The 137,197-nt window shown below is 43.2% G+C and overlaps 3 protein-coding genes and 3 pseudogenes across 6 annotated transcripts; 3 read left to right on the forward strand and 3 right to left on the reverse strand.

Moving 5' to 3' along the window:
• The first annotated feature begins 285 nt into the window (after nucleotides 1-285).
• Ogt (O-linked N-acetylglucosamine (GlcNAc) transferase (UDP-N-acetylglucosamine:polypeptide-N-acetylglucosaminyl transferase)) lies at nucleotides 286-44,626 on the forward strand. 4 transcript variants are annotated; one of them, XM_011247503.2, is made up of 23 exons: nucleotides 286-385; nucleotides 493-597; nucleotides 3,281-3,431; nucleotides 4,222-4,465; nucleotides 12,415-12,483; nucleotides 15,899-16,015; nucleotides 21,527-21,606; nucleotides 23,634-23,829; nucleotides 24,118-24,258; nucleotides 24,919-25,019; nucleotides 27,553-27,706; nucleotides 27,791-27,892; nucleotides 28,255-28,434; nucleotides 30,032-30,190; nucleotides 30,306-30,395; nucleotides 32,723-32,848; nucleotides 33,318-33,488; nucleotides 33,598-33,714; nucleotides 33,817-33,987; nucleotides 36,424-36,576; nucleotides 38,984-39,236; nucleotides 39,499-39,622; nucleotides 42,431-44,626. In XM_011247503.2, exons 2-23 carry the CDS (start codon nucleotides 561-563, stop codon nucleotides 42,603-42,605), a joined length of 3,111 nt encoding a protein of 1,036 aa, XP_011245805.1. In that variant the 5' UTR covers nucleotides 286-385; nucleotides 493-560; the 3' UTR covers nucleotides 42,606-44,626. The 4 variants fall into 4 exon arrangements, with proteins under 4 accessions (XP_011245805.1, XP_006527799.1, NP_631883.2 ...); XM_006527736.3 differs by having other exon boundaries at nucleotides 3,251-3,431; nucleotides 42,431-44,564; NM_139144.4 differs by having other exon boundaries at nucleotides 326-597; nucleotides 3,251-3,431.
• Nucleotides 49,786-52,202, reverse strand: Gm14845 (predicted gene 14845; annotated as a pseudogene).
• Nucleotides 56,111-66,474, forward strand: Gm52429 (predicted gene, 52429). Its single transcript, NM_001382234.1, has 5 exons — nucleotides 56,111-56,198; nucleotides 59,842-60,014; nucleotides 61,202-61,235; nucleotides 63,674-63,756; nucleotides 64,554-66,474. Exons 2-5 carry the CDS (start codon nucleotides 59,855-59,857, stop codon nucleotides 65,798-65,800), a joined length of 1,524 nt encoding a protein of 507 aa, NP_001369163.1. The 5' UTR covers nucleotides 56,111-56,198; nucleotides 59,842-59,854; the 3' UTR covers nucleotides 65,801-66,474.
• Nucleotides 68,383-69,780, reverse strand: Marcksl1-ps5 (MARCKS-like 1, pseudogene 5; annotated as a pseudogene).
• On the reverse strand, nucleotides 91,810-94,422 carry Cxcr3 (chemokine (C-X-C motif) receptor 3). Its single transcript, NM_009910.3, has 2 exons — nucleotides 94,322-94,422; nucleotides 91,810-93,317 (listed from the first exon to the last, which is right to left on the reverse strand). Exons 1-2 carry the CDS (start codon nucleotides 94,331-94,333, stop codon nucleotides 92,226-92,228), a joined length of 1,104 nt encoding a protein of 367 aa, NP_034040.1. The 5' UTR covers nucleotides 94,334-94,422; the 3' UTR covers nucleotides 91,810-92,225.
• On the forward strand, nucleotides 128,765-129,534 carry Tpt1-ps6 (tumor protein, translationally-controlled, pseudogene 6; annotated as a pseudogene).

The raw sequence follows: 137,197 nt of genomic DNA on the forward strand, positions 1-137,197 counted from the left end.
AACATCGACATCACTGACCAGGTAGTAGACTCGTACTTTAGCGCTTGCCAAAAAAAAAAAAAAAAAAAAAAAAAAAAAAAGTAATCGACGGGCGTTTTTTGCCCTTCCGCCTTGCTCTTAAAAACTTGCTGGCTCTTGCCCCATAGGGAGCCCTTAACCCGGAGTTGCCTAGACAGGGTTGTCGCATGCGCTCTCTACAGTCATGTTTGTCGCAATGGACCTTGGGCGGAAGGTTACGTAAGAGCAAATGACTTTGATTACAGTCACTTGGTCGGTAGTCTTGTTACGCGCTACCTCCGCGGGGTACTTGATTATAACAGAAAGTAGTTCCGGCTTGTGTTGTTTCGGTCGAGGAGCCCTCGCCGCCATTTCAAGACAGTGAGAGGTAGATGTCTACCAAGAGTTCCTAAGATTCGAGTTCAGTATTCTGTGCCGCCCCCTGAGCCCTTCAAAACACTGATACGGCTGCTGCCTTTTTTCTGCTACTTCTAGAACCATTCTTGTCAGTAGTGGCGGCAGTAGAAGTCAATTACCCCTTGTTCTATCTCAAGAAGCTCCAGATGGCGTCTTCCGTGGGCAACGTGGCCGACAGTACAGGTACTAGTGTCCCATTCTACTCTGGCAGACGTCCCTTTGGGGTCTGGCGCCGTCTTGTATCTTTCATTACTTCCCTCTGACCATCCCCATTACATCAGTGGCATTACTGAGCTCTCGAGTTCTACTGCTATCTGATCGGGTTTGGTGCTGCCGTCCGTTCGTAAACATTCTCTAGTTGCTTGCTTGCATTTTGCTTGCTTTGGGGGCTTTTTCGTTGTTGCTTTATCCCATCAGTGTTGTAGCCTTCTCTCTCGGGACGAATCTATAGCACACGTGCGCGCTTAGTGTGTCTTGGAATGGGCTGCATTGGAATCTCTGCAATTTCTGTCTCCCGTCGCAACTGTTTTCTCCCTCAATTTCAGCCCGTCGCTCCCTCCCGTGCGCTTCCACCTCCTCCCCAAAGCCCCTTTCCCTTAGCCACATTTGGTCCTCCTTTGCCAGGCTAGGGCGGGGATGCTATTTCGGTGTAATCCTAGCCTCACTTTGCATCAGGCATGACTAGCGAAGGCTCCTCGGTGTGCTTCCAAGTAGCACCAAGAAGAGCTACTTGAGCCCGCACCCCGCCGGGGCAGCGCCTTGTGTTCTTGGGTTGAGCGGCCCCGATTTAGGTTGGAAATTTCCAGGGGTTCTCTTAGCCATCACCCAATTGCACCCGCTGCCCCAGTACGGAGTTTCCTACCCTGGTCAGCCCTCCCTGCTTGTTGCAACCACACCCTTCCTCTGCGAACGTGCCAGCCCGACAGTCGTTTCTTATCCTCAGGGAAGAAACCACCTCGGTGTGTTGCTTGGCGGCGACCACCCTGCCCGCCCTCCTAATTCTCTTTCTTTGTGTTACTTTCTCTATGTATTCCTCCGCCATGGCCTCTGGGTTTTCATCCCCATTCTTTAGCCCAGTATCTCTTTATCCATAGGGTGTGCATTATTATTTCTTTTTTAAGTTTCCATCCTTGCTTGAAGAGTTTGTAAAGCAACTGGAGTGTAGCTGCACAAGTGCAAAGCGGTTGCCTCTTTTCAACGATGCATCTCCAAGCCTTTGCTACAGAAAATAAGAAAACAACCAAATTGTAGGAGTGTCCTTCAACTGCCTTTCCAGATTGAGGCTGTTTGGGGCGGGAGGGGATGGGGAACCAGGCTGCAGCTCTAAGGTTCCCGAGAGGTTATTGTTTCTCAGTGTCTAGGTTTTAGTTGACGATTTTGAATATTGTGAGATAAATAGATGACTCTAAAATAGTATCTCATCCTTAATAGATGGGAATGGGATCAAGATTTCCACCTTTCTGTTTCCCCATCATGATTTTCAAAAATGTAAGATTCTGTCGTAGGTTTTTGTAAGAACTTGCTCTTTTCTGACTGTTAACTTTATTTGAAGAAATGGTCATTTCCAGTATTAAAAGAGCAGATATGTGACTTTGGAAAGTGATAGGTAATGTGCTAAATTTAGGAGCTAGAAAGTGCTACGTTCTTGTCTAACATGTAATTTTCTAGTTGATCTTCTAGCTCCAACCTCAGATTTGGACACAAATATTTTTGGTCTTTGTTTTTGTGGTTAGCTGTGCAGAAATTGCTCTGGTATGGGAAAGCCTGGCTCAAATTTGAGCTTGTCCCCATGACCTTGGTTAAAATTAAGTACCAGGTCTGTGGTTTCCCATTCTAATCTCTAGAGTGTTATCCTTGAATTCCTAATAATGAATTATTGTGGAGATAAATGTTTACAGCCGAGCCTTAGGCGAGCACCTGGATTTTGGCTTTTATTATGTTAACTAAATCAAGTCCTTCAGAACAAAAGCATTTTTTGTTATTTATTATATTTTATCCCGTGTTTTATATTATTGCAGCATTTAAAAGCTTTTCCAATTGTAGATTGTTGCCTGGTTATTGAATAGGGTTGTTTTTAATGTCTTAGTACTTCTGTGAGAGCCATGAACACAGCAGAAAATGTAAGGCAGCGTGGGTGGGATTTAGCTAATTTGGGCTCCTGAGTCCTCTCCAGAAGAGGAACAACGTTTGGGTTTTTTGTTTAAAATGTTTGGCGAACCCATTATGAAATGCTTTAGCCCTTGACTGCTAAGTCATCTTGTTTATCAGCTGCTTGCTTTAAAAGTAACTCTTTGGCTTTCAGCCGGTTTCTTTAGGCTGGCTCTTTTTAAAAAAGAAAGCTGTAAAACTCACAAACATCAATATAAAGAGTTAAAGAGACACCTGGTGTCCCCACCCACACCGAGAGAGTTAGAATACACTCCACCTTGAAATGTGAGATGAAGTATTGTTAAGCGATAGGTTATTCTGACAATAAATCCTTGTAACTTCTGCAGATTTCATGTTTAATGTTTTGTGTCAGTATACTAAGTTTAGTGATTTTAGTGAATCTTCCTATGATTTGTAAGAAAAAGTACAAAATGTAAGAAAGGAATCTTTTCTGGAAGTCAATATTACTATGGGGTTTAGAAAAGGAAGCATTAACAATGGGCAGATTTGAAAGAGATCAATTCTGTAGACTGGGTTTTAAATAAAATGCAGAACACTCTGGTGCTTTACATAGTTTCAAGCATTTTCATCTTTAAGTTTAATTTACCATATTTTTACATTTTTTGGTTTGCATTTCTAACTTTTGTTTTCCCCCCTCCTTCCCTCAAATGTTTTGATGATTCTCCAGAACCAACGAAACGTATGCTTTCCTTCCAAGGGTTAGCTGAGTTGGCACATCGAGAATATCAGGCAGGAGATTTTGAGGCAGCTGAGAGACACTGCATGCAGCTCTGGAGACAAGAGCCTGACAATACTGGTGTTCTTTTATTACTTTCATCTATACACTTCCAGTGTCGAAGGCTGGACAGGTAGGAGATGCCGGGGTAACCTGCCTCTTGGTGCTGAGCTTAAAAATGCTAATTAAATATCTGAACTTCAGAGTTTTCCAGTGCTGGGTTTCATCTGAGCCACCAACGCAACATGTGCGCTCTTGTTCACTTTTGACATGCCTGGTTGCTAGTTTTCCCCCGTTTTGCGGGGGTGAACATATCATCAGTATGACTAGGGTCTTTTCCCCCAGATTTTGTCACTTGAGGATATTCTTTTCAGGTAATTATTCTTAGTGTACATCTGAGCATCCAGACCTGTCAGCTTGAGGGACTCTGGTAGGAGGGGCATATGTAGCTCAGATTGGAAATACCCTTATTAAATTGTTGTTGCTTTTAGCTAATTAATTGAATTAATGAAAAGAGAAGAATTTGTGCTATGGATATCTTAGTAAATTATCATTTTGGCACATTTAACATGAAGATGTGTGTTTTTAAATCTTTTTTTTTTCTGAAACAGGGTTGTGTCTTTAAATCTTGCCAACAAATGGAAAATGAGACTCATATGCTTTTTATTTTTAATCTTAATGATGTTATACAATGTGGCAGTTTGGTAGTAGATTTTAATAAGAATTTTCATACATAAGAACCAGCTTTCTTATATGAAATGTGGATACTGTAACCTTAGGAAAGTTTTAGTTTTCAAACTTTTTTCTGCTGTTTGCTAGTTAAAGGATAATGTTCCATAGCACAAGATTTTCCATTGCATATGAGCCATGCCTCCTTTTCTCTGACATGCATATCCATGCATCAACACTTTTTATTTTTCCAGATCTGCTCATTTTAGCACCTTGGCAATTAAACAGAATCCCCTTCTAGCAGAAGCCTATTCGAATTTGGGAAATGTGTACAAGGAAAGAGGGCAGTTGCAGGAAGCAATCGAGCATTATCGACATGCCTTGCGGCTGAAGCCTGATTTCATTGATGGTTATATTAACCTGGCAGCAGCCTTGGTAGCAGCAGGTGACATGGAAGGAGCAGTACAAGCCTATGTCTCTGCTCTTCAGTACAATCCTGTAAGTAAACGTTTATTAGTTGCTTTCCTTTCACAGCACTCCAGAAAACAAACAAGCATCGTTTGATACTTCAGATAATAGGGGTTTTTTTCATGAAAGTCAAGAGTTGAGAGAGATGTTTATATACTTGAAATGATGAAATAGCTTTGACTTAGTCTGCATGACATCAAAAAAAAATCGATTCTATTTAGGAAGTTAAAAAGCATAAAAATGCCGGGCGGTGGTGGCGCATGCCTTTAATCCCAGCACTTGGGAGGCAGAGGCAAGCGGATTTCTGAGTTCAAGGCCAGCCTGGTCTACAAAGTGAGTTCCAGGACAGCCAAGGCTACACAGAGAAACCCTGTCTCGAAAAAACAAAACAAAACAAAAGCATAAAAATTATCCTTACCAAAAAGTCTGACCAGTTATTTCTAATGCTAATTAAAACTTAACACACGTGATTTTTTTTTTTTTTTAAAGATTTATTTATTATTTTATGTAAGTACACTGTAGCTGTCTTCAGACACACCAGAAGAGGGAGTCAGATCTTGTTATGGATGGTTGTGAGCCACCATGTGGTTGCTGGGATTTGAACTCTGGACCTTTGGAAGAGCAGTCAGGTGCTCCTACCCACTGAGCCATCTCACCAGCCCGTGATTTTTTTTTTAAGATTTATTTTATATCTAAGGACACTGTAGCTGTCTTCAGACACACCAGAAGAGGGCGTCAGGTCTTATTACAGATGGTTGTGAGCCACCATGTGGTTTCTGGGATTTGAACTCAGGACCTTCAGAAGAACAGTCGGTGTTCTTACCCGCCGAGCCATCTATCTCTCCAGCCCCATACGTGATGGGTTTGTGTGTGTGTGCTGTTTTAATGAACTTGGATAAATTCTGATGGGTATTTATAGCAGTTAGTTGATTTTTAGGAATGATGGATAAAAGGTCTTAATCTGTAATATAAAATTTTTTAAAGGTGCTAGAATATTAGTAACTACAAAACGTTCTGAATACCTCCCCTCAGTATAGTCACAAGTAATAGAATTAAGACAATTACAGATCTAGACCAGACTTTGAATTAGCTCTTCAATTTTTTTAAAGTCTAAGTTACATGTGTTTTCGTGGAGAACAAGTATTAGAGTCTGTGAAAGATCAAAATATAGTGTGTAAAACAAAACAAAACAAAAGAAAAATTTAAAAAGCTACAGGATGTAAAAATTGCCCTGGAAACTGTTGATGGTAATGAAGGGAAGGTGGCTGTAAGCTTTTAAGAGGTAAGTAGTAGGGGTGGGGGATGGGTCTTGGCATGCACTTGAGTTAAGTTGACATTGAGCATGGAATCACCCTCGAAGTGCTTAATGATTAACTGCCATTATTGAAAGTCTTCTACAAGCTCAGACACTGCTGCTTCAGATAAATGTCCTCTGAGTCTTTACCATGATCCTTTGGTGAGGATGGCATTATTTCTAGTTTTGCCAATATAAAATCCCCAGTAGGCTTTGGGTTATGTAAGGTTTTTGAGATCACATAGCTAGCTAGCAATGGAGAAGTGGATGTTGAAACTTGAAGTTGAATTATCAAAGCAAATGTTGACATGAATGAAAAATGAAAGCTAAAAAGGGCCTTCTTTGCCCCAAAGCAGCCATTGAGCACAGCCTGGAAACCATTAGACATATAAGCCTGCCTCTTGACTCTAATTTTATAGTTTAGGAAACTGAAGCTTATTTTAGTAGTTTGCCAAAACTCTGTGATCATTTTTCATCTTAATAACTTTTTAGTAATCATTTTGAAAGTTAATTTTGAAAATTAAATTCTATTGTTTTATTTCAAAAAAGAAGATTAAAAAATCACTGTGGAATGCTATTTTAACTTTCTAGATGTTCTGTATAGAGCTTGAGTCAGGGCAAGCACTCATTTGAGTGGCTACCTTTAGTTCAGCTAAATGGCGCTTTTTTTTTATTTGTGAGTTCATTATAATAAACACTTTTTATTCATTGCTTTTTGATCTAGTGAGAAATTGCATAGACTTGGAGATAATTAGAGCAATTTCTCGTGTGTTCTTTCAGAGATATTCAGTGTATATTTGAACTTAGAATGTATTTGTAATTAGTTTTAGGCAGCTAACCTTGAATGTGTTGCCTGTGGGGTTTGGACTTAATTCTTCCTAAGGCACAAGCCTTTCTCTTGTGTGCCCAGTTGTCACAGGATAGTACATTCTTTTCCTTTAGTAATCAGGTTTTTTTGTTTGTTTGTTTTTTGAGACACGGTTTCTCTGTGTAGCCCTGGCTGTCCTGGAACTCACTCTGTAGACCAGGCTGGCCTCAATCTCAAGAGATCTGCCTGCCTCTGCCCCCCAAGTGCTGGGATCAAAGGCATGTGCCACCACGCCCAGCTTCACGGTTTTGTTTTTCCTTTACCTCTTGACTTTGTAAACTTCAGCTTGACTTCTCTTGTATAGTTGTAATCTTGGTTAAGTTAACTCTGTTAATTTATTTTGAGAGGGGATCTTTCAAATAGGTCTCTGTTAGTCAGGTTGGCCTCCAACTCACCAAGTAGCTGAGGGTGACCTTGAACAAGGTAGCTCTCCCGGCCCTCTTCCCCAGGGCTGAGATTATCGAGCGTCACACCCAGTTTATGTGGTACTGTAGATAGAACCCAGGACTTTGTTGCACAGTAGATAAGAACTTTTCCACCAGAGCTAGATCCCTAGGGCCCTGGCTCAGGTTTTTCGTTGCCTGTCTGTGTGGTAGAGCAGTTAACTTTGTTGACAATATAACACAGGATTATATTGAGAAGGGAAAATTAAAGTGAGAGAGGAAGCCGTACTACTTTGTAAATATATGCTATGTATAGTTTATGTTATTAAATATCTGACCTATTAATGAAACAGTGTACAGAGAGGTGCTTCTTTATTTCGCTGTTCTTCACAATAATAATGAAGGTGGGGTTCCGTGAACTCTCTGGATCTCACCGAAATGCACCACAGTGGTTGTGTTTAAAGTTTTCACATATCTAATCCTAACTAGATGAAACTTCGTATCAAGTGCCCGTTACCAGCTCAGTGCTGCCTGGGTTTTGAGTGTTTCTTACAGTGTGTTCTTTGTGCTTTATGCATTGATACTCTGGTATGGGCTGGAATCGGTGGTGCTGTTTACAGTCTGAAAATTAAAGAAACTCAGGTTATTTTGGTTCTGTAGAAGTGAAAAATTAAAGCGTCAGGCTCATTTTACTGGTTTTCAGCAGTGCTTCTTTTGTAAGTTTATAGATGAACCAAGGTAAAAGCTAGTTTGTGACTTGATTATAGAAGTTAGAGCTGTTTCATTTTTTTTTTCATATTTGGAACTGCCTTCTGTAATGCTTTATGGCTTAATAGATTTGCTGAAACTTTAGCTTGTCATATTTTAAGGTGCTGTTTCTTCTGGTGTTCTCTTAGAATTGCCCGTACTTGGCAATTCCTTTACAAATTATGCATACATTTCTTTGTGTGATAGCTGTGAGCCTGAATTGCTGTTGCTAAGCTGTTGAGAAGCTGTTTCTGCTTTGATGGTAGACACACTGTGCTGAGAGCCGCTGCCATCCCACTGTGTAGTAGTATCCTGTTGGTTTTTTTTGTTGCCAGAGTCCTAGCTAGCTAATGGTGAGGAAACCTTTCATTGCTACTTGTCTCCACTCTGCTTTTTGTTAAGGTTGTTTGGCTAGGGTCACATTGGAATATTCCAGTGCCGATTGTTGTGTCCGAAGCTTGGGGAGAGATTGGAGAATGTGTTCTGGAGGGGTTATCATGTGAGACAGACCTGACCCATGAAGGAGAAAAAGGATGAAAACTCCTTGGGTGATTATTGTTGGAGAGTATTAATCAGAAGGTTCCCTTGAGAGGCTGCTAAGAACCTAAGCATTCTGTAGGATGGTAAACAGTAAGTAGACTCACCAGGCTCAAGTGCCGAGTCAAGTAACGAGGAGTGAGTGTAGTAGAGCAGAGTCGATTGGAAGATCTCAAAAAGAATAGAGGCTGTGGAGTTTGTTTTTTGCTTTTTGTTTTTTTTTTTCGAGACAGGGTTTCTCTGTGTAGCCCTGGCTGTCCTGGAACTCACTCTGTAGACCAGGCTGGCCTCGAACTCAGAAATCCACCTGCCTCTACCTCCCAAGTGCTGGGGTTAAAGGCGTGTGCCACCGCTGCCCGGCACAGCTGTGGAGTTTGAGTTTAATTTGAGAGGCAGTTGAGAAGCACTGTAGGTTCTTACTGGCCTGGTTTTCCTCTATGTGTACATATGTAGAGGAATGTTAAGGGGGTCCAAGAGGTGGAACATTAAGAGGAAAATTGGGAAGCACTTATATTAGGGAGGGATAATTTCTGATTCTTTCTTTACCTTCACACATACTGGGTTTTTCCTTGTTTTTGATACCCTGTTCCTTTTTTTTGTTTTGTTTTGTTTTTGTTTTTTTGAGACAGGGTTTCTCTGTATAGCCCTGGCTGTCCTGGAACTCCCTTTGATACCCTGTTCCTTTGTTAAGTCTCTACTCAGCTATGAAGGCCCAGCTTAAATCTCTCCTTTGAATGTGTTTAATTTATTTTCCTTGGTATTAGGTATATTATTAAATCAAGGTTTTCATGAAAGTTACTAAGGATGGGCAGAACAAGCCAGGTTTAGGAAAGTGATTCTCTTAGTATTATTTTGATTTGACAGATAAAGCTGAATCTGATGCAGAGTTCTGAATGGATTCTTTTTGAGAATTGTAGCTTTCTTATATTTATTACATGTATGTATGCACATGAATGAATGTCTAGATTTGGTTTTCATGGTTATGTTTACTTTGGTTTTTAAAATACTGTTATGTGTATGTGTGTTATATCTGTGGACATGACTGTAGTGTTCTTGGAGGCTGGAAGGAGGTGTCAGATAACCTGGACCTGGAATACTAGACAATTTATAGCTGCCTTATATGGCTGCTAAGAATTGAACTCAGTCCCCTGGAAGAGCAGCATGTGCTAGTAACCATTGAGCCATTCTGCCAGTCCTGTTTTGCTGTTTTTGAGACTGATTCTCACTTAGTGTAAGCTAGCCTTGAACTGATTATATAACTGAGAATGACCTTGAATTTGTGATTATCCTGCTCCCATGTGCTGGGATTATTGACAAGTGCCACCATGCCAATTGAAAGATAGTTATTTTGTTTGTATTTGTAATACCAGGGATCAAACTCAGGGCACGTGTTCTGCCCTGGGGCTCTACTTCTTTCAGCCACTCTACCCTTTTACTTAATAGGACATGTTTTGCCTTTTCTTTTCTTTCTTTTTTTAAGACATTCTAATATCTTTTATATATATATATATATATATATATATATTTATTTATTTATTAGGTATTTTCCTCATTTACATTTCCAATGCTATCCCAAAAGTCCCCCATGCCCTCCCCCCCACTCCCCTACCCACCCACTCCCACTTTTTGGCCCTGGCGTTCCCCTGTACTGGGGCATATAAAGTTTGCAAGTCCAATGGGTCTCTCTTTCTGTTGATGGCCGACTAGGCCATCTATGTTTTGCCTTTTCTTAAAGTGGACTTACTATTTTACTGTAACCTTGAAGGTATTTATATTCTCATCTTTTTACAGCTCTGAAGAGCAAACATGGGGCCTTTGGCATGCTAGTTAATTTTTCTACCAATTGACCTACATTGCTAGTCCATAAGATAATCTGTTTTTGTTGTAGTATACTGTGATGAATGTAGATGAGATAACTAAATAAATATAGATAATCATCCATCTAAGAGTTTGTAGAAATGAACTGGTAAAATTATGTAACAGTGGGTAAAAATATATAGATGAGGCTGGAGAGATGGCTCAGTGGTTAAGAGTACTGATAGCTCTCCTTGAGGTCCTGAGTTCAATTCCCAGCAATCACATGGTAGCTCACAACCATCTGTAAAGGGATCTGATGCCCTCTTCTGGTGTGTCTGAAGGCAGCTACAGTGTACTCACATACATAAAAAAATGAATAAATCTTAAAAAATACAGCCACTAGACAGTTGTTATGATGATTCTGAAATTTATGGCTCCGAGCAGCCATAGAAATTGGGGAAAGTCAAGAGATGCTTATTACCCGCAAAAGTAGAAGGAACTTGTATAAACACATTGGATTGGATATTTAAACATAGCCTGACAAAGAGAGGGTTACCTTTAAGGTTCAAAGGAGGAAGCCTACACAAAGTAGATAGTAAGATTATAAAATTCATTATTTCTCAGAATACAAATAGGATTCCAAAGTGCTTAAAGTAATCACAGAAGATGATTAGACTGTAATAAGATTAAAGGTACCTGTGAATTGTTCGATTATTTTTTCATTCATTCATTCATTCTTCACTCATCTATTTAGAGTGTGATTCTGTAGTGCAGGCTAGCTTGGAACTTAATATGGTAACTCTTAGAGTGAGGGTAGGGGCTTGAACTCACGACGATATTCCTGCCTCAGTTTCCCAAGTGCTGGAATTACAGGTGCATGCTACGGTACCTGGCACACATTGATGATTTGGGGATTAATGTCAGCCTATGCTTAAGGTTGTGAGAAGATAGACCTACTCTTCAAAGCATCAGTCACTGCCTGAGGGACAGCACTAATTAAGGTGGATCATGGAATTGTCCCAGTTTAGCCAGCCATTATGTTATTGGCAGACTTCTTGGTTCATCCAGCGTTTGACAATGTACAGTACAGAAACAGCTTCATCAGTAAAGCTCACCCATTCTGTAACCCATTATATACAGTTGCTAGAAAAATAACATACATGATAATTCTTTGGACTATTTGGTAAAATTTCACTTTGTAGGATTTAGTTGAAGGTTCTTTCACCCACATGACAGTTCGGGATGATAAACGTCCTTCATGTTGCCATCATCTCTGCTTGTTAGTGACTGAAAAATTCCACTGACAAAAGCAGACTTTGCAAGTAAAAATTTCAGCTTACTGTCTGTTGAGCATGGCATACTGATGAACGGACTGGTAAGTCAGAGGACTAGCAACACAATTGAGCTGCTAATAAAAAGCAAAGTCAACCGCTTTTCATTATTCACCCACTCAGCTCTGATGGCACTTAATATTAATGAGGAATCTAGTGGCAGGTGGCAGGATTGAGGCTGTGGTTGGATGGTAATCCTTCTGCCTAGGCATGAAATGAAGTCAAGGTTTCTAAATAAGCCTGAGAGCCAAAGGGTTGGTTTGTTGACAGGTAATCACTTGCTAAGTGGAGCACTGTGTCTCCCCCCCCCCCCTGGAAAATTTCTGGTCCTTGATATAGGAGTGATTCATCATAACCTTGAATAAAACAGTTGAATAAATATTCAATCATTTTTTTTTCCAAAGGGTGACGTTTGGAGAGGAGAGAGGCTCTAGAAAGGTCTTGTAGTCTTGTGTTTGAAACTGATGAGGCCAAATGCATTTGAAAGGATGCTAGACAATAGTGTCATATGCAGATCTCTCAGCCAGGACCTGAACCGCAGCTGATAGCAAAACACATTTATATCTGTGCAGCTAAAGGTAGTATTCAGGGCTGGAGAGATGGCTCAGTGGTTAAGAGCACTGACTGTTCTTCCAGAGGTCCTGAGTTCAATTCCCAGCAACCACATGGTGGCTCACAACCATCTGTAATTGGAACCAATGCCCTCCTCTGGTGTGTCTGAGGAGAACCACAATGTAGTCACATACATAAAATAAATAAATCTTAAAAAAATGATAGTATTCATACTAAGAAGAGAAATCAATTCTGTAAATAATGTATTTTAAGTTCAGGTTAGGATTTTACCATCCAATTAGTTTTGCATTTTCTGGGAAATAGATGATTAGCTGTGGGCCTACACTTACGTTTGTCAAGTGCTGCTTTTAATTGACATTGAAACAACAGAGCTCGATGCATAGATGTAATTGTTGGGGTTTGTGGATGAGGAAACAGCATAATTAATGATACTGTCTCTGGGTTTCTAGGATTTGTACTGTGTTCGCAGTGACCTGGGGAACCTGCTCAAAGCCCTGGGTCGCTTGGAAGAAGCCAAGGTAGGTGTTTGCTAGAACACATTTAAGCATTAGTTATGAAAACCTGTACCTTTTGCCAAGTCTTCAACTCTTCATTGAGCTATCTTCACAAAATAGTCCTATGAAACTGAGAAAAACTGTTGGCATGACTTGCCTCAGACTAGAGCAGGACTGGGCTTTTGGCATAATCTGTTCTAAATCTGGGGGTAAAGCAAGACCGTGAGCATTGTGGAGCCTTTCTACTGAGTTAGATCATCTTTAATAACATTGGGCTCCATCATGATCTTATGTGGGAATCAATAACATTCCTTCAAATCTGAGGCTTGCCTGCTAGTGACAAGCAGAGTGCCTGTGATTTGGCTCAAGACGCCTATATGATGCAGGTGCCATTGAAAACGCTGCTCTTCTAAGTCCTTTGTGGCTTGTAAGTGGAGAAGAATTTCATCCAAATGTTACCCTGTAATACTGGCATTTAAAATTCTTATTTAACCTTCCTCCCTTCATCTTCCTCACCCTTTTACAGTGGAAGAAAGGCTGTTAAAACATTGCAAATTAATAATTGGAACATCCTGCCCCTCTTGTCCCCACTTCCTCCTCAAATTCCTTTCCCCCTTTCCCCCAGTCCTAGTTGTCTATCTTTTTTTTTCTTCCTCACTTCCTTTTCTTTTATCCTCCCCCACCCCACCTCCTTTAAAAAAAAAAAAAAAGTCAGAAGGACAAAGCTGGTTTGTTTGGGAAATGGACTGATCGAAAGAAAACTTGCCAAAGTGGCAAGGTGGCTTTTAGCATTCTGTGTTTCCAAATAATGAATTTGAACACCAGGTTGGGTTAATTAAAGCTTTTGGTATAATTTACAATTAAATTTATAAATGCAGTTGTCTTGTTACAAGCCACCTTACGCAACCGCGCTGCAGGGGTGAGGAGTGGGGAGAAACCAGAATGCTTCTGAAACTCCCACCTGTTGCTCTGAGCCCCACGCGCATGCTAATGCGTGGAGTGTATGCGCAGCGTAGCTGTCTGTTTGACTGCTCATCCAGGGAGGGCGAAGGCTTTTCAGCAGCACCTAATGTTTAAAAAGGCACTAGTTTTAAGTGCATAACTTCATCAATTCTGCCAACACTGTGGATTAACCTTCTGTAGGTTTCCAGCTGATAAACTATGTTAATTTCAATCTTAGCTGATAAAGCGATTGGTAATTTCCTGAACAAATATTTGCTATGCTCCTATCAATTGTCACCCCACCAAGCGGACAGCTAACATGAATTGCACTTCACTGCAGCTTTAGACATCGGTTTAGGCTGAGACGTTGCGCCTGCCTTAGGTTGCTGACTTCTTTATTTCAGAGCTCTGGAGACACCTAGTTTGAAAAATGTCATTCTGTTTTTTTTTTTTGTTGTTTTTTGTTTTTTTGTTTTTTGTTTTTTTTTTTTTTTGTGAGAACTTAGTAAACCAGAAAATACTCTTGAGTGAAATGCAATGTGTTTCTTTTGTAATCAGTGCATTTGAAAATTCAAGCCAGCATATATTCCTAGTAGATGGAATCAAAATTAAGTTGTCTTTAAAGAAAGTGAAGAGCCTTTCTTCCAGCAAAACTCCCTGCTGTATGCAATAGCCCTGATTAACCCTCTCCCTTCTGCATGTTTCCCATGTTACAGACTTGAGACTGTCCTCATTCCCATATGTAATAGACATCCAAAGAATTTCAATTGCTTTGTTGAACTTTTACTAATGATCTTGTTTTTATTTTCTCTCTTGTTTTTGGTTTTTCACCATTGATATTGTATTTAGAAGGTTTCAGGTGGGTGAAACCTCCTATTCCATGCGTAAGGTGCCTCGCTGAAGGGAGCTCGAGGCCTGGATCTAGGGCAGACACACAACCTCCTCCTCCTCTTCCAGCAAGGAACGCACCGAAAAGTCACATGATGAGAAATATGGTAACGGGTTTGTAACTGCCACAGCAAAACAATTTGCCTCCATGCCTGAATCTTCTGTCTTGTGGCTTCAGAAACAGCTTAAAATAATTTTATTTACAAGCAAGTTATGTAAAAGAATGTTTTATACTATAGCCACAATTCTGTCAAAAATAAGTAAAAGTTAATTAAGATATTAAAATTATTAGATAATTTACTAGTAAAAGCTTCTAACTCTTCTTGTTGTTCATTTTTTTTCCTTTTTCTTCTTTGTTTGGATTGCAGCATTCTGCTCTTCTGATGATGCGCTGTGACCCTGCAGTAGCGCAAAGGCTGCGCAGCGTTAATGCGCATTGCGTGCGAATGAGCCCCTGTGAACGGTTGACTAGATGAGTAATCTGATTGACTGGCTCTCACAGTCCTATTCTGTAGCCTTTTTGGATAAAATTGGGTTTTAACGTACCTTGAGTCCAACTAATCTCATTAAGCAAATATTCTCTATGGGCCTGTCTAGTAGATTAATGGAATCTGGTTGGCCGTTTGCTGCGTCTAGGGGTGTTCTATGTAGCGCAGCAGTTCGCAGCGATTGCGCAGTGCGATGCTGTTAGGTGGCGCCAGCGATGTTTGCGCTTGCATTACAGGGACCTCAACCTAGGTGCAATCCTGTCATGTGAGGTTTTATTTTCTTTCTCCTCAGAAGAGAGAGAGGTGTTGTGAGTCTGAAACTTAAAGCCTAAGTGATAACGACGGACTTGGCAGACACATTTTTGTATGGCTCAGTAGCTTGCTTTTGGTCATAAGAATGTGAGCAGCAGGTCCTCAGCTTTTTGTTTTTCTAACAGAATGCATGGTGAGAGATGAAGGCTTGGGGAGGTTGTATAGGAAAGCACCTTTGTGCAGCACTGTGTAGCTGAGGATGAGCCCGGACTTAACGCTCATCCTGCCTCCACCACCTTAGTGCCTGTCCCCCACGCCCAGTTGAAGAAACCTGTTTTCTATTTTTCTGTTTTTCTTGATTATGAAATTTGGGTGGTTTTTTGTTTGTTTGTTTTTGTTGTTTGCTTTGGTTTTGATTTTCCTGTGATGTCTTACTTAGCGCTTTTCAAAAATAATACATTTTGGGAAATGTGGGCTGGGGAAGCTTAGACTTCATGTGTCCTCTTGATCATCAATCTCTAGGGCCCATATAGGTGTTCAGATAAGAGGAGTCTGGCATTACTGTTTAGCAGCACCCAACCTTTCAGATGAGTCCCGGGATAAGGATTGCTCTTTGGTTGGCAGAACTGAACATGGTGGTTTGCACTTGGGTTCTGGTGGCGCAGGCGCAGGAGCAGCCAGCTGTGGCAGCGCATTAGTTTTGGCGCAAGCGAGCCTATGCTGCAGGGTCACTTTTGGCTGGTCAGAGAAGAAATAATGATATCATCTTCTTCCCCCTCCCCAATCTTTTTTTTTTTTCCCCTATACAAATTTTCCCCTTTCCCCTTATCTCCTTCCCCTCTCGTCTTCTTTCATTAAACCCTCCTAAGGCATGTTATTTGAAAGCAATTGAGACGCAACCAAACTTTGCAGTAGCCTGGAGTAATCTCGGCTGTGTTTTCAATGCACAAGGGGAGATTTGGCTGGCTATTCATCACTTTGAAAAGGTTAGTCATTAATAATTGGTATTTTATGAAATGTTTATAGGTACAGGACATTCTTCCTAGAATAAAACAATAGGCATTTACCTAACCAGCTATGTAATATTTTTGTTTTCTTGACAGTATTGTAGCATTTGCAGATTGTATATGATATGACAGTTTCTGAGATTGTACTGAGAGTATACTACAGTAATTGAAAATATTGTAGTTTGGTGTTTTTGAGAGAAGGTCTCACTCTGTATGGAATGGCTTGGAACTTCCTGTGTGGCTCAGGTTGGCCCTCAGCCTAGTGACAATCATCTTCAGCTTCTGAGCGCTCAGATTACAGACATGAATGAACTGCCCCTATCTGGTTTTAAAATGCCATTTCCCCTAAAAGAAGTAGGTATGTCTTCAGCGTGAAGCAGTGCTTAGGGGCTGTAGAGGGATCCATTGTGAAGAATGACATGAGGGAGAGGAGGAGGCTTTCGAAGGTCCTGAGAAAAAGGCTGATTCCAAGGTTGGAATAGGAAATAATACAGCATTGTCTGCAATCACTTGTCAGACCAGAAAGCAAGGAAGTACCTACCTATTTACTTATTCATATACTTGTCTTGCTTTTCTTTTTTTTTTTCTTAAAAAAAAAAAGTCCCATATACTTGAGTTCAACATTTTAAAGTTTATTTTTACTTTTTATGTGTGTATAAGTGTTTCTGTCACCATGTGGGTGCTGGGAACTGATTTAACCTCTTCAGTGCTGGTATTAGACGTAGGTGCCACCACATCTGGCAGTTTTGGTCTTCTTTTTTTGGTTTTTCAAGACAGGGTTTCTCTTTGTAGACTACGCTGGCCTCAAACTCAGAAATTTGCCTGCCTTTGCCTCTCAAGTACTAGGATTAAAGGCATGTGCCACCACTGCCCGGTATTTTGGTCCATTTAAAAAAAAAGATTTATTTATTTATTTTATGTATGTAAGTATCCTATATGTAGCTGTACAAATGGTTGTGAGCCTTCATGTAGTAGTTGGGAGTTGAATTTTTTAGAAGCTCTGCTTGCTCCTGTTGGCCGTGGTTGGCCCTGTTCACTCAGTCCCTGCTCCAGCCCAAAGATTTATTTATTATTATATGTAAGTACACTGTTGCTGACTTCAGATGCACCAGAAGAGGGCATCAGATCCCATTACAGGTGATTGTGAGCCACCATGTGGTTGCTGGAATGCTGGGGAAGGTAAAACTCAAGTGTGGAGTCTAAATAAATATCGGGCTGGGGAAGGTAGAGAGGTAGTAGGATTCTTTGAATGCAGTGGCCAGCCAGCTAGTCTAGCCAGCTAGGTGAGATCCGGGCTCAGTGAGAGACTTTGGCTCAAAGACAGTGTGAAAAATGGTTGAGGAAAGCAGCCCCAATCTCCGCATCCACATACATGTATAGGTATACATATGCATAAATGTGTACATCTACTACATCAAACAGCGTGTGCAACACACCCTTCCCATTCAGCAGTTTCACAGAAACAGTAGAAAGGTAGGTAACAGGTTCTAATGGGGATAGGGTTGAAGTAGGGACATCAAAATATTGCTTAAAGGCTATAAATTTGCAGTTGACTGTGGAATTAGTGAGTTATTTATTACACTGGATGGTGACCACATTTGTATGTATGATATATTTCAAAATTGCTACACATGGCTGTTTGAGCCCAGGAGTTCAAAGTGAACCTGGACAACATAAAAATTGTCTCACTTGACAAAATATACTGTGAAGAAAAAAAGCAAAGCAAAATAAAAATTCATATATGCTGGCACAGGCTAATTAATAATTCTAGTATTTGGGAACTTACAGCAGGAGAAATCAGAGTTCACAGCTGGCCTGAGCTATACAGAAGGATTCTATGACAAATAACATGAGAACAGTGAAATCTCTGAGGAGCACTAGTGAGGTGACTCAGTGAGTAACAGTGGTTGCTCTGTGAGCTTGACGACCTGAATTCAGTTCCCAGAACCCACGGTAGAAAGAGAAAACTACAGAGTGTCTTCAGACTCCCACATGTGCATTTAGCATGGATGTGTTCTGCCAGCCATATACACAGCAACAACAATAAAAAAATAATTATTTTTAAAAATTTTTAATATTTATTTATTTATTTGTTTGTTTATTTATTTATTTATTTTTGGTTTTCCGAGACAGGGTTTCTCTGTAGCCCTGGCTGTCCTGGAACTCACTCTGTAGACCAGACTGGCCTCGAACTCAGAAATCCACCTGCCTCTGCCTCCCAAGTGCTAGGATTTAATTAAAGGCATGCGCCACCACCGCCCGGCTAAAAAATAATTCTTAAAAGAATTTTAAAAAACCTTTCACATATATTTATTTGATACAGGCACGTAGCCTATACTGGCCTGGAACTGGCCTTTTGCCTCTACCTCCTCAATGCTAGGCATTTATAGGCACGCACTGCTAAGTCCAGGAAGAACAGAGATTTTAGGCAGGAAGTGGTGACACATGTCCTTGGTTCCAGCAAAGACAGGTGTATCTCTGAGTTCCAAGCTGACCAAGGCTTACCATTAGTGAGATCCTAGCTCAAACAAAAAAACCAAAAGCAATAGGTTTTTAAGTGTTCATACTTTTTTAAAAAAGGGAAGTTCGTGAGGGTAAGGTGATGAATATATGTATGACCTTGATTTATTTATTATTTGGTATTTATTTTACTTGTTTTAATTCATGAGAGGCTAGATAGATGGCTCAGGAGTTTAAGAACTTTGACTGGTTTTCTAGGGATCCAGGTTCAATTCCTAACATCCACATGGTAGCTTACAACCATTTGTAACTCCACTTTTAGGGGATCTTTGAAACAGGCTGTCTTGGAGCTTACCATGTAGACTAGGCTGGCCTAGGACTCAGAGCTATATTCCTTCATCTGTGGTTTTGATTGATCGTTTGATAGCATATACATAAATCAAACTATACTGTGCCCCGTAGATAACAATTTTTTTTTTGGTCAGGTAAAGCTTGTTTTTGTATGTAATGGAAGGAATCAAACCTAAGGCTTTACATCCTGGACAAGCATTCTACCATTGAGCTACACTCTGAAAAACTCTTTATAAATAATATTCTATGTAATATATGAAGGAATGGGCCGGGCTTGGTGGCACACGCCTTTAATCCCAGCACTCATGAGGCAGAGGCAGGCGGATTTCTGAGTTCGAGGCCAGCCTGGTCTACAAAGTGAGTTCCAGGACAGCCAGGGCTAAACAGAGAAACCCTGTCTCAAAAAAATAAAACAAAACAAAAAATAAAAATAATAAAAAAAATGAAGGAACAGTTGACTATTACCATTAGTAGGTTTAGGCATTTAACAGTGGCAAAGAAAGATAGCATTGGATGCTGTTCCTTGTGAATAGGACTAAATAATTCCATTGGTGAAGTTGACCCTCAAAGAAATGAGGGCTGAGTGTGTAGCTCAGTGGCAGAATGCTTGCCTAGCATGGGGATTACGAATCTACACACACACACACACACACACACACACACACACACACACAGAGAGAGAGAGACAGAGATAGACAGACACACACACACACAGAGACAGCTAGCTAGCTAGCTTGGGGAGGTATTGGGGGAGACACAGATAGGTATTGTGTTTCTAGTTTTAATAGTTTATGAGAGGCTAGATAGATGGCTCAGGGGTTTTAAGAACATTGGCTGATTTTTTTCCAGAGGACCCAGGTTTGATTCCTAGCCTGCATATGGAAGTTCCAACCATTTATGACTCTAGTCTCAGGGATCTGAAGCCCTCTTCTGTTCTCTAAGGGTAACAGGCACGCAAGTGCACAGATATACATGTAGACAAAACAAGTGAGACAAGGTCCTAGTTGTCCTAGAAATCACTATATAAACCAGATAGGTCTCTATGTAGAAGATAGCTGCCTTTGTCTTCTTAAGTTCTAAAGGAACTAAAGTCATATGGCACCACACAGGGATAATCTCTTCATCTAATTCTCACTGGTCTGAAACTTGATGTGTAAGACCAGGCTGGCCTGGAATTCACAGAATTCTACCCATCTCTGCCTCTGCCTCCCAAATGCTGGGATTAAAGGCATATCCCACCATGCCCTGCTCATTTTTAAAGTATGATAATGGTAGTGTGGTTATGTTGGAGTAAAAAACCAGTCTTGTCTCCTCCCTAGGATTCATAATTTTAAAGGAGATGAGATGTTTGAGATTTGCTTCAGAATTATCTGGAGAAAGAGGGGGGTAGGTTAGAATATATACTAAATAAAAGCCAACGTGATTTATGAATTAATAAAGATAGTAATTCAAGACATGTGTTTATTGTCTTCCCAGGTTTTGTGTGTTTTTTTAAACTTTCCATAGAAATGTATTTAAAAGGAGCAGGTGTGGTTCATGCCTATAATCTCAGGCCTTGGGAGGTTGAGGCAGGAGGATTGATTGCCGTGAGTCCTGGGCCACACTGTCTTATATAGCGAATTCTAAGATAGCCTGGGGCTGACAGCAGAGTTAGACTTTACCTCAAAACAAAAAGTTCAAATGGTTTTCAGGGTAGATATCTACGACTGTAGATAATCTAAGCTAAATTTGTCACATCTTTATCTAATAGAGACTTGTTTGTTATCTATGTAAAAGAAGTGTTTCTAGGAATCTTTAAAATATTTGAAAAGCTTTCAGTGTTTTAGTTAAATTTGCATTTACTATTCTAGAGGATTATCTTTCTAGGGCCTTAGCCCAGCATTCTACCATTGAGCTACTACTCCCCAGCGCCAGAACATCAGTTGCTTATTTTGTAAAAGTGTCTCAGAGAGCCCCAGGCTGCCTACAAACTTACTGTGTAGCTGATGGTGACCTGAACTACTGCATGCTCCTACTTAGACCTCCCAGCTGCTTGAATTACAGGTTTTTGCCATACTTGGCTTAATGTTCCAACTCTAATTACATATCTTACTGAGGACTTGCTGAGCTGTGTGTATGGAGTAGAGGAACATACATACTTAAGAGCTCACTGCTTGTTTCTACCACTATCTTTTAGAAGAGTTAAATTAACTGAAGACAATAGGGCCAAGCATTAGAAATACTTATATGGTAGCGCAAGCCTTTAATAGTAGCACTTGGGAGGTAGAGGCAGGTCTGAACTCAGGATCTCTGCAAGAGCAGTCAGTGTTTTGGTTTTGTTTGTTTTTATTTTGTTTTGTTTTTTGTTGTTTTTTTTTTTTTTTTTTTTTTTTTTCCGAGACAGGGTTTCTCTGTGTAGCTCTGGCTGTCTTGGAAGTCACTCTGTAGACCAGGTTGGCCTCGAACTCAGAAATTCACTTGCCTCTGCCTCCCAAGTGCTGGGATTAAAGGCGTGTGCCACCACCAACCAGCCAATCAGTGCTCTTAACTGCTGAGCCATCTCTCCAGCCCCACAAACTGAGTTTTATTCTAGAAACAAAATGTAATTGGATATTTAAAATTACTTCAGAATAAAAGCTGAATGAGAAGTTAATGTGATAAAATCCTATCTTTTTCTAACTGACTGTCTTCTAATTTTAGGCTGTCACCCTTGACCCAAATTTTCTGGATGCTTATATCAATTTAGGAAATGTCTTGAAAGAGGCACGCATTTTTGACAGGTAAGAATGTTATGTTTGATCAATTTCCTTGTCTTTCTAGTTTGGACTAAAATGTGGCAATAGCTTCCAGAAGGACATTTATCAGCGTGCTCTCCCCTCCTGCTTCGTCACACTCTATTTCACAGTTTGGTGACTTTTCTTGTTGGTTTTCCTGAATGCTTTTATCCTTACACTTAATTCAGTTGAAATTTCCTTTATTATAAAACTGTTAGATATGATTACCTTTTGGACTGAATTGTTTTCTTGATCTGATTAAGAAAGCTAAGTAAAACTTGACTTTTGACTTTCTTATTTAAAATCAGCTTTTCTTTTTTTCTTTCTTTTTTTTTTTTTTGATTTATTTATTTATTATATGTAAGTACACTGTACCTGTCTTCAGACCCTCCAGAAGAGGGAGTCAGATCTCGTTACGGATGGTTGTGAGCCACCATGTGGTTGCTGGGATTTGAACTCCGGACCTTTGGAAGAGCAGTCGGGTGTGCTCTTACCCACTGAGCCATCTCACCAGCCCCCTAAAATCAGCTTTTCTAATTTATGTGTGTGTATGTGTGTGTGTGTGTGTGTGTTGTATGTACAGGTGTGTGCAGGTGAATGGCACATGGGAGTCCTGAAGAGAACATTGGTGTCTGTCCCCATTGTATCATTTTGTACTTTATTCCTTTGAGGCATTCTTTCCTTGAACCCAGGGTTTACATTTTTGGCTAGGTTGCCAGTCAGTATACCTCAATGATCTCCTGTTGTAGTCCGGTGCTGAGGCTACATGCTTTTACATGGCCATACCTAGCTTGTTAGGTGGGTTCAGGGATCTAAACTCATAAATACACCAAAAATTCTTAACGACTGATCATCTCTCCAGCCACTTCATTTATTTTACTTTATGTGTATGGGTGTTTTACCTGCGTATGTATCTGTTGGCCATGTTGGGAAGCCAGAAGAGAAGGCCTCAGATACTCGAGAACTGGAGTTATACATGACTGTAGTTATACATGGCTGTGAGCTGCCATGTGGGTTCTAGGATTCCAACCAGGGTCCTCTGGGAGAGCAGCCAGTGCTTCTGCCCACTGAGTCAGCTCTCCCCAGCTCTCCAGCCTTTGGTAACTTTTTTGTTGTTAAAGGAAAGCCGAGCAGGAACACACAAATGTTTTTCTCTGAAAATATGTTTTATAGTCTGGCACTTGGGAGGCTGAAGCAGGAGGATTGCTGTGAGTTCAAGGCCAGGCCCTTGATAGAGTAAGAACCTTTCTCAAAAACCATCCTGGGCTTGGTTGTAGTTGCTCACACCTGTAATACTACCACTTGAGAGGCCAAGGGAGGAGGCTTGCTCAGAGGTGGAGGCCAGCTAAAGCTGAACAGTAAATAATCTTATCTTAAAAAAAAAAAACAAAAAACAAGGGGCTGGTGAGATGGCTCAGTGGGTAAGAGCACCCGACTGCTCTTCCGAAGGTCCGGAGTTCAAATTCCAGCAACCACATGGTGGCTCACAACCATCTGTAACAAGATCTGACGCCCTCTTCTGGAGTGCCTCTACTACAGTGTACTAACATATAATAAATAAGTAAATCTTAAAAAAAAAAAAGAAAAGAAAAAACAACAACAAAAAAATAAAACCCAACATATCCCAAAATAAAAACGCAGGGTCAACCATTTTTACTCAGTGGTAGAGCCCTTGTTTAGCATGCATGAGGCCCTAAGTTCAGTTCTTAGCACCACAAAAAATATATTTTATTAAAAATGAGATTTTGATATATAATAAATCATATCAAGTTAATTCTCATTAGTTAAAATTAATTGGCATTTCATTTAATAAACTATTAAGGTTAGTTGGGCGAGATGGCTCAGTGAGTAAAAGTGTAAGCCAGTGACCTGAGTTTGATCCCTGGAACCCACAATGGAACCAACTTCACAAAGCTGCCTTCTACTTGTGCACTGTGGTCCATGGCAACCTGTACACATATCAGAAACACTAATAATAATATGTTTAATTAGTTGCACTTTGTGTATATGTGTTTGTTTTTGTTTCCTCACAGAGCTGTCGCAGCTTATCTTCGTGCCTTAAGTTTGAGCCCAAATCATGCGGTGGTGCACGGCAACCTGGCTTGTGTGTACTACGAGCAAGGCCTAATAGACCTGGCCATTGATACCTACAGGAGAGCTATCGAACTGCAACCCCATTTCCCCGATGCTTACTGCAACCTAGCAAATGCTCTCAAAGAGAAGGGCAGTGTAAGGATTTTGCCTTATTTTTACTTCCTTGTTATGTGGTAGAAAAGAAGAGTCTTCATTCATATTACATACATATTAAGTATTGAGATGTACATATTAAGTACTGAGATGGTTATATTGATTTCCTTTGGAGTGTTGTTTGCTGGGCAGGAGGATACTGGAAAGTGTCTGTTTTCTGGTGTGTTCCCAACCATTAGACTCAATGATGCACCTACTTGAATTACTAGAATAACAGTGGTCTCTTTGATTCTTCTGTGTAGTTTCTGAATGGTTTGTTTCATTTTCCAGGTTGCTGAAGCAGAAGATTGTTATAACACAGCTCTTCGTCTGTGTCCTACTCATGCAGACTCTTTGAATAACCTTGCCAACATCAAACGGGAACAGGGCAACATTGAAGAGGCAGTTCGCCTGTATCGCAAAGCATTAGAAGTATGTTCAGTGCCGTGGCTGGAGGGTTTAGCCTAGCCTGTGTGACAATAGAGGGAAAGCAGTTGTTTGCCTGCCATTCACCTCTGGGTTGATTTTTATTTTATTTTTACTTTTGGTTTTAGTTTTGGATTTTGAGGCAGGGGTTTTCTGTGTAGCCCTGGCTGTCCTCGAACTCAACTGTGTAGGTCAGGCTGGCCTCAAACCCAGAGAGTCCTAAGTGTTGGGGTTAATAAAGGTGTGCCCAACCACTGCTCAGCTGCCATTCACCTCTTTAAGAGGATCATTCATTATTGATGTAAGGTCCTGTGGACATGTAAGACACCCCTATATTGAGCTCATTATGCATAGGTGAGATCTGCACAAAGATTGACCAGTAAGCTAAGTAAAGCTAGTGCAGTGAAGAACTCAGGCCTGTGTCTAGTGGTTAGTAGGTGTGGAGGTTGATAAAAGTGGCATTACTCAGCATGAGTAACAGGAAGAGAGGCATACCTCTCGTTTGAAATGAAGATTGGTATAAAATGGAGAAGCTGTAGAATTTGAGCTACTAGACTTAGAAAAGGCGGAGAGAAGTTGGGATACATGGGGACGTACTCAGGGCTGTGGGAGGTAAAGGAAGATTCTTTCTGCTATTTAATGTCCGCTGTGATCGGAACTCTGTAGGTCTTCCCAGAGTTTGCTGCTGCACATTCCAATTTAGCAAGTGTACTGCAACAGCAGGGCAAGCTGCAGGAAGCACTGATGCACTATAAAGAAGCCATACGGTAAGAAACTCAGAGCTGCTTTCTTTCTATTTTCATTTTTGAGATTATAATTATATCATTTTCTCTTTCCTGCCTCTCCAAAACCCTCCCATAAACCATACCTCCTTGCTCTCAAATCCATGGCCACCTTTTTCATGAATTGTTGTAACGCACATATATGTATATGTATTTATATGCATATATATTTCTAAATATAACTTGTACAACCTGCATAATGTTACTTGTGTGTATGTTTTTAGGGTTGACCATTTGGTGTCGGATAACCAATTGGTGTGCTCTTCCCTACAGAAGACTCTCACAGACTCTCTACAGAAGACTCTCTCAATCTCTTAGTATCACTTAGATTGCCTGTATATCTTTGCATAGGATTGACGCCTATCCCCCCACCCACCCAAATCCAGTTCAGCATCTTTTTGTTCTTTCTCTTTTTGACAAGATTTCTCTAAGTAGCCCTGACTGTCCTGGAACTTACTCTGTAAGACCAGGTTGACCTGGAACTCAGATCCACCTGCCTCTGCCTCCTCTGCCTCCTCTGCCTCTCAAAATTCAGGGATTAAAGTTGTGTGCCACCACTACCTGGCATCTATTTTTGTTAAGGCTTGGCATAGTGCTATATACTTTAATCCCAGCACTCAGGAGCTTATGTAGTTCGATCTCTGTGAATTTAAGGCCAGCCTAATCTACGTAGCAAGAGCTAGGCCAGCCAGGGCTACATGGTAAGACACCGTGTAAAACAAAAATTTGGGCCTGGAGAGATGACTCAGGGATTAAGAATACTGTCTGCTCTTTGAGAGTATCTAGGTTCAATTCCTGGTACCCATGTGGTAGCTCACAACCATCTATAAATCTAACCTAGGAAATCCTGCCTTTCAAGGGCACCAGGCATATCATGTTACACAGCCATACATGTGGGCAAAACATCCACACACATAAAATAATAAAAATAATTTAAAAAAATTAACTATTTTAAACTTTCTTTTTTTTGGTTTTTCGAGACAGGGTTTCTCTATATAGCTCTGGCTGTCCTGGAACTCACTTTGTAGACCAGGCTGGCTTCGAACTCAGAAATCCGCCTGCCTCTGCCTCCCGAGTGCTGGGAATAAAGGTGTGCGCCACCACGCCGGGCTATTTTAAACTTTTTAAGAGCCAGGGTTTCATTATGTAGCCCTGGCTGTTCTGGAACTTACTATGTAGATCAGGCTGGCCTTTAAACTTACTGAAATTTACCTACCTCTGCCCCCCATGTCCTGGGTTTAAAGGCCTGTACTGCCATACTCGGCTTCCTTATTTTAAACCTAAAAATCATTAAAAATTATTCATCTGTATATGGGTATATGTTGTGCATGTAGGTCCCTACTGAGGCCAGAAGAGGGAGGGAAGGTGTTAGACCTCCTGGGGTTGGAGTAAGGCAGTTGTGAGCTGCCCCATGTGGATGCTGGGAACCAAACCCAGGTCCTCTGGAAGAGCAGCCAGTGCTCCTAGCTGCTGAGCCACTCTCTCAGCCCCTTGTTTTTTGTTTATTCACTTAGTTTTCTTTTTTTTTTCCCCTGAGACAGGACTTTTCCCCAACTGTCCTGGATCTCCATGTGGATCAGGCTAGCCTAGAAGTCATGTACTGGGGTTAAAGGGATGTTCTGTTTTAATTTTTTTTCCAGACAGGGTTTCTCTGTATAGCCCTGGCGGTCCTGGAACTCACTCTGTAGACCAGGCTGGCCTCGAACTCAGAAATCCGCCTGCCTCTGCCTCCTGAGTGCTGGGAATAAAGGTGTGCGCCACCACACCTGGCCTGTTTTAATTTTTTAATAATTCTATTTCATTTATTTTGTGGGTGTGAGGAAATGTGGGCTTATACTGTAGTGCCCATGTGGAGGTCAGAGGACAACTTATTGGAGTTGTTTCAGCTTTTCATAGTTTCTGTGGTTGAACTCAGTTATCAAGCTTGATTGTAGCTTCCTTTACCTGCTGAGCCATCTCACTAACCTTTTCAAATTACTCCTTTTTTTTCTTTTTAAAGACAGGGTTCCTGTCTGTATCCCTGGTTTTCCTGAACTTGCACTGTAGAACAGGCTGGCCTCGAACTCAAAGAGATCTGCCTGCCTCTGCTTTCCAAGTACAGGGAACACACCCAGCTTATTATTGTCATATTTTAAAAGATTAATTTACTTTTAATTATGTGTGTATTATATGTGTATAAAATGTGCATAAATTCCCTAAGTGGGTGCTTTATGCCCCTAGAGCTGGACGTTGATGTTGGGAACAGAATTCAGGCTCTGGAAGAGCAATGAGAGTTCCTAATTGCTGAGCCCCAGTTATCATCATTTATTGTTACTATTTAATAATTTATTACCTAATTAAAGGTTTGACATTTGGCAGGTGTTAAAATGATTCTCCTTCCCTCTTTGGTGCTGGGGTTTCAAACTAGGCCTCACGCTTGGTAGGCGAGTATTGTAGCACTAAACCATGTGCCAAAGCCCCCAAGTGCTTTACAACAAGATTTTGCATGAGGTAATCAAACCTTTGTCTTCTCCTTCAGAATTAGTCCTACATTTGCTGATGCTTATTCCAATATGGGAAACACTCTAAAGGAGATGCAGGATGTGCAGGGCGCTTTGCAGTGTTATACTCGTGCCATCCAGATTAATCCTGCCTTTGCTGATGCACACAGCAATCTGGCCTCCATTCACAAGGTACTGTTGTTTATTCAAATATGGGGTACCTTAGCACTGACCTATCATTGTAAGAAACTCCTTACAAGTTCGTTTTCTTTCCAGGATTCAGGGAATATCCCAGAAGCAATAGCTTCTTACCGCACAGCTCTGAAACTTAAGCCTGACTTTCCTGATGCTTATTGTAACTTGGCTCATTGCCTACAGGTAAAGAATAAATGGTCCATTATTTTTCTTTCTGCAACGTCACCATTTTTTAATTGTGTGTCATAATAATCTAGGCCTGTTTAGAGACAAGACAGTGTTTTCATTTTTATTTTTTATTTTATTTTTATTTTTTTGGGGCAACTGGCAGTCATAGGGCAGCTTTTAGGAGTCATTTCTTTTAGCACCTGGGTCCTAGGCATTGGACTCGTTGTCAGGTACGCAAGGTACGCCTTTTCTCAGCGAGCCAGCCGCAAGACCATGCTTGTAGGAGATTGCCTAATACTACTCTAGGAGCTCAAATACTTGTAAAATAAATCTTTGGGTAGGTTTTTTGGGTGATAATTTCTTTTTGCTTCCTCTAGATTGTCTGTGATTGGACAGACTATGATGAGCGGATGAAGAAATTGGTTAGTATTGTAGCTGAGCAGCTAGAGAAGAATAGACTGCCTTCTGTCCATCCTCACCATAGCATGCTGTACCCTCTTTCCCATGGCTTCAGGAAGGCTATTGCAGAGAGGCATGGGAATCTCTGCTTGGATAAGGTGACTCCTGTTTTAATCTTTTTGTTATAAACTAAAATGCAGATAGAGAAAAACATTGTATAAATTAAATGTATGGCTTTACCAGCTAGAAATGAAACTGTCTTAGCTGCCCTTGAAGCTACTCTTCACTGTGGCTTCACTGTGGCCTGACTGCAGCGCAGTTCTTCGTTTCTAATGGTAGTGTTTTCCTTTAAGGTGGAAATTTAGGCTAGGCATAGTGGCACAAACCTATCCCAGTACTTCTGTAATCTCAAAACTTAGAGGCAGAGGATGGTGAATTGAGGCCAGCCTAGGCTACATAGCATACATAGCTCCTGCCTCCAAACCACAACCAAGCAGAAACTTCCCATCTAAAAAGCAAGCTAAGAAGCCAGGTGTGGTGGCGCACGCCTTTATTCCCAGCACTCGGGAGGCGGAGGCAGGAGGATTTCTGAGTTCGAGGCCAGCCTGGTCTACAAAGTGAGTTCCAGGACAGCCAGGGCTACACAGAGAAAACCTGTCTCAGGGAGGAAAAAAAAAGGCAAGCTAAAGGCAAGGACAACAAAAGTCCTACATGGTGCTTAAATAGAGCATGTGAGAATTAGAACACGACTTTAGAAGTTTAGAGTTTAGAACCTGCTCCAGGAAGGAAACAGTGGTAGATTCTCTGTCTCTTTCCCCCCCCCCCTCTCCCTCCTCCCTCTTTCCTTCTTTCTCCCTCCCTCCTTCCTCTCCCCCCCCCAAAAAATGCTTCTCCACAGAATTTCCTAAAATACGGTAAGGGTTTTCCTACTCCATTCACATTTCTTTCTTCCTAGAACTGTGAGATCTGTTCAGGCTGTTTCATAGGTCTCAGTACAGGTTATGTATGAAGCATGCACACTGTGCAGCTGCCACAGAACTGCTGACCTAAACTGCTAAGGTGACATCAAACTGGCCACATGAACTAAATGAAGTTTGCTATCCAAAGTTTTTTTCATAGGTGTGGGTTTATATGGTTGTTTTAATGTTTAATTTCTGAGTGCTCTGCTGCATATAAAATACATCTATAGGCCAGAAGAGGGCATCGGATCCCATTACAGATGGTTGTGAGCCACCATATGGTTGCTGGGAATTGAACTCAGGACCTCTGGAAGAGCAATCAGTGCTCTTAACAGCTGAGACAGCTCCCCAGCTCTCCAATTTTAGATTTGTCATCATTTGTTTTAGCTTTGTTTGGGATAGGTTTCATGTATGCCAGGTTAGCTTTAAATTCTCTGAGGATCACCTCGAACCTCAGATCCTTTATATTTCTACCTCACAATTACAGGGTCTCAGGGGTGCACCAACATGCTCATGTAGTTTTTGTCGTTGTTGTTTTGTCTCACTACATGATACTGGATGGCTGGTAACCCAGTGTGTAGGCTCAGCGATCCATATGCCTCAGCCTCCTGAGGGTTGGGATACCATATGCCTGCTTTTCATGTGGTTCTGGCATCAGAACCACTAGGACTTTATATGTGCTAGGCAAAGCGCACTACCAACTGCGCTTCATCACCAGTCTCAGTTCTAACGGTTTTTTAGATAAAACATTTACACATGACTTGATTTTCCTAATGACCATTTATTCTGCTGCTAGATTAATGTCCTTCATAAACCACCATATGAACATCCAAAAGACTTGAAGCTCAGTGATGGCCGATTGCGTGTAGGCTATGTGAGTTCTGACTTCGGGAATCACCCTACTTCACACCTTATGCAGTCTATTCCAGGCATGCATAATCCTGATAAGTTTGAGGTAAGAATGGGTTTTTTGGTGGCTTTACCCTGTCATCTTCAGCATTAACTTCACTTCCTTTTGAGAAGGTTGGAGCAAAGGTTATTGAGCACACTGTCCCCTCCCTGCCTTTCAGGTATTCTGCTATGCCTTGAGCCCGGATGATGGTACAAACTTTCGAGTGAAGGTGATGGCGGAAGCCAATCATTTCATTGATCTTTCTCAGGTAAAACTGTGATCGTTCTGATCCTTCCATTTTTTTTTTCCCCTAAAAGATTTTTAGTTTTATATATAGAGAAACCCTGTCTAGGAAAAAACAAACAAAACAAAACAAAAACAAAACCCTACTGAATAAATAAAAGAATAAATAGTTTAAAAAGGAAATACATCTTGGGTGTTAAGAAGATGAGGATTTCTTTCAAAGAAAGCAAAGGCTATGTGAGGCCCCCATCTCATTAAAAATAAAACAACACAGTAGTAGAAAGTTGCCTTACCTATTTCTGAGAATGTTTGTGTGTTGTTGTTGTTTCTTTCTTTTTTTTCTTTTTTTTTTCTTTTTTCTTTTGGTTTTTCTGTATAGCCCTGGCTGTCCTGGAACTCACTTTATAGACCAGGCTGGCCTCGAACTCAGAAATCCTCCTGCCTCTGCCTCCTGAGTGCTGGGATTAAAGGCGTGCGCCACTACCGCCCAGCTTTGTTGTTTCTTTTTTTTTTTTTTTTTTTTAAAGATTTATTTATTTATTATATGTAAGTACACTGTAGTTGTCTTCAGATACACCAGAAGAGGGCATCAGATCTCATTACGGGTGGTTGTGAGCCACCATGTGGTTGCTGGGATTTGAACTTCGGACCTTCGGAAGAGCAGTCGGGTGCTCTTACCCACTGAGCCATCTCACCAGCCCCCAGCTTTGTTGTTTCATTCTTTTGTAGGGTGGCAGGGGGAGCATTGAGGCAGAGACTTACTATGCTCCTAACCCTGTCTGGCCTGAAATACACAATGTAGACCAGGTTGGCCTTCTGTAGTGTTCCTTTTGCTTCAGCCCTCTATAAGTTCTGAGATTGTGGTAGGTGCTACCATGCCCTTCTGGTTAGTTGTCTTTATTTCTGTGTTTGGCTCTGTTCTTTACTCTGTAAATTTTGTGATGAATTAAAGTTGAAACCTATGGGAGAATTTAATTTGCTGTAGGTTCTATTATTCACATGGGTGACAAGTAAAGAAATATACCTTTAGACATGAATATGTCTAACTAAGTATGCATATATTTGCATGTAAACACATGTATAAATAAGTCACTGGATTGGGGACATAGTTAATGTAGTATAGTGCTTTCCTATTATACATGAAACCCTGGATTTGCTTTGTAGCACTGTATAAACTGGGTGTTATGGCTCATACCTATAATCTCAGCATTTTTAGAGGTGGAGGCAGAGACAGTGGGATCAGGGTTCACGGTCTGTCTGGGCTAGAGACCATGCCTCAAAAATGAAGTCCAGACATGCTCAGTCAACTGTGGAGATCTTGCAGTACTACTCTTGAACCTTCTTTTCTGAAGACTGGGTCTCTCAGTGAACCTGGGGCTAGGCTGGAAGCTAGCAAACTCTGTATCCTCCTGCCTTCAACCTCCACAGACCTAAGGTTTGAGGTGCACATGGGTGGCCACATCTGGCTTTTTATATGGATCCTGGAAGCCACACTCAGGTCATCTTGCTTGTATAGGAAGCACTAGCACTCTTACTGAGTCTGTTATAGTCCTCTGTTTATACCACTTTCCATTGTAATTATATTATGTCAAACTTCTAGTCATCTTTTGTTATGTGGCTTATCTGTCTATTTTTTAAGACAGAGTCTTAAGTATTTATCTCTAGCTGGTTGCAAAGTCATAATGCTTACCTACCAGGCTCGTAACAATGTGCTTGGCCTCTTGTTCATCTTTGAGGCCTATTTCAAATACTAGCTCCTTTCTGGAACTTACTAAGCCATTCAATTTAGATGGAAGCTTAGCTTCCTTTATTTTCTATCTCTGCAATGCTTTGATATTATAGCAGTCCTAAGCTCTATGTTGCCTAGTTCACTGACTTGGTTTTCATCTCCTTTTTTTTTTCCTTCAAACTTAGCCTGTTTTTTTTTCTTTCAAAGAGGTAAACAGTAGATTATGTGAGAGATTTTAATCATGTCTGAGTACACCGTAGCTGTCTTCAGACACACCACAAGAGGGCGTCAAATCTCATTACAGATGGTTGTGAGCCACCACGTGGTTGCTGGGAATTGAACTCAAGACCTTTGGAAGAGCAGTCAGTGCTCTTACCCACTGAGCCACCTCTCCAGCCCCCCCTCATCTTTTTTTTTGCGACAGGGTCTCTTGTAGCTGAGGCTGGTGTTTATCTTCTGATCCTCTTGCTTCTACCTAACAAGTGCTGGGACACAAGAGTGAGCCACTGGCCCTAGCTTTCCCATCTCTTTTTTTCATCTAGGTCTCTAAATTCTGTTTAATGTTATTAAAACCAATTGTATTAATCTAAGATTCTACATCGTTCTTCCTGTGTGTTCCACAGATTCCTTGTAATGGAAAAGCAGCCGACCGCATCCACCAAGATGGAATTCACATCCTTGTGAATATGAATGGGTATACCAAGGGTGCTCGGAATGAGCTCTTTGCTCTTAGGCCAGCTCCTATTCAGGTAAAAGAACAATCACTTACAATGTCTATTGGTCTGAAAAGATAGTGGGTTTTGGGTTTTCTCCATCTGGCTAACTGCTCTGGAAAACAAAAATAGACATTCTTTATTTTAAAAGTGTGTTCTTGGAATGGACGAGGATAGATTTTTAGGTGTAGACATAGTGCCTACCAGTAAAATATCAGTGGAAACAGGCATTTCATGGTTTTCTATTAACAGCTCCTTTGCTTAACACATTTGAAGAACACCTTAACACAAAGTTATTTGGAAAGGCTGCTGGATTGCTCTTGACTAATGAAACCAGCCTCTCATTTATTTACATACATAATTTGAGAGCCTTTTGATGAAGATTCTCGTTTGAAAGAACTCCTTTGGGGAGATGGTTGCTATATCTACAGTAAGTTGGTAGGTTTATGGATGGATAACAGTTGTTAGCTTTTGGTCTGATTGTTTTTGTTTGTATTTTTTTAAGGCCATGTGGCTGGGCTACCCTGGGACTAGTGGTGCACTGTTCATGGATTACATCATCACTGATCAGGAAACTTCCCCAGCTGAAGTTGCAGAGCAGTATTCTGAGAAACTGGCTTATATGCCCCATACTTTCTTTATTGGTGATCATGCTAATATGTTCCCTCACCTGAAGGTAGGCAGAAAACAATGATATGAGGAAACCCCGAGAACTGTGTTTGATCCTCCCTTTGTTGTCCAGATTCACCTTTACGAAAAGGGATGTCTGAATTTTTTTCCATTAGAAAAAAGCAGTCATCGATTTTAAATCCAATGGGCACATTTATGATAATCGGATAGTTCTGAATGGCATCGATCTCAAAGCATTTCTCGATAGCCTACCCGATGTGAAGATTGTCAAGGTCAGAACCTAGTCAGCATTTGTCATTGAAGCAAATCAAATTTGTGATTTTTTTTTTTTTTGTTTATAGTTCATTTTTGTCTTGCTGATTTTTTTTTTCCAGATGAAATGTCCTGATGGAGGTGACAATCCAGACAGCAGTAACACAGCTCTTAATATGCCCGTTATTCCCATGAATACGATTGCAGAAGCAGTAATTGAAATGATTAACAGAGGGCAGATTCAGATAACAATTAACGGATTCAGTATTAGCAATGGACTGGCGACTACACAGGTAAAAGGACTGTAATTATGTATCACATACATGACACCCATCCTTTCCTCTAAGTCTTATGGCCACTCCATTTTACAGAGTAAGAGATAAGCTTATTGGGAACTGGCTCTTTTGAAGCTGTGTCTGGTTTTAAAGTCATTTGGCTTCAGCTATCAGGCTCCTTAGTGAGAACCTACTGTGCTAACATTTTGTATTTGCCTTTCTGTGCACCATATAGTTTTTGCTTCTGTAAACTTATCCTTTCTCTGGCCAAATCCTGCACAACCTTTCAATTCAGATCTTTTTTTGTTTTGTTTTGTTTTGTTTTTTTTCGAGACAGGATTTCTCTGTGTAGCCCTGGCTGTCCTAGAACTCACTTTGTAGACTAGGCTGGCCTTGAACTCAGAAATCCGCCTGCCTCTGCCTCCCGAGTGCTGGGACTAAAGGCGTGCGCCATCACGCCCCGGCTCTTTTTTTTTTTTTTTTTAAGATTATTTATCTTATGTATATGAGTACACTGTAGCTGTCTTCAGTCACACCAGAAGAGGGCATCAGATCCCATTACAGATGGTTGTGAGCCACCATGTGGTTGCTGGGATTTGAACTCATGACCTCTGGAAGAGCAGTCAGTGCTCTTAACTGTTGAGCCATCTCTCCATTCCCCTCCCCCTTAATTTTTTTTAAAAGTCAGTTTAGCTGGGCAGTGGTGGCGTCCGCCTTTAATCCCAGCACTTGGGAGGCAGGGGCAGGCGGATTTCTGAGTTCGAGGCCAGCCTGGTCTACAGAGTGAGTTCCAGGTCAGCCAGGACTGCATAGAGAAACCCTGTCTCAAAAAAACCAAACAACAACAACAACAACAAAGTCAGTTTAGATCTGCATTGGATCCCATTACAGATGGTTGTGAGCCACCATGTGGTTGCTGAGAAATTAACTCAGGACCTCTGGAAGAACAGTCAGTACTCTTAGCCACTGAGCCATCTCTCCAGCCTGTCAGTTTAGATCTTAAAGTCCCCAGTTTCTGTATTAATCTCTAGTCTCTTTTTTTCCATACTCATTGATGCCAGCTTGCTGTGCTTTTGTAGGTTTGGGTGTACATTATATTCAGCACAATGCAGTGTAGTTCCTTGTATTTGTATCTTTCAGCAAATGGAATTACTTTACAGTTCATGTCTTAATCACTATAATATAGTATTATTCCATGAGTATATTATATTCTTGATTAGGTACATATATATAGCTCTATCAATAAAAGTGTAAAAGGGCCTTTTTGTCTTAGACCTCTAAAGTGTTAGCAATTTTATTGATATGTTACACTCACGTGACAGTGTAAGACAAAAGTATGGGATTTTCTAATAAAGACTATAGTTGTCCCTCAGTATAAGGAGATTCTTAGGAGAAGAGGTTCTTTGGAGAGTAGTAATTGACATTTACCTGGGAGAGTGTGTATAATTCGGAGAAGGCCACTTTATCAATGAACAGGGTAAAATGTAAAAGCTTACTATTGGTTATAGGGTTTTAGTTATTTCTGGTTGTTTTTTTGAGACAAAGTTTATTTTGGGTAGCCCTGCCTGTCCTGGAACTCTCTGAACTGCCTCTGCCTCCCAAGGGCTGAGAGTAAAGGCTACCGTCACCAGCCCTTGGTTTTTTGTTTGTTTGGTTTGGTTTGGTTTGGTTTTTGTGAGACAGGATCTGGCTATTTAGCCCAGACTATTCTAAAGCTTCACAGCTCTCCTGCCCTTTCAGTATCTTGACTGAAGCAAGAATTTTTTGTTAAGGCATTTAGTTCTTTCTAGATTAGTCTATCTATCTAAATAAAATGTTACACTAGACTAGTGTCAAGGTCATAAAAGACCTACCTGCCTACAAATTTGAGGCCACTCTGGACTATATATATAGCAAGTTCCAGGCAACCCAAAGCTACTTGAGACCCTGTCTTAAACAAACAAAAAAAGAAAGGCCAAGTCTTGCATAGTGGCACACCACTGTAAGCCTAGCACTTGGGAAGCATGACTATTGAAACCATTTATATTGGGGGTGGGGAGGAGGAGGAGGAGAGGGAGAGAAAGAGGTGAGAGAGCGAGCGAGTGAGTATTGGGTCAGAAGAAAGAAGAGTATGTGTGTCAAGCACAGGACCTTATGCATTCTAGATAAGTACTCTGCTATATAAATATAACCCCATCCCTTGGCCTGTCCCCCTTTTGGAAAGGCTTTTGTCAGTGGGGTTCTCATATAGCCCTGGCTAGCTTCAAACACTGATTTTTGGTCCTCCAACATCTATGTCCTGAGTGCTAGAATTATAGGTAAGTATACCACCATGCCTTGTTTTATGCAGTACTTGACTCAAAACCAGGGCCTTTTGCATGCTTGGCAAGCCCTATAGCAGCTAAACTACACCTACAACCCCCTTAGCCTGTGTTAACTCTAAATTTAATCATTATGCTCTTTTCATTATTCTAGATTAATAATAAGGCTGCAACCGGAGAGGAAGTTCCCCGTACCATTATTGTAACCACCCGTTCCCAGTATGGGCTACCAGAAGATGCCATTGTGTACTGTAACTTTAATCAGTTATATAAAATTGACCCATCTACCCTGCAGATGTGGGCAAATGTGAGTATGTGTAGGTTTATTATTAATGCCCATTAATGAGTAAAGATCTATACGAGCTATCTTGCTGAATCTCCCTTCCCCATTTTGTTTATGGACTGTTGTATTCATTTCTAATCTTTTAAGAGTTGTGAATTTTTCAGTTTTAAATAATTTTTTATTTTTTGAGATTATAAATAATATTTCTCCTTTTCTTCCCGCCAAACCCTCCCATACATACTCCCTTTTCTCTTTCAAATTCATGGCTTTTTCTTTACTTGTTGTTGCTTTTATTCTTTAGTAGTAGTATTTGTTGGTGGTGGTCTGTGTGTGATGTGTTTATTCATGTGTACTCCTAAGTGCATAAATACAACCAACTCAGTCTGTATGCCTGTATTGTTGTTTTTGAGATGAGGTCACGTGTATCCCAGGCTGGCCTTGTTACATAGCAGAGGGTAACTTTGAACTTGTATTCATTCTACTTCTAACTCCTAAGTGCTGGGAATTAATCCAGGATTCCCTTCATGCCAGGCAAGTAACTGTACCAACTGAGCTATGTTCACAGTCATTTTCAGTTTGTATTTTACCTTCTAACGTTGTCTTATTTTCCCCCAGTGTTGACGGATCAAACTTGGGGTTGATAAACAGTAGATAAGCTTTGTATCAGTGAGCTTTGTCCCCAGTTTTTTTTTTTTTTTTAAGATTGATTTATTTATGTGTGTACACTGTAGCTGTCTTCAGACACACCAGAAGAGGGCATCAGATCCCATTACAGATGGTTGTGAGCCGCCATGTGGTTGCTGGGAATTGAACTCAGGACCCCTGGAAGAGCAGTCAGTACTCTTAATCACTGAGCCATCTCTGCAGCCCCTGTTCCCAGTGTTGTGTTTTATTTTCATTTTTAAAGAAAGGGTCTTTGTACATAGCCCTGGCTGTCCCTAGGACTCTCTCTAGGGTGTGCATCATCACACCTGGCTCCAGTTTTGTGATTTTTAAATTTCATGATATAATGCATTTATTTATTTAAAGTGTTCTGTCCAGACAGCAACAATTTTTTAAAAAAATTTTTAAAAAAAATATTGAATTTTATGTATATTGATGTTTTGCCTGCATGTATGTCTGTGTAAGAGTGTCAGATCTCTTGAACAGGGATTATACTGTAAGCTGCCATGTGTGTGTTAGAAATTAAACCCAGGTTTTCAGGAAGAGCAGCCAATGTGAATGCATGTTGGTGTACCACATGTATACTTGGTACCCATGAAGGACAGAAATGGGCATTGATCCCTTGGAACTGGAGTTACAGTATTGATGCTGGGAGTTGAGACAGAGAATTGCTTGAGTCCTGGAGTTTGTGGCCAGCCTGGGAAACTTAATGAGATCCCTTAAAAACAAAAATATGGGAGACGTTTACACAGCCCCACCCCTCCCTGAGGAACTATTGGGAATAATTGTTACTGGGAAATGGAGAGTCATTTTCTGTAGTGGTAATTTGCCCATGCCCCAGTTTATCACTTCTCCATTCTTTTTTTTTTTTTTGGCTGGCCATAGTTTGCTATAGGACTTCCGGGTCTTTTTTTTTTTTTTTAATATTTTTTATTACATATTTTCCTCAATTACATTTCCAATGCTATCCCAAAAGTCCCCCATACCCTCCCCCCCACTTCCCTACCCACCCATTCCCGTTTTTTTGGCCCTGGCGTTCCCCTGTACTGGGGCATATACAGTTTGCGTGTCCAATGGGCCTCTCACTTCTCCATTCTTAATGCAAGCAAGCCCAGTTAAATTCAGTGGATTGTAAACACACAAAAACAACAACTATATACATGAAGGTAGGGGGAGTCAGCAAAAATTGGAGGGGTAAATAATGGAGGGTGAAAATGATACACACACACACACACACACACACACACACACACACACACAGAATTTTCAAAAGATTTTTTAACATGCAAATTAACAAAGCAAAGACACCCCAAATTCCCATCTTTAATGAAGACCATTGCCACATATAGTTGCCTCAAATTGTACCAGTTAGTAAATTGGCTTTCTTCTAATATTATTTTCTCTGTCTTCAAATAACTTTGGGGACAGCTAAGAGAAAAAAACTTGAATAATTTGATTCATCTGTTTGAAGGAAAGACCTAGGTCCCAAGCAGGTTTCTTTACTTGTTTGAGATAGGTTCTCCTTGAATGTAGGAACGCCCTGATTGAGCTCTGCCAGGATTGTTGGTGCGTGCCACAGTGCCAGAACATGTGGTTTTAGGGACTTTGTGAGCTCTTGGCAAGCTCTGCCAATAGGTAGGACTACATCACAAGACCCCAAGTGTACTTTCCAATGGAAAGAGTAAAGTGAAGTAGAATGATTTTGGGAAAGGCAGATGTACTATTAATCTATTAATCTTCTCTTTTTCCTTTTTTTTTTTTTTTAAAGATTCTGAAACGTGTGCCTAACAGCGTGCTTTGGCTGTTGCGTTTTCCAGCAGTAGGAGAACCCAATATTCAACAATATGCACAAAATATGGGCCTTCCCCAGAACCGTATCATTTTCTCACCTGTGGCTCCTAAAGAGGAGCATGTCAGGAGAGGTCAGCTGGCTGATGTCTGCCTGGATACTCCTTTGTGTAATGGACACACCACAGGGATGGATGTTCTCTGGGCAGGAACACCCATGGTGACTATGCCAGGTTAGTGGCTGATAAAATCATCACACTCTTTTTTTTATGCATTAAAATTTTTCCTTTTGAGTCAAAAGGGGATATTTGAAGGTTAACTTGTATGGAGTAGAAGTAATTAAGGCAGGGTGATAGAAAATGGGACTTATTCAAGCCTGAATACTTGGCACCATCCTCTCCATCTGTAATGTGTGGATATTTAAATGCAATTAGCAATGACGACTATGTGACTTACAGTTCTAAGATGTACAATTACTATCTTTTTACTTTCTAGGAGAGACTCTTGCCTCTCGAGTTGCAGCTTCTCAGCTTACTTGTCTAGGATGTCTCGAGCTCATTGCTAAAAGCAGACAGGAATATGAAGACATAGCTGTGAAACTGGGAACCGATCTAGAATAGTAAGTAAACTGCCAGGAACAAACTATATATCTGAGTCTGTAGCTAAAGTGAAGCCATAAATTAACAATAATACAAAATAGATAAATTGTTGTATGCTCCCTGGGGGAGGACATGATCTAAACTCTTAGGGAATATTCACGAAATTTTAATAACTTTCCAAAGTGTCAGATGTTTGATCCTAATACTTCTTCACAGGAGGATAATTAAAAAACAAAACCAAAAAACCTTAGTTGCCTAAAAATAAGTGAGAATTAGAGGGATCATACTAAGGTAATTGGGGCTTCAGCCCATTCAGTGAAATAGGCTTTTTGTTTTATGGTGTTTGTGTGTTGGATCTCTATGAGTTTCAGGCCAGCATGGTCTGTAGAGCACGTTCAGGATATTTAAGGGCTTTATTACACAGAGAAACCCTCTCTGGGAAAACCAAACCAAACCTTTTTGTATATTTTTATCCTACAGTATATCCAGAACACAATTTCTCCTCACTCCATTCCTGCCAGTCCTTGTGTCCCCTGTCCTGTCTTCCCCAGATTTGCTTCTCTGTGAACATGGCACAGTAAGACTAGGCATGAACCCAGAACAGGCAAAAGAGTGAGAGACACCCCACTCCTGTTGTCTCACAAGAACACCAGGTTATACAACCATATTATACATGCAAAGGACCTAGCTCAGGTTGGCCTTGAACTTGTTTTTCCTTACTTTGGCTTCCCAGATTTGAGGATTATGACTATGCCACCATACTAAGATAAAATTATGGTTTCCCTTGAGTACTGGCTTTTTTTCTCTTTTTTTTCTTTTTTCCTTTTCTTCCTTTCTTTCTTTTTCTCTTTCTTTCTTTCTTTCTTTCTTTCTTTCTTTCTTTCTTTCTTTCTTTCTTTCTCTCTCTCTCTCTCTCTCTTCCTTTCCTTTCCTTTCCTTTCCTTTCCTTTCCTTTCCTTTCCTTTCCTTTCCTTTCCTTTCCTTTCCTTTCCTTTCCTTCCTTTCCTTCCTTTCCTTCCTTTCCTTCCCTTTCCCTTTCCCTTTTCCCTTTTCCCTTTTCCCTTTTCCCTTTTCCCTTTTCCCTTTTCCCTTTTCCCTTTTCCCTTTTCCCTTTTCCCTTTTCCCTTTTCCCTTTTCCCTTTCTTTCTTTCTTTCTTTCTTTCTTTTTCTTTCTTTTTCTTTCTTTTTCTTTCTTTTTCTTTCTTTCTTTCTTTCTTTCTTTCTTTCTTTCTTTCCTTTCTTTCTTTCTTTTCTTTCTTTTCTTTCTTTTCTTTCTTTTCTTTCTTTTCTTTCTTTTCTTTCTTTTCTTTCTTTTCTTTCTTTTCTTTCTTTTCTTTCTTTTCTTTCTTTTCTTTCTTTCTTTCTTTTTGACACAGGGTTTCTCTGTGTAGTCCTGGCTGTCCTGGAACTCACTCTGGAGCCCAGGCTGGCCTCGAACTCAGAGATCCACCTGCCTCTGTCTCCCAAGTGCTGGGATTAAAGGTGTGAATCACTGTGCCTGGCTTCATAAAATATTTTTATCTCAACATTTAGTTATGAAAATTCCAATTTTACAGTAATCACTATTCTATCCACTACTTAGATCATGCTATTATATATCATTTTATTTGGTGTAGTATACCTTTTTTTACTGTTCATGTTCTCAATGAACCACCCACTTTTGGGATACATTTTAAAGTAAGCTGTAGATATAAGGATATAACACTTCAGAGCAAGTATCATTAATTATAATTTAATACTACTTTTTAAGGTATGGCGAACATTTGACCACAGAGTGAGCCTTAGTGGTTTGTATGTATAGGCATACATAAGCACAGGTCACGACACCAAAACAATCAAGTCAGGACAGCTTTCAGGAGTTGCTTCTCCCATCACTTGCCTTCCTAGGATGGAGCTCAGGTTTTAAGGCTAACAAACACCCTTACTCACTGAGCCATCTCACCAGCCCAATACTTATATTTGAGGTAATCTATCCATCCACCCACACACACACACACACACACACACACACACACACACATATATATATGGGGCCAGACTTGGTGGCACATACTTGTAATCCCAGCACTTGGGAGACTGAGGCAGGAGGATTGCCTTAAGTTTTAGGCAAGCCTAGACTATAGAATATTGAACCCTTGTCTCAACTAAAAAAAAAAAATAGATAATAAAAAGATAAAAACAAGTCTACAAATCTTAATTAAGTGTTCAATGAATTTTAAGAATTTCTAGACTGGGCATGGTGACCCATAATCTGGGTCTGGGCTCTATGTGCACATACAAACACATGCATACACGCCCAAGTACACAAATAGAGCTCATAGGGTCTTTTTTCTTTGAAAGGAAACAATATGAATATGGTTGAGTCGAGTCCAATTGATGGACAGCCATCTTTCAATAAATTGCTGATTCTGTGACAAGCCTCATGACCAAAATAAACTTGGAGAGGAAAGGTTTTATTTGGCTTAGGTATCCATATCACAGCCCACCATGAAGGCATGCCAAGGCAAGAACCTGGAAGCAAGAACTGAAGCAGAAAATACAACAAAGGAGCTCCTGCCTAGAGCTGTCACTGCCCACACTGGCCTGGGTCATTCCTCATTAATCAAGAAAGTGTCCCACAGACATGCCCACAGACAAGTTTGATGGACGTAGTTTTTCACTTGAGGCTCCCTCTTCCCAGATGACTTTAGTTTGTGTTAAGTTGACAGGCTAATTGGAAAAAGTATAACTTTGGTCATATTTTGCCACAGAAGTGACTAAGTGTTTATTCGGTCTGGTGCTGAGTTTTCTGATTTGTAAATTTGGTTCTCTTTGTTTTTACCACCTAGCCTGAAGAAAATTCGTGGCAAAGTCTGGAAACAGAGAATATCTAGCCCTCTGTTCAACACCAAACAATACACAATGGAATTAGAGCGACTTTATCTGCAGATGTGGGAGCATTATGCAGCTGGCAACAAACCTGACCACATGATTAAGCCTGTTGAAGTCACCGAGTCAGCCTGAATAAAGACTGCGCACAGGAGAATTGCCCTATACCTGAGCCTCAACCTTCTGGGGGAAGGGAACTAGATAACATGCTTTGTGTGTATCTGTGTAGTTCTGTGTTGCAGACGGATGATATATAATGATAATAGAATAGCACATTCAGACTTACTTCCTGCATGATAGGGAGAGACAAGAAAGAAGAAATGCTATTCCACAAGGAATCTCTTAGAGTTTTGCAGCAAACAGGTGGTGCACAGGTCTGGAAGGTCTGGTCTCCCTTGGTCTTCCATGGGATGCTTAATGTGGAGGGGAGATAGAGATTAACCAGCCGTTTTGTGATGCCGTGGATTGATCAAGTCTTCTGATCCTTTTTTTTTTCTTTATATTTTGGGTTTTGGAGCTTTTAAAAATGTTTGCTTTCAGGTATTTTTACTCATGTGAAGTGATCTTGATTCTTCTGAGGTTTTAAACTAAAATGTTGCTTCCTGTTTTAGTGTCTGAACTCTGACAGGGTGACAGGGACCTTGCTGGTGTAGTCTTTTTATAGGTTTTATAAACCACATGAGCCTATATCAGTCATTTTAGTGTCTGACCTAATGCTTGGCACTGTCAGTGCTTTGTTTAGATGATGACTTAAGACTTTTCAGCCTGTTTTACACACCCCAGCTCCCGTTAAATTCTCCTGTGACTGCTAACAAACCCATGTCTGCTTTCAGACATCCCAGGGTGTTTCTCTCGAACATGCCATCTGGTGCCAAATGAAAATTCTTAGGAGTGAATATTAATCATGAAGGTCACAGTTGTGGTACTGTTATTGATAATAATATAGGGTTTTTTTCTGCCTAAGTTTTACCTGTTTCACCAGTGTTTCAGCCCTTGACTGCCCCTCCTATGCTGCTTCCAAAAGTAATAGTGTGATAAGATTTTTACCTTCCTTTCTAAAGTTTGTTTTTTTTTTAAAGTGAGTCCTGTTCTTCCCATTTCTTTCAGCAGAAATGAAATCCCAGGTAAGTATATAAGTATTCAAATGTTTGGTTAGTAAATTACAGTTCTCTCCAGTACCTTAAATGGTGTTCACCGCTCTGAAGAAGCATCTCTATACAGGCAGTTATTTTATTTTTAGACTGTGTTAGAATGTCTGGACTTAGCTTCAAACTCTATGGATTCGGCCTTGGTAGGGAATTGTACCACCACTTGGTTTGGACTACAAATTAAACATTGGCCCTCGCGGAGCTTGAGTTCTTCATGGTAGAAAACAGTTGCATTTCCGTAAAGGGTGGAGGGCTTGAGGCTTAAATATATGAGTATGTTTATACTGCTCTACTGCACTTAGACTCTCCACTCACAGATAAGTCTTGTCTGTTAGTAGTGCTGTAGATTAAGTCTTTCCAAAGCACCTAGGCAGTGCACCTATTCTGTAGTTGCAGCTATTGCCTGAATGTACCTTAGCTGACAAATTATTGATAATTAAGAACTTGAATTTGTGATTCTTACTGCTAATTAAAACCTAAGCAAGAAGTCTCATGTAATTCTGATAGCAGAATTGCATTGTGTGAACTGTGTAACTTTAGTAATGTAAATCAAGGAACATCAGTTAAGAGATTTCCTAATTTATTTTTTAACTGAATAAATATCAGTTAAAAGATTGCCAGCATGGTTACAGGTAAACTGATTTTCAGAATTCACTGAACTACTAAATGTGGGATTGGATAATAGACTTGGAGTGCCGCTGAGGCTGAGATCTGTGGCCATTTACATAGCACATCATTCCTCCTATAGGGATGAACTTTTTTTCCGACACAAAAAGTAGCCACTGCGGTTAAAGCTTTGCTTATTGTAACAGGCTTTTATTTCCAGGTAACCTATCTGTGGAAGACCTAATTCTGAATAGAGTAATAGATATTACTGGAAACTGATTTGTTTTTTTTTTCCTATTATACTCTGCTTTATTGAAAAAGTAAAGCATTTAAAATTGTGCTCCAGAAATTCAGATGTTGTCTTGCGATCTTTAAACAATAAAATGGATGATTTCCCCTTAACATGGCTTGGTGTAGTTTGTCTCATTATATTGAAACCTATTCTTGAATTGCTCAAAACAGTCCAACCAGAAGTGTTTCCTTAAGTTGATACTAGGAATTAACATTATTTTCTTTGTGATGGGAGGGTTGGAGGTGGTAAATAATCCACTAAGGAGAAACAGAGTCCCATTCTGAGGATTATGCATATCCAGCAAGTATATTAATATGGAGCTGGAACTCCAGCCTATGTAGTACATTCTTTATATGGACTTGGTTTTTTTTTAGGTATTTGCAGACAGAACTGTTTTCTATTGTGTACAAACTCAGCCACAACTTTGGCTTCCAGCTTTTTCAGAAACATAAAAGGGAAATATTTGGAACTGGAGAGATTGCATAGCAGTTGGTAGCACTGGGTGCACTTCCGGAGGCCCCAGGTTCGGTTCCCAACATCTACTTGGCAAACTATTCCAGATCCAGGGGATCTGACACCTCTTTTGGCCTCCTTGGGTATGCACATGGTGAACAGGTGTACATATAGGTAAAGTACTTATAAAATTAAAATTAACATGGTGCATATACACACATTCAGGTAAAACCCATACACATTTAAAAAAAAGTGTGGGATGTATGTGTGAAAAGGGAGTGGGGTGGTAAATGCCTTTAAGCCTAGCACTCAGGAGTAAGAAGCAGGTGGTGCCCAACCTGGTCTACAGAGCTAGTTGTAGAACTTGTGACTATACAAGACCAAGACTATACAAAGCCTGGCTTCAGAAAACCAACCCAACCCCTGCAGAGTGGCACTTGCCTTTTATCCAAGTACTCCAGAGGCAGGAGCAGGCGAAACTTTGTGAGTTTGGGGCTAGCCTGGTCTGCAAAACTCCAGGGCAGCTAGGACTGTTACATAGAGAAACTATCTTGAAAACAAGGGAAATAGTGGTTTCAAGTAAACTTTCAGCTGTTTTCTTTCTTTTTTATTTATTTATTTATTTATTTATTTATTTATTTATTATTAGATATTTTCTTTATATACATTTCAAATACTATCCTGAAAGTTCCCTATACCCTCCCTCCACCCTGCTCCCCTACCCACCCACTCCCACTTCTTGGCCCTGGCATTCCCCTGTATTGGGGCATATAAAGTTTGCAATTCCAAGGGGCCTCTCTTCCCAGTGATGGCCGACTAGGCCATCTGCTACATATGCAGCTAGAAACATGAGCTCTGGGGGCACTGGTTAGTTCATATTGTTCCACTTAGAGGGTTTCAGAACCCTTCAGCTCCTTGGGTGCTTTCTCTAGCTTCTCCATTGAGGGCCCTGTGTTCCATCTTATGACTATGAGCATCCACTTCTGTATTTGCCAGGCACTGGCATAGCCTCATACGAGACAGCTATAACAGGGTCCCTTCAACAAAATCTTTGTGGTATATGCAATAGTGTCTGGGTTTGGTGGCTGATTATAGGATGGATCCCTGGGTGGGGTAGTCTCTAGATAGTCTTAGCTCCAAACTTTGTAACTCCTTTCATGGGTATTTTGTTCCCTATAGGAATGAAGTATCCACCCACCCATTGGTCTTCCCTCTTCTTGATTTTCTTGTGTTTTGCAAATTGTATCTTGGGTGTTCTATGTTTCTGGGCTAATATCCATTTATCAGTGAGTGTATATCTAATGACTTCTTTTGTGATTGGGTTACCTCACTAAGGATGATACCCTCCAGATACATCCATTTGTCCAAGAATTTCATAAGTCCATTGTTTTTAATAGCTGAGTAGTATTCCGTTGTATAAATGTACCACATTTTCTGTATCCATTCCTCTGTTGAGGGACATCTGGGTTCTTTCCAGCTTCTGGCTATTATAAATAAGGCTGCTATGAACATAGTGGAGCATGTGTTCTTATTACCAGTTGGAATTTCTTCTGGGTATATGCCCAGGAGAGGTATTGCTGGATCTTCCGGTAGTATTATGTCCAATTTTCTGAGGAACCTTCAGACTGACTTCCAGAGTGGTTGTACAAGCTTGCAATCCCACCAGCAGTAGAGGAGTGTTCCTCTTTCTCCACATCCACGCCAGCATCTGCTGTCACCTGAGTTTTTGATCTTAGCCATTCTGACTGGTGTGAGGTGGAATCTCAGGGTTGTTTTGATTTGCATTTCCCTGATGATTAAGGATGTTGAACATTTTTTCAGGTGCTTCTCAGCCATTTGGTATTCCTCAGTTGAGAATTCTTTGTTTAGCTCTGAACCCCATTTTTAATGGGGTTATTTGAATTTCTAGAGTCGCTTCTTAAGCTCTTTGTATATATTGGATATTAGTCCACTATCAGATTTAGGATTGGTAAAAATCCTTTCCCAATCTGTTGGTGGCCTTTTTGTCTTACTGACAGTGTCTTTTGCCTTACAGAAGCATTGCAATTTTATGAGGTCCCATTTATCAATTCTTGATCTTATAGCGCAAGCCATTGCTGTTCTGTTTAGGAATTTTTCCCCTGTGCCCATATCTTTGAGGCTTTCCCCTACTTTCTCCTCTATTAATTTCAGTGTCTCTGGTCTTATGTGGAGGTCTTTGATCCAGTTAGACTTGAGCTTTGTACAAGGACATAAGAATGGATCAATTCACATTCTTCTACATGATAACGGCCAGTTGTGCCAGCACCATTTGTTGAAAATGCTGTCTTTTATCCACTGGGTGGTTTTAGCTCCCTTGTCAAAAATCAAGTGACCATAGTTGTGTGGATTCTTTTCTGGGTCTTTAATTCTTTATTTTTTTTTTTACACTGACATGCCTTTTATTTATACTTTCATATAACGTAAACTTTCTTATGTTGCTTTTGGATGAAAAATTTTTTTGCCGTTGTTGTTTGTTGGTTTCAAAATTATTACATATGTACTTTTTTTTAAAAGATTTATTTATTTATTTATTTATTTATTTATTTATTTATTATATGTAAGTACACTGTAGCTTCAGACACTCCAGAAGAGGGAGTCAGATCTCATTACGGATGGTTGTGAGCCACCATGTAGTTGCTGGGATTTGAACTCCAGACCTTTGGAAGAGCAGTCGGGTGCTCTTACCCACTGAGCCATCTCACCAGCCACATATGTACTTTTTGATGAGACAAGATTTTACTACCCCTGGATGACCTAGCACTCACTGTACAGTCCTGGCTGCCCTCAAATTCCCAATGATGTTCTTGCCTCTTCCTCATGAGTGCTGGGATTGAAGGCATGCACGTGGGTCTTCAATTCTATTCCATTGATCTACCTGTCTGTCACTGTACCAGTACTATGCAGTTTTTATCACAATTGCTCTGTAGTACAACTTATGTCAGGCATAGTGATTCCACCAGAGTTTATTTTATTGTTGAGAATAGTTTTTGCTATCCTAGGTTTTTTATTTTTCCAGATGAATTTGCAAATTGCTCTTTCTATCTCAGTGAAGATGAGTTGGAATTTTGATGGGGATTGCATTGAATCTGTAGATTGCTTTCGGCAGGATAGCCATTTTTACAATGTTAATCCTGCTGATCCATGAGCATGGGAGATTCTTGCTCGCGCCGGACTCGACCAGCAACTACGCTGCAACAGGATCCTTCTGCACACGTTTATTGGGAGAGCTTGATTACCGAGGCGAAAAGACCCCGAGCCCAGAACTGGTGCTGCTTATATAGGCCTAGGAGAGGCGTGTCTCACACCCGGATTGGTTATGCACTATGCCTCATTTGCATGTTCCTCATCTGATTGGCTACTCTCAGTACCTCACAGAGCCTCATTATCATACCTCATTTGCATGTCTCACATCTGATTGGTTATACTCTTAAAGCCTCATTATCATGCCCGGGCCAGGCAGTGTCTTTGCAAAAAACTTTACTGCATATGTACACATTGGTTGTTTGTCCAAACTTATGCGTGGTGGCCAGCAGTAGTCAGTGCCACTCTGCAACGGCACATGTGGCTTCCCACAGGAGATCTTTCCATCTTCTGAGATCTTTGATTTCTTTCTTCAGAGACTTGAAGTTCTTATCATACAGATCTTTCACTTCCTTAGTTAGAGTCACACCAAGGCATTTTATATTTGTGACTATTGTGAAGGGTGTTGTTTCCCTAATTTCTTTCTCAGTCCGTATATCCTTTGTGTAGAGAAAGGCCATTGATTTGAGTTAATTTCATTATCTAGCTACTGCACTGAAGCTGTTTATCAGGAGTTCTCTGGTGGAATTTTTGGGGCCACTTATATATACTATCACTATATATACTATCATATCTGCAAATAGTGATATTTTGATTTCTTCCTTTCCAATTTGTATCCCCTTGATGTCCTTTTGTTGTCCAATTGCTCTGGCTAGAACTTCAAGTACTATATTGAATAGATAGGGAGAAAGTGGGCATCCTTGTCTAGTCTCTGATTTTAGTGGGATTGCTTCGAGTTTCTCTCCATTTAGTTTGATGTTGGCTACTGGTTTGCTGTAGATTGCTTTTATTATGTTTAGGTATGGGCCTTGAATTCCTGCTCTTTCCAAGACTTTTATCATGAAGGGGTATTAGATTTTGTCAAATGCTTTCTCAGCATCTAACGAGATGATCACGTAGTTTTTGTCTTTGAGTTTGTTTATATAGTGGATTATGTTGATGGATTCCCGTATATTAAACTATCCCTGCATCCCTGGGATGAAACCTACTTGGTCAGGATGGATGATTGTTTTGATGTGTTCTTGGATTCGGTTTGTGAGGATTTTATTGAGTATTTTTTGCATTGATATTCATAAGGGAAATTGGTCTGAGTTTCAGTGGTCAGAGTACTCTCTGCAGGCAAGCTCTCCTCTTGCAGGGAAGGTGCACAGCTATCTGGTGTTCGGACCTGCCTCCTGGCTGAAGATGAAGGCCTGAAATAGGGCCTGTCCCAGAAGCTGTTAGCTTCTGTAGTCCACACTCTCACCTGTGCAGACTAGTCACTGAGGGATCCTGGACCAAAGATGGCTCCCCCAGGTGCTCCGTGGCAGAGCTCTCCTCGGCGGGGCGGACACCTCTCCTCTGGTGGGGAAGATGCCTGGATGTCTGGAGCCTGAAATGGGGTCTGTCCCAGAAGCTGTGTAGCTTCTGTAGTCCACACTCTCACCTGTGCAGACTAATTTCTGAGGGATCCGGGACCCAAGATCTCAGCTGTTTTCTTTTCTTTTTTTTTTTTGAATATTTTAATGGTCAAACACATTGTACTTTATTGCCAAGGGAAAATTACATGTGTTTACATGTATCCCTGGGTAAAATACTTTTTAAAAGACCTGTACCATTAGTTAGCAAACGTTTGAAATAAAACAAAATAATCCAACAGTATATTTTACAAATAGTACAATATTCCTAAAGTATAAGAAAAAAGCCTTGGCATTACATAAAAAGAAACTGAGTGGACAATTCTAAATATAATAGGCCACCTAATAAGGGAACCAACCCTCTAGAACTCTAGCACACAATGTCTAGGACTCAAATATCATAATACTAAAAACTGCAGTCTTTACAAAATAAAGACTCTCATGGTTAAAATGCTCATTTTTAAATATATTTAAACTACACACAACTGTTAAATTTAAGAATTAAGAACAATCTTTTTAAAATCACAATAATCTTGTTGTTTAGAACAATAACATAACACAAACACATATTTTTATATCCAATCACCTATTTTTCTAGTCTAGTTCCACAGCATGAAAATAACAGTAGACCATCAAATCAATAATGGCAAATATTTAAGCAGGGGCCATTTATTATATTAGGATTACCAGTAACAGGTATTTGAAATTTCTTCATTTTTACAATTCAATTTAATTGACATATAAAAACAAGAAGCATACATGCTTATGGGTGCCATGTAATGTTTTGAGATATGCATGTTATATAGTATTTAAACTAGGTTATCACCTCAAATTTTTACATTTCTTTATGGTGAAAACATTGAAATGGGAATTTTAAAATAATAAAGATAGTATATACTTTGTAAGGCAATGGGCAATTACCACACATCTGAAAAACTGCAAACAGCTCTTTGGTGAAGTTGACAAGATCTAAATTTAAAACAAGGTTTTAGTGTAGTTGTACAGTGGTTGTGAACTAAACTACTGATAATCTGCAGGTACATTATGGGAAATTTTTTGCTTTTTTAAATTTTTATATGTATTTTCCAGTGTTTTCCAGAATATATTATCTTTTAATCAGAAATAAATATTTGGGGGTTGGCGTTTTTATACACATACACAGTACCAAAAGGTCTGTCTGACCAGAGACTGAAGGTACCAAGGGAACTGGGCTTTTTTTCAGGCGCAGGGTTGTTCTAATCAAAAAAAGACTCTAAGGATTATCTTAGAACGTAGCTTATGCTCAGGATGTAGCTGAGATGTCATTAAAAAAAAGGATTAATAGACAAAACAACTTCATGAACACCTCATAAGAATTGTGGTGTTTCAAGCCTGTATAGACTCTCAATTTGTAAATGCTGAACATTTTGGTATTCTAAAACTATTTTAACCTAGATCAACACATTAAGTGGAATTTCGATAAACTTTGCAACTGAAACCTAATTTCAAAGCAAAGTGAGGGCACAATGATAGTGTGATATTCACAATGCTGGCAGTCAGCCCAGTTGGCTGTCCTCAGTAACCCTACACCCTTTTGCATGAATAGTGTGGTTTCAGTGACTTTCCCTGTGAAATAATGGAATGTGAGAGCAATCTTTCCTCGCTGACTTAAAAGTCAGATTAACTAAAATGCCTACAATGTAAGTAACTTTTAAGGAAAGTAGAATGTCAAACCCAAGAGCCTGGTAATTCCAGTGAAGTCCTTCAGTAAAAAAGGAAATTTAGATTTGCTTCATGAAGTATTTCTTAATATACCCAAATAAATAAAACTGAAAAGCAAGTATAAGCCACATTGCTATCATTTTTGTTATTGTAAGATATGTAAATTCTTCCTAGGATAAGAGATAACTCATGAAACATATACATCTGTACCTCTCCAACTTTTCCACATTTTCATTTGCAAATGGAGATTCAAAGTTCAAAGTAACCATATTATTGGGTGGGTCAAAATTTAGCCAAATGTGACTGACTCTTTAAGACTGATTTTAACATGTTCTTTCAACTTTATTCAAACAAATGTATTTATTATCAATACCCCGGAATTATGTAACATTCAAAAATAAATTTCATGCTATCAAAAGGTGATGTTCACTTTAATCCTGTTTGCCTTCACGCCACTGTCGTGAGCCTTCATTCCAGGCCACATAGACAAACAGGGCCAGAACCACATGAACAGCAACAACAGCAACAATTGCGGCATAAAAATAGCTGTCTCTATTAGACATTCCAAGGGCACCTCCAAATATATAAGCTTTCGTTGTAAAATACAAGCCGATAGGAACCGTGATCATTAAAGCTGTGAAGAACAGCAGTGTCTTCAGGGTTGCAGCTAAAGAGTTTTCATTTCTGAACTCTGGAGGCTGCAGCGCATTCAGCGCTGCTTTATCAAGACGCTCCATGGCGTGGCCGGGAGGGCAGCAGCAGGCGCTGGGTAGTTAGCGGAGGCTCAGCGGCGGCTAACAGGGTGACAGTCTATCAGCTGTTTTCTTTACCTACTTTATTGTACCTCCAAAGCCCTAACATGGATTCGTTTGTTAGAATCTGGGTACTGTGAGTCACAATGATTAGTAGTCTCGGGATCTGTATTCTGACTCACAACTATAAAATCCCAGCACTGGGAGACTGAGACAGGAGAATTACCAGAGGTTCAAGGACATCCCAGGTTAAATAGTGAAAGCCTGTCTTAAGCAAATAAGATGGTATGGGAGGAGTGGTTGGCTTCCTCGTTAGTTATACAGTGGTGGGATGAAGTCAGGTAGGCATCAGAGCCTGTACTTCACCCTCGTTAAGAGTGCATCACCTCTTTCATCTTTGGCTCCTCCCGCATTCAAAGAATTGCCTGACAGGTAAATTTCTATAACCTCTGAACTGCCTGTCATTTAACTTTTTGTGTGTAGATTTTAAACAGGATTTCGTGTAGCTAAAGCTGGCCTTGAACTTCAGATCCTCCTATGATGTTAAAGAGATCACAAGTCTTGTCACTGTTTTGGGTTTCTGGTTTTTTTTTGTTTTTGTTTTTTGTTTTTGTTTGTTTTGATAGGGTCTCACTACATAACCCTGGCTGGTTTCAAACTTAACCTTTTGCTTCAACTTCTGAGTCCTGGAATTACAGGTATGTGCCACCATACCTGGCTGAGAGTTAAAAATTTGACTCCTAACTTATTTGAAATTTTTTGTTGTTCAGACAGTTTTTATAACATTGTTCAGACTTTTCTTGAACCTTTCCTCCTCATCTCAAGTGCTGGGAAGTATAGGTATGTATTACCACAGGCAGCTTACGTTTTTCTTTATATATGTATATACATGTACATATATTACATATATATATATATATAATTTTTATTGATTATTTGGGAATTTTACATCATGAACCCTAGTCATATTCACTTCCCAGTCTTCCCAGTTTTACTTGCTCACTTTTGTGACCTTCCCCCTGACAAAGAAGAAAGCAAGTCCAGTTTGTGTTTCCCATATAGTCACTGGAGCATGGTCAAACTCCCAGTGGCCAGCCCCTTAAAGAGTGAGTCTTTTCTCATCACAACTCCTACCAGAAGCCCTCAATTGTGGAGCACTGCATACACTTCAGCATCCTTATCACAAGTTTTAAGTTTTCTTTGACAGCTTCCTGTGTAGACTGTTACTTTCTGGGAGTGTGGTGGGATAGAGTGGTTTCTTATACCTACCATTGACCAAGCCAGCTCAGTCAGTCAATAGGGCCTCGAGCGCAGGAATGAGGATTGAAAAGAAAAAGACAATTAGACAACATTATAAAATGACTCCAGCCAGTGTTGAGGCTGAAGCAGCTTTAATTTTTCCCAGCCACCTTTTATACCATTCTCTGTACTAGCAGTCAATAGGGTCAGTTCTCAGATCAAAGGCAAAGTGATTAAACAAGGCAAAGAACAAAGAGGTCACACCAGGTAGCAATCAAACAAAGCAAGTCACTCTGGGGGCTTACAGGGGTTACCAAGACAAAAGGGAAGTCACACCTTCCTGGGCTGAATTTACCTTGATCCTTGCAACAGCCCAGATGTGAATATTCTTATCTGAGACTACTTCTTCCTCCAGAGCCCAGTGATAAGTACTTGCCAAATTTTTATAAGCAGCAAATTGCTATAAGCGGCACCACATACCATTTAGATTCTTAGCTTATACTTCTAATTCATATAGTCAAGGAATCTCCATTTTGATGGAGAAGGGAGAAAGTTACCCATTTATTAGTTCAGGAAGCTATTCATTCGTTGGCAATTCAGTAAGGAATAGTACAGCTTGGAACTAGCGCTGTTAAAAATCAAGTTCTAGCTATGCCACTTTCTAGTTGTTCGACCTTTTAAAATAAGAGTACTAATATTGCATTTTAATATTTTTATGTGTATAAGTGCACACGAACCCCATACACACATGTCCATAAACCATGCCTGAGCTGGTGCAGAGGCCCAAAAAGGGTGTCGGATCCCCTGGACCTGGAGTTATAGAGTAGTGATTGGCCATGTGGGTGCTGGGAATTAAACTCAGGACCTCTGAAAGAGCAGCCAGTTCTCTTAACCACTGAGCATCTCTTCGACCCTACCTATTTTAATTTTTAAGAGATATACGCATGGTGTATGTATCTGTGTGTGTGGAGGCCACAAATTACTCTCCATCTTTTTAGGTCACTGTTTTGATTTTCCCTCCTGCCCCACCCCCCATCTCCAAGCACTGAGATTAAAGAGGTCCCTGGACTTGGGGTCTGAATTTCTATGTTCATGCTTGTTCAATGAGCATTTTAATTGCTGAACCATCTTCCCTGACCCTAACATTGAATCTTTAATTCTTTAGAAACAAGACGACTTTTGCCCAGCTGCGCTCCTGGGCTCCTGGGCTCCTGGACTCCCGGCTCAAGGAATACTTTGGCCTCAGCTTCCTGAGTAGCTAGCTGGGACTAGGCAGACATGCTAGTGCCCTTTGGGCTCAAGTATATACACATATTTTTTTAGATTTAATTTTTTAAAAAAAATTTAATTTATTAGGTTATTTAGATTTTACTTTTAAATTTATTTTATATGTATGTGGTTTTGCTTGCATGTGTGTCTGTATATCATGTGTGTGCCTGGTGCCTCAGGAGGTCAGAAGAGGGCACTAGATTCCCTAGAACTGGAGTTATGGGTGGTTGTGAGACACTGATTGGGTGCTGGGAATTAAACCCAGGTCCTCTGTAAGAACAAGTGCTCTCAACCACGGAAATAAACATCTCTCCAGCCCCTCACCTACTTTTTTCTTTCCCGAGACAGGTTTCACTATGTGGCTGTTCTGGAACTCACTATGCAGACTCAATAGAGTCTGCCTCCCTCTACTTCTCAAATCCTGGAATTAAGGCTTAAAGGTCTGCACCACCATGCCTAGCCCCTCAATTTTAAGCCCACACAGAACACCTAGAACAATACGTAACACCTAAAAGCAAATGCATGGGATGTTTCTTTTGTATGGTGTGGCAAAAAAAAAGAAAATAATAATTGTGAAGTATATAGGTGTCTGCCAGGGGAAGAACAGTGGAAAAAGCACTAGCTTTTTCTTGTGTTTGGAACGGACACTGGGAAGTTTAAAGTAACCAACTTTTTTTTTTCTCCAGGGTCTGACAGTTCTTGAGGCCAGCACCATAGTTCTTTGTCGCTAGATGTTTTTCCGTTGCTCCTCCTTTCTCTCATCTAGGGGTCTAAATAGTCCTTTTCTGCAAGTGCTTACGGTAGACTAGGTAGACGAACTTTGTAAACATTTGGGAGTTCAAGCAAGGTAGGTCACAAGGCTTGGTGGTGCATGCCTTTAATCCCAGCACTTGGGAGGCAGAGGCAGGCAGATTTCTGAGTTCGAGGCCAGCCTGGTCTACAGAGTGAGGTCCAGGACAGCCAAGACTACACAGAGAAACCCTATCTCGAAAAACCAAAAAAAAAAAAAAAAAAAAAAAAGAAAAAAAAAAGAAAAAAAAAAGACAATTTGGTATTTTTTCAGTCAATCAGAAAGTTGCTAGAAGCCGGGGATAGTGGTACACATTTGTAATCCCATGGCTCTAAAGGCAAAGGAGGATTATGAATTCCCGGCCGGCCTGGTCTACACAGACCAGATCTCAAAAACAAAATGGATGCGTGGGTTGCTTGAGACCTTTACCCGTTAGTGGCAGATTCGGACTTGAGTTACAACTCTATATTCAAATGGCGCACTTCAGTGCGGTGCAGTGATATCCAGTACCAGAAACACTGGAGTTGGTATCACAAATTCATAATTCTAGAATTCAAATTTGCCTTATGATCATGCGTGGTAGGTGGGGGCAGAAAAGGCGGGAACACGTCAGTTCCCATGGTCCCTGGGGGCACTGCCCTATAAAAGGCGCGGGGCGCGCGCGCCCATTTTAGACCGCTCGGGGAGCCGTTGGCGGTTGAGACCTTCTGCCAGGCCAGATCAGACCGGACCAGACGCGGACCCGGACACGGGAGAACAGGTACGCAAATGGGCCTTCGGTTCTGTGTGGGAACTTGGCAACCTTCGGACCGTTTTCCCACACAGAAAAAAAGTGCCGAGTGGGGCCGGGGGTGTAGCTGGGACCTTGGGTTTGATGCGAAGCCCTTGAGAAGCTCTTGAGGAACTGGGGTGCCGGGCGGGACGCGGACAACCATTAGTCACCGAGTGGGGTGATCTTCAGAGAGTCTCGAGACGGTCGTGAGGATGCTGGGGCGGACAGGGCTGATGGCGGACTGGTAGACGCCGGAGTGAGGTGGTTTTGAGACTTGAGACGACGGTCGTGAGGATGGGGGGCGGACAGGGCTGATGGCAGACTGGTAGACGCCCGAGTTGGGGTGGTTTTTGAGACTTGAGACGACGGTCGTGAGGATGGGGGGCGGACAGGGCTGATGGCGGACTGGTAGACGCCGGAGTGAGGTGGTTTTGAGACTTGAGACGACGGTCGTGAGGATGGGGGGCGGACAGGGCTGATGGCGGACTGGTAGACGCCGGAGTGAGGTGGTTTTGAGACTTGAGACGACGGTCGTGAGGATGGGGGGCGGACAGGGCTGATGGCGGACTGGTAGACGCCCGAGTTGGGGTGGTTTTTGAGACTTGAGACGACGGTCGTGAGGATGGGGGGCGGACAGGGCTGATGGCGGACTGGTAGACGCCGGAGTGAGGTGGTTTTGAGACTTGAGACGACGGTCGTGAGGATGTGGGGGCGGACAGGGCTGATGGCGGACTGGTAGACGCCCGAGTTGGGGTGGTTTTTGAGACTTGAGACGACGGTCGTGAGGATGGGGGGCGGACAGGGCTGATGGCGGACTGGTAGACGCCGGAGTGAGGTGGTTTTGAGACTTGAGACGACGGTCGTGAGGATGTGGGGGCGGACAGGGCCGATGGCGGCACTCGAGTGGGGTGGTTTTGAGAAGGGCATGAGGAAGTGGGGGTGCGGCGGCAGGGCCCATAGACTCTTGAGTCTTGAGATGGTCGTGGGGTTGCGGGGGCAGACATGGCCGATGGCCGTCGGTTACTCGGCGGAGGAGGATAGGTGGTCTTGAGAAGGGCGCGAGGAAGGCAGCGGCTGAGGAAGGGGGCCGCGGACGATGAAGAAGGAGAGGGGGGCGGGGCGGGGCTGTGGCGGGCACAGACTACAGGTGACAGAGAAGGCCGAGGCAGGGTGGTGATGGGCGCCGGAAAAAGCCGAGGGGTGGCGGGACACGAGCGGCGGAGAAAGCCGAGGGGTGGCGGGACACGGGCGCGGGAAAAAGCCGAGGGGGGGGGGAAGCGCGGGAAAAAGCCGAGGGGTGGCGGGACACGGGCGCCGGAGAAAGCTGAGGGGGGGCGGGACACGGGCGCCGGAAAAAGCCGAGGGGGGGGCGGGACACGGGCGCGGGAAAAAGCCAAGGGGGGTTGGGACACAGGCGCGGGAAAAAGCCGAGGAGGGGCGGGACACGGGCGCCGGAAAAAGCCGAGGGGGGGAGGCGCCGGAAAAAGCCGAGGGGTGTCGGGACACGAGTGGCAGAAAAAGCCGAAGAGGGTGGGACACGCGACGGAAAAGCCTTGGGGTGGCGGGACGCGGGCGCGGGCGCGGGAAAAAGCCGAGGGGGGGGGCGTGGGCGACGGAGAAAGCCGAGGGGTGTCGGGACACAGGCGCCGGAAAAAGCCGAGGGGTTCCGCGGGACACGAGCGACGGAAAAAGTCGAGGGGTGGCGGGACAGGGGCGCGGGAAAAAGCCGAGGGGGGCGCAGGACACGGGCGACGGAAAAAGCCGAGGAGGGTGGGACGGGCGACGGAAAAAGCCGAGGAAGGTGGGACACGCGACGGAAAAGCCTAGGGGTGGCGGGACGCCGGCAACGGAAAAAGCCGAGGGGTGGCGGGACACGGGCGCGGGAAAAAGCCGAGGGGGGTGCTCGGGACACGAGCGCGGGAAAAAGCCGAGGGGGGGGCGCGGGCGACGGAGAAAGCCGAGGGGTGTCGGGACACAGGCGCCGGAAAAAGCCGAGGGGTTCCGCGGGACACGGGCGACGGAAAAAGCCGAGGCGGGTGGGACACGCGACGGAAAAGGCCGAGTCTGGGACAGGGACAACGGTGGCTTGGAACCTAGTCTTGTGCCTAGTCTTAGCATGCCTTGGAAGAATGGTGCATCTCGGCCTGCACATAGTTGGGAGGCCACAGCTTCGTGGAGATGTCCCAAGAGGGTAGAAATGTTGCTGTGTTGGCGGGGCAGGGGACTACTTGGTAAATTGAGGCTTAGGGTGTCAGACCAAGGGAACAGTTAGGACGACCATAGCCAGTGTAGTAGTTAGTGGCCTAGCAGGAGGAGTGAGGGGCAGGATCGAAGCCTGATTGGTGGAAGCTCCCAGAGGTGAGGAGCGCAGTTACGTTTCTCGAAAATTCCAGAAAATGGCGGCAGCTCTTGGGATGGGACGCAGGATCTCACAGGAATGTTGGAGAAGCCCGAGGTCTGCGCAGCCAATGGGAAGCCGTGGAGACAGAGCGGGCCATTGCGCAGTAAGAGGGGCTGTCGCGAGGCCTCCTGTGGCTCCCTCTTGCGGCGGGTCCCGGAGTAGCTCGCTCGTTGAGGCTAGGCCAGACTAGAGTGAGCTCAGAAAGACTCCCCCCCTCCCCCGCGCCGGATCCAGCCAGTCTGAGCTGCAGCTAGATCGAGTTCGGCTGCAGGGGTGACTTCAGCTGTGGCTGTCACACCATAAGAGCAGCTTTAGGGAGAATAGGGGTTGAGCAAAAAACTACTCATGTTGAAATAAAGCTTGAAGTGGATTAAGGATCCACTATATGCTTTTGGCTTTTTTGTTTGTTTGTTTTTTGTTTTTTGGGGTTTTCTTTTTTTTTTTTTTTTGGTTTTTTAGTTTTTTGTTTGTTTGTTTGTTTGTTTGTTTTGTTAGAGACAGGGTTTCTCTGTTTAGCCCTGGCTGTCCAGGAACTCACTTTGTAGACCAGGCTACTCAGAAATCCTCCTGCCTCTGCCTCCCAAGTGCTGGGATTTAACTAAAGGCGTGCGCCACCACCACCTGGCTTTTTTTTTTTTTTTTTTGACTTTTTCTTAATCTACAAAAAGTAAATATTTGGGGGATTTTTTGGGGGAGAGTCTCTCTAACACAGCTGGACCAGAGTTTCATTATAAAGTCTATGCTGGGCCCAAATTCTTAGGGATCCTCTTGCATCAGATTTCCAAATTCTGAGATGACAGCATGCAACACCACACTCACCTTTTTTAAAAGAGTAAATTATAGGGGTTGGGATGTAGCTCAGTTGATAAGAGTATCTGCCTACTCTGCATCAAACCCTGGGTTCAGTCACCAGCATTGCATTAAAGCTGGGTTTGGCAGGCACAGTACTGTAATCCCAGTCCTTAAGAGGGGAAAGAGGGAGGAGGATAAAAACTTCAAGGTCATCTTCCATTATATGAGGGTTTAAAGCCAGCCAGGATCTAATCTAAGACATTATCTTTATTTTGGTTTGTGGGTAACGTCTTGCTATTAAGACCAACCTGAACTCATTTAATGACTTAAAGCATTTTCTGATGTTGCATTTCAGAAACTGGTTGTTCCCGACATTGATACCTTATGGACTATGTTGTTGGTAGCCCTCATTTTAAAAATCTCTTTTTCTCTCTCTAGTTATTTTCTGAACATGGATTCAGGCAGCAGCAGCAGCAGCAGTAGCAGTGGCAGCAGCAGTGGCAGCTGCAGCACCAGTGGCAGTGGCAGCACCAGTGGCAGCAGCACCACCAGCAGCAGCAGCAGCAGCAGCAGCAGCAGCAGCAGCAGCAGCAGCAGCAGCAGTAAAGAATGTGAGTAGACTGATTATGGGATGGATCCCCGGGTGGGGTAGTCTCTGGATAGTCCATCCTTTCGTCTTAGCTCCAAACTTTGTCTCTGTAACTCCTTACATGGGTATTTTGTTCCCTATTCTAAGGAGGAATGAATTATCCATCCATTGGTCTTCCCTCTTCTTGATTTTCTTGTGTTTTGCAAATTGTATCTTGGGTGTTCTATGTTTCTGGGCTAATATCCACTTATCAGTGAGTGCATCAGCCACCAAACCCAGACACTATTGCATATGCCACAAAGATTTTGCTGAAGGGACCCTGTTATAGCTGTCTCGTATGAGGCTATGACAGTGCCTAGCAAATACAGAAGTGGATGCTCACAGTCATCTATAAGATGGAACACAGGGCCCCCAATGGAGAAGCTAGAGAAAGTACCCAAGGAACTGAAGGGGTCTGCAACCCTATAGGTGGAACAACAATATGAACTAACCAGTACCCCCAGAGCTCGTATCTCTAGCTGCATATGTAGCAGATGGCCTAGTCGGCCATCACTGGGAAGAGAGGCCCCTTGGAATTGCAAACTTTATATGCCCCAGTACAGGGGAACGCCAGGGCCAAGAAGTGGGAGTGGGTGGGTAGGGGAGCAGGGAGGAAGGAAGGTATAGGGAACTTTCAGGATAACACTTGAAATGAATATAAAGAAAATATCTAATGAAAAATAAATTGAAAAAGAAAAGAATGTGAGTAGAGCCCTCTTTCAACAGTAATGTGTGTGTTAAATGTCTTTGTAGAGATAACTGAAATGAGATTTGAGACACTTGGCTTGATTTGGTCCTAGCTTTGACCCCTCTTGTGTTCTGTCAGGGTTGTTACAGCTTCGTTCCCTGCTTTAAAGAGCAGGGGAAGATCTTCATGTTTCCCTTTTGTGTTGTTTACCTCTTTTTGGTTCCTGGATCTTCTTTTATTTCCTCTCTGTCTTTCATGTCTTTCATTCTTTTGTCTCTTCTATTTCCATCCCCCCTTTGTCTATTTATTGCTGGACATAGAGTCTAAGGTAAGTAAGTACTCTACAACTGACCTATGTCCCCAGTCTTAGGGAAACTTAAATTTGACTAGCACTAATTTATAAACTAATTTTCAGGAATAAAATACATATGATCTACTAGATTTTATCATGCTTCTTAATGCTTCTTCTTTTTTTGACTTAGACATGCCTGAACTGCCAAAACAGAGAAAGGCTAGGTAAGTGGGAGAATTGTTGAAACTTGACTTTTTTTATTTATAGTTTTTGGCTTTTTTGAAACAGTCTCACTGTGTAGCCCTGGCTGTCCTGGAACTCTCTGTAGACTAGGCTGGCCTCTAATAGAGATCTGGCTGCTCCTGTTTCCTGATTGCTGGGATTAAAGGTCTGTATCACCGTGCTTGGCTAGTTTTTGGCTTTTTGAGTCTGGGTCTCACTATGTAGCTCAGATTGGAACTAAAAATATAGATAAGGTTGCATTTGAACTTGTAGCATCTGCTTAAGTGCTAAGATTATAGGCATACACCATCATGTTCAGCTAATTAGTTTTTTAAAATGTCTTGAACCATGATTTTCCAGTTTCTATCAGTAAAGTAGACATTTTTTCCTCTGATCTTGTCTTCTGTGATCCTGCCTCCAGGTGATCTCATGAGTGTTCTGTGATTCTATTGATGTCCAATTCAAATAGCTCACTGTTAGGAAAATCAAGGTGCTTAAGCATTTAGAACTTTATAGCCCAGTAGGTTGTGGAAAAAGCAAGTGAGGAATGGATAAAAATGGGATCAGACCCAAAAGATGATCATGTGCTTGAAATTAAGAGAGGCCTCTTTTTTTTTTTGAAACAGAATTCTATATAGCTCTGGCTAACTCACTATGTAGACAAGGCTGGTCTCAAACTAGCAGAGATCACATGGCCTCTGTCTTTTGAGTTCTGGGATTAAAGGCATGTGCCACCATGCCAACCAAGAAGACTTAAAAAAATGGTTTCTTTATTTTATGTATATAAGCATTTACCTACTTTTATGTATGTGCGCTTAGTACCTGTGAAGGCTAGGAGAAATATTGGACACCCTGAAACCAGAGTTATAAACCAATTATAAGCTACCATGTGGGTTCTAAGAACCAAACTAGGGTCCTCTGCAAGAGGAGCAAGTGTGGGCTGGAGAGATGGCTTAGTGGTTAATAGCACTGGCTGATCTTCCAGAAGACCAAGGTTTGATTCCCAACACCCACATAGTGGCTCACAACTGTCTATAACTCCAGTCACAGAGGATCTGATTCCCTCTTCTGGACTCTAAACACACTGCATGCACATAGTACATACACATACATGCAGGCAACACACACGCACACACGAGATAAATAATAAAAATGAAAACTTTTAAAAGGAGCAGCGCTGGGTGGTGGTGGCACACGCCTTTAATCCCAGCACTTGGGAGGCAGAGGCAGGTGGATTTCTGAGTTCGAGGCCAGCCTGGTCTACAAAGTGAGTTCCAAGACAGCAGGGCTATACAGAGAAACCCTGTCTTGAAAAACAAACAAAAACAAAAAACAAAAAAAGAGAGAAACCAAAAATAACTAAAAAAAAAGGAACAGCAAGTGTTCTTAATTGCTTAGCTATCTCTCCAGCCCATAGAAGACAGACTCTGTTTGTTTGTTTGTGTCTGAGACAGGGCCTTTCTAAGTAGCCTGGCTATCCTGGAACTTCCTTTGTAAACTAAACTGGCCTTGAACTTACAGAGATCTGCTTCCTGAATGCTGCAATCGAACGTATGTACCATCACACCTAGCTTAGAAGAAAGATTCTTTAAGGCTAGAGTAGTACATAGGATAGCAAAGGTTTATCAACTTCTGTCCTGGAACTCACTCTGTAGACCAGGCTGGCCTCAAACTCAGAAATCCACCTGCCTCTGCCTTCTCCCAAGTGCGAGATTGAATTTAAGTGTTTGGAATTTTAAAGACTGGGACTTTTAGATTTTTGAATTTTTAAAAAAGATTTATTTATTATATAAGTACACTGTAACTGTCTTCAGACACACACCAGAAGAGGGCATCATCAGATCCCATTACAGATGGTTGTGAGCCACCATGTCGTTGCTTGGATTTGAACTCAGGACCTCTGGAAGAATAGTCATTGTTCTTAAGTGCTGAGCCATCCCTCCAGCCCTTGAATGTTTATATTGTAGTGTTTATTAATATGTGATCTTGGTGATGCATAAGAGAGGAAAGGTTGTGGCTTAACAGTGATATGTTTGTGTCAAGTTGACACAAGGGGTCAGAGTGAGAACCTTTCCTTTGTGACTCTGCACTCTTATACAAATGTGTCTCAAAGTTGATGAAAATGATAATCCTCCTGATGAGTTTTTCACTTCCACCACAACTATTTGAGTACTGGCACTCTGACAAGGCCCAGTTTATTCTCAGTACCTGACAGATGCCTCCTTTTGGAAGTTTGCAAGAGGAGGAAATGTATATAGAGAGATGGGAAAATCAGGAATAATTGAAAGATAGAGTCATTTTCAATGAAGGGGGACAGAGTTGATATAGGAAACAACCAAAAGTTAACAAGTGATCCTGCTTATTGTAAGAAATATGGGAAAATGTCTTAAAGAGCAGAATGTGCTCATATTTTCTTTTTTTCCCCCACCTTATTACTTAGCTGTGTCGTGATTGACTCCGAATCCGACTCCGACAATACCAGTGACGAAAAGAACACTACAGTCTGTGAAATAAGCAGTGGAGGCAAGTATCATCTCTGTTTAGAGAAACAACTGAGCTCTGAAGCCTTATTACATGTGGTAGTTTTAGAATCAGATTCTGCAAACTTTAAGTTTCTTATGCTTTCATATCCAGTGCCACCATTTCTTTCTCCATCAAGTATTGGATGTTGATATGGCTGGGTCCCTACACCTTGGTTTATTTCCTAACACAGTTGCCACTCTTTCTGCTGCCTTTGACTCTGGATAGAATTCTATCCATCTAGAGCTGTGCTCCTCCCTCTTCCTTTTTTACCATCCTTTAGAGGTAGGAATGACAAGGAAGAGGAGTCTTCCCAGCTTGGTGGAGACTGGGCTGGGGGGAGGTTAACAGTGTGAACAGTGCCAACTACTATCTCCATATATTATTGTACAAGGTAGTGGGTTCCAAAAGTTCAGTCAGGCCACAACTGACTAAATAAACAAGTTGCTAAGCTAGAGAACTTTAACTTTTGAGATACATGAAATGCCACTTTATTGAAGTAATTCCCCTTATTTTGCTATGGACCACAAGGCAGCAGATTTGTCTTTAGGAACAACTGAGCTCATGCTGTTTAGACAGGTGATTTCAAAGTGGGCATAATACTTTCATTGCTAAGTTTATCTGTTATTGCTCTCAGTCAAATACAAAAAAGGGGGGAAACAATCTACAACTGATTTTTAATTGTGATTTAGAATGTCCAAGTACTCAACCACTTTTAGTTTAATTTGTGCTCAATATCCTGCCGATGTCTGTATATAGAGTGAACAGGAGTGTATTTATAGATGTCTCTTGAATTTCAGATGAGACTTCTGACATTGATCGTCCCGGAGGTCAGAAGCTTCCACTAATTGTTATTGATGATGATGATGATGGCAGCCCTGATTTGAAGAATACTAAGCAGAAAAGTGATGAGCCCCAAATGTCGGTGCTTGAAAAAGAGGGGGTTGAATGTATTGGTTCTGACTCGACTTCACCTCATGATGTTTGTGAAATATGGGATGTTTGTGGGAGTTCCAACCAGACATCAAGTGAGCTTGAGCCAGAGGGGGAGCCTGAATCAGAGGCCAAGGGGGAGCCTGAATCAGAGGCCAAGGGGGAGCCCGAATCTGAGGCCAAGGGGGAGCCCGAATCTGAGGCCAAGGGGGAGTCCGAATCTGAAGCCAAGGGGGAGATGGAGACTGAGGCCAAGGGGGAGTCCGAATCTGAAGCCAAGGGGGAGATGGAGACTGAGGCCAAGGGGGAGTCCGAATCTGAAGCCAAGGGGGAGATGGAGACTGAGGCCAAGGGGGAGCCCGAATCTGAAGCCAAGGGGGAGATGGAGACTGAGGCCAAGGGGGAGCCCGAATCTGAAGCCAAGGGGGAGATGGAGACTGAGGCCAAGGGGGAGTCCGAATCTGAAGCCAAGGGGGAGATGGAGACTGAGGCCAAGGGGGAGTCCGAATCTGAAGCCAAGGGGGAGATGGAGACTGAGGCCAAGGGGGAGCCCGAATCTGAAGCCAAGGGGGAGATGGAGACTGAGGCCAAGGGGGAGCCCGAATCTGAAGCCAAAGGGGAGCCCGAGCCCGAGGCTGCTAAGGGGGAGATGGAGACTGAGGCTGCTATGGGGGAGGTGGAGACTGAGGCTGCTATGGGGGAGCCCGAGCAAGAAATTACAGCTGAGGAAGCCAAAAAGAAAAGGGCTGCATATCTGCTGGCACAACAAAGGAAAAGAAAGAGAAAGAACAGATTCATATGTATGTCATCAAGTAAGCCTCGTAGGAAACGCCGTAGGGCTGACCCACAGGATGGGGCTGACCCACAGGATGGGGCTGACCCACAGGATCGGGCTGACCCACAGGATCTGGCTGACCCACAGGATAGGGGTGACTCACAGGATATGCCCAGCCTGCCAGGTACATCTGATGAGCCCATTCCATCGGGCCAGCCTGTTTGTCCCCGAAAAGGCATGGCTTCAAGTAGAGGAAGGGGCAGGGGCAGAGGCAGAGGCAGAGGCAGAGGCAGAGGCAGAGGCAGAGGCAGAGGCAGAGGGGCAAAGGCAGGAAAGTGAAAAGGGCCTTTTTGCAAATTGCCACTGGTTAGGGAGCGCCACTGTCCATTTTCCTTATGTTCCAGTATATCAGCATTCCCCAATGTTCAATCCCCCTGCAGTGTTTGTTTCTTTTTCTTTTTCTTTTTCTTTTTTCTTTTTTCTTTTTTCTTTTTGTTGAGTCAGGGTTTCTCTGTATAGCCCTGGCTGTTCTGGAACTGGCTTATAAAGCAGGCTAGCCTCAAACTCATATTCACCTACCTTTTCTTCCCAAGAGCTGGGAATAAAGCCGTGTGCCACCACGCCCGGCTTTTTTTTTTTCTTTTTCTTTTTTCTCTTTTGTTCTTTTGAGACAGGGTTTCTCTGTATAGCCCTGGCTGTTCTGGAACTGGCTTATAAAGCAGGCTGGCCTCAAATTCATATTCACCTACCTTTTCTTCCCAAGAGCTGGGAATAAAGCCGTGTGCCACCACGCCCGGCTTTTTTTTTTTTTTTTTTTCTTTTGAGACAGGGTTTCTCTGTATAGTCCTGGCTGTTCTGGAACTGGTTCTTTAAAGCAAACTGGCCTCAAACTAAGAAAACCATCTACCTCTACCTCCCAAGGGCTGGGACTAAAGGTGTGTACCACCACCGCCTGGCATAACAAATGTTTGATAAACTTGTTAAATAAATGGCGCTTAACTGTTGGTTCCAAAGTCTCTGGTTGAAGTTATTGGTACTGTGGGTCTTGGAAGAAGGCAAAAAAGACTAGGTTTGACTTAGAAATTGAGTGAAGGTGCTGCTGGGGATATGGACTTTACTAGCCTCGTGGATAGTTAGTTGATCCATGAGGGCAAAGGGCCTGGGGGTGGGGTTCAGAAGCCCTGTGAGTACACCAGGGCCAGTTGTGGGGAGTCAGATCAACTTTACTTTTGGTGATTTGAGGCTTATAAAATTTTGAGGGGCTGTGGGTAGAAACATCCATGATGGACAAAGGTCATTGGCTGAAGGCTTAAAGCACCAAAATGCCTCATTAGCGTGAGGAAGCATTTCAGGAATCTCAGATACTAGCTGCTAACAGGTTTTTAATAGGAGATGGGGAAATTGATCCTTTAATCTAACTAAGGCTACATGACATTCCTCAGGTAGAGGCATGTCTCGGAGCTTAGAATTCCTCAAACAAGGGCAGAGAAGAAGCCCTGCCAGTGAAGGGAGTCCTCCAGATTGCCCCGAGCTTGGAGGCTTATCTAGTCAAGGTGGACTTTGACCTTAGAGTTTCCCACCCTATACCAATCTTTAGACTGCACTTGTCTTAGATGCTCAGGCAACCTAGCCTCCAAGAACCCTTATGAAAATTCTCTGTACCTGTGACAGTCTTACTGGTGACCCTAGATGGAGCCATTCAGAAGGTAGCAGTATGCAGCCTGCCCATGCAGTCTTGTTGATGGGTGCTACCCTGTGATAGCTCTTCTTGAGTTTCACTTTCTGTCAGCTGCTTGATGATACCAATTTTCATTGTACGAATCAACTATTGTCCTTTCAGCTGATAGTGGACAAAAAATTGGGGGGCTTTCTCAGAAAAAGCACATTGCGGCAAAAGTTGAAAAATGTAAGACTGGATACATGCTGCTCATGCGCTTGCTTGTATGGGATTTGCACATTTTCTTTTGCATGTTCATCTGTCTGGTGGATACTGGAGACTCCCAAGGGGATGAAGGAGTCTGGCTGAATGAAGCTTTCTGACCCAAAGTGGGGATGCACATGCAGAGTAATGAGGTCACCTCCTGGTTCCCCTCCTTTCTCTCCCTCTAGCCATCCAGCCAAAGTGCCAAGCCTTTGTGCTCTCCTTAAATCCTAGTAGTTAACTGGCAGAGTGCTCCTTCAAACTCAGAGCAGCTCTGGCTTCTGTCCTTAAACTCAGGTCAAAGATGGATATGTGGCCAAGATAACTTTAGGTTTGACATAGCCTAGTTTACACTGATGTAAGCCAACATAGTTGAATGTGATGGGACATTTAATCCCAGCACTCAGAAGGCAGAGGCCAGATAATTAGGAGTTCAAGGCCACTTTCAGTATATCAAGTTCAAGGCCCAACTGAACTATGTGATACTCTTACCTCAAAAACCAACAAACAAGGCAATTACAGAGGGGAAGGTAGAGCTTACATGTTTGATCTTGGATGGGAGGGAGGGTAGTTAAAAATGTTTTCTGAGTTTTTCCAATGCCTTGCACGAACATACTTCCCCCTTCTGTATTTATTCATGTTTTTTCTGTTTGGTAGGATTGGGATTAGAACCCTTGGCCTTGAACATGCTGGCAAGCATTCTGCCACTGGGCCACATCCATGCTATCCTGTGAATTTTCAAAGCATCACAGACTCAGGAAAAAAGTGTTAGGGTGAGGTAGATGGCTTGGAGTGCTTTCATTTTCATTAAGCTATAGGGAGCTATCGGAAACAAGTGATTGCATAGGCCAAAAGCATGTTATACTCCAGCTAGAGGTCAATTCATTTTCCCATTTAGGTTCTAAAATCTCATTTTCCCCTGAAAATATGATTTTTAATTTTATCTCTGGTTTTACTTTCATTAATAATGCACATTTACATCTGGAGTATCTTTTTTTTTAAGGGACAACATTTATTCCTTTTCCAAATGTTACAGTAAATCCAGGTGGAAGAATGGTCTTAGCAGTTAGAAAAAAAAAGTACAAATCTGGGGTTTGTCCATTAAAAGTTATTTACAACAATGGGAGGGGAAAAAAAGATAACAAGAAGTTGTTTCACATTACAGACCTCCCTCCCTCCTGAAGCCCTAACACTTGCTTATCAAGTCAGAGACTTGAGTAAGACATTTATTATTTTTTTTTTTTTGGGTTTTTTGGTTTTTCGAGACAGGGTTTCTCTGTATAGCCCTGGCTGTCCTGGAGCTCACTTTGTAGACCAGGCTGGCCTCGAACTCAGAAATCCGCCTGCCTCTGCCTCCCGAGTGCTGGGATTAAAGGCGTGCGCCACCACGCCCGGCTGAGTAAGACATTTATAAAAACCCAGACGGGGCAATGTCCTCCCCAGCCCAGGTGCCACTAGGCACAGCATAAGAGACTAAGAATTCAACAGGGGAAAGGCTGGACACTCAGGGTTTGGGAGTATAAGCCCCCACTTCTGGCTCAGGGGGTTGAGAAGCAGGATAAACAAAACGAACTTGGAAAAGAATTGGAAACCCAGCAGCTGCCTTCTGCAGGGATGGGCTCGGGAAGGAGGTAGGGACAGGGCATTTCACATCACTAAACTAACCTAACTTGGGAAACCGTAAGGGACCGTCTTCAACTGGCCTTAAGAAAGTAAGACCAAATGGCTGATGGGAGAATCCACAGGAAGGTGAAAAGGGAACGTGGCTGGGAGGGGGCAACAAGCCCCTTCCTTTCTGGGCACAGGAAGTCAGCCAGGGCACAAGGTCCAGGCAGTGACCTCACAAGGACAGCACAGTTTTTGCAGCTTAGAGATCACCCACCTGTCCCCATCCTTACTCATTCTGCTCAGCACTGGCAGGTGTGCAGTGGATGGCTCTGCAGCCTGGGGCCCTGCCTCCTCTTCTGTGTCTCCTTCCTTGGAGGCAGCACTAGCCTTTGCCTCCTTGGCCTGGGGCTCTTGGCTCTCAGGGGCAGCGGCCTTCCCTTCTTGGGCAGTGCCCTCATCGCTGCAGGCGCTGAGATCCCCCTGCTCCTGCTCTTCCTCTGTTGGCGAGGAGGCTGAAGAATCATCCCACCCTCCTTCCTATTTCTCTTGAAGGACAGGCCACTCAACTTGAAAGGCTTCTTGAAAGAGAATTTCTTCTTCTTGGGGTTCTCCTTGGGGGCGACCTCCCGCTTGGCCTCAGTTTCCTGGCTAGGGGCCGCTGGCTCGATGACATCGCCAGTAGGCCCAGCTGCCTCATCAAGGGTGGTGACTCCCTTTCACCCTTGGGGTTTAAGTCTCCAGTGCTTTTTTCACGTGGCCATTCTCCTGTCCATTGGCCTTCGCTGGGGAAGGCTGCCCATGATGGAGGTCTGCTGGGGGCGCCTGGAGCCGACTGGCGCTGGCGCTGCAGGGGATAGTTCGGCTGGGACGGCCCAGCGAGCAGAGGGGTGGGGCTGTGTCCGAGAGGGAGAGGCACGGGGGACGGGGAGGGGGGGGGGCAAGCGCGCTGCAACCCCCCCAACCCCCCCCCCCCCCACAGCCGACCCACTGCTGCTGCGCTCCATGCCAGAATCACATCTGGAGGGTTTTTTTGTTTTGTTTTGTTTTGGTTTTTTTTTTTGAGACAGGGTTTCTCTGTGTAGTCCTGGCTGTCCTGGAACTCACTTTGTAGACCAGGCTGGCTTAGAACTCAGAAATCCGCCTGCCCCTGCCTTCCGAGTTCTGGGATTAAAGGTGTGTGCCACCACCACCCAGCGCTTTCCAAGAGAAAGAAGGTATTTGAAGAAGCATATTTATGTGTGTGAGAGCATTTTGACTTTTTTTTTTTGTGTGTGTGTGTGTGTGTTTTGTTTTTGTTTTGAGGTGCTAGGGATGGGACCGGGGCCTCACATAGACCCGTACAAATATTCAACCACTGAGCTATTTTGGCCTGGTAATATTTTCAAGATTGTATTTTTTTTAATTGCCATCAGTTTTTTTTTCTTTTCCATTTTTTATTAGGTATTTAGCTCATTTACATTTCCAATGCTATACCAAAAGTCCCCCATAGCCACCCACCCCCACTCCCCTACCCATCCACTCCCCCTTTTTGGCCCTGGCTTTCCCCTGTACTGGGGCATATAAAGTTTTCGTGTCCAATGGGCCTCTCTTTCCAGTGATGGCCAACTAGGCCATCTTTTAATACATATGCAGCTAAAGTCAAGAGCTCCGGGGTACTGGTTAGTTCATAATGTATTCCACCTATAGGGTTGCAGATCCCTTTAGCTCCTTGGGTACTTTCTCTAGCTCCTCCATTGGGAGCCCTGTGATCCATCCATTAGCTGACTGTGAGCATCCACTTCTGTGTTTGCTAGGCCCCGGCATAGTCTCACAAGAGACAGCTACATCTGGGTCCTTTCGATAAAATCTTGCTAGTGTATGCAATGGTGTCAGCGTTTGGATGCTGATTATGGGGTGGATCCCTGGATATGGCAGTCTCTACATGGTCCATCCTTTCATCTCAGCTCCAAACTTTGTCTCTGTAACTCCTTCCAAGGGTGTTTTGTTCCCACTTCTAAGGAGGGGCATAGTGTCCACACTTCAGTCTTCATTTTTCTTGAGTTTCATGTGTTTAGGAAATTGTATCTTATATCTTGGGTATCCTAGGTTTTGGGCTAATATCCACTTATCAGTGAGTACATATTGTGTGAGTTCTTTGTGAATGTGTTATCTCACTCAGGATGATGCCCTCCAGGTCCATCCATTTGGCTAGGAATTTCATAAATTCATTCTTTTTAATAGCTGAGTAGTACTCCATTGTGTAGATGTACCACATTTTCTGTATCCATTCCTCTGTTGAGGGGCATCTGGGTTCTTTCCAGCTTCTGGCTATTATAAATAAGGCTGCTATGAACATAGTGGAGCATGTGTCCTTCTTACCAGTTGGGGAATCTTCTGGATATATGCCCAGGAGAGGTATTGCTGGATCCTCCAGTAGTACTATGTCCAATTTTCTGAGGAACCGCCAGACTGATTTCCAGAGTGGTTGTACAAGCCTGCACTCCCACCAACAATGGAGGAGTGTTCCTCTTTCTCCACATCCACGCCAGCATCTGCTGTCACCTGAATTTTTGATCTTAGCCATTCTGACTGGTGTGAGGTGGAATCTCAGGGTTGTTTTGATTTGCATTTCCCTGATGATTAAGGATGTTGAACATTTTTTCAGGTGCTTCTCTGCCATTCGGTATTCCTCAGGTGAGAATTCTTTGTTCAGTTCTGAGCCCCATTTTTTAATGGGGTTATTTGATTTTCTGAAGTCCACCTTCTTGAGTTCTTTATATATGTTGGATATTAGTCCCCTATCTGATTTAGGATAGGTAAAGATCCTTTCCCAATCTGTTGGTGGTCTTTTTGTCTTATTGACGGTGTCTTTTGCCTTGCAGAAACTTTGGAGTTTCATTAGGTCCCATTTGTCAATTCTCGATCTTACAGCACAAGCCATTGCTGTTCTGTTCAGGAATTTTTCCCCTGTGCCCATATCTTCAAGGCTTTTCCCCACTTTCTCTTCTATAAGTTTCAGTGTCTCTGGTTTTATGTGAAGTTCCTTGATCCACTTAGATTTGACCTTAGTACAAGGAGATAAGTATGGATCGATTCGCATTCTTCTACATGATAACAACCAGTTGTGCCAGCACCAATTGTTGAAAATGCTGTCTTTCTTCCACTGGATGGTTTTAGCTCCCTTGTCGAAGATCAAGTGACCATAGGTGTGTGGGTTCATTTCTGGGTCTTCAATTCTATTCCATTGGTCTACTTGTCTGTCTCTATACCAGTACCATGCAGTTTTAATCACAATTGCTCTGTAGTAAAGCTTTAGGTCAGGCATGGTGATTCCACCAGAGGTTCTTTTATCCTTGAGAAGAGTTTTTGCTATCCTAGGTTTTTTGTTATTCCAGATGAATTTGCAAATTGCTCCTTCTAATTCGTTGAAGAATTGAGTTGGAATTTTGATGGGGATTGCATTGAATCTGTAGATTGCTTTTGGCAAGATAGCCATTTTTACAATGTTGATCCTGCCAATCCATGAGCATGGGAGATCTTTCCATCTTCTGAGATCTTCTTTAATTTCTTTATTCAGAGACTTGAAGTTTTTATCATACAGATCTTTCACTTCCTTAGTTAGAGTCACGCCGAGATATTTTATATTATTTGTGACTATTGAGAAGGGTGTTGTTTCCCTAATTTCTTTCTCAGCCTGTTTATTCTTTGTGTAGAGAAAGGCCATTGACTTGTTTGAGTTAATTTTATATCCAGCTACTTCACCGAAGCTGTTTATCAGGTTTAGAAGTTCTCTGGTGGAATTTTTAGGGTCACTTATATATACTATCATATCATCTGCAAAAAGTGATATTTTGACTTCCTCTTTTCCAATTTGTATCCCCTTGATCTCCTTTTGTTGTCGAATTGCTCTGGCTAATACTTCAAGTACTATGTTGAAAATGTAGGGAGAAAGTGGGCAGCCTTGTCTAGTCCCTGATTTTAGTGGGATTGCTTCCAGCTTCTCTCCATTTACTTTGATGTTGGCTACTGGTTTGCTGTAGATTGCTTTTATCATGTTTAGGTATGGGCCTTGAATTCCTGATCTTTCCAAAACTTTTATCATGAATGGGTGTTGGATCTTGTCAAATGCTTTTCTGCATCTAACGAGATGATCATGTGGTTTTTGTCTTTGAGTTTGTTTATATAATGGATTACATTGATGGATTTTCATATATTAAACCATCCCTGCATCCCTGGAATAAAACCTACTTGGTCAGGATGGATGATTGCTTTAATGTGTTCTTGGATTCGGTTAGCGAGAATTTTATTAAGGATTTTTGCATCGATATTCATAAGAGAAATTGGTCTGAAGTTCTCTATCTTTGTTGGATCTTTCTGTGGTTTAGGTATCAGAGTAATAGTGGCTTCATAAAATGAGTTGGGTAGAGTACCTTCTACTTCTATCTTGTGAAATAGTTTGTGCAGAACTGGAATTAGATCTTCTTTGAAGGTCTGATAGAACTCTGCACTAAACCCGTCTGGTCCTGGGCTTTTTTTGGCTGGGAGACTATTAATAACTGCTTCTATTTCTTTAGGGGATATGGGACTGTTTAGAAGGTCAACTTGATCCTGATTCAACTTTGGTACCTGGTATCTGTCCAGAAATTTGTCCATTTCGTCCAGGTTTTCCAGTTTTGTTGAGTATAGCCTTTTGTAGAAGGATCTGATGGTGTTTTGGATTTCTTCAGGATCTGTTGTTATGTCTCCCTTTTCATTTCTGATTTTGTTAATTAGGATGTTGTCCCTGTGCCCTCTAGTGAGTCTAGCTAAGGGTTTATCTATCTTGTTGATTTTCTCAAAGAACCAACTCCTCGTTTGGTTAATTCTTTGAATAGTTCTTCTTGTTTCCACTTGGTTGATTTCACCCCTGAGTTTGATTATTTCCTGCCGTCTACTCCTCTTGGGTGAATTTGCTTCTTTTTTTTCTAGAGCTTTTAGATGTGTTGTCAAGCTGCTAGTATGTGCTCTCTCCCGTTTCTTCTTGGAGGCACTCAGAGCTATGAGTTTCCCTCTTAGAAATGCTTTCATTGTGTCCCAAAGGTTTGGGTACATTGTGGCTTCATTTTCATTAAACTCTAAAAAGTCTTTAATTTCTTTCTTTATTCCTTCCTTGACCAAGGTATCATTGAGAAGAGTGTTGTTCAATTTCCACGTGAATGTTGGCTTTCCATTATTTATGTTGTTATTGAAGATCAGTCTTAGGCCATGGTGGTCTGATAGGATACATGGGACAATTTCAATATTTTTGTATCTGTTGAGGCCTGTTTTGTGACCAATTATATGGTCAATTTTGGAGAAGGTCCCGTGAGGTGCTGAGAAGAAGGTATATCCTTTTGTTTTAGGATAAAATGTTCTGTAGATATCTGTCAGGTCCATTTGTTTCATAACTTCTGTTAGTTTCACTGTGTCCCTGTTTAGTTTCTGTTTCCACGATCTGTCCATTGATGAAAGTGGTGTGTTGAAGTCTCCCACTATTATTGTGTGAGGTGCAATGTGTGCTTTGAGCTTTACTAAAGTGTCTTTAATGAATGTGGCTGCCCTTGCATTTGGAGCGTAGATATTCAGAATTGAGAGTTCCTCTTGGAGGATTTTACCTTTGATGAGTATGAAGTGTCCCTCTTTGTCTTTTTTGATAACTTTGGGTTGGAAGTCGATTTTATCTGATATTAGAATGGCTACTCCAGCCTGTTTCTTCAGACCATTTGCTTGGAAAATTATTTTCCAGCCTTTCACTCTGAGGTAGTGTCTGTCTTTTTCCCTGAGATGGGTTTCCTGTAAGCAGCAGAATGTTGGGTCCTGTTTGTGTAGCCAGTCTGTTAGTCTATGTCTTTTTATTGGGGAATTGAGTCCATTGATATTAAGAGATATTAAGGAAAAGTAATTGTTGCTTCCTATTATTTTTGTTGTTAGAGTTGGCATTCTGTTCTTGTGGCTGTCTTCTTTTTGGTTTGTTGAGGGATTACTTTCTTGTTTGTTCTAGGGCGTGAATTCCGTCCTTGTATTGCTTCTTTTCTGTTATTATCCTTTGAAGGGCTGGATTCGTGGAAAGATATTGTGTGAATTTGGTTTTGTTGTGGAATACTTTGGTTTCTCCATCTATGGTAATTGAGAGTTTGGCCGGGTATATTAGCCTGGGCTGGCATTTGTGTTCTCTTAGTGTCTGTATAACATCTGTCCAGGCTCTTCTGTCTTTCATAGTCTCTGGTGAAAAGTCTGGTGTAATTCTGATAGGCCTTCCTTTATATGTTACTTGACCTTTCTCCCTTACTGCTTTTAATATTCTATCTTTATTTAGTGCATTTGTTGTTCTGATTATTATGTGTCAGGAGGAATTTCTTTTCTGGTCCAGTCTATTTGGAGTTCTGTAGGCTTCTTGTATGATCATGGGCATCTCTTTCTTTATGTTTGGGAAGTTTTCTTCAATTATTTTGTTGAAGATATTAGCTGGCCCTTTAAGTTGAAAATCTTCATTCTCATCAATTCCTATTATCCGTAGGTTTGGTCTTCTCATTGTGTCCTGGATTTCCTGGATGTTTTGAGTTAGGATCCTTTTGCATTTTGTATTTTCTTTGACTGTTGTGTCGATGTTCTCTATGGAATCTTCTGCACCTGAGATTCTCTCTTCCATTTCTTGTATTCTGTTGCTGATGCTCGCATCTAAGGTTCCAGATCTCTTTCCTAGGGTTTCTATCTCCAGCGTTGCCTCGCTTTGGGTTTTCTTTATTGTGTCTACTTCCCTTTTTAGTTTTAGTATGGTTTTGTTCATTTCCATCACCTGTTTGGATGTGTTTTCCTGTTTTTCTTTAAGGACTTCTACCTGTTTGGTTGTGTTTTCCTGCTTTTCTTTAAGGGCCTGTAACTCTAGCAGTGCTCACCTGTAATTCTTTAAGTGATTTATGAAAGTCCTTCTTGATGTCCTCTATCATCATCATGAGAAATGTTTTTAAATCTGGGTCTAGATTTTCGGTTGTGTTGGGGTGCCCAGGACTAGGTGGGGTGGGAGTGCTGCGTTCTGATGATGGTGAGTGGTCTTGATTTCTGTTAGTAAGATTCTTACGTTTGCCTTTCGCCATCTGGTAATCTCTGAAGCTAGCTGTTATAGTTGTCTCGGTTAAGAGCTTTTTCTTCAGGTGACTCTGTTAGCCTCTATAAGCAGACCTGGGAGGGTAGCTTTCTCCTTAGTTTGAGTGGGCAGAGTATTCTCTGCAGGCAAGCTCTCTTCTTGCAGGGAAGGTACCCAGATATCTGGTGTTCGAACCGGACTCCTGGCAGGAGTTGTGTTCCACTCACCAGAGGTCTTAGGATCCCATGTGGAATCCTGTGTGGGCCCTTGCGGGTGTTGGGCGCCTCCGCTGGCAAGGTACCTCGGGGCTCGAGTGGAGCGGAAGGTGCTTGTGCCCCAGGTCAGGCCCGGGTAGTCTGCTTCCCTATGTGCCGCAGTCTCAGGTTCCACGTGAGTGGATTGGGGCAGGCGCTGTGTTCCACTCACCAGAGGTCTTAGGATCCCGTGGGGAATCCTGTGTGGGCCCTTGCCGGTGTTGGGCGAGACTCCGCTGGCAAGGTACCTCGGGGCTCGACTCAAGGTTGTATTTTTAGAGAAAAAATATTTTCAGGGAGGGAAAGGGAAAAAGTGATGTGTCAGTTGTGGGGTAGGGGAGATGAGCTTAGAGCTGAGAGAACGGCTCGGTGTCCCTGTGCTTTTTGCCCACTAAGAAGAAAGAAGCAGCTCATCATGTGCTCCCCGACCCCTGTGAGCAAGGACTCTTCTCTGGATTCTGTATACACATTCAAGCTGTTTTCCCTATAGGGATGCTTGTCTTGATAATACCCAGGTCACTTTGCTAGAGACTGACAAAGAAATGAGAAGTTGCCTCTTAGTGTCCTGATACTACCCTTTATCCAAAGGTGACCAGATTGAACTTTTACCTGTCTTGTACTAAATTGCTCTGGGAACCTCCTATGGTGCTTCATATAGTTCCTGTATAAGCTGCTTGCTGGCCATAGTGTTGAATATGTCCAATCTGAGGGTCTTGTTGGTCCTTTTAATGTGGGGTCCATAGGCTTTGAGGGAATGTTTGCTACACCCTGAGGCTAGCCTTTTCTGATTATACACTGAGGTCCCACTCTCTGCTGAAGTTGGCAGATAGTATAGGTTTTCATCTGCTGCTTTTGCTGATACATACTGCTTTCAATACTAGGAAACTAAAAGCAGAAGTGTTTTCTGTCACTTGAATTGGGCTTTGACTCTTCTAAGAGAATAAATACTTGAGCTACTCACATACCCTTGCTGAAAAAGGACCTCCTTTACTACAATGCCAGTGCCTCTGGCTTTGGTATCCATGTGGTGGGTAAACTGAGGCAGGCAGCCATTGGGGATCAGTGCTTACAGCGGCTGACTGGGGTGGATTCAGATACCTACAGGGGCTGCTGCCAAAGGCAGCCAGTGATTAGAGAAGCTCAGCAGACTTTTTTTTTTTTTCTGAGGAAACAAAGCTTAATTTACTGGGGCTGGCACTCTGTGTGGCCAGCAGGAAAACTATGAATTAATTTAACTCCTAACTCCTTGGGGCTGGTGAGAAAGAGAAGGAAAGAGGGGCGGGGGGGGGGGGGGGAGTGTGCACGCACGGACACACACACACACACACACCCAATGAACGAAACAAAAGGCAGAGTCCACCAACTTCATACACACAAATATGCATGTATGCATACATACATACACACATACATACATGTATACAGACCTAAAGATAGACATATACATAGTCACACATAGAACAGCTAGAGCAAAGCGCCAATAAGCAGGCTCCAAGTATTCCACACACACATACATAAATGCACACAACTGCTGGATGGGAATAACAATGTTCTAACCCCATTCACACAAACTTTACACACATAGTCCATGGGTGGGAGAGACAATATTCCAGCCGCATCATACCATTTTCATTCCTTCTTCCATCGCTTTTATATCCCAGCAAAATCTTTCAAGCAGGATACAATTACAATATGATTACATTTTAGTTTTCTTCTGGTGAATGATTATGAAAAAATAGTGCGTTTTTCAAGACCTTTACAAGAAATAACATTATGTAGTACAGGTAAAGGAAACAAATTATTCTTAAAAAAACTAACAACTTATTCTTAAAAAACCTAACAACAATTATTCTTAAAAAAACCAAACAACTTGTTATAGACTAACAAAGTGTAAGCAAGCAAGGGAGTTTTCTCAGCCAGTTTCTTTTACTGGCAGGAAGCAATTTCCGGTTACAATGAAAGGAGTACTTATTTTATTATTTATCTTTAAAAGTAATCTTGCAAGAATCTTAAAAGAATCACAAATCTAAACTTTTATATAATGATATCTACAATGCATATCTATTCATCAGCAATTTTTAATAAAGTGTATCAGGAAGCTGAAGGCAAACATGTGTATAAGAGCCGGGCGTGGTGATCCCAGCGCTCAGGAGGCAGAGGCAGGCAGATTTCTGAGTTCGAGGCCAGCCTGGTCTACAAAGTGAGTTCCAGGACAGCCAGGGCTACACCTAGAAACCCTGTCTCCAAAAACAAACAAATAAACAAAAATGTGTATAAGAAACCAATCCTCACCAGCCTGGCCTCAATGAGAGTCACGTCAGCCAGTACTGCCATTGGCCATTGTTCCCTGACCATAAAAGGTCCCTGGTGTAACTAATAAGAGTGTGCCATTCTGGGCTGGAGAGATGGCTCAGTGGTTAAGAGCACCAACTGCTCTTCTGAAGGTCCCTGGTGTAACTAATAAGAGTGTGCCTTTCTGGGCTGGAGAGATGGCTCAGTGGTTAAGAGCACCAACTGCTTTTCCGAAGGTCCTGAGTTCAAATCCCAGCAACCACATGGTGGTTCACAACCATCCGTAACGAGATCTGATGTCCTTTTCTGGTGTGTCTGAAGTCAGCTACACTGTACTTACATATAATAAATAAATCTTAAAAAAGAGCATGCCTTTCTGAACTTGAGATTGTTCACTAGAGTTTCTATATCAAAGTCAGTAGTTAAAACATCCCAACCTAGCTTCACTAATAACTTTACTTTCCAAATATTTTCTAAGGGGGGTGGTCATTGTTGACAATCTACCTCTCTAAATTATTTTCTAGGGTGGTGATAGAATTATTAATCTGCTCCAGCAGCAATGCCCAAAAGAGATCAAACATTAGTACTGTGAATGCCAGAGATACTGTCCAGTGAGGGACTTGAAGCCCCCTTAAAGTTTCATATAATTCTTAGATTAAGAGGGATATGAGGGCAGCAAGCAGAGCAGAACTCCATAACAGCATATAGTCCTAAGGGCTGTGCTGTACTGAGGTCCACCCATGTGGCTGTGGTAACTCGTGGGCTGCATTCCATGACTTCTAAAGCCACTTAGTGTTCTGCTGGTCTGGGTACCAGAGGCTATCCAGAGATCTCTGGCCAGGCCAGGTGGGGAGGGTTCAAATGAAGGGGAAAGGGCATGGATGAGCAGGGAGGGGGAATTGCCTTTGTCACCTCGCTACTGCTGCCACCACCACTGTTCTAGCGCTGCTGTCCCAGCAGCCTCTGTTGCTCCAAGACACTGCACTGGATGTGCTGAGCTGAGCCAGTGGGGTGGGGTGGGGGGCTGGCTAGCCAGCAAGGGGAGTGCAGGGGAGCTTCCGATGGTGAGAGCTTCGGGAGAGCATTCTCCTCCTAGGCAGTGTTACAGCTCTTATGACAGATGCTCTCAGATGATGGAATAAATCCCACATGCTCGTTTATTCCTTCTGAATAGGATATTAGATACAGTTTTGGAATAGGTTGGGGTCTGAAAGCAGGTGCTTTCTATTGGCTTGGTCTGAGATGTTAGGGATGCCTCATGTACAAGTGGAAGGGCTTGGGGTGCTACCCCTATGTGACTGATGGCCACAATTCTCTTATGGGGGGCTGTGGCTACGTTAGAGGGGTATAGTGCTGGGAGCAGGTGAAGCTCCTACTGTCCCTTCTGTGTCCCCAGGGCTTCAGTCCTTAGCTCGACCTTACCAGGCTTCCTCTCATAGTCCACTGCCCAGCCGGGCAGTGGTGGCGCATGCCTTTAATCCCAGCACTTGGGAGGCAGAGGCAGGCAGAACTCTCAGAAGAGTTCGAGGCCAGCCTGGTCTACAGAGTGAGTTTCAGTACAGCCAGGGCTATACAGGGAAACCCTGACTCGAAAAACCAAAAAAAAAAAAAAAAAAAAAAAGTCCACTGCCTGATACCATTCTTCCTGCATGGCCCTTGGCTTAAGTTTAGAATTTAAGATCCTTCTGTTAGCTTTCTTTGTTTTGTTTATTACTTTGCTTTCTCCCCACTTCAAGTTCCTTACACAGGGTTTTATTTTACAATTTAGTAGTTATTAACTGTTCTGGAAAATTCTCCATCTCAGGAACCTGAGAAGTCAGAAACTCACCATGTTCCCATTTCTTTTTCTAGCTCTGTGGGCTTGTCTCTCTGACTATGAATTGCTCTAGCCATGGTTTAAAATTAAAAACAAAACAAAACAAACCTCAAGGTATGATGCCACATCTGATAGATCCCAAAAATAGGTAGGATAAGGCAGAATGGTTGCCATGAGTTTGGGGCCAGCCTTGTTTGTGTTCATGGTGATGGCCTATCTCCTAAGAACCGCCCCATTTAAATCAGTAGTGAATGAGCACTAGCCCTTTTTGTGTTCAGCACTGTTTGAGGTACGCTGTGAAATATGGGACAGTGATAATGGTTTAATGGAAAACATGAGAGATTTGGGTCAGAAGATCTGTTGTCTCTGACCTTTGGGCCAGACACCTCTAAGCCCCAGTGTCTTCATCTGCAAGATAGAGATGGGAACAAACAGTACTAACTTCTTGGATGGGTGGCTGTGAGAATTAAATGTGATGCAAAAAGAGGTTCTTTGCAAATGCTAAAATACCATTGGTGTTCCTCAGTAAAGGTAAAGCTGGGGTCACTCTGTGTCCTGGGAAAGAATTCAGGCTTAAGTACAACAGTGGGAAATCACAGTTCACTCCAGGGAATGTTTGAGTTGCACACTTTGGGCAGAGTAACCACATTGACTCAGACCTTGAATTGCCAGGCCAATTGGGCAAGGAAAAGCCAGAAGGAAAGAAAATTAATCTGGAGGTGAGTGAGTAGTTGGAGTAGACGAAAAAGAGCCTGGTTGAAAAGAGCACAATTAGAGTGCTGTTGTAGAGAGGGGAGGATGGGGACTTTGTGTTGCAAAGGAGATACTGGCTGGAAGAGCCCATAGTGTGGAAGTAGCAACCCACTTCCCAGCTGAACACAAGGTAAGGGAAAAATATACTTCAAATGCCTCTGAGGGTTTTGGCCAGTTGTGATGAAATGTTGATTGTGGAGCTTGTTATGCTAAATAGAGACTCATAGATTTGTTGGAAATTTGTATTGAATTAACTATAATGAGAACCATCAAAGGAGCGCTCTAGACAAGTGTGGTGATCGGTCTTGAGGGTGAAACCTGGTCTCATACCTTTGAGACTATTCCAAGATTAAAGAGAAACATGAATGAAAGCTTGGGGAAATAAATGTTCTTATCTAATGAGCATGTATACATGTATGCGTGTATACATTTTCCTATTACTTTAGCCATGCAAAAATTCACTTGAATTTACCTTTGTAGGAAGCTTATGTGCAAAATACCTGGATGACTCTTGAATAACATTGAAAAGTTAAAACAATACCCTGGGAGGAATTTCAAACACAATAAGGAAGAACTGGCTCAGAAAAGTCTGCACACTACTTTGATTGAAAGGGAAAATAAATAAATAAGCATTTATTGAATACCCCTTGTATGCCAGCACTCTCTGCTGCTGCGCATGTGTACCGGGACATGTGTTAATTTAAGCAGAATTGGACCACTCCATCAGTAGTGGTTTATTGGGGATCAAACTGCCAGGCTATCTTTCAGAGGGGCAGAGAGAAGCAAATTTGTAGAAAAGGAGGCAGATTTTATATGATAGTCAGCAGGGTGGAGATCTTTATGCTGATACAGGCTGTTTGGATCAATCAGGAACTAGATGCCTTTGCCCAATAACAATTCTGTTTACCCATTTAGAGCCCTTCTGTTTAGCACATTGTCACCAACACTGCCATATCTGGGGGGGGGGGATGCATTTTAGACTTTACAGACATGAGAGATATGCTTACATGAAGGAGAAGTTTTTGTTTTGTGCTATATGGAACGGGTGGTTATTATAGTAGGGGATTAGCAGAGTGAGAATGGCTGAAAAATCAGAGAAGGAAGAAAGGATTTTCTGGAAGACATGAGGCTCCTGTTTCTTAAGGAAAGTTAGTACTGAGAACAGCAGTAGGGAGTCACATGTATTGAGGAAAAGAAGATGATAGGAAGGAGCTGGACAATTTATTTAACCTCATTTTACCCGTGTTTTCTGTAAAATGGGGCCAATAAAAGTCCAGTCATCCTTCTGTGCCTGCATGGAACTGGTTCTGGTACCCCTCAACAAATGACAAAACCTAAAATGCTCAAATACCTTATATAAAATGTCCTCTACTCATCCTCCGCTACACTTCATCCCACCTGTATGCTACTTCCAATGCCCGACAGAGTGGAAACACTATGCAGGAAAGAGTGGCAAGGGAAAATCTGTATATATTCAGAGCAGATGCAGTTTTGTGTTCTTTTTATTTTATTTACTATTTGAAAGTTCATATGTTTATATAATAAATTCGGTAACTTTTGATCTGCAGTTTGTTGACTCCATAATGCAGAACTCGTGGATACAAGGCCAGTGTTACTTACTACCGTAGAATTACTGTTAGGGCTGCAGGATTTCATGTTCATAAAATGCTTAGAGCAGGTCCTAAACAGAGAAAGCCCTTGTTTTTCTGACTATAGATGGCCTTGGGGATTAGGTTAGGGGAAGTTAAGTTGAAATCAGTAGGCACAAGTGCACAGGAAAATGTGACAGGGAGCTACTGCTGAATAAAGTCCACCTGCTAGTAGCTTGGTGGTATGTACTGGATTAGAAATCCAGAGGCAGAGGCCTGCTGGCCAGTCCCCTTGATTGTTCACTTTGGTTTTCTTGTTTGTTTGTTTGTTTGTTTGTCTTGCCATGCTTCCTGCATGCGAGGAAAGCACTCTGTCCCTGCGCTCTACTATCAGGCAGAGGTCATTTGCTGTTGCTTTTTGATCCAATTTTGTAGTTTCCTGATGAGATTTTGCAGAGGGCAGTTCTTATATCCTGAAGGTTCTTCAGTCTTTGGTACCCTTCCTCATGACACTGATGCTATATCAGGTGAGTGGAACCCCAAAGCATTCCGAGTTGTGCAGATGTTTGCCAACCTCAGCAGCCTTGCACTTCTCTCCTGACGGCCCCAGACTTGGATCCATGCATCTAAGCACCAAATCCTACATTTGTGTGGCCTCAACAATTTCCTCCCTTGGGTCCTGATTAGTTAACGTAATTAAGTCCTTCCCAGGACTTCAACTAAGCGCCCATTCTTCCCAGAGTGTTTAGATTTACATTTTATTCACATATATTTCTCTTCAGTATATTCATGTACTCAGAGTAAAACGCCTAGGGAAGATAGTTCCTCTTGCCTTTTTTTAAAAAAGTGTTCTCTTATGTTTTGAGAATTTCATATGTGAGTACTATATTTATATCATTTCCACCACTCCCTGCTTCAACCCCTTCTCTCAAACTCATAACCTCTTTAATTGTTTTTTGTGTTTATGTGTATGTGTGTAAAATCTACTGAGTCCATTTAGTGTTGCTCCTATGTCCATGTGTTTAGGGCAGATCACTGGGAATTGTATAACCTATCAGGGGTTCATCCCTGGAGGAAAAAAACCTGTTTTGCCAGGGCAGCTATTGCCTGTAGCTTTTCATCTACGGGTAGAGTCTTTTGAAATTTCTTTCATCCATGTTGGCATGTCCTCTTACTTTTCATTAAATGGAGAAAAATGATCACTCTTATTTTCCGATCTGCTAAGAGTTGTTTTCTAGGGAGATGCCTCAGCAGTTATGAGCTCATAACTTTTTTTTTTTTTTTTTGCTTTTGCAGTGGACCCAGGTGTGGTTCCCAGCATGCATATGGCAACTCACAACTGCTTTATAGTTCCAAGCTCCAGGGAACCCAACACTATCTTCTGGCCTCTTCTGTTACACACACGGTACACATAAACTCAGGCTTACACCCATACATTTAAATAGAAAAATAAGTAAACCTTTAGAACTACTTTTTGATACTTGTGCTTGCTTTTCATTTTGAGTTGCCAGAGAAAATGGAAATCACTTGGAATAAAAAGATGTTGCAGACTGCTGCACTACCAATGAGATACAACAACCAAAGAGGGAGTGCTATGCCAAAACTGGCATTTCTCTGAAAGTCTGTGACTCTGCTGGTCATTCCGGGAAAATGGCGACTTAACCTTAGCACCCTGTCTTTCTGATAAGAAACCTGAGAGCTGAAGTCTGGCTAAATGCAAAGCCGGAGGAGGGGTTGACTACTAGCTAGAGAGGGCATCTTGACCCTTGGATACTGAGAGAATGGAGATGCTGGTTTTGGCAAGGGAAATGAGCAGGTGGGCCTGGAAAATCATCTCCTATGTTGAGTTCCTAGGGATTGGTGAAGCATCCAATAATGATATCCTCTATGCAACACACAGAAGGCCTGTCCACCTAGAAATGACAGCTCAAAGCAGTGACATAGTCTGCCAGGTAAGTGTAATTTAGCAGGTTTCTTCCATCTACCCCTACCATATTGGGAACCAGAGCCTCACACATGTTCTGTAAGAGGTATGCCACTAAATAGCAGCTACAACCTTCATTAATTCTCAGAAATCAAAGGATTTTTGTTTTACTTCTGACATGGTGGCTTGCTATATTGCCCAGGCTGGTCTTGAACCCCTGGCTCAAGCAGAGCTCTCATCTCAGCTTCCTGAGTAGCTGGAACTCCATACAAGGGTCTACCAGCAACCCAGCTTATAATGACCTTAGTTGGTGGAGAGAGTTGAGAGTACAGGTTGACACAGGGTCTCATTGTGTAGCCAGGGCTGGTCTCACACTCACTATATAGCTCAGGCTGACCTAGAATTTGTGTAGTCCTCCTTCCTCAGCCTTCCAGTGCTAGGATTACATAAGTAAGCTGCTGGATTTTTGTTGTTGTTTATTTTAATCTAAAAATCTTTTTTCATACAATATATTTTGATTATATTCTTTCCCCTTTCCCAGATCTGCCCTATCCACCCAACTTTCTGTGTGCTTGTGCTCACACTGTCTCTTAAAAACAAACAAACAAAAAACAGGAAAGTAAAATATCAAAACAGATAAAAACCTTTTAAAACATCAGTAAGACAAAAAAAATACTAAAGCAGACAAAATAGTGTTCTTGTTGTTTTGAGATGGGCTCACTATGTAACTCTGACCTCTAGCTTTAGTCCGTCAAGGGCTGAGATCATAGGTTGAGTATCAGCTTGGATGGATTTTCTAATTCTAAAGTCAGTGAGTTGTTAAGCGTCCAGCTCAGACTGGATGAGATGGCTCAGTGCTACTAAGCCTGCTGATCTGAGTTTGATCCCTGGGGCCTGAATATTAGAAGGAAAGAACCGACTCCCATGAAGTTGTCTTCTGGCCTCCACATGTATGCACATACACACATAATAAATCAATAAATGTATAATAGAGCCCAGTTCAGATCTCTATCTCACTCCAAGCTTCTGCTGACCAAATCTCATGGTCCAGATAGTCCCTGAGCCCACTTTTGTTTATAGAAGGAAGAAACCAATCCTTGTCCAGGTGCACTTGTAGCAATGCCCCACAAGAAGATGAACATGTTAGAGCTGCTCCCAACCTGACTTCTTAAGGTTCAGCTGAAACCCAAACCAGCTTGTCATGGGTGGAACTTTCTCTCTCAGAATCTTGGGAAGGCAACCCCTATGGCTGCCTGCCTGTATACACTTCTGTGAGATGGCCTTGTGTTTGGTGAAAGTGAAAATCAAGGGGTTTCTGGGCAGCAGATCAGAAGAAAATCTACTTCAGTGCTCACGGTTTCCTTTCATTCTTTCAAGATGGAATCCAGGACACCATCCATGATCTATGCCATGCATCGTCCTGGCTGCTTGATGGCATCCAGGATTCTCATGGTGACTCATGGCAATATTATGCTCAAAAATGCAATTCAGTACACCCAGAGCTGCCTAAGGTCATCCATTGCCATAACTATACAATTAACTACAAGATCTATTATGAATGTATGTGACAGGATTTTCCCTGTCCAATTACATTAAAATATTAGTGCAGCAGGAGGCCTGTGATTGGACAGGGAAAAGGGAGGTGGAGCGAAGAGTTGCAGGGACAGAGAGCGACTTAGAGGAGGGAGAAGGGAAGCAAAGATGGAGGCAGATGGACAGGAAGAAGATCCCGATCCCGCGTGGTTTTAAATTAGCCACAGACAGTTATGAATATCATATAGGGATAGAATAATTGGGATAACTTGTTTGATCTAGGTGGGCAGCTTGTATCATTATCAATTGGCTCTAAAATTATTGTGTGGGCATCTTGTGAATTGAGAATTTATTGATATATAAATCTGACTTCCTAATTATAAGCTTCTAGAGTTTTGTTTTACTGGGTGACTGGAAGGTGGGACTGTTGAACTGCAGGGGTTTATGGCTGAGAAGCAACTAGTGGCCCCAGAGACAAGTGAACCGGAGCTGAGCAGAGAGCAATTGGTCACTGCAGGGCCTAGCTAGAGACAGAGTTGGAGGGACGGCACTGGGGCAGAGAGTTGTCAGCAGAAGTGCAGGAAGCCTGCTGGCATTTAAAAAAAAATATTTCCTGCAACAAATGTATTCTGTGCAAATACAGGAAAGGTCTTTCTCATACTTTTTTCCAATTACTTTGTCATTTCAGGCTCCAGTAGCTCTTGGTTTGTTTTGGTTTGTTTTTCTGGTGCTGGGAATTGAACTGAGGGTTTCATGTGTACCAGGCAAACACTACACTGAATCTCTGCTTGAGCAATGTCACCAGCCTTTTTCCTGTGGTTTTTGTTTTGTTTGTTTTGTTTTAAGAGGGTCTTAGCAAGTTTTCCATGTTAGTCTTGAGCTAGCTTTGTAGCTCAGACAGGCTTTGAACTTGCCTCAGCCTCCCACGTGGCAAGACAAAGTAGATCTTTAGTTAAGACTGTGGACTGTCTGACTTGAGTGAATCTCACTATTTCTGTGTCCTCTTTCTCTATTACCCCCACCTAACCACCTCAGGCCTAAATTTAGCAGGCCTGACCCTGCTGATGCCTGGGGCTCCTCAGAACCCACAGAAAACAGTTTTGGGCACAAGGTTAAGGAGTTGGAGCTGATGTTGAGGTATCATTATTTATTTATTTAGGTATTGAATCTCCTTCCTCAGCAGGGTTGGCCACTATACCAGATATTTGAACACTGAGTGCTTCATCTGTGCCAGATGCAAAGGGCCTCTGGTCTTGCTGTCATTATTTTGGAAGAATGGAACCCCCATTGTGCCCCATTTAAGGCCATTTGCTAAATATGTTCAGGAGAATTATAGAGCAGTGTTTAATGGGACAACAGGAATCAGCCATGGGGATGTGGAGAAAAGACTCAGCAAGGATTATCTTGCCAGTAAATCTTTAAGGAAAATCCTTAAGGTTGTCCCGGAGTATATTTATATGAGCTGACTCCTTTACTGGCAAGAAGTTTAAGAAATCCCTATTTCATGGGGCAGGTGAGATGGCTCAGCGGGTAAGAGCACTGACTTCTCTTCCAGATGTCCTGAGTTCAAATCCCAGCAACCACATGGTGGCTCACAACCACCCATAATGGAATCTGATGCCCTCTTCTGGTGTGTCTGAAGACAGCTACAGTGTACAATAATAAATAAACAAAAATCTTAAAAAAAAAAAAAGAGAAATCCCTATTTCTGTAAAGGTTTAAATATTGGAGTTTAAATGTGTTTTCTGATTTGTTATTAATGGTTACTGTTTTTAACAAAGAGATCTTTTGCTAACCATATATCCCTTGACAACACTTGAAGCCATTTGGAACCACCTTGGGTCTTAACTTTGATTATGTAGTTGAAAATGCAAAATGAAACAGAAGACAATGATATTTTCTTGGATGGGGAGTGTTGAGAAAATATTGTCATAAAAGAGTAAGTTGTAAAGGCACTACCCCACAGCTAGGCTTCTGTCAGCCTATTACACTAGCCACATTTGAAGAGCCAACGTGCTTCATGAATTCCAGCTTGTCATGTCTTTGAGCAAAGCTAAGTCATGTAATTACTTAGAAAATAAGTATTTTCATCTTAGTTTACTGTTCTCCTTATTCAAGAGTTCCAGCAGACTCCCTATCTTTGGGAGCTATTGAGGGTTGTGGATTGGATCCAAGATTGTATTTGTATATTTCTGTGGAAACCAGAGAAAATGGCCACCAATTGAATGGCTTAGATCTGCATGAATGTCTTATCTTAGAGTTCTGGCAGTCCTGAGCCTAGGATGAGTCGTCGAGATAACAATCTCAATCTTGACCTTCCTCTCTGGAGAATGAAGTTCTCTGTCTTTCCCAGCTCCTAGTTCCTCGCACAGCCCCTGCCTGCATGGCTTCTTCAAAGACAAAACATCTTTTGTCTCTTTCCTTTCCTTTTATAGATTCCTGTGACACTAGGCTCACTTGGTGGCAGTGGTGGCGGTGGCAGATGCTTCCTTCTCCTTCTCCTGCTCCCCCTCTCTTCTGCTGCTGCCACCACAGCACACCTGTGTGTGTGTGTGTGTGTGTGTGTGTGTGTGTGTGTGTGTGTATTTGGCATATACACGTGGAAGTCAGTGGCTAACCTTGGGTTTAATTCCCAGGAGCTGTCCACCTTGGGTTGTTGGTTTTTTTTGTTTTGTTTTGTTTTGTTTTGTTTTTTTGTTTTTTGTTTTTTGAGACAGAGTTTCTCATGTGGCTGTAGGTCGTTCCGACTAGGCTAGGTTGGCTAACCAGCACATTACTGTGCTCTTCCTGTTACCACCTCCCCAGGACTGGGGTTACAAGTACACACTACCATGCTTGTTTTTTTTTTTTTTCTTTTGTTGTTGTTGTTGTTTTGTTTTTGTTTTTGTTTTTGTTTTTTTGCTAGGACTAAATTCAGGTCACTGTGCTTACATGGTTAAGTACTTTACAAATTGAGCCTCTCTTCAGCCCAATAGTATCATTTTAATTTTTATTATTTATTACCATTTTGATAGGTCTCATATATCCCAAGTTGACCTTAATTTTAAAAAATTATTACATTTATTTTGAGGGAGGGGGTATAATTATGTCATAGCACATATGTAGAGATCAGAGGGCAACTTTTGGGAGTCAGGCCTCTTCTACTCTGTGGGCCCCAGGTTGTCAGGCTTGGTGACAAATACTCTTATCTGCTGAGGTCACTGGCTTGGTCCTGACCTTGAACTCTTTAGGTAGGCAAGGCAGGCCTTAAACTTCTGGTCCTTCTGTCTCTGCCTTCCAAATACTGGGGGCTATAGCCATGCACCACTATGACCTGCCACAATCTTATTTTTTAAAAGATTTATTTATTATTATATGTGAGTACACTGTAGCTGTCTTCAGACACCCCAGAAGAGGGCGTCAGATCTCATTATAGATGGTTGTGAGGCATCATGTGGATGCTGGGAATTGAACTCAGGACCTTCGGAAGAGTAGTCAGTGTTCTTAACCACTGAGCCACCTCTCCAACCCCCACAATCTTATTTTTAAACCAGTTACTTCACAGATTAGCAACCTCAGTTCCTCTTTGCCATCTTTGTTGGCTTGTTTTGTTGTTGTTCTTTTGTGTGTTTGTTTTTGAGACAGGGTTTCACTGGGTATCCATGGCTGGTCTGGAAACTGCTAGATAGATGACATTGGCTTCAGACTTACAGAAATCTTCTAGCTTCTGCCTCCCAAAAGCTGCAATTCAAGTTTGTGTACCACCTCACCCTTCTGCTTGCTTAAGACAGGACTTTCCTTATTTAACCCCAGGCTAGTCTAAAATCCATGGTGTCACCTAGGTTAGCCTCAAATCGTTGATCTTCCTGCCGTATCCTCCCAAGCACTCAGATTATAGGGATGTACCACTGTGCTTGGCGAGTGCCCTTTACCTGATCACAAGCTCTAGGAGTCAGAGTATAGGTGTCTTGATGGACCCAGTTTTTGGCCTGCTACAAATAATGCTTATCTTTATCTTTATTACTGATACTTTTTATTACCAGGATATTCTCTTTTGACATTTTCCTCTCTTCTTGCTTCTCATGTTGTAGAAGGGTAGTCTAGTCTTTGGAATACTGAGACTAGATAAGGTTGCAGGTATGTATCTATAGGGCAGGGCAAACTTACCCAGCTAACTGCTTCTGTTCCTTCTTTCCCAAGCTCCAGCAGATCTGCAGCCTCAGATAAGACCCAGCCTGTCAGGGTGAGTCATGGCATGTTGGTGACTTCATTGGGAGAAAGTGACAGTGCAGGGGGTAGCCCTGTCACCTACCCTTCTGGAAAGCACTGGTTATTTTTTCCACTCAGCTTTAGACATTGAAACTGCTCCTTGTTGCCCACTTCTTGCTTTGGTGGCTTCATGCTAATGTCTGCTAGCAAAGAAATCATCAGGCCCACCCAGTTGCTGGTGTGGGGTGTGTGTGTGTGTGTGTGTGTGTGTGTGTGTGTGTGCATGTATGTGAAAGCCATAGGAGCATATTGAGTGTTCTCTATTACTTTCTACCTTATTTCTTTGAGACAGGAACCTGGAACTCACCCCCACCCTCAGGCTGGCAGCCAGCCAACCCAACTCAACCCTATAGGCAGGCATGGACACACCCAGCTTTTACATAGGTGCTGGGGGTCTGAACTTGGATTTGGGTCTTCATGTTTGCTCAGCAACTGAACCAGCTCCCCAGCCCCACCTTTTTTTTTTCAAGCCTATTTTCCCTGAATACTACCCAAATAACCAATACAACTTTCTCTGAGTGGCCTGGGAGCCCATTGCCTTTACCCAGACCACAGCTTCATCATCAGCCCTTACCCCTACCCAAACCCTTAACTCTAGCCAGCTGAGACCATTTTTTTTTGAGAGAGAGAGAGAGAGAGAGAGAGAGAGAGAGAGAGAGAGAGAGAGAGAAAGAGAGAGAGAGAGAGAGAGTTTCTCACTGTGTAGCCCTGGTGGGCCTGGAACTCAATCTGTAGAACAGGCTGGCTTTGAACAGAGATCAGCCTGCCTCTGCCTCCCAAATACCGGTATGTACCACCACCTCTAGCCCAGACCACTTATAGTGTCCCCAAAGCATTACTGTCTTCAGCCTCTCTGCCTCTGCTACCGCTCTCTCTTCTGCTTAGAAATAAAGAACTCTTCCTTCTCTTAGCCTTCGAGATACCACTTGCCCTTTAAGTCTCCAGAAAGCCATTTCAGATAGATCTTGCCATCTTGCTGAGCCCAGGACTTAGCGAGTGCTACCCTCTTGCTCTGTAGTATAGATTGCTTGGTATTTGTTCATTTTCACCACACCTTCCCTGTTGGCCTGAGCTGCTGGGATCAGGAAATTATGGCTTATTAATGTCTAGTGGCCCCAGAGCATACCTAGACAACCAGCTGTTCACTGCCACCACCCAAACCTGAGACTGTATCTAGCAGTTCCACTAGGCCACAGTGGGTGCAGTAGAGGGCACAGTAGAACCCAGGAGGGCAGAGAGACAAACTCTAAGCCAGACAGAATGTGGCAGGAAATACACGCCAGAGTCCAGCCAGACCTGGTTCAAAGAATGACTGTGAATACGCCCTGGTCCTCATTACCTTGTTTATTGAAAGTTTAAGTGAGGTTTCTAGAAATAAAATTGGGCAAATATTGAGATACTGAGATGGGCACATTCAGTGCTGACAACGCCTGGCCCTCTGTGCTATTTGCCTCTCCCTCTTCTCACACAGGGATGGCTGAGTTCTACTTGCTAATTTAGTAGGGCGGTGGGGCTCCAGGCAGCTAGTTCTAAAACAGCAAGATAGGGCATGGCAGCTAAGGCACAGTAATGGTGTTGTCCTTGTTGCTGAGATTGATTCTCAGGAGACCTGGATATATGCTGAGCTGTCAGTGCATCCTGGCAGCAAAGTTACGGGTAAGTTCGAGCTAGCCCAACTACAAGGAGGACAAGCACTTGGAGTGTGTTAGGACTTGGGCTGCGCAGGCTACAGTTCCAGTCCAGAATTACAAGCCCAGGTAGGAGGCCTCAGTTGTCTCAGACCAGGATGATTCTCTCCGTGAAGATGACGGCTGCCGCTGGGGCCCTCTCTGGTCAGAGCGGCCCAGGCGCGTGAACAACATCCACATTTGCTCTCTGAACTTCACTCCCACAAAGGCATAGAGCAGCGGATTGAGGCAGCAGTGCATGTACCCCATGCCCGAGGTGACTGACTTGGCCACATCCACGTGGCTTTCTCGACCACAGTTGCGGGCCAAAACTCCCACATCCATGAGGATATCCACTAGCACCACCAGGTGATAGGGGGTCCAGCAGACAGCAAAGGCTGCCACCACCACTACCACTAGCCTCATAGCTCGAAAACGCCTCTGGCCTCTGGAGACCAGCAGAACAGCTAGGATATGGGCATAGCAGTAGGCCATGACCAGAAGGGGCAGCAGGAAACCAGCCACTAGCTGCAGTACACGCAGAGCAGTGCGACCCACCTGTGGGAAGTTGTACTGGCAATGGGTGGCATTGAGGCGCTGATCGTAGTTGGCTGATAGGTAGATGAAATCTGGGAGGGCAAAGAGCAGACAGAGACCCCATACAACTATGCAGGTGAGGGCTACACGTACCCGGGGGTCCCTGCGGTAGATCTGGGTGGCGTGCACTATGCTCAGATATCTGTCGAAGCTTATACAAGCCAGCAGGAAGGCCCCTGCATAGAAGTTGATGTTGAACAAGGCGCCTGCCACTTTGCAGAGGCCAGGGCCGAAAACCCACTGGACAGCAGCATCCACTGCCCACAATGGAAGAGTTAACACCAGCAGAACATCGGCTACAGCCAGGTGGAGCAGGAAGGTGTCCGTGCTGCTCAGGGCAGTGCGCTGACTCAGTAGCACAGCAGCCACCGCCCCATTGCCTAGCAGCCCCAGCAAGAAGAGGAGGCTGTAGAGGGCTGGCAGGAAGGTTCTGTCAAAGTTCAGGCTGAAATCCTGTGGGCAGGGCGGGGAGTCAGAGAAGTCGCTCTCGTTTTCCCCATAATCGTAGGGAGAGGTGCTGTTTTCCAGAAGAAAGGCAAAGTCCGAGGCATCTAGCACTTGACGTTCACTAACCTGCCCGAGGAAGGGGGAGAGAGGGAAGGGAGGCCATTCTCTGTAAAGACCCAGCAACTGGCTTTGCCCCTTTGTGCCCTGTCATTTATTCTGGTGAGTGTTTGTTTCCCTTAGCAATAGCCAGACCCTGAGCTGACTCTTTCTCTCCGGGGACCACATCTCCTTAACTCCATCTACTCAGACTGGGAAGGTGACCCCCCCTTTTCAAAGGCTGGTAACCCCCCGGCCCCCCCCCCCCCAGACCCTTTCTGGATTATCATCCAGGACAGGGATTCTCTGCCGGAAGAGGAACTTCCTTCCAGGGTCTGGAGCCTTCCATTCTTTCCCTTCCTCTTTACGCTTGGTGATTTGTCAGCCTTGCTGCTATGGCCACCCCTGCCTGGATCAACCACTGGCCTCCCCAGGTGCTTCCTTACTCTATCTTCTAGTCCCTGGCCCTCCTTTTCCCTCCTCAGCCCTTATCTGGTGACCCTGACTTCCTGGTCTCACATAAGGATTTTCTACAAACCACTGTGCACCCCTACACACACCGTACATGCCTCTCTTCCCCTACCCAGAGGCAGTGGGTACCCACTGAGCTTCCCACCCAAGCCCTAATTGGTCTTCCCAAGATGGCCAGGCTGATTTCAAACTCTTGGGCTCAGATGAGCTTTCTGCCTCTGCCTCCCAAGTAGCTCAGACAATGGGGGCATACCACTTCCACTTCAGCTCTACACCTTATCCCAAACTATCTGAGAACTAGAGATCACCGAAGTTGAGTTTCTACAGCTTGACATTTTCAGATGAGGCATCCAAGCCACAGAGGCAGGAGACAGGCCTGTGGTTAGTGGCCAGGCTGGGTTTCCCAATCCACCAATGCTCTTATTATCAGAACCTCTGCATTCGATGCTGCTCACTCAGCCCGCTGGTGCCTCTTGGCTGTGGGCCAGCCCACGCTTGTCCCTGGTATCCGAGCTCGGCCACTTGGCCGCTGTATTGTAGCTGAGCTGGGCAGCAGAACTTACCTCAAGGTACATGGCTTGGCTGGTGCTCCGGCTGTGGCTGCTGGGGTCAGGTCTCGTGCTGCCTGCTTCTCTGCCTTTGGCACTTGTGGTTGGGAACTTGCAGTGAACAGAGGAAGTGAAGATTTCACGGCTCAGCACAGCCTCTTCCAAAGGGTAATCTATACCAGCCCTCCGCAGAGGGCTTTTCTGTCTTTTCTGCCACGCCTGTGGTCAGGTGAATACACTTAGAAGGGGCTAGCCAGGAACTTGGGACTGTTACAAAGCCTGCAGTTCTTGTCTTACTCAATATCATTCATAAACAACTAAGTGAGTCTAGGAGCAGGCAGGAAGTGTGATCTGATGGCAGTGACTGCAGGAGGGAAGCTCAACTGAAGGGACCTTCTCCTTAGCAAGTACTGGGATTGGAGTCTCACTGGGACTGTGTTAGAGTGGGCTGTGGTGTGGCTACTGCTATCATAACTGCATGAGTAGGGAGGACATTTCCAAGAGATGCCTGCCACCTCTTGTCTTTTCTCATTTGGGCATGGTTGAATCAGACCTGGCATTGATGTATATATATATATATATATATATATATATATATGAATGAAATCACGATGGGATTATAATGAGCCCAAAGTCATCTGGAATGTCCATTTAATGTCCAGATCAGATGGAACTATTCAGGAGCACGCTCAGGGGCTGGGAAATGCTTGATACCTCAGTGATCGGCAGGTGGGCATGTGTGGCGCAGACAAGCAGTGCAGCTGATAGGGCAACAGGCTATCAGGAATGTTGGAGTTCCATCTGGTGAGAAAGCAAAAAACCTGGGACCCAGGGAAGGGTCTGGGGTGGCTGTCTGGGGGAAGGTTCTTTGAGGAAAGGTCTGAAGCCACACAGTGGGGAAGTAGAGGGCAGCCCTGTTACCAGGTGCACGGACTGCTTCTGAATCACACCTAGACTGTGTGCTGGTCTGTCCCAGGGTGGTGCCTGCTTTTACAGACCCATCTCAAAGTCGGTGGTCTGAAAAGGACGCCAGCACTCTTAAAATTGGGTTTGGGTTCTTTCTGAGATAGCCTCATTCTGTAGCCCAACCTGGCTTTGAACTCTCAGTGACCTTCCTGGCTCAGCCTCACGAGAGCCGAGAGCCGGGATGATTGGAGTGCACCATTGTGAACAGCATGTGGCAGGAGGGTGGGGCAGTCCACTCTCTTGTAAATAGACAAACTGATGTATTCATCCAGCTAAACACAAGTGGAGAGCCACATATTTTTCATGAGGCTGAATGCAGAGGAGCTTATGCCCATGTGGTAGAAGAGGCAAGTAACAGACTATTGTATGTACTTTGGTACTACCCATGCACATGTAGAAAGTGCCATACTAGGCTACAGTATGCATGCATCAGTGCTGGGTAGTGGAAGTCGGGACTGGATAACTTTTTTTTTTCAGGCTCTTACTATGTGACACTGGCTGGACTAGAACTCCACAGACTGGCCTCAAGCTCAGGGGCCTGCCTCCTGGCTGCTGGGATTAAAGTTGTGGGCCATCGTGTTTATCCTAAATGCAATTTTCTTTTTGAAACAAGAACTTGCTATATAGCCCAGGCTAGCTTTGAGTTCATGCTCCTCTTGCCATAGCCTCTGGAGAACTGAGATTACAGTTATGAGCCACCACATCGTGCTGATGCTCAGTTTTCAAACAAACTGCTCCTCCACTAATTCAGTCCAACTTTATTGAGATGGCATGCTCCTGCCCAAACTTAGCGCTCGTCTCTTCCTATGGACAGGTGGGACACTTCTCTGAAACAACCACCACCTGCAGGGCTCAGGTGAAAAGGACCCGAGGTCTTAGACGAGGTCAGGAGCTGTGTGTATGGAGGGGACTAAGGATTCCTGAGGGCCCGCCAGTCAGGATGTAGATGACTTGGCACTTGACTGACTATAGAGACAGAGATGACAGAAGCCTGGAAAACACGACAAAATTGCTTTAGTGCCCACAAGGACCACAGTTTCCCCATGCCTGTCTGTGACTTATGCAAATGAGAAAAATAACTGTAAAGGCTATGCCCACACTTGTTCATGTTCAAGGATGCAGTCTGCCATTGTGTCCCGCATCCCATTTTTTGGCTTTAAAGGGAACTTTTGCTTTATGAAAGAAAAGGTAGTGAAAACAGATGGTCATTTTAGAAATGCCTCATGGTGGCAGAAGCCAGCCCCTCAGTGTGCCTCTTCCCAGTGGCTGCTGAAACATTACTGATCTATATGAAGTGTAAAGGTCTAGGGTCCCCTAATCTCCTTCCTGGCCCTTAGTCTCCCCATTTGTCCTCATTGATCTTTACCTTCCCAGGTTGCAGGGAGGGATGCTGGACTGAAGGTCATGTGTAGAGAAGCCTTCCTTTCTGAGGCCTGGCAGCCAGATGTTAGCATTAGGCCCCGATAGACCAGGTGGCTCTCTTGGTTTGCTTGAGTGACTTGTATATCTGTCTTGGGGGTGGCAGAGCACCGACCTTGTCTGGACTCCAGGCCTAGTTCCACCCTACGAGCCCTCTGAGATCTTGGACAGATCAGAACCATAAGCAGGCAGTTCCCTCAGCAGAGTTGCTCTAAGATTAACCTAGATAACCATAGGCTTAAGCATCTAGCACGGGGGCCAAGGGCTTCGCACAGGTGCAGCCGAGGGCCGGAAGTAAGTAAATGCAGACCCCAGAACCAGGACTACCTAGAACTTTCCATGCCAAGAGAGCCCATGATAGAGAGTAGTGGCTTATGGGACCTGTAAGTGTGGCTGTGGCCAGGGCCAGTGGGCTAGTCCTCCATGAAAGTGGTTGGTCTCTGGCCTCAATTGATAGAGCAGGCTCTGCCAGTTCTAGCTAAATTCCTTGGCTGTCCAGCTATTGACCCTGGGCAAGCATCTCATCTCTCTGCTTCAGTTTCCTTATCTGAAGAGTGGCTCTAAAGGATAGCATGCATTTGATGGGACTGCTTTATGGACTGTGCACCATATGCGTGGCAAGTCTGTGGCAAAGATGGGTGCCCAGTTAGTGGCTTGCTCCTCCTCTTCTGGGACCAACCCAACTCCCAAGTCTCAAAATTGCAGTGCTGGGCTTCAGCTGCTGTTTGCAGTTGAGATACCTTGGAAGGTTCCTGGGTCACAGAGCTGAGCCAACCCCTCACCTGGCCTTCTAATTTGGTTCTTTTTCATCCCAAGACAAGGTCAGAGGCAACTACCTAGCCAAAAGCTCACAGCCTGTGTTCTGGTCTCTGGGCCCTCCCTGCTCTGCAGCAGAGAGGGCTGAGGAGGAAGTTAGTCAGAGTGAAGCTGCCTGGGGCCTCATCAGTGGTCAAGGTGTGAAATGTGCACCTGGCTCTTCTCTGCCTCCCCTCCCCCTGTTGTTTTTCATTCTTTCACACCTCTGAGCTGTGGTTTGGGGAGACAGGAGGCTGGGAGATAGACACCTTTGTGCCCAGACCCTCACAGGAAGGAGGGCCCCCTCATCAGGAACAGGGGTCATTTCCTTCTCTCTCCCAGCCTCTGCTTCACAGCCACACAATAGCCTCCCTAGTCATGTTTCCAAAAGCTCCCTAACTCAGTTGTCAGCCCCAGGCTGCCTTAAAAGTCTGCCTAGACAAGACTGAGTCATGAAATGAGGTGTCTCATCTCTGGGCATCTTCCTTCCACACTCCTAAGTCTTGAGGCTTTCTCCCCTTGGCCCCAGATTTCCCAAGGGAAGGAGCACTCAAGTTACAAGAAGACCCAGGGACGGGGAGACCGAGGCACAGGATATTGGGTGGAGTGTGGTCCTTCCCTCTGCCCATAATATGGCTTCTCAGCCTTCGGGGAGTCAACCCTTTCAAAGTGTGCTAGGGCCGAGGGACTGAGTGGGTCAGGCATATTTTTGGCAGTTGTGCCAAGGCTGCTTCTATCTTGGGAGCTGGGTGAGCCCCAGCAGGGTGATAAGAACACCTTCTTTTTATTGTTATTTATTTTTTTAACCTCAGGTGCTGTTCTAAGTGGCTCGATGTTGCTATTGTGTTAGGTTTGACATAAAGTCCATGCTGCCCAGGCTGACTTCATACCACTGTTAGGTTCCAAACGCTCTAAAATGGCACTGCTAATGTCTGTCTGTCTGGACTCAGACAGAGTAAATGGAAGGCTTGCTGACAGACAGACAAAGGCTCACAGTCAGCATTCCTCCCAAACCTGTGTCTGTTGTCAGGAGGAGCCACTAATTCCCTACCTCTGGCAACCTCTGCAAATGGGGCATCTGCTTCCCTGTAGCACATACGTGTAACACACATGAAAGTTCGTTGATCCTCACCTCCCCCGCCCACTTCCCTAACCCTCCAGGTGGTTCTGGCTTGCACACCTCCCTCCCTGTAGCTACTCCCCCTTTACGACTGGCAAGGCTTTCTCTACCCTTTTGCTGTCCCTCTTGCTGTCCCCGAGAGGTAGCCATAGCAGCTTTGGATTCTCCTAAAAGCCTTTGGCTATTCTCTGCACCCTCCCACAAGAGGGAGCCATGGCAATTTTGAACTTTTCCTAAATAAACTTTTCTTTTTCCCACCCATGATGGAGTGGTTGAGTTCGGTGGTTTCACTGTGCCCTTGTTTACAACCACTGAGCTGGCCCAAGGCATATGCTTTCCCCAAACCATAGTTTGTACTCCTGCATGTGAGATTCCCGTCTTCACACCAGTGGTTAGGGACTCATTTTCATGTCTTCTCAAACTTCCCTGTCTTTCTTTCTATCCTGCCTCACTTGAACTCTCTGAACTGCTGGAAAATAACTCAGTTAGTCAAAACTAATTTTCTACAATCCCAGCAGAGCATGGTATTAGCTTTGGGGACCCTGTGCATGGTGCTGTGGCACTAGCTCTGCCTCTTATTACATCTGAGCTCCGATTTCTCCATCTAGGCAGGAATCCATCTGCATAAGGCACAGGCAGCAGGGCTCTGCCTGTCAGAGCCCTGCCGTCCATGTGAGGCAGGGGGATTGATACACAGTAAGTCCCTGAATAGTGAGTCAGGCTGAATTGTGTTATTGGCGCTGCCATTTACTAGTGGCCCCACCACGTGTAGTTTATTTCATCTCCCTGTGTCTTATTTTTCCCCTCTGGGTCAGAAGAGAAAACTATACTGTCTGTCTATTAGAAGGCACTCAGACCATTTGCCAGGCTTCTCAGTGGTGGTGGCAGCTCAGCTTCCTACCACTGCTGAACACACCCAGGGAAACAGCTTCATTTGCCTTGAGTCACCACATACTGGAAAATCAAAGTCTTGAACTTGTATGAGGTTTGGAATTGTAATGGCCTTTGGCCTTGGGGCCTGAGTGCCATCTTGAATTTCCATATCTAAATTTATAGGTATAGGGGTGGGTGGCCTCTCCATCTAGGGTACCTGACAGATGGTCAACTAGATCCAGAGCACAGTAAAGGCAGAGTCCAGACAGAAAGCCCAGGACCTCAAATCTAGACAAAGAACTGGCAATTAAGGGAATACTAAGTATGGGAGAAATCAGAGAATACCAAACCAATTGGGTATCCAATACCAATTGGTCAGCCCTGAAAACATACATACAAGTGAGATTATACAGGCAGAGAAGGTGGTACTTATTTATTTAGGAACATATGTACACATACATGCATATATATGACAACAATAAAAAAAGGCCATGAATTTGAAAGAAAGGAAGAGTGGGTGTTCAGGGAAGATTTTGAGACACAAAGGGGAAGAGGGAAATGATGCTATTATATTATAATCTCAAAAATAAAACTATCAAAAATCCCTCAAAGAGATATCAAATCAAAAGCATACACTCCTTTGTGGCTCCTAAGAGTTTGTTAGTCACAGAATTCCAGGTCAATTGCTGGCTTAACCAAAATGCCCAGAGGTGAGTGGACAGATGGCTGGTAACAATAATATTCATTAGTAACATTTATGTGATATTTACCATATGCCAGCTACTGTTTGAAGCACTTACACACACACACACACACACACACACACACTTTCAGAAAAGCTCAATTATTCTATTCTTACTTTAAGGACAGGAATCAAGCTCCAAGAGATTACTCTGCAAGATCCATAGCAAATAAATATCAGAAGCAGGATTTCAAGCCGGGCTGGCTTCAGAGTCCATACTTAAGCCCAGTCTGTTCAGCTCTGACCAGGGAACACATTTTTTCTTGTGAATATTTCATTTGAAATTCAACAGGATTTGAAAGGCCTCTATGTGAATTTAGGAAGAGCATGGAACATGGATATGTGTGCCTAGCATGGGGTGCTGGGACACTGCTCTCCAGCAAATCCCCAATGGGGACTAGGGCCGTGTCCAAAGCTGTCCCCTTCTGGAAGCAGGAGAGCCCCTCCAGAGTGATGTGTTTATAAAAAGATAAAGAGGTATAAGATATGTTATGGGGTGTGGTGAGGTGTGGGGGAAGGGGGTACCTCCGTGGGCCCATGTAAGGCATCCCTTCCCCCTGAGGAACCAGCCACACGATGGTATAGTATAGAATAGAGTTTATTCAGGGCATGGGGAGGGGAGTTGAGAGGGTAATAGAGGCAGAGAAAGGCAGAGAGAGGGAGAGAATAGAGAAGTAGAGGCTGGCCATGACCACGTGGAGAGAGGGGGGAAGGGAATGGGAAGAAAGTGGGGAAGGGAATGGAGAGAGAGGGGAAGCAAGAGGGAGCAAGAGAGCAAGAGGCAAGAAGGCAAGAAGGCAAGAGAGAGAGAGGCAAGAGGGGGCAAGCAGCCCCTTTTATAGTGGGTCAGGCCTACCTGGCTGTTGCCAGGTAACTGTGGAGTGGAGTTTAGACAGAATACTAACACACAAAGAGAGGGTGGAATAGGAAGAACAAGAGACACTGGAGTGGGAACCCGAGGTGGTTACCAAGGAAACCAGCAGTGTGTTAAAGCTCTTAGCTGAGCCTGGCTGGCTGGGGGATGGGACAGAAGAGAAAAAGGAAATTATATCATTAAAACCTCAAGTTGTTTTGGATGATGGCTTAGGACAGCCTGCCCCTATCCCCATTCATCGGATGGAACTCAGGTGAATTTTTACCTTACTTGTTAGTGAATAGAATCTCACATAACTGCCCTGCTAGTGAATAGAATCATGTTCTCACATAATTGCCCAAAGAATTTATAAATCAGGATCACTTCTGATCTAGCTAAGAAAGGGCTTGCATGGGGAGATGAGTTGGAAGGCAGGGCATGGTGCTGTACCCTGTAATCCTAGCTCTTGGGAGGTGGCAAGAGGGTCAGAAATTTAAGGTCGTCCTCAGCTACATAGTGAGTTTGAGGCTGCTCTGGGATCCATGAGACCCTACCTCAGAAATTAAAAAAAAAAAAAAAAAGAGAGAGCGAGAATGAAAGACTGAAAGACTGAAAAGCAGGGAGTGAGGGAAGAGGAGGCGGGGGTGGGGAGGGCGTCAGGTGTGGTGATGTATACTTGTACTCCTAGCAGGACAGAGGCAGGAGAATTTCAAGTTTTAGGCCAGCCTGGGTCACCTGGCCCAGTGTGGAGGGAGGCAGGGATAGGGAGGTGAGTTTTGGGGAAGGGTGTTAGCTGAATCAAGAGTAACAGAGAATAGGGAGGGTGGGGGAAGAAGGGACAATGTGGTCGGGATGTAATAAATGAGAGAAGAATTTTTTTTTCCGAGACAGGGTTTCTCTGTGTAGCCCTGGCTGTCCTGGAACTCACTCTGTAGACCAGGCTGGCCTCGAACTCAGAAATTCACCTGCCTCTGCCTCCCGAGTGCTGGGATTAAAGGCGTGCGCCACCACCGCCTGGCTGAGAGAAGAATTTTTATGGAAGAACAAAAAGGGTAATGAGGAGACAATGATTTGCAGATGACTTTATAGGACTGCGTTTGACACCCTACTCTGCTCTGCCTTTAGCAGGTCCTCCTGCATGCTTGCCATGAGGATGGCTCCACTCTGATCCCTTATCTTGCTCTCAGAGTGAAACAAAGGAAGCGAAGTAAAGGCGAGAGAGCATCCTTTTCAGATTTAAGCATGAGTACTTGGAGACGGAGGCAAGCAGGAGAAAGACAGGCACACATCCAAACGTGGCTGCCAACTTCTCAAGAGTGAGGAAGGCTTCTGTGTCTTCACAACGGCCCTATGATTCTGTGGCTTTCTACATTACTCAAAGGATGTGATTTACAACAAGAGTTACAAGCGAAGCAAAATTTAAAGATTAAATTAAAGTACACAGTTTAATGGGGTCCTGGAGAGATAGCTCAAATTAAGAATGCTTGCCACTCTTGCAAAGGACCTGAGTTTGAGTCCCAGCATCCATGTTTGGTACCTCACAACTGCCTGTTACTCCAGTTCCAGGGGATCTGAAATTGTCCCCTGGCTTCCTAGGGCACCTGCATGCATATGCATATACTCACACACAGACACACATATATATAATTTAAAATAAAATAAATCCTTTAAAATGTATATGGTTTACTTATTATTTTAGAACATTTCCTGGAGGCTGCTTCAGGAAGTCCTGAGTATGTGAGGTACTGAGTGTGTGTGCTTGTCGTGGGCATCGCCATGTCAAGGACCCTAGCCTCAGATACAGAGGGAAATGGCAATTCCTTCTTCTAGGCCATGTGTGGATATTAATAGTGTGTGCAGAAAATGTTCACAGTAATTCCCTACCCCTAGACAGTTATGGCTTGAAGACAGTTTGCCTACAGAGAGAGACTGCTCATACTGATATTAGCTCATCCTGTCTCCTTGGTCCAGTTATATACTACAAACCCTGCCTCCTTGTTTATCTTAAGCAATAACTTTGCCTCTTTGTTCAGCGGTATACAATACCCTCATTCTTTGTTGATTCTATATAATAAACACCCTGCACTTGCTGCGGTTTCTCCATCCGAGAGCCCAGATCACAAGATCCTAGCTTTCTTTATTATTATTATTTTTTGCTGGCAATAAATAAAATATCTTTATTATGATTATTTAATATTTAAAATCTACATGTTTCCAGGCTGGAGAGATGGATCAGCGGTTAAGAGCACTGACTGCTTTTCTGAAGGTCCTGAGTTCAAATCCCAACAACCACACGGTGGCTCATAACCATCCATAAATTAGATCTAATGTCCTCTTCTGGAGTGTCTGAAGACAGCTACAGTGTGTATATATACATATAAATATGCATATACATTAAATATATTTTTTAACATCTACATTTCCTTAGATAGTTTATAGTTTATAACAGGATAAAAAATTGCAAAAAGGCAAGCTCTTAATCATTAATTTTTGAATTAAATATAAAATCAAGTCCTAGCTTTCTATCAGTGTGTCCATCTTTTCTTCAGTCACTTGCCATCTCATTCAGGTCTGTTTCTGGAGTCTTGCTGAACTCTGCAGACTGGGAATGTAGCTCAGTCAACAGAGCTCTTGTATAAAGTGCACGAGGCCCTGGGTTCAATCAGGGCAGCATAAACTGCATTGGGAGGCTTGTGCTTGTATTCTTAGCATAGGAGGTAGCTAGAGGATCAAACGGTCAAGCTCACCTTCTAATACATAGCAAGTTCTAGGCCAGTCTGACGTATGAGACCTGTCTGAACAACAACAAAGACACCGACAATAACATTTTTTTCTTTTGCGAATGAAATTGTAAGGTGATTTTATGATGGGCAAACTAGGTGGGCTGCAAAGATGGCTCACTGGTTAAGAGCACATATTGTTCATGCACAGGACATGAGTTTGGTTCCCAGCACCTACATCAGGCAGCCCACAACTGCCTGTAACTCCAGCTCCAGGGGATCTGATGCCCTAATGACTTCCTCATACATAGACAAGCATATGTATAAATAAATAAATAAATTAATAATAATAAAAAATTTAAAATACAAACTATATCCCAAGGATGAGGATTTTCCCTTTATTTTGGTTTATCTCCCTCCATCTCCCCAACAGTCTCATATAACCCATGTGAAGTGGAAACTTAAGAGTTCTTTGGAAAGTAAGTTGTGTTGGATAGTGTTTTGCTGGTGTAAACACACGAAGGAGTGTTTTTCTGAAGCAGACACAAGTGAAAGGATGTTCTGCTAAAGCAAGCACCTGAAAGGACACGTGATGAAAGATCCTTTGCTAATGACAGCCATGTATTGGTCCACCTTTCGCTACATAGCTGAGCTCCATTTGTCGGGACTCCATAAAGAGAAATACATCAAGGAACTTCTCGAGAGGTTCCTGTGGTTTCTTGCCACTTCTGTGGACTTGGGACAACTGGCAGAGTGACGTCATCTGAGAAAGGCTCAGGTGGAGTTTTGCTAAGACAGACTCACTTGCTGAGACAAGACACATGGCGAGGCAAGACTCGTGCAGGACGAGTGATGTTTGGAAGGAGTATAAATAGGATTGAAGGGACAGTGACAAAGGCTTGGCTGGGCTTGCTTATAGAGCTAGCTGTGCAACACTTCTTGGTCTCTCATCTTTGCTGATTTTGCTTCACTGTGAGAGGCACAACTGAGAACTTTTTCTGTTATCCATCGTGATCCTGGTTCCTCCTGCTGATCCAAGCTGATTCAGCTGAGGTCTGGCTGTTCCTACTAGGTAATGCCACTGCTGCTCCTATCCTGACTCTACCAAACTGGACTGTTGGTGTATCTGTGAAGTGTTTTCAAGTAGTTTAAGCTGCTGATGTTGACCTGTGAATTGAACTGCTGATTTCTTGACAACACAGGTGGGATTTGCTCCAAAGTACCATTTCTAAATGGATTCAGTTCCCCTGTATCCATTCTTTTCCACCACCTCTGGTAGGGTAGAAGGGAGGTTAAAGCATTTAAGAACCATCATTAAGAGTAGGCTTTGGCTTTTGGATGGGGATAGTGTGAGGACAAGATGTAGCTACCAGTGTATCCTGGCTTATGGCAAATCCACCAGGATTTTGCCACAGAGAAATTGGGTTTAATATGGCTTACAAGATTGAGATGATTAAGCCTGTGAGTTAAGGGTCAAATAGCAAATTCATGGCTCTGAATTTATTGTTAGGGTGTTTTCAGATATTTTAATTAGAAATAGCTGAAAGTAGTTAACGGAGAACAGTCCAGATTACTTTACATAGATAGTTGGTTTTCAAAAATGTCAGAAATCTACAGAATGTAACATTTAATGTTATTTATTCAATTGTTGTTGAGACCAGTCTGCTCCTGACAGCTTTCCCTGTCTTGGATTCAAAGAAGAAACTGAACATCAATGGAGTTGCTCCAGTTGTGGCGAGACAGCCACTAGGCAAGAATTGCCTTATTTCATCTACAGACGTAACACTATCCAGAAAAAGGACACAATTTATAGGTTAGGACAGCCTGATTCTGCTGAGACAGAATAGGCAGAAATAGAAATAGAAATAGAAATCCTTAATTTCCTGTTCTCTAGGTCTGTCAGATGATCCTGGGCCAGAAGGCTGAAGATGAAGGCTCCATCTTCCTGACTTACTGGGGCTGTATAGGTAGGCAGCTGTCTCTACAATTTGTCTAAGTTCCAGAAGCTGTGTTAGGCTTCCTATATATTTTCAGTTAATGTTGGTCATTCTCAGATTCCTGATGGGGTTGAAAAACTACTTATAGTATCTTAGCCAACCCAGGCTATTTACTTTGAGAGAACAGATTTGAGAGGATGATTTTCAGATGGCATACAATCTAAAGCCAAGACATAAGTCTAGGTAGAATCATAAGTCTTTTAATTTAGGATAGATGACAATGTTCTATTTTAATAACATAAATGATGGGCTGGGTGTTAGGTTTATCTTATACTTTATAAATTACAAAATGGTAATAGTTGTGCTCTATTTATACTTGAGAGAAAGGTTTTGATTTTTATTAGAACAGGAAGGGGGAAGTGTTGTGGATGGGCCTGGTGCTGTTTGTGTTTTGATGCTAATTCTGCTCTCCTGGGAGGGGATGCAGACAAGGAGTGATTCACGTAGCCAGGTGACTTCTTGTGAACCAATCCCCTAATGTATAAAGGAGCCAATCACTGGGTGAGTAGGTGGGACTTCTGTGCTGGACAGAGGAAGAGAGGAAGCAGGAGAGAGTTAGAGCCTTTTGGTTGGGCATAGAATTGAGGACAAGATGTAGCTATTAGTGTCTCCCAGTTTCAATCGTGGATCCATCAGGATTTGCCATGGGAGAATTTAGATTTAATAAGGCTTACAAGATATAGATTTTAGTTGTTGCACACAGAGATTGGGCTACTGTCATTTCTGAACTAAAAAAAAAAAGAGAAAGAAAGAAAGAAAGAAAAAAGTAGGCGCTGAAAATTATAAAAGTTACACCCATGTTGGTTTCAAACTTTCTATGCAGCCAAAGATGACCTTGAACTTCCTATGTCCCTTCCTCCACCTTCATAGTGGGCAGTGGATCTTGGGAAGAGGAGAGGTAAGGAGGAGCTGGGAGGAGTGGAGCAAGAAAAAACTATGGTCTGGATTTATTGTATGAGAGAAGAATATATTTCCAATAATAAATAAACATTTAAAAAATAAAAAATAAATCAATGTTTAGCCTCACTATGCACTTGAAGAAATGAAAACAAAGTAACTTCCTCTTGAATTAGTTTGACCGAAAGGGAACCCAAATTTGAATATTTCATGTCTTCCCTATTGTCTTCTGTTTCTATTTTGTGGTTACTGGACTGTCTGTTATGTGTGCCTGATCTGTCTATTTTGTGTATTGTGCCTGTCCCTAACAAAAGAATAAATTATTTTACTAACTCTCAGCTTACCCAGAATAGCACTCATGACCACAAACTAATGCTTATATCTACATGTGGTCTTCAACATTTTTGGTGCTTTTCAACCTGCTGGCTGCTTCTAGCAAATGATTACAACATATATACAATGCTCTGGGTCAGGAGCATAAAAGAGTACATAACTCAAGATGAAAGCTATGCATTGCCTTAGGTTGTAAAAGATAATTGTACAGGGAAAATCCAAGGCATAGTAAAATTGGTTACATAGTTCTCTTAAAGGCCGGTTAAACTTAGGCAGGCTTTGTGGACAGTAGGACAGCAGGTTAAGTACATAGCCTTAAATGATTTCAAAGCATATTACTAACGTAGCTTCAAGATCTGGCAATCGTTTAGTCTTGTGGAGTTAAGAGAAATTGTCAGAAAAAAATGGATCACCTGACATTAAGTTCTACCTTATTTGACAAAGCATTTTCTCCTTCTCACAGGTTTTTTTTCCCTTCTATGTATCCATGGCTGGCCCAGAACTTGCTCGGTAGACTAGGCTGGCCTCAAACTCAGAGATCTGCCTGCCTCTGCCTTCTGAGTGCTGGGATTAAAGGTGTGTACCACCACTGCCCAGCTCACCAAAGCCTATTTCTGCTTGTTTTTACTATGCCAACATGCAGGCTGTCTGCAGGGCACATCTCAGCAAACATTAGTCAGAACATGGAGGCATTAGAAACTTGTCCCCAGCTTGGCTGCTGTCTGTTCCAGGCCCACTTGCTGGAACAAAAAATGCAGAACTCAGAAATGCACTTCAGAGCCTCAAAGGCACAAATAATTGCTTTAGGTGGATTCTGTGGCTCTGTCTGAGGGCCACATGTGACAGGGCAGGCCAGTTAAGAAAGGTGAAAAGACCCAGGGAAGGAAGCAGGGAGTTTCAGCACCTCACGGCTGCACTGTGGAGCAAATCTCTTGATTAGAAGCGCCTTTGCCATCTGATTTTCTTTTTCTCTGCCTTTGAACTTTCTCATTCATTGATTCTTCTGCTTATCAGCAAATGAAAATAGAAAGTTCAAGTCAGGCTTTGTGAATTCAATTATCCTTGCAGGAGTGAAGATATACTATAGAGACGTTTGTACCTCTTCCTGTGACTATCAGAAATTGTTAATTTCTCCAGGAATCTTATGCCAGGAGAAGGTAAAGACTCAAGCCCAGAGCCAGTCAAAGGAAGAGGAGGTTATTATCTTGTAGGCAGAGATTTCCTACGGCAGACAACCTTGCAGGAGAGAAAGAGGGAGCCAAGAGCATGCTGATGGCAGGAGCACACCTTGGCCAGGGCTGCTTAGTTATTCATACGTCTGGCCTCTACTTAAACCACAACTCCATGGCAAGACCAGGAAAGATAGACTTAGGGCCACTGACCCTCTTTTATCTACCCTTCTTCCAATGCTGCTATATTAGATTAATCTTCTTTGTCAGCTTTCTGCTTTGTTTAATTGCTTGCTAGGGTCTGGGGCTCTGGCTCTGACCTTAATGACTCCAGCAATAAACCAAACAGAACACATATGGCAAGCTAAAGTTAATGAACCTTTTTTTTTTTTTTTGGCTTGGCATTCAATCCCCATGTTAGTGGTTGTGTGGTCTTCTCCATCATCTGCAAAAGTAAATCACCTGGTGAAGCACCTGCCCTTGTTGGACCACCCACTCTGAAATGCCCCCAATTCCTCCTCTACCCCGTTAGCGTGGTTTCTATTCCTCATAGCTTGCATAACCATCTGCTGTTTGGACTTATTTAGTTAATTTAGATTTTGGTTTGGTTTCTCTGTAGTCTGGGTGGGCCTTGAACTCACTCCATAGCCCAGCTTGGCTTTGAACTTGTGGCAGTTTTCTTGCTTCATTGCACCGTCAACTTGACACAAGCTAGAATCACCTGAGTGGAAAGAGTCTCAGTTGAGGAAATGCCTCCATGAGATCCAGCTGTAAGACATTTTCTCAATTAGATTATTGAAGGGAGTGACCAGACCATTGTGGGTGGTGCCATCTCTGGCCTGGTGGTCCTGGATTCTATAAGAAAGCAGGCTGAGAAAGCCATGGAGAGTAAGCCAGTAAACAGTACTCCTCCATGGCCTCGGCATCATCTCCTGCCTCCAGGTTCCTGCCCTGTTTGCATTCCTGTTTGTACAACTTGAAGAGATCATGCCACAGCAAATACAGCCTAATTCTCTGTCCTTGGAAGGTGCAGCTGGGAAATGCATGATCTCTTCAAGTTGTACAAACTGGCTTCTTAAAGAGTGACCTCTGTTTCACAGGGGTGGACTTAGGATCATTGAACATCTTAATTTTAGTGTGTGTATGTGTGTGTGTAAGTACATGTTCTGCTACCCAAGATTTACAACTTTTATTTATTTTTATTTTTCGAGATAAGATTATACTATGTGCCTGGGCTGTTCTTGACCCATGATTTGGGTTTTTAAATCCTTATAATTCCTGTGCCTTAACTATCAAGTGCTCATTTGGTAAATAGCTATTTATTTACACATTCAATAAATATCCTTTTGTTACCTCTTGTGTGTATGTTCATGATTGGGTACATGTGCATATATGTGTGCATGCATGTGATAGCCAGAGACCAACTTTGGGTGTCATTACCCAGGCACTGTCCATCTTTTTTTTTTTGAGAGAATGTCTCTCACTGGCTTGGAATTCAGCCAAGGAAACTAGGGTTGCTGGCTGGTGAGCCCTAAGAATCAGCTTTGTCCCTGCTTCCCAGGTGCTCAAACAAGTGCCCACCACCATACCTGACAATTTTTACGTGTAGGTTCTGGGGAAGGAAATCAACTCTTCATGCTTGCAAAGCAAGTCCTTTACCAACTGGGCACCATTTCCAGAGACATTTTGTTGCTTTTTTGAGACAGGGTCTCTTTCTGTATTCAAGGGCCTGTGACTCAGATGTAAAGTGAATAAAAAATAAATTTAAAAAAGAGTAAAACATTTTTATTTTATTATTTTATGTGTATGGGTATTTTGCTTGCATATATGTCTGTGCACCACATAGATGCTTGGTGCCCACAGAGGCTAGAAGAGGGTATTGGATTCCCTGGAACTGGCATTATAGAGGTTGTGATATGGTTTTGGGTGCTGGGAGTTGAACCTGAGTCCTCTGAAAGACCAGTCAGTGCTCTTAATCGCTGAGCCATCTCTCTAGCCCCAAGACCCCATTTTTTCACATAAAGTATAATTCACAGTTTCCGGAGGTTAGGGCCAAACATGTTAGGGAGCCTATAAAAGCCAACCCAATGCCGACTGCTATTTTTTCACAACTCCTCTACAGCTTATATTTTGAGAAATTGTGACTTAAGGGAGTGGGCTTGTAGGGAATAATGGTGCTGGGGATAAAGTAGAGTTTGGGAATGAACAAAGTGAAAATTCAAATGAATCCTACAATTGTTGGGATGGCTGCAAAACGGGAGAGAGGGGGCTGGGTATTGACTAAGCTCTGCTAATTCTTTTTGTGTGTCAAGGACCACCACATACAAAGACATGGAGAGGCAATTATGCTTGATGGAGCGTAATGATTACACTATGTATGCTTCTGGGTCATTTGGCCTTGGGTCGGCTGAGTTTGGTGGCTCTCAAGAGCTCTCCAGGTAATTGTCATGCACAGAAAACCACTAGACAATAGTGGTCTAGGAATGTCAATTTTGCAGCAGCTGTTAATGCAGATTATCTTTAAGAGTAGTAACAAAGTCCATAGTGTTGACATCAATAATTAACCCTCTTGACCTTCTCTGTGAGCGAATAATTAAGTAAAAGACTCAGAGGCAGTGGCTGCTGACAAGAGAAGGTGCTCAGCTGTAGTGCAGCAACCAGCATAAACTTGCTGCCTGAGCAGACAGGAACTATAGAGGGGAAGGGGTTCCAGATGGGTAAGCCATACCCAGAGGACAGAAGCCATTTTTAGCTTCTCCCCAGCCTGCCTGCAGCAGCCTAACAATTTGCAGAACAGATAACACAAAATCCAGGAAAAGCAAATCTGTCTAGTTAACTGGGAGAGTTACCAGGACTATGAGGAGTCTTCCTGGGAGGCAGTGCCTCTTTTGGCCCCAAGTTAAGATAGAAAGACAGGGATAGAAGCCCAGTGCCCTAGGGTCTAGTCTCTCTTCCCTGCTGACAGCCAGGGTTACCTATGAAGAGAATGTACATTTTCCTAAATATCTCAAATGAGGATGTTAGAAACACCAAATGAGACGTGTATTTCAGTTCTTGTTGATTCCAGATGTAGTAGACTCATATGTTTGAATACTTGGTCCCTAGTTGGTAGAACTTCTTGGGAAGGATTAGGAGGTGTGGCCTTGTCTAAGGAGGTGTGTCACTGGAGGTGAGCTTTGAGGTTTCAAACCACTCACCTTTTCCAGCATGTTCTTTCTGTCTCCTGCTTGCAGATAAAGAAGTGAGCTCTTAGCTGTTCCTGATGCCATGACTTTGCTCCACCACCACGGACTCTAATCCCCTGAAACTGTAAACGCAATTAAATGTTTTCTTTTATAATTTGTCTGGCCATGATTCTTTTTCATAGCAATAAAAAAAAAAAGGTAACCAATATGGAAGTTGGTACCCGGAGTGGGCTGTTGCTGTGAAGAACCCAGCTATGTTTCGTTTTTTTGTCTTTTGGGGGGTGGAATAGGATAGGGACTTTGTACTAGAAAAGTAGCTGAATGCTGTAAGCAGAGCTTAATATAGTTGGAATTTGAAAGGCAGTAATGAAGAAAGACATGGCATCTATGGAAGCCCAGCTCAAAAGGCTTCAAAGAAGAACAATATTAGCAACTGGGCTAGAGATCATGCTTGTGATATTTTGGCAAAGATATTCTGTTTTCTGTGCTTGGCCTAAAGATTTTCCTAAGAGTAAATTGAAGAGTAATGAGTTAATTTCTGTGGGAGAGGAGATTTCAAGACAGCCTAATATTGACTCTGTTTCATGGTTACTAGTAATCTGTAACTTTAATATTTTTTTAAATCTATTTATAACAATGGCTTTTAAACACTTTAACCTCCCTTGTAGCCCACCACCCACAAGAGATAGTGGGAAAGAAAGGATACTGGGGCGGGGGAAAAATGGATCAGTTTAGAAAGGTTCTTTGGAGCAACCTCCATCGGTGTTATCTGAAAATTGGCAGTTGACTTCCCAGGTCAGCAAAGACACCTCAATCTACTCGAAAACACTTCACAGATATACCAGCAGTCCAGTTTGGTACAGTTGGTATAGCAAACAAGAATCAGCAGGGGTGGCACTACCTAGCAGAGACAGCTAGGCCTCAGTCCTGGCACAAGTCAGCAGGAGGGACCTGGAGGGATGCCAGGAGTAATTCTTGGCGAAGACCCAAGACTTTTTTTTTTTTTTTTTTTTTCCGAGACAGGGTTTCTCTATAGCTCTGGCTGTCCTGGAATTCACTCTATAGACCAGGCTGGCCTCAACTCAGAAATCCACCTGCCTCTGCCTCCCAAGTGCTGGGATTTAAGGTGTATGCCACCATTGCCTGGCTTGATTCGAGACCTTTCATACTCCCTCCAAACATCATGTATCCTACACGGGTCTTGCCTCAGTATGTGTCTTGTCTCAACTGACATCACACTGCCAATCAGCCCGAGTCTAAGGAAGCAGCAAGAAACTGTAACTCATCACTAGAAGATTTTTGGTGAGTCCTGACAAATGCAGCTCAACTACAGGCAGACCAATACATGTGTGTCATTAGCAAAGAATCCTTCATCACAGGTCCTTTCACATGCTTGCTTTAGCAGAACACCCTCTCTCCTGTGTCTGCTTCAGTGAAACATTCCCTCACAAATCTGCCTTAGGTTTTCACCTGTGACCACTTCAGTGAAACGTTCCTTCACATGTTTGCCCTAGCAAAACACCATCCAACGCAACTGACTCTCCAGTTTCCACATCAGTAATCACTCTAATGCAGGTCTACAACGACAAAGCACAAATCAATAAAGAGCAAGCCAATAAGCAGCACTCTTTTTTGGTCTCTATCTCAGTTCCTCCCCTGACTTCCCTGGAGGATGGACTATAAGCTTTAAGGTGAAATAAACCTTTTCCTTCCACAGTTGATTTTAGTCATGGTGTTTTATCACAGTAAAAGAAAATCCTAAGACATTTACCTAGGACCAAGAGGTTTGTGACTTTGTTTTATCACATCAGCACTCCTCTCTCATACCTAAATCTAAGCAATGTATCCACAAACCACCTTACAATTTTATTTACATAAGCCAGATATGGCGGCTTTGCTTTATCTTTAAACCTTGCAAAGTCTATCCTTTAAACAAGACAAGTTAAAAGGCCACAGCATCATTGTAATGACTCCTAAGTGTGACTCTCCCATGTTTTTCACATGCATAAATTTCTCTCTCTCTCTCTCTCTCTCTCTCTCTCCCTCTCCCTCTCCCCCTCCCTCTCTGTCCCTTCCAGTCTTCCCTCGTCCACTCAAATCACAAGTGTGTACTCACCCTTCTCACATTAACTCACTGACTTTGCTTCCCTCCGGCTTATCCCAAACTTCCTTTCTGTCTTAGCCAACACTTAGTCTTGCCAAGTGGAGATGCCTAAGGGGGATGGGAACTCCTTGGGTTACTGGTAGCATTGAATGTCTCCCCAGAACAGCTCTGTTATGAAGCTCAAAGTGCTCTTATCCCAAGCACTACATCCCTGTAGTGACCTGTCCACGTACAGCTTGGGTCCTGGAACCCTAAGACTGGCGAGGAACTGAAGAAATGATGAACACTGACATAGTCAAGCTGGATTCAGTTGTTTGGAGAAGCCAAAGCACCTCCGAAACTTAGCATGTTTATTATATACACTGAACAAGGAAGCGGGGTTTAGAGTAGATAGCTGAGCAGGAAGCATGCTTAGCGAATCTCAGTAGGTACAGTCTATGGTGAAGAAGCTTCAGGGATATCTGGGAGGAGAAAACTTTGGAGGACATTTTTCACACCATGACTCTCAACGTTCACACTTGAGGGGGATAAGGGAGGCGTTGCTGTTTTCCTGTGAGTCTGAGGCTAACAGTCCTTGACATGGCTGTGTCTGTGTGTACAACACACATTCACTCAGGGCTTCATCGGCTCCCTGTATCTCCACCTTTCTTATTTCTTAGATGTTCAGCATGGATCTTCACACTTATTCCAGGAGTGATTTGCTGCAAATGTAGCACCAGACTATAGTGATGATAAGAAGGAAGATCATGACAGCTGCTATGCCCAACAAAAACAGTGGACCATTTTAACAGGTTAAAGGGACCAAAGCTGCAAAGCTCAGCAAGGACCGTCGTCTGCAGGATCAGTAGGAGAAACCAATCCGCCCATAAGCCTTCCACTTTCCTAGGATGTGCTGACAGAACTGGGTCACACCCACTTTATTATTGTGTGTCCAAGCACCCAGGAGGCAGGTCCTAATTAATTCTCAGTTACGTTTGCTCTCACTATAGGAGCTACCGCCATGTATGTGTCGGCCATATTAAGTCCTGTTTAAATTGCAGGGCTAGAACCTGCCCCCAAGAGTTGGATGGAACCCACTGGGACTCTGGATGGCTAGAAAAAAAATGTCATCCTCCCCCCCACCACCGCCAGAAGTGAAGAAATCACTAGTATAAATAGGTGTCAAAAGGTGTGACCAAGTCACTGACAAAAAGCCCAGCAGGCCCAGCAGGCTTCTCCTCTGACCAATCTCACCTGCATGGATATAATTACCAGGCAAATCAGAAACAGAGCCCCTGGGCTATGTGAATCAGGTTGTTGTAAAAAACCAACAACTGTGCAACATTTAAAACCAGGGAGGGTTCTTCCCCTTGGCTACATGCCTCTTCACTATTGGCCACCTTCCCTCCTCTGGCACAGTGCCACTCTCGTGGTACTGAGCCTGCAAGCTGGGGACAACCATCTCCTTGCTGCGGAGGTTGCTGTCACCTTCTCCCCCACACTGAGCTTGCAGGCCTGGACTCCACCACCTGCCTGATGCTCAGGTTTTTAAGCAAATATAACACTTGAAAAGCAGTCAAACTGAAAGCACAACTGGGAACATGCTTGGGTCCCTCCGCTGGGTGTCCACCCCTCGGTTTTTATCGACTTCTAAGTTTATTTCTAGTAGCCCAATTCATCACCCCCTTCCCTGGAAAGCAAGGGTAGGCCTCTCAGAAACTAATGAAGCTGAAATGTCATCACCCCACTTGCAGAATTTCTCAAAACCTCCCCCAAAGTACCACCATAGCGACTTACGCGTTGATTCTTTGTTCCCCAAATCTCTGAGTACTAACATACAGCTGCATTGTACTGTCTAAAGGTTTTTATGCCTGACAAACTGAATGAACCGTGTGCCCGCTAGCCCTTTGTTCCTTCATCCTTATGTCTTTATGTTGTTTCCTCCTTTCCCTTTATTATTGCACTTGTCACAGGAGTGGTCCCTTGTCCGACTGATCTAAGTTCCATGTAGTCTGTGTCCACAGTCCTTGTCCCTGTTTGGGTTCCACTTTGCCATGCACTGCACAGCTCTAGGGACTGACTTAACTGGGACATGGAGGGAATAAAGAATCACAGACACACACAGAAAAGCTGGGCTTTTAGATGGAGAAGCCACAGCACCCCTGAAGCTCAGCATGTTTGTATATACAGTTGAAGAGAGAGTTGGGGATCACTCTATCCAGCTGAACAAGAACACAAGGTTATTTGCATATAGATAAATATAGCTAAACAAGGAGGTGCTTTATGGTATGTAGCCGGACCAAGGGGACAGGTTTAGCTAATCTTCGTAGCTAGTCTCTCTAGGGGGATAGCTGTCAGGTGATAAACATCCAGGAGGAGAAAGCCACGGGGGGCATATCCTATACACACTGTGGACATCCACCACAGACCACAGAAAGGCTTTGCCATCACTCTGAGCCCCAGTAGGGGAAGGGTTTGACATGCTCATGGGTCTGAGTCATTGGTCACTGACATGGCTATGTTCATGTCAACGATATACATTTACCCAGGACTTCACTTTCTCCCTGCATTGGAGAAATTTTAGTTATTTAGGGTCTATGTTAGCACTGGCTATATATGGAACCATTGATGTTCCATAAGATCAGTCATCAACTATAGACCACAGGGCCAGAGGATATGCAGACGAAGGGAACCTGCAAAGAGCTTACTAGAGTTCCTGGGAGAGAGAGAGAGAGAGAGAGAGAGAGAGAGAGAGAGAGAGAGAGAGATGAGGAGAATGCTGAGAACAGAACTCAGGAATGTCTATGTGCCAGCTAACTGCTCCTTTTATTTATTTATTTTTTATTTATTTTTTGTTTTGTTTTGTTTTGTTTTGTTTTGTTTTGTTTTGTTTTAAAAGACAGTCTCATTCTGGAGTTAAGGCTGGCCTCAAACTCACAGAAATTCTCCTGCCTTAGGCTTCCAAGTATTGGGACTGGAGGCATGAGCCCCTGCTCCAGGCTTTTGGAATTTTTATTTTTGTTTTTTATTTGTTTGGGTGGTTTTTGAGATAAAGTTTCCCTCTGTTGTCCTGGCTCATCTGGAACTATATTTGTGGACCAGCCTGGCCTCAAATTCATAGAGTTCTCCCTGCCTCTGCCTCCCAGATACTGGTATTAAAGGCATGCATCATCATGCCTAGCCTTTGTGGTTTTGTTTGTTTGTTTGTTTGTTTTTTTGAGACAGGGTCTTATATAGTTCAAGCTGGCCTTAAATCCACAATGGTAGTCAGGGTTGACCTGGAACCTCTGATCTTCACCTCCTGAATGCTGGGATTACAGCACCTCCTGAATGCTGGGATTACAGACATGTGCCATCACACCTAGTTTTATGTGGTGCTAGTTAGGGATCAAACTGCATGCTAGGTACTCTATTACTCTATCAATTGAGCTACATCGTTAGCATTGTGTGTGTGTGTGTGTGTGTGTGTGTGTGTGTGTGTGGTATAAGCAGGCATACATGCCTGAGTGTACTGGGGAGTGGGGCACAGAGGAGGTTGTCAGGTGTCCTCTATCTGTTCCTGGAACTTCAGAAACCACTCAGTGCCCAGTGTACCATAGTTTCTTATATGTATATACCTGTGATAAAGATAAATTTATAAATTAGAGCGATCAAGCACAACAACTAGCAAGGAGAACACATACACCAATGTACTGTAATGAAAGTGAAATGAATCTAGTTTCTCTCAAATGAGCTTATTGTAATTTCCCACTCATTTAAGGAAGGGCTTTAGACTCTTTGGCATATCCAAACCCCTAGCACTGCTGCTCTATGCTTGGAGATCAGTGCCTAGCCTGGCCTAGTGCAGGGCGAAGTTAAGTTACTCAAGAGCTCAAGGCAGGATGACTTCTGTGAGACTGTGGCCAGCCTAGCTGCACGGTGAGTTCCAGGTCAGCCTGAGCTACAGAGAATTAACAGCAGCAGTACTACTACTACTAAAGGCCTGACACTTAGGCTGCTAACCATGGTGGCCACGGCATGAGTAGCTGGCTGAGCACATTGAATGGATTCACCTGTGAAGATATAGCTCATGTGCTCAGGAAAGTGGGTGGCATGAGATTTTTATCACGCTACTCTGAAGGGCCACAATTTTTAAAAAATTTAAATTAATCCCTAGTGTTGCAAGGAAAAAAAGGACAGTATGAAACTTAGAAATTATTTTTGGAATCTTCATTTTTATATTTTCAGACCAAGTTTGGATGCATCTTAGGGATGATGATAACCTTTCCGGCCTACCCTGGATTGGAGCCAGGATTTCCCTAGCCACTGGCTTCCTAATATCTCAGCTGCCTAGGAAGGTAAGGCAGGCAGACGTTTCTATTCACTCTTTAATATTTTATTATTTTATGTGCATGAATATTTTACCTATATGTATGTGTGTGTGTGTGCCTGCCACATGCATGCTTGGTGTCTGCAGAAGTAGAAGAGGGTGTTGGATCCCCTGGGACCAGAGTTTCAGACAGTATGAGTTGCCACATGTGTGCTAGGACTTGAACCCTGGACCTCTGGAAAGGCAGTCAGTGCTCTAACCAAAGCCAACTCTCCAGCTCTCTTTTATTCCTTAATGTTTGATTGTCAGAAAAAATGCATGATATAAAACCTACTATAGTAAAGACTTCTTGAACTCATAGACATACTTTGTGATATTGGAAGATTCTGGCAAGCCTTAACTTACTGGGAGACCTCCCCTCTCCCCACCCCCTGCCAGAGTGAAAAATGCAGAGCCAGGGATCAATGCAAAAACAAGGAATTTTATTGTTCTAGCATGCTGGAGTCGCCCTGCACTCGAAGAAGACAGAGAGAACGACCCTGCACAGCCCATTCAGGGAGCTTTTATACAGTTTTCAGAGCAGCAGCCATTAGGCACAATGTGATTGGCAGAACAGTGTGACTTTTTTTTTTTTTTTTAGTTAACTACAACAATATAAATTCTTTTATTTTTTTAATTAGATATTTTCTTTATATACATTTCAAATTTCAAATGCTATCCCGAAAGTTCCCTATACCCTCCCCCTGCCCTGCTCCCCTACCCACCCACTCCCGCTTCTTGGCCCTGGCATTCCCCTGTACTGGCGCATATAAAGTTTGCAAGACCAAGGGGCCTCTCTTCCCAGTGATGGCCAACTAGGCCATCTTCTGCTACATATGCAGCTAGAGATACAAGCTCTGGGGGTACTGGTTAGTTCATATTGTTGTTCCAGTGTGAGTTTTAAACTGGTTGGTCTTTAGGGAATTGAGGTGGCGAGAACTTCCCTTGTCTGTAGGTGGCCAAAGGTCCAGGAATGTGTCTGCAGGTGGCCAAAGGTTAGTTCTCCCACCCTGTGGTCTGTGGAATGTAATTAGCCCCTCCTTTTTGGAGGGGAGGGGTGCCTGTGTGCTCTATGACCTTTCTCTTCCAAGAGGGGAGGGATCTGGTCGAATTTTCCAAAGGTTCTGAGCTGACCTCTTCAATATCCATGTAGAATATTGTGTTTAGCCAGGCAGTGGTGGCATATGCCTCTAATCACAGCATTCTGGAGGAAGGGGCAGGCAGATCTCTGGGTTTGAGGCCAGCATGGTCTACAGAGTGAAATCCAGGACAGCCAGGCAGAGAAATGCTGTCTCAAAAACAAACAAACAACAACAAAAATAAAAACAAAAGAATACTGAACTTACATCCAAGACCCAAATTAAACCATTTTAGTATATCTTGGACATGACATGGATAACTATTGTGTTTTATAAAAAGAAAGAGAAGGGGGAATATGTTTTATGGAGGTGTGGTAAGGTGTGGGGGAAGGGGGTACCTCCATGGGCCAATGTTGAAGCATCCCTTCCCCCTGAGGAACCAGTCATACAATGGTATAGTATAGAATAGAGTTTATTCAGGGCATGGGGAGGGGGAGTTGAGAGGGTAGTAGATGCAGAGAAAGGGAGAGAGAGAGAGAGAGAGAGAGAGAGAGAGAGAGAGAGAGAGAGAAGAGGAGAGGAGAGGAGAGGAGAGGAGAGGAGAGGAGAGGAGAGGAGAGGAGAGGAGAGGAGAGGAGGAGGAGAGGAGAGGCAGGCCATGGCCATGTGGAGAGAGGGGGAAAGGGAAGCAGAGATAGAGCAAGAGAGGAAGAGAGGAACAAGAGAGAGCAGGGGCAGGGTGGGGTGAGGGGAAGCAGCCCCTTTTCTAGTGTCAGGCATACCTGCCCTTTTGCCAGGTAACTGTTGGGTAGAATCTAATCACAGTGCTAATAATGACAGATTCACAGTTGCTTTCTCCAAACTTTAAAACTCTTGATTATTTGGAATAATTTTAAATATCAGGAAGACTACACTATTAAATTTTATCCCTCCTTCTTGGCTACCATTGTGAAGTAGGACAAAGAATCAAAACAGAGGTTCAGAGGTGGTTAGTACATTCCCACTGCTGCGAAGCCACGAAACTGAAAGTCTGCATTCATTCAATACTAATTCCTGACATAGTGACTCCTGCTTGTAATCTCAACACTGTGGAAGGAGGCTGGAGCAGGAGCATGAATTTGAGAACAACCTGTGTTATAGAGAGACTTCCAAGCCAGCCTTTGCTACTGAATGAGAGCCTGTCTCAAAACCCAGACCAAACCAAACCACCACCTCCACCACTACCACCACCACCACCACCAAAAACAACCAGGTATGGGGTATGGTAGTTGTAAATGCTTGTAAGCAAGGAAGGGTCAGCAATTCAATGCCAGCCTTGATTATATAATGAGTTCTAGCCCAGCCTGAGCCACATGAAACCCTATTTCAAAAACAAAACCAAACAAACAAAATCAGGAGCTAAGGATGTGGTTCAGTCAGTAGTATGCTTGTGAGTTACAGGCCAACCCTTGGATATGGCCTATTTCAAAAACAGTCTTTCACTTTTTCCCCCCCAAATCCTCTGTACTGAAAACAGAAGCACTGCTGTGAGCAACAAGCAGGGGCTATTTCTCTAGAGAGACAAGACAGAGTGGACAGCAAGTAGACATCCTGTGTACTCCCCATAGATCCTACTTGTGGGCTGGGTGATATGGCCTCCAAAGATACACTTGCCCCACTCTCTGCTGTTCAGCCTCTCATAGCCCTCCCTGCTCTGGGAGATGGCTCTCTGGAGCCCTGGGAAGCTGAAGTGCAGCCAGGCCCTGATTAGAAGCATCCCGGGATTTCTCTGCTCAGATGCCATTTGTGTCCATTTCTGACTGAAGCAAGAAGCAGAAGGAAGATGATGGGGGCTCCATCTCTCCTAGTCTGTGTTCTGCTTCCTGGAGCTTTCAGACACCTTGGGTCTTGATAGGACAGACTTACTTTTCTTTCTGTTCTCAGAGATGACTAAACTCGGGGCCTTGTACTTGCTAGGCAAGTGCTCTACAACAGAGCTAAACCCTAGTCCTAGGGAAGGCTTGTTTTTCTAGAAGCATCTCCGCAATAGCCCCCAGAAAGAGAAGCAATTCCTGCTTGGAGTTTTCTGTGCCAGCTTCTTACAAGCTGTCTTGTTCTCATCACTGCATCCCTTCCAGATGCTCTCTGACTGGCAGAAAGCATGGACTTCACTAAGATTATCATGCCAGTTGGAAAAGTTCTCCACAGCTAGGTGTAGTGGTGCACACCTTTTAATCCCAGCTCTTAGGAGACAGAGGCAGGTGGATCTCTGTGAGTTGGAGGCCAGCCTGGTCTACAGTGAGTTCCAGGACAGCCAGACCTTCATAGTGAGATCCTGTCTCCAAAATTAAATGAATAAATGAAAAAATATATAAAAGAAAAAAGAGAAGCCCTTCACATCTAAGTGAATGAGAGAGGTTCCAGAGGTTATGCTACTCTCCTGGCCCACCTTTCTGAAGTTCCAGCCCCTCCAGGAAGCACAAAAGTTAGAGGCATTGGAAGTCCTTCAGGACTGGCATCTTCAGCTACAAGACACACTCTAGTTGGTATTTAGGTTGTGTCACAAGCCAGGTGGTACAGATTATAAACTGAGGTGCCTGGGAAGCAGTTGGAGGACTGAGTTCCCTTCCTCCAAGAGGATTTGTGAGTGCCACATCTGGAACCTGAAAGGAGCAGACTATCCCAAGAAAAATTTCCCCTGCAGAGAGACTAAGCAGAGGGTACCTACATAGCTGCAGTCAGATTGATGCAAGAAGCTCTCATCTGCTGGCTGTGGTAGGAGGACTGCAGGTAATAATATGTATTTCAAAGCCAGAAGAGGGAATTTTGCAAGTTTCTGCAGTAAAGAAATGATAATGTTTAGGAAATAGCCTGATTTAAAAAAACAGCATTACATATGAAAATATTCCATAGATCCATGTGTTGGGCATGTTGATACTTGTGTTTAATCATAGAACTCAGGAAGTTAGAGACAGGATGATAATGACTTCAAGGTTAGCCTTAGCTATATGTACTGAGTTCAGTGCCAACCTAGGCTTCATGAAACGTTAAAAGAAAGTACTCCTATGCAGACCCAGGCTAGTAGTTGTAGCAAAATGTTGGCTGTTCACCTTAGCTTTGGCTTGCTCTCCATTATCATTAGAAGTGCCTTTTTTCCTGGGGAATGTAGCTCTCCAGAACTTGTTCAGAAGGCATAAAGTCCTAGGTTCAATCCCAGGTATGGGCACAAAACCAATCAACCAACAAAAAACAAACAAACACCCCCAAACAGAAACCCAAACCAAACCAACAAACGAAGCAAACAGCTAAACAACAAAACCCCTGCCTTTCTCCCAGAGTGCAGGTTGTAAATACCAGCTGTTCACTTTGCCAGGCTTTCTTGTGGGTAAGAGGAGCCACGCATAATGACTAAGTTCTGGAAGATGAGACTGGAGGAGAAATGATATGGAGGTAGTCATGGAAACAATTCCATGTTTCAAAAAGAGAAATGGAGCTGGGGAGTTAGCTTAGTTGGTAAAGTACTTATGTATCATGTAAGCATGAAGACCTGAGTCCAGTTTCCAGAACCTATATGAAAATGCTAGGCTAAGTGGGGTTAGGCAGGTCCTGGGGCTTACTCATCAGCTAGCTGGGCAATGAGCTCCAGGTCTGAGTGCAAAGACCCTGTCTCAAAAACAATGCAAGCAGCTCCTGAGGAGAAGCAAGTGAGGCTGGCCTCTCCTTCTCTCTCCCTCCCTCTCTCTCCCTCCCTCTCTCTCTCACTCTGTAAAGAAATAATAAATTCTCTTCCTTTTTTGGATCAATTTATTTTATGTGCATGCCTTTAAAAAAGATTTATTTATTATTATATCTAAGTACACTGTAGTTGTCTTCAGATGCATCAGAAGAGGGCGTCAGATCTCATTACAGATGGTTGTGAGCCACCATGTGATTGCTGGGATTTGAACTCAAGACCTTCAGGAGAGCAGTCAGTGCTCTTAACCACTGAGCCATCTCACCAGCCCGTGTATGCCTTTGTTTTTAATTAATGAATTTTATTTGTATGAGTTCTTCGCTCAAATGTATGCCTGTGCAGCATACGCACGCCCAGTGTCCACGCAAGTCAGAAGAGGGCATCAGATTCCCCCTAACTGGAGTTACAGATGCTGTGATCCACAGGCAGTAACTGAAAGGAGGTCCTGTGCAAGAGCAACAGTGCTGTTAATCATTGAGCCATCTCGCCAGACGCCCCCCTCCCAATACAAATATATATATTTTTTAAGTTAGACTGTAGCCAGCTCTGGTGGAACATGTCTGTAATCATAGCAGAGGGAGGGGGATCAAGAGTTCAAGGTTATCCGGGGCTACATATTTTTAAGGCCAACCTGGGTTATCTATAAGTCCTGTCTCAGAACAGCAATAGCACCCCCCCAAGTAATGGCCAACACAGCTCTTTCCTGATGTTATATCAGTTTTAATTATCCCACTCAACAGCTGATTTAGCTGCCATAGACTTAGGCCCAGTTTTCCTTCTTGTATCCCCCACCCATGACTGTGCTAAAATGAAGCTTGTTTGCTTCAAGGGATGAATGCATCCAGGCTAAGAGAAGAGAGGAGACTATGTAGGTCGCTGTGACATGTTTCCTACTATTAGTACTCCTGAAGAGCCTCTTGGTTTGTTTAAGGAGATGAACTGGAAGCAATCAGCCTCCTAACCAACTGGCAGATTCCCTTAGCTTCTGGCCAAAACAGTAATGAAGTGGGTGGGGGGAGAGAAGTGGCTTAGCAGAAATTTATGAACAACAATGACAGTTGATCAGCAGATGTGCCTCCGCCCTGTGTGTACTCCCTCCCACACGCCAGGCCCTATGGAAGATTCAGAGACCCACGCTTGACATCAGGAAGGTAGGAATGACTCAGGCTGAACTTTCCCACACTCCACCAAGATAGAGTACAGGACAGAAATTAAAGTGATTGAAAAACCCAGTGTGCTAGTTTTATGTCAACTTGACACAAGCTAGAGCCATCGGAAAGGAGGGAACCTCAATTGAGAAAATGTCTCCATAACATCTGGCTGTAGGGAAGCCTGTGGGACATTTTCCTAGTTAGTGACCAATGAGGGAGGGCCCAGCTCATTGTGGGTGGTACTATCCCTGGGCTGGTGGTCCTGGGTTCTATAAGAAAGCAGGCTAAGCAAATCACAATGAGTAAGCCAGCAAGCAGCACCCCTCCATGGCCTCTACAGCAGCTCCTGCCTCCAGGTTCCTGCCCTGTTTGAGTTCCTGTCCTGACTTCTTTTGATGATGGACTGTGACATGGGAAGAGTAGACCAAATATGTTCTTTTCTCCCCAAGATACTTTCATCATGGTGTTTCAATGCAGCAATAGAAACCCTAACTAAGACACCTGGACAGATGACGGTGTCAGATCCCCTAGAGTAGGACTTACTGTAGTTGGGAGCCACCTGACTGGGGTACTGGTCTTCTGCGAGCTCTCTAACCTCCGTACATTTGCCATGTGCAACTTACCATGCATATGCATACCCACACACTAATGTGGTGTGTGTGTGTGTGAAGGTTTTTTTTTTTTTTTTTTTTTTTTTGAGAAAGAACTTAGGTGGGTAGGGATGAGGAGAGGATCTGGAAAGAGGGGAGGGAAAGAATATAGTCAAAATATATTTAAATTTAAAATTGTTTTATCTAAAAAGAAAAATAAAAGGGCCTGGTGGAGCAGGCTGTCACCCCAGATGTTCAGGGCTGAGGCAGGAGGATTCAAGGCCTGTTTGGGCAGTTTAGTAAGACACTTATTTTCAAAATAAAAACAAAAGAGGGCTGGGCCTGGGTGTGGTGATGTACACCTTTAACCTCAGTACTCGGAAGGCAGAGTCAGGCAGATTTGTGTGAATTCTAGGCCAGCTGTATTACATGGGAAGATCCTGCCCCGCCCCCAAAAAAAGAGTGAAAAGAAAAAGTGAAAAAAATTTAAAAAAAAAAGAAAGGAAAAGAGGGCTGGAGATATGGATGTAGCTCAGTGGCAGAGCACTGGTCAGCATCACACAGGCCCCGTTCCTCATCCCTAGCACTACAAACCAAACCAAACCAAACCATGTTTAGTCAGGTGTTGTGGTGTGTGAATGTAATTCTGGTTACTCAGGAGGTTGAGGGTGGTGGATCACGAGTTCAAGGTTCACTCAGACTACATAACATGACCCTGTTTCCAAAACCAAAAGTACAACTTTTTATAAACATCACTCGAGGTTTTCAGAGCGACTAGGCAGTCTCTAGGAAACAAGTGCCCCTGCTGTGACTCAGGTCCTGCACAGATGCAAGTGCCCGGAAGCCAAGCCTCACCCATCTCTAGCTTTTCTTTCAGGACCCTCACAAACCACACTCCTACCAGATTTTCCTGTTCCCCATCCTGGCTAGATGGGGAAAGATTGTTTACAACACAGGTCCAGTCACATCACATCCCAGGTCACAATTTCTCAATGCCCTCTGGTGACAGGATCCCGCTTTGCAAACATGATGGCGTTTGCTCACCAAATGGATCAGGAGGCACCTCCGAGTCTGCTGTCCCCCTCTGCTGAAGCCCTAACAGCTAAGAATCTCTTCCTTCCAGAAACTGGCCTTGAAGCCCACAGGGTGGTAGTAGTTGTTAGTCTTTGAGCTTCTCTAGAACAGCATGTACCAGGATAGAATAGAAATTGGCACATCGCCCTGTAAGTTTCTTTCGGGTCCTTCCGCCTCCACTTATTGAATCACTTAAAGCTTATGGCTGCCATCTCCCCAGAGTCTGTGGGAAGCTGTGACACATGAAGTGAAAGTGCTCTGTGAATCACCTTGCTGAACAACAACTATTCCCCAAAGAACCATTTTAGTTAAAAATGACATGAAAATGTTAAGTCCTGACAGACAGGGTGCCATCTGCCAAGAATTTGAGTAATCTAGAAACAGAAATAAGAGGCCAACAGGTTTGAGGCCAGCCTGGGCTACATAGCAAGATCTTGCATTAAAAAAAATTAAGTCCCGTGTCAGGCAGCGGTAAATTTCACCTTTAATCCTAGCACTCAGAGGCAAAGGCAGCTGGATTTCTGAGTTCGAGGCCAGCCTGGTCTACAGAGTGAGTTCCAGGACAGCTGGGGCTACACAGAGAAACCCTGTCTTGAAAAAAAAACCATAAACAAACAAATATTTAAAAATTGAGTCCCTAATTTAGGAACTTAACTCATATCCTTGCCAATGTAAATTTAAACTAATTTCATGTTTAATTCCCTTCAGGGCACTGTCCTCTCTGCTTGTAGTCCTTTTACCCTGTCCCTGTTACTTTCCTCACAGATAGCAAAACACAGAGGCAGGCAAACCCAAGAGCTTCTTCACACACTCCTCTCCAAACAGGGCACCTAGCAACAGCAGCATCCTCTCGCACCACCTGCATCTTCCTACACACATCTGGTCTCTGAACAATAATACAGATTTCTCCACTCCTAGTAACAATCAGATTTAGTTTCTGCTCAGGTGTATTCCTGTTGTAGTTAGGTACAGGAACAGAAGGGCTGATCTGGCCTGAACTGGTAAGAAGTATGGTTTTCAAGTGTCATTTTGGAGGGAGTATACTATTTACTATGTTATGTCTATATACAAGTGGCATACATATTATTAAAATCAGACATATAATGGGCAAGGACATGTACAACATGAAAAATGAATTATGTTGTAATCTATCAATTATAATAGAGAACCACCCAAAACACCCCCGTTTAGTAACCACCTCTTTCTCTTGAGCTCCATAAAAGGATATAGCAAACAATAATTGGTGCCACTGAATATTCTCAGTCATGTGGCCCACAGTCAGACTTGACAGAACATCTCTCTATAATAAAGCTATCTGATTCTTTTGCATATGTGTATGAAACCTTATTTTAAGGCGGTTTTTTTTTTGATAAGAGGACAAGAACCTGGGAACATCTAGTCTTACACCCTAACCACTGGTAACAGCACCATGTTCCTTCTGTGACACTGTCAACGGGATATTTAATGCACAGATCTGGGCTCAAATTTCAAGTCCAGCAGTTCCTAGCTTTGTGACATTTGGCTACTTACACCATCTTGTTTCCAAGGTATGCAATGGGGATCATAGGAAACCTAACTGCTTCCTAACTTTTTCAGTAACTTCCATTTTGACTGTCTTTCACCATACACCTTTAATTGACTCCAGGGTGGTACCACCTCTACTCAACCATAGTTTCAATTTCAAGATTTTGTATGTGGAAACCCTCTTTTCTGAGCTTAACCCCAGCTAGTTCATTCACTTCTCTTCAGTCCACCAAATTCACCCTGTCCTCTGTTTCAGTTCAAGCCATCCTTGTTCCCCCAGACCATCTTGTCTCCACCCCGTCTCTGCCAAGTCAGTATCCCAGGCCAGCTTTGTCAAGGTGCTCTGGGTCACCTGGCATTCCTACATGCCTTTCTCTGCATGCTCTCCAGGAGGCCTGGAGAGCCCCCTTCTGCCATGCCTTGCAAATTTGTAGGAGAAAAAGTAGTTTCCTCCTATAGGTCACCTTTATTATCAGAGAAGCCATCTGCCTCTCTCCTGAGCCTCCTGCTGTGGCCAAGGAGTCATCTTTTCCCTTTCTCAATGACTGTCACCCCAGCTCCTACCCCCAGTTCCTGCTCCAGGCTTGCTTCAGAGACCATTCATCTTTTGTCTTGGGTACTTTTCCCACCATCTTCTTCTCTGCAGTGCTGAATACACTCAGAGCTCCTTCATCCTCAGCTCTCCACTCAGGAAAATATTCTATGGTTGACTCATCTTTCCTTTAACTTCAAAGCATGGTCTCTATGACTTCTCGACCTACTTAATGCCTGCTCACGTCTTTTTTTCTTTTTGTGGTTTTGAAAAAGGGTCTATTTGCTACGTACTTCAAACGGCCTTGTACTTCAAATGATTCTCTTGCCTCCACCCCTTGAGTGCTGGGATTAAGACATGCGTCACCACGATTTTTTTCTATTATTATTTTTTTAGGCCAGCAAAATTGCTCAGCAAGTTAAAGGAACCCACCTCCAAGCCTGACAACCGAATCACATTCACTTCACTTACTGTTGGCTTCCTTCCCCACCCTTTTCCTGTTTCTATCCTTTTCTCCTGCTCTAGCATTTTCCCTTCGACTTTTCTGTCCTTTACCCACTTCCTTCTGTACATAAGAAAAAAAAAACCCCTCCTGCTGTCTCAGCCTCCATGTCTGGAGATTACAGGTGTGGGCCATTAACCCAGTTCAGTGTACTTTTGTTTTGGTTTTAGATTTTGAACCCAGGGACTCAAGCGTGCCAGACAAGAGCTCTACCAACTGTCTGTATCCCCATGCCATGCTGCCTGCAGCTTTGATTTGAACTTCCCCAACGGCAGGGTTACAAACATTTTTCATGTGTATACTGACCAATTTTCCTGCTTAGCCCCCTATGTAGCTGGGATTACAGGCTTGCGCCATCAGAACTGGCTTTAAAAAAATTATTAGTCTTAATAATAATGATATAAATTGTCTTCCAGGTAAGTATCTGGAAAATATTTTTCCTCTATTTGTAGGCTGTTTATTTTGTTGTTTCTTATGCGGTGCAGAAGCATGTCAATGTATCAAATAGCCCAGGCTGGCTACAAACTCACTAGGTAACTGAAGCTGGCCCTGAATCGATCCTTCTGCCTCCACTCCCAAGTGCTGGGATTATAGGTGTGTGTCACCACACCAGGCCCTGTAGAGTGCATGTATGCGCTCGCACACGCGCACACACACACACACACACTTTTAAAAATAGGATCTGCTTGATGCATCCCTTACTGGCCTCCAATATACAATGTAGCTGAGGATGCCCTTGAACTTCTGATCCTTCTGTCTCTACTCACTGAGTGCTGGATAACAAGTATGAGCCACGCTTCCGCACTGTCAGGCTAGCGCCGCAGTCCCCAACTGTCACCATGATCGTCTACCGGGACCTCATCAGCCATGACGAGCTGTTCTCCGACATCTACAAGATCCGGGAGATCGCGGACGGGCTGTGCCTGGAGGTGGAGGGCAAGATGGTCAGTAGAACAGAGGGTGCCATCGATGACTCGCTCATCGGTGGAAATGCTTCCGCTGAAGGTCCGGAGGGCGAAGGTATTGAAAGTACAGTAGTCACCGGTGTTGACATTGTCATGAACCATCACTTACAAGAAACCAGCTTCACAAAAGAGGCCTACAAAAAGTACATCAAAGACTACATGAAATCACTCAAAGGCAAACTTGAAGAGCAGAACCCAGAAAGAGTAAAGCCTTTTATGACTGGAGCTGCAGAGCAGATTAAGCACATCCTTGCTAATTTCAAGAACTACCAGTTTTTTATTGGTGAAAACATGAAACCATCCAGATGGTATGGTTGCTCTCCTGGACTACCGTGAAGATGGTGTGACTCCATTCATGATTTTCTTTAAGGATGGCTTAGAGATGGAGAAATGTTAACAAATTGGATCTATCACCTGTCACCATAATTGGCTGCTGCTTACCATCCATACAACACCAGGACTTAGGACAAATGGGACTGATGTCATCTTGAGCTTTTTTTTTTTGACCGTGATTTATTTGGAGTGGTGGCATTGTTTTTTTAAGGAAAAAAACCATGTCATGTGGGTTGTCTAAAAATAAAGTGCATTTAAATCCACTTTAAAAAAAAAAAAAAACAAGTATGAGCCACTATGCCTGCTTCACTTAGTACTGGGGATCAAACCCTGTCTTCCTGCATTCTAGGCAAACACTTCCCACCGAGCGATATCACCAGCTTGTCTATAGTATATTAGGTCAGGTATTATGACACTTCCTGGATTGCTAATATAGCATAGGTTTGCTTTGGCAGCTCTTTTATTTTCATATTAATTATCCTGATTTTTATACACAAGGCATAAACATGTGCTTACTTGCTGGCATACAGCTAGCACATGGTAGCATCAGATTCTGTTATGTAAGTACAGACACGTGCTACATAACTGTGTTTTGGTCAACAATGGACTTCCTGTATGACACTGTTCCCATTAGAGTACAATGCCTAACGATGCTGTAGCTCTCCTAGTTTGTGGAGGTGTTTGCTTTAATAATTGCACAATGTCCAAATTGCCTAATCACACATGCCTCACAATGGATCCTGGTCACAAAGCAACACATGACTGTACCAGAAGGTACAGTCACAACACTAAATATGTTGCACAATTCTGAGCAGAAGAAAGAAAACAGATTTGTATACACAGTGTGATCATAGTGATGGAAGAGAAAAGCTAAAAGCTCAAGGAGTCTGAAAAATATCTGGGGCTGTACTGCAGTAAAACGTGGATGCCCGTGATTTCTGGAGCCCAGCAGGCTCAACAGCTCTGAATCTTTTTGAGTTACAGGGAGTATATTAATTTGTTGGGATGCCATAATAAATTACCACAGGCTGGGTGACTTAAACAACAGACATTAATTTTCTGACAATGATCAAGCAAATTTGGGTCCTGGTGAAGGCCCACTTCTTGGATTATGGATGGTTATCTCCTTCCCCCAACCCCAAGAAACTGTTCTTGAACCCTGGATCCTCTTGGTGCCACCTTCTAAGTGCTGGGATTGCACTTGTGTACCACTCAGTGCAACCTGCTATTTCTACTTATGCCAGTCATATTTGGAGCAGGTCTCTGCCCTCGTAAATTACTTTTCTAAAAGCTCTGTCTCCACATTAGAAGCTAGAGCTTTCATAGCTTAGTTTTGGAGACACACTTTGACCATAAAAGAACCTCTGTGAGATGTCCATGAAGGCTCTGCACTGCCCAGGAGACTCCTGCATCACCTCGTACACCTCTACAGATTTTCAGGAAGTACACAGCCCCCAGCTTGAGAGCCACCGCCTTAGGCCATCTTCCTCTTTTCACAGATGCAGAAACGAAGGTTCTGAAAGGGGAAATGAGCTGCAGCAGGTCAAAAAGGAAATAGCTTTCCTGATTCTTCATCCTGTAGTCACTTCCCTCACCCCATCATCTGTTAGGACTGCCAAGAACTTTAGAATAGCATAAGACAAGTATCCCAGCATACTACAGGTCCTGGATGGGGGAGGGGAGGCATGGGGGGGGGTAAAGCAGGTGGCTGTTTCTTTACCTCAAACAGTCCCTAGGGAAAACCAGGTGACAGCTGGTGGATAGCACGAATTTTGCTGTTGGTCAGCACAGGGCTTGAGTGTGAGTGGGTGAAGTGGCTTCTTTGCAGCAGAGTTTGTTCCACTGGAGCTGAAACCGTTTGGTGGTCTGGATATGAACTGTCCCTCTGGCTCGTACACTCCAAGTTTGCACACTACTCAGAAGCTGGCCAATTCAATTCCCTCTGTGTTTTAAGCTCTAATAGTTTATGCTTCCATGATTCTACAACAGGAGTCATGGAGAAAAATGGTTCTTTATTTGTGCTCCACTCACTACCCATTCTAAAGGGGGGTGACTTACAGAAACTCAGACTTACAGAAACTCAATTTCCTTTTATTTCAAAAGAAATATTAATTGTATATATGTGTGCTCACAGGGTGTGTATGGAGGTCAGTTCTCTTCTCCACATTTAAGTATTGGTGATGGAACTCAGGTGACCAGGTTTGTGTGGCCAAGGCCCTTACCCACTGAGCAACCTTTGCTGCCCTCTTCCTTTTGGAGGGGCAAAGAGTCTCATGTATCACACGTATCCCAGACTGGTCTCAGACTCACTATAGAGCTGGAGAGGACCATGAACTTGTGATTCCCCTGCCTGTACCTCCGGAGCGCTGAGATTATAGGGATGCACCACCATTTCCAGGTTATTCTGTACTGGGGATCAAAACGAGGTTGTCATGCGCACTGAGCAAGCACCCTACCCACTGGGGTACAGCCCTGGCTTTTAGTAGCTCGATTTCTAAAAGATGGGGTGAGAGAATGAAGTGGCGATTACAACAGGAAATGCTATTTATCTTTAGGCAAAGGGGGATGGTCCCAGAGAAGTCCTTTTCATTTCATCAACTGAATTAATAAGTAATCACACTTTCTCCCTACCTTCCCTGTTAACTTTGCACATCAGTTGGAGCCTTCACCTACAGCACTGACAGCAAAAGCCAGAAAGACTAACTGTAGGACTGGTCTGGAAGCTTATATTCCAGAAAAAAAATCCTGTAGCTTCGTTTCCCCATAAACAATAAAGCCCTAAATGAGTCCACACATCCACCTGCTGCTGTCTCTGTCTGAGGAGACCTCACCCCTGGCTCAGCAATCACTAGACTCAGTTTCTGCATAGAGAGAACAAAAAGTTGTCATAAGAGAAGTGGAAGTAGGAGGCTCGCGTTTTGAAGTGTCAAAAGAGCAATCAAGAGGCAGCATCATAACAATGACTGCCACCATCACCTTCCACTCTCGCCTTATTTATTTAGGTTTTTTGAGACAGGGTTTCTCTGTGTAACCCTGGCTGTCCTGGAACTCCCTTTTTAGACCAGGCTGGCCTCGAACTCAGAAATCCACCTGCCTCTGCCTCCCAAGTGCTGGAGTTAAAGGCGTATGCCACCACATCTCGCCTTTAAATTGGTTCCAGTAACCCACCTCAGAGCCAACCACTCTAGCTTGATGAACTGAAAACCTCTCATTTCCCAAGGAACAGTCTAAGCAACACTTCCCTCTGGTGGTCACAGGAGAGTACTACAAGGCTGGCTGGGGACAACTCAGTAATGGAGTTTTTGTCTAACAGGTGCAAGGTCTTGCTTTCAATCCCCAGTACCGCAGACAAAACAATAACAAAATGGTATTAAAGTGTAGATGAATTTAAGACATTCTTTTCTTTTTTCTTTCTCTTTTTTTCGAGACAAGGTTTCTCTGTATAGCCCTGGCTGTCCTGGAACTCACTTTGTAGACCAGGCTGGCCTCAAACTCAGAAATCCACCTGCCTCTGCCTCCCAAGTGCTGGGATTAAAGGCGTGCACCACCACGCCTGGCTCTTTTCTTTTCTTTTCTTTTCTTTTCTTTTCTTTTCTTTTCTTTTCTTTTCTTTTCTTTTCTCTTCTTTTCTTTTCTTTCCTTCTTTTTTTTTTTTTTTTTTGAGACAGGGTTACACTATGTAGCTGTGCCGTCCAAGAAGTCAAAATGTAAAGCAAGCTGGCCTCACAGAGATCCTCCTGCCTCCGCCCCCAGAGTTAAAGGCATGTGCCAACCACAACTGGCCTCTGGAAACTGATAATTCATACAACAATATATAATGATAAAAATCAAGGAAATGAATAATATCATTTATTGTTTTGCAAACATTCAAAATCCTTCCTTCTAGCATTTTTAACTGCAGTTATGCAACTGTGATACTAGAACTTAGTTTGCTATTTAGTGGTGACACAGTACTCATTAAGCAGTCTCTTTCTTTTTGGGGAGTTGTGTTAGGGTCTCACTATGCAACTCAGTCTGGCTAGGAACCTGTTCTCCTCCGGAGTGCTGAGGTTACAAACCTGTACCCTTAACACAGATGAACTGGCTTATTTCTATCAGTAGGCCCCCACACCTTAGCACAACAGGTTATAAAACTAGGCATTAAGACAATACTACTTGCCAAGATTAAAACAAAGATTCTAACACCAAACCCGACACTGTTGCCATTGCCAAGAGGTGCTTGCTGACAGGAACCTCCTTGGGAGGTTGGACCAGCAACTGACCAATGCAGATGCAGATGCTTGGAGCTCAGGGACCCTGGTGTGGGGAGCTGGCAGAAGGACTGGAGGAGCTGAGAGGGACTGCAACTCCATAGGAAGAACAACATCAGCTGGCTGGACCCCCCCCTCCCCCGAGCGCTCAGAGACTAAACCACCAACCAGAGTATGTACATGGAGGGATCCATGGCTCCAGATACATAGGTAGCAGAGAATGGTCTCGCCTGACATCAATGTGAGGGGAAGCCCTTGGTCCCATGGAGGTTTGATGCCCCAGTGTAGGGGGATGCTGGAATGGTGGGGCAGGAGAGGGTGGGTGGGTAGGGGAGCACCCTCATAGAGGCAAAAGGGAGGGAGGAGAGGGAAGTTGTGGGATGGGGGGAATGTGTGTGTGAGGTAACCAGGAAGTGGGATGTCATTTGAGATGTAAATGAATGGAATGATTAATAAAAAAATAAAAAGAAACAACAACAAAAAAACCAAGAGTCTAATCCATCAAAGTCCATGTTGTGGGAAAGTCTCTAAATGGACTAACCTTGCCTTTTAACTGAAGTATGTCAATCAATCCAGGGCATGTTTGCTTTTTTTTTTTTCTTAAAACCTCACTTTAAGAACAACTTTCTATTGGTTTAAACCCAAGTCTGAAGAGTCTTCTCTGGTAAATACCCTACAGCACTTCTGCAGGTCCTACCAAGATCCCAGAGCAAGACCTTGACATAGAAGGGGTTGGGGGAAGAATGTAGTGCTCAAGGTGCTCCCAGCAGGTGTGCAACCCCAGGTCCTCAGAGCTACCTTTGATTAATCATTGCCTAATGCTTCAGAGGAGTCTGACACCCCCACCTCAAAAGGAAACAAATTAGAAAGTCGCCTGGTCTGTCACCTCTGGAGGTAAATCTGGTTAATGCCCCTTTCTGTATGGACATATGAGACAGCTGCTGATTCAGTGTCTAGGATCCCTGTTAACACAGCACTGGATTTTTCTGTCTGTTCAGGTGTATGAATGTGTGGTGGCTACCCATAGTTATTTTTACTGTGTGTCTCTTTGCGTGTGTCTATCTGTGTATCTTTCTATGTGTTTCTGTCAGCTTTGTTTCCCTGTATGGACCAGTGACTTTCTCTGTTGTGAGACCCTCTCATCACCTGGCTTAAAATATGTGCCCCTTCCTGTCAAGAACCGAATATTTTTGACTTTGCCAGATCACCCAGAGAAGCAAATAAAAACAAAACAAAAGCACTGTCCCACTCCACTAGCAGAAGAGCTTGCTTGTTTTGTTGCCCGACTCCTGTTCATAAGTCAGGGTTGGTCCCTGAGTGGAGGTGGGGAGGGGCCAGGTCTCTCATCCAGTCCCACCAATGTAGGCTGAATGTACACAGGGATGGGGAAGTAGTCCTCCCAGGTGAACATCCCTTCCCCTCAGTGCCTACTCTAAGCAGCCCCAGGGAAGGAGAAAGTTCCCCTGTGCAGAGCCTGAAGAAAAAAAAGAAAGCTCCACTAGTTTCTCTCATGATTTATGTCTCCTTAATAATCAATGATCCATAAAACCCACCATTCTCTGGAAAAAGGTAGAAAAATTGTCCCTGGGCTGGGCACGAGGATCACTGTCAGACAACACATGCTGGACAGAAAGGGACTTTCCCTTCCATCCAAGGAGACTTCAAAATTGTTTCACTAGGTCCTTTTTAGAAGGATTAGGCAGCTGTTTATTTATTTTTATTTTTTATTCTTTTGAATTTATTTTTTAAACTCTATATTTTATTCCCCTCATCCATCCTCCAACTGTTCCACATCCCATACTTCCTCCCCACCCCTGTCTCCAGGAGGATGTCCCCAGCACCCACCGCCCACCCCACCAGACCTCTAAAACTCCCTGGGGCCTCCAGTCTCTGCAGGGTTAGGTGCATCATCTCTGAATGAACACAGACCCGGAAGTCTTCTACTGTATGTGTGTTGGGCCTCATATCAGCTGGTGTGTGCTGTCTGTTTGGTGGTCCAGTGTCTGAGAGATCTTGGGGGTCCAAATTAATTGAGACTGCTGGTCCTCCTACAGGATCACCCTTCTCCTCAGCTTCTTTCAGCTTCTCCTAATTCAACAGCAGGGATCAGCTGCTTCTGTTCATTGGCTGGGTGCAAATATCTGCATCTGACTCTTTCAGCTGTGTGTTGGGTTTTTCAGAGTTCAGTCATGCTAGGTCCCTTTTTGTGAGTGCTCCATAGCCTCAGTAATAGTGTCAGGCCTTGAGACGTTCCCTAGCTCAAAGGATCTTTAAGAACAGAAAACTGAATCAGTTCTCAGAGCCCGTAATCAGAACAAGACCTTTTGCATAAACTGATGCTGGGAGCCAATCCTGGCTGTTATTCTTGTTCTTGGTTCTTCTTGAGGCAGTGGAGGGAGAAGAGTGTTGGTGGGGGTAAGACTTATTCTTATGAGATATTTCGGATTACTGTCTAATACTAAAATGTTTACCTATCTATAATCTAAGTCACTTTGCTTCAGTACCTGTCCTGCCTTCTGAGTTCCTCTGAGGAGAAAAACTGTTTAGCATCACATCATAAAACAGCAGGGTATTAAGTAAAGGATTAATTGCTAGAGACTTTCCCCCTTTGTCCAGATACCTCTTGCTTGTCAGGCTAGGGGAAATTTGGAGCAATAAACTTCTATTGAACCAGGAGAAGAGAATCATACTAGCAGAAGAAAAAACTTTTACATAAGCAAATAAGCATAAACTCACATAAATTCATATAGAGATTCATGCATGCATATTTATACATTTCCATTCCAACCAGTTGGGGTCAACTTGCATATAGTCTCCCAATTACATACTTACACATACACATCCATACTTATATATGTATATGAAGCAAAAGACCAAGCACCAGTGAAGAAAGAACTCACTCATTCTAGATGAAAGATGAGCTCCAATCTTTATTGCATAGAGAAAGAAAAAGCTTCTACCCTTTTAATGCTAAATGAATTAAACCCAAATCTGTAAGAAGCTTTGTTCTCTTTAGTAAGATTAAGCCTGCCTTATTATTAGGGAAAGACCGGTTCTGTCCCCTGGTAAGGAGAAGCCTGTCTGCTTCTTCTGAGCTCTCTGCAGCTTCTTCCTTTTTCCTCTTTCCCTCTGCATTCTGCATATTGCTCTCTTGGTATTTTAAGTTGTCACATAGTTTCTAATTTATTCCACTCTGCATTCTCCTTCTAATCTTGCTCTCTCCTTCTGCTCTGATGTCACAGTAACGCCATTACTCTCAGTACCATCACTCCCAAGGCTCTAAGTTCTTCTTGAGTCCAGTTCTGTCTAAAAAAGGTGTCCTCAGCTCAGTTCAGTTCTGTCTAAAAAAAAAAAGTGTTCTTGGGCTGGAGAGATGGCTCAGGGGTTAAGAGCACTGACTGTTCTCTCAGAGGTCCTGAGTTCAAATCCCAGCAACCACATGGTAGCTCACAACCATCTGTAATAGGATCTGATACCTTCTTCTTGTGTGTCTGAGGACAGCAACAGAATACTGATATATGTAAAACAAATATATCTTTAAAAAAAGTGTTCTCTCTTTTTTTGTACTCAACACTTTTACATTTTTCAGAATACACTATCACATGATAAGAGGTTCACAAGTTTACACATAAATTCAAATCATAAATTGAATAAGAAGTTTACAACAGAGGATGTTTAC

This window comes from Mus musculus, chromosome X, assembly GCF_000001635.26.
Source record: "Mus musculus strain C57BL/6J chromosome X, GRCm38.p6 C57BL/6J".
Classification (NCBI taxonomy): Eukaryota; Metazoa; Chordata; class Mammalia; order Rodentia; family Muridae; genus Mus; species Mus musculus.

Excerpts from the sequence above, each read along its gene's own strand:
- Gm52429 (NM_001382234.1), top strand. The coding sequence starts at position 59,855 with ATGGATTCAGGCAGCAGCAGCAGCAGCAGTAGCAGTGGCAGCAGCAGT. Across the intron at positions 60,015-61,201 it reads CAGCAGCAGCAGTAAAGAAT|ACATGCCTGAACTGCCAAAA; the intron begins GTGAGTAGACTG and ends TTTTTGACTTAG. Across the intron at positions 61,236-63,673 it reads CCAAAACAGAGAAAGGCTAG|CTGTGTCGTGATTGACTCCG; the intron begins GTAAGTGGGAGA and ends CTTATTACTTAG.
- Ogt (XM_006527736.3), top strand. The coding sequence starts at position 561 with ATGGCGTCTTCCGTGGGCAACGTGGCCGACAGTACAG. Across the intron at positions 21,607-23,633 it reads GAGGCACGCATTTTTGACAG|AGCTGTCGCAGCTTATCTTC; the intron begins GTAAGAATGTTA and ends GTTTCCTCACAG. Across the intron at positions 39,237-39,498 it reads ACCCATGGTGACTATGCCAG|GAGAGACTCTTGCCTCTCGA; the intron begins GTTAGTGGCTGA and ends TTTACTTTCTAG.